Raw genomic sequence first — 144179 nt, forward strand, 5'->3', positions numbered from 1 at the left:
ATACACGAGGAGAAAAAGTATTAGTTGACACTACTGGAACAAACTCTGTCAATACTTGGAGAGGTGTACGAAAATCCACAAGCCGGGGTGGCATACGGTTAATCACATACACGGCATAGGTGACAGCTTCAGGCTAGAACTGTTTAGGTACAGATGCACCAATGAGCAAGGCACGGGCAGTTTCCAGGATATGAAGGTTATTTCTTTCAGCAACCCCATTTTGTTGTGGGGTATGAGGACAAGTAGTCTCATGTAGAATTCCTTGATCCCGAAGAAAGTCGGACAACTTGGAACCACTATACTCACCTCCATTATCAGAGCAGAGAACCTTAATAACAGAGGAATATTGTGTTGCAACCATTTGAGAGAATGATCGAAACACCATACCCACAACACTTTTATTCTTCATCACATAAATCCAAGTCATACGAGTGCAGTCATCAACGAAGGTAACAAACCATTTAATTCCAGACAAAGTACTAACAGGAGAGGTACCCCAAACATCAGAGTGCACAAGTTCAAAAGGAAACAATCTTTTATTCATACTAGGAGGAAACGAAACGTGATGACTCTTTGCGAGAATACATACCTCACAATGTAAGTCTGATTCTTTTATTTCATGAAATAAACTAGGCAACATACATCTCAAATAACCAAACGAAGCATGTCCTAACCGACGATACAATAACCAAACTTCATGTAAATTAGTGGTACGGGATGCTCGAACTGCATTAGCTCTTCCCGGAACGACGTCATCCACATAATATAACCCATCTCTCTTAGTGCCACGCCCAATTATCTCCTTGGTCTGAATAACCTGAAGCAAACAAAACATTGGATACATAAGTACAACACAATCTAATTGCTCAGTAACTTGAGGAATAGATAACAAATTATGAGACAATGAGGGAACAAGTAGGCAGTGATGAAGGGGAAGGGCTGGCGTGAGGTTCACAGTGCCGGCCCCCAAAACTGGTGTTGTTGTTCCATTAGCAGTTGAAATACACTTCTGTGAACTAGTTGTCATACTATTAAATAAATTCTTATCAAAAGTCATATGATCGATTGCACCGAAATCCAAAATCCAACCTGTATTCGCCATTGTACTAACATACACGTCTACACAAGAAGAACAACATACGAGGCCTACTTTCAGGCAAATATTCTTACACAGCACTGCAATTGCTTAAGCATAAAAATTGCACTCGGTAACAAAAAAAACTTATTGTTTGACACAATAGCACGGCACGGCTCACAGCAAGGCAGAAGACAGCAGCAGTTGGCATGGCAGTCAGATTTTTCCATGAATAAAAGGACTTTAAAAAAAATTTTGTTTCTTGTTTTGACCAACAATAGCAGCCAAGACCATGAAGACCACAGCCCCTTGTTGCAGACCAAGACAAAAAAAAAAACCTTACAATGAAAGGACAATGTCATATAAACCAATATGCTGGAACTTGCAGCAATTACACACGTCACTTGTTTCACACAATAACTTAGCAGCAACACTAATTACACCGCTGGGCTTATTACAGCAGCAGCGACACACGATTCTGAAATAGCAGTCCACAGAACAGCAAGATCACACACGGTGCAGCCGGACTTATTGCTGCAAGAAGACGAAGAAATATGTTGAGGCCACGCACAGCAGTATCACACACACACGCAGCCTTACGTTCTGCAAGGGAAATTGCAGAAAAAACAGTCAGCCATGCACAGCAACGGAAGAAAATTATTCTAGGGTTACGACGACCTAAGCTCTGATACCAAATAGAATTTTACGGCCACACATTCGTTGTATTGCAAAATAAACAATATATACAAGATACAATCCTTGTTCTATAAGGAAGCAATAAAGAACACACAACTATCCTTCCTAATAAAGGATTTTAATATTTACAATATATTTACATATGTTGTAGTCTATTTTTATCTGACAGGGAGACTAGGGCCGGCGGCAGAGAGAGAGAGGAGAGGGATATGTGTTTGTAGAATTGTAGGGGAATGTATGTGTTGTTATCCCTCCTACATTGTGCCTTTATTTATAGTAGTAAAGGGATAGAAGATATTCCTTCTCCTCCAAGTAATACAAGTTGTAATAGGAAAGGATAACTAGAATCAAATATAATCTAGGATTTACACAATCACACTTATTCTAGGAATGTTTACAACACTCCCCCTTGAGTGTGCAAATACTTAAGGTAGATTCAGCATCATGCAGAAGTTGAGGAAGTCGACTCGTCGGCATTGATTCCAAGGAACAACGCTTATTTTCAATAAGGTAGGAACTTGCATAAGTAGTAAGTCTCACTAAAAAACCCTAAGGCTATGGCAAAAACCCGAGTAGGGACAAAATCCATAGTCTAAGGAAAAATGCGTGAGAAATGCAAACTCAAAAGAAACGTCTACAGGACGTCATCAGGGATATGACCAGCCTAAGGTGGGTGCCTCGTTAAAACCTAGTTAGGTAGCAAAAACCCAGTGGGAAAAATGCTCCTAATTGTAGGGAAAAAGAGTACATTAAGATCAAGCAAGTATCCAGAAGATTCTCCCCCTGAGTTTGACATAATTCCAAAGAGAAATAGCAAAGTTACAACTCAGAAAGTTTACGCATACCAATTCCATGAACAAGCTTCTGAAACTTCGCCTTTGGTAGTGATTTGGTGTAGATGTCGGCCAGATTGTCTTGTGATCGGATTTGCGTGACTTCAATCTTCTGATGCTCTTGTTGTTAATGTGTAAAGAGAACTTCGGCGCAATATGCTTGGTGTTGTCTCCTTTGATGTAACCCTTCTTGAGCTGTTCAATGCAAGCTGCGTTGTCTTCAAAAATCGTCGTTGGGGCATTAACGGCGGGATGAAGATCACAAGAGCTTCGAATATGGCCCATTACTGCTCTCAACCAAAAGCATTCTCTAGTTGCTTCATGTAAGGCGAGAATTTCAGCATGGTTAGACGAAGTGGCAACTAAGGTCTGTTTAGTTGACCTCCAAGATATTGCGGTGCCTCCAACGGTAAAGACATAACCCGTTTGAGAACGCGCCTTGTGCGGATCAGATAAGTATCCAGCATTGGCATAACCAACAAGGCGAGAATCAACCCAATGAGCATAGGGTGCGGCATCACTCAAGGATCCGTAGGGATAGAATAAGCCCAAATCCGTAGTACCTTTAAGGTAACGAAAGATGTCTTTCACGCCAGTCCAATGTCTGCGTGTTGGTGTATTGCTGTATCTTGCCAAAAGATTAACAGCGAAGGAGATGTCGGGTCTAGTGCATTGAGCTAAGTACAATAAAGCGCCTATCGCACTTAGATAAGGAACTTCAGGTTCCAGAATCTCTTCATCATCCTCCTTCGGACGGAAGGGATCTCGCTTTGCATCTAGCGTACGAACGACCATAGGAGTACTCGAAGACTTTGCTTTATCCTCATTAAAACGGTGCAGCACCTTCTGGGTGTAGTTCGATTGATGTACTAAGATTTCATCCGAACAATGCTCTATCTCGAGACCGAGACAGTATGAAGTCTTACCTAGATCTTTCATCTCAAATTCCGACTTCAGGTGCGAAGCAGTTCTCGCGAGCTCTTCAGGAGTTCCGATGAGATTCATGTCATCGACAAATACTGCAACAATCACAAATCCGGAATGTGACTTCTTAATGAACACACAAGGGTATATTTCGTTGTTCACATATCCCTGACTAGTCAAATACTCACTCAGACGGTTATACCACATTCTTTCGGATTGTTTCAAACCGTATAGTGAATGCCTCGCCGAATTGAGAGCGTGTTCCGGGGTTCGGAAATATTTGAACCAGTCAATGTAAGTCCTTCGAGAACTTTCATATAAATTTTCGTATTAAGATCCCCATAGAGATACGCGGTTACTACATCCATCAGCTGCATATCCAGTGTTTCAGAAACTACCAAACTGATAAGGTATCGAAAAGTAATCACATCCATAACGGGTGAGTAAGTTTCGTCATAGTCAATCCCGAGGCGTTGTGAGAAACCTTGTGCTACAAGACGAGCTTTGTAACGCACAATTTCGTTCTTCTCACGCTTCCGAATGAAAACCCACTTGTAGCCAACAGGCTTCACATGTAGAGGATTAGGAACTACAGGTCCAAACACCTTACGTTTCGCAAGTGAATCAAGTTCGACTTGGATTGCTTGTTTCCAGTTTGACCAATCAGCTCTACGTCGACATTCATCAACGGATCGCGGTTCAATGTCATCGCTCAACATGATCTCAGTAGCTACTGCCAATGCTAATGCATCGTCGACAATCATCTCATTTCTACGCCACACATCATCTAAGCTAGCATAATAGACCGAAATCTCACGATTCTCGGGAGGAGGATTCGTTTCTTCAAGGACACTTCCATAATCTAGAATTTCCTCATGAGTTGGGTACAATGAGTAAGCGATAGTCGGATTCACGGTACGCTCTTCGGGACCTTGTGCCGTGGTTTTCCTCTTTCGGGGGTGTGAATCCTTTGAACCAAGGGGTCTGCCACGCTTTTGTGTAGGGGCAGAAGATTGGCTAGCCGCTAATGTACGTGGATCACCAGAATTGGCATCCCGGGCTTCTAGGAGGGTAGTCCGTCGTACATTTGGTACATCTATCTTTGCAGGCGTATTCACAGCTGGAATATGTGATCTTGTCACGCGTGCTAGATCGGTGAAAGCATCTGGCATGCTCTGAGCTATGCTCTGGAGATCTAATATGCGCTGCACTTCAGCTTCAGACTGAGCGGTGCGGGGATCTAAATAAGACAAAGTGGGAGTCGTCCACGATAATTCGTGTTGTTCATTAGGAACGTTGACGTTCTTATCTCCTCCTAACGACGGGAAGACTGTCTCATAGAAGTGACAATCAGCGAAACGAGCGGTAAACAGATCGTCTGTCAAAGGTTCTAAGTAACGAATAATCGAAGGAGAATCATATCGGACATAGATATCCTTCGCTGAGGCCCTATTTTTGTACGTAAGGGCGGCGAGATCGGCACATAGACCGCACAACCAAAAACGCGCAGATGCGATATGTCGGGTTCGCATCCAGTGACCAACTGAAGGGCACTAAATGGTTGTGTCGCAACAGGCCTCAGGTGGACCAACTTTGTTGCGTGCAATATTGCATGGCCCCAAGCAGCGATCGGGAGCTTGGTACGTATGACCAACGATCGAGAAATCATTTGTAAACGCTTAATGAAAGCCTCTGCCAGGCCGTTCTGGGTGTGAACATGGGGTACAGGATGTTCAACTTCAACCCCAACCGACATGCAATAGTCATCAAAAGTTTTAGATGTGAATTCTCCAGCATTATCCAATCGAATAGATTTGATCGGATAATCAGGGTGGTGAGCCCTGAGCTTGATAACCTGAGCCAACTGTTTGGAGAATGCAGCGTTCCTTGTGGACAACAAGCACACGTGTGACCAACGTGTAGAAGCGTCAACCAAAACCATAAAATATCTAAATGGTCCGCAGAGAGGTTGAATCGGTCCACAAATGTCCCCCTGAATCCGTTGTAGAAAAATGGGAGGATTCGAACGAATCTTGTCATAAGAAGGCTTAGTAAGAAGCTTTCCCATAGAACATGTTTGACATGCAATTTCATGGATCGAACCTAAGCTTCGGGTTAGTGGATGCCCGTGTGAAGTTTTGAGGATACGGCGCATCGCTATTCGTCCAGGATGTCCCAAACGATCATGCCAAAGTGTAATTTTGTGCGCGGTCCCTGTGGTAGGGCCGGCCACTTAGTGGCATTCTATAGGGCGTATGGTCGTAGTATACAAACCAATCGGGTTACGCTCCATCTTCTCTAGAATACGCTTCTGGCCATATTCGTAGGAAGTTACGCACAGAAATTCAACTCTGTTTTCTATGTGGGTTTCAGAGTGGTAATGGTTTTCTCTAATGTCCTTGAAACTTAGTAACGTTCTTCCGGAACGTGGAGAATAGAGTGCCTCAGCAATGGTCAAGATTGTACCATTGGACAACATTATACGTGCCTTACCGTATCCTTCGATCAGGTTGGATGGGCCTGAGAGGGTTGTCAGAGGTGCATTCTTAGGTACGAAGTTAGTGAAATAGATGCGTTCACGCAAAACAGTATGCGTGGTTGCACTATCTGCCAGACAACTAACTTTCCCACTAGTCATACCTAGAATGAAAAATTAATTTGAATCGGTCACATGCATAAAAGTTTATAAAAACAAGTATCAATTCAAAATAATTTCATTTATTCAAAAAAACTTAATATCCAAAATAAATCGCCAACTAATAATCCAAAACATAAAGGAAAATTGTTCAAAATCAACCAAAAAACAAGGTGGGGTTCGGTCACTAGGTGGAATTCGGCCCCAATTGTCTTATTTTAACTGAAAAATAAGTCTATGTCTAAGATTCTATCTCCCATAGGAGTGGTATCCTCCTGAAAGTCAGAAACCTCCATCTTTGTAGTCTCCGGTTCGTCCACTTGCATGAAGTTTGATTCAAACTTCGTACGACGAGAATGATATTCATCTACAACCTTCTTGGGAGCACGGCAAATACGGGACCAATGGTCCTTGGAACCACAACGATAACACATATCGTCATTCATTGTGGCAGGTGCTTTGCCCTTATTCTTGAAGTTCGGAGCCTTGGGAGCGAGGTTTGGGCGCTTCGAGGCTTTGTTTCCTCCCTTGGATGGGCCTTGGCTCTGTTGACCTTGGTGGGATGGCTTCTGGCCGCCCTTACCACGCCTCTTTTGGCGTTTTGGGTGCTGATGAGTGCTATAATGTGCTTCAGGCACAGCAGTAGTCCCAGTAGGTCGAGCTTGATGATTCTTCATCAACAGCTGGTTCTGCTTTTCAGCAAGAAGTAAAACAGAGATCAAATCCGAGAACTTAGTGAACTTCTGAGCTCTATATTGTTGCTGCAGGACAATATTAGAAGCAGAGAAGGTCGAGTAGGTCTTCTCCAGGAGATCATTTTCAGTCAAAGTTTCATTGTAAAACTTGAGAAGTGATCGGATTCGACAAACTTCAGAATTATATTCATTCACAAACTTAAAGTCTTGGAAGCGCAAGTGCTGCCAGTCGTGTCTTGCTTCAGGCAAGAATATGTCCTTTTGGTGATCGAAACGATCAGCCAAAGCGACCCATAATGCACGTGGATCCTCCTTAGCAAGGTACTTAGTTTGCAGAGCGTCATGAATATGTCTTCGGATGAAGATCATAGCAGTGGCTTTTTCAGCTTCGCCAACAGGTTTATATGTTGCTTCTTCAATAGCAGGACGCAAGTTCTTTGCAGTGAGGTGGAGCTTCACATCTTGAACCCACTTGAGGTAGTTCCTCCCAAAGACCTCCAAAGCGGTGAAGTCGAGTTTGTTCAAATTCGACATGTTCCTATCACAAAATAGATGGACAAGATGTGGTTAGTGTAATGGAGAAAAATCAATCCATTCACATAGGAGTAGAACATACAGGTTCTAATAGACATGTATTGGTTTAATTTCGCATGAAAAACTTCGGGTTTCATGGGTGATATGTTTAAGTGAAAACTTCAGGTTTTCAAACAAGGCATGTTTATAAGAAACTTCGGGTTTCAAAGTAATTATGAACTTCAGGTTCATATATTCCTGCAGGCAAACACAAATATATATGCAAACAAATATGCAACAAATATTGTATGCAAAAATATTGTATAATGATAATTGAATTAATTTATGTAGTCTTCGGGGCCTAAAAACATAGGCCAAGAATAAATTTTCGGTCCAAAAGAAAATATGAAGCCACTGGTGGCTTGAAAAATTTGGTATGTGAGACCTAGGCCCAAAAATTGGACTAGGGAGGGTCTCGGGTGTAGGCTGCAGGCCTACGGGGTGGACTGGGCTACGTTAAGCAGCCAAAATTTTTTTTTTTTTTCGCGGGCCGCTGCAGGCTAGCCCAAAAAACAAAAAGATTTTTTCTTTTTCTTTCGGTCTAGGCCGTTGCAGGCGAGCCCAGAGGACAAAAAAAATTGTTTTTTTTTTCTTTGTGCACGGGCTGGGCCGTGACATCTCAAAGCATCAGCAAGCCCAAAGGCGCTGGTGCTGGCCGAGGGACAGGAGCCCATTAGGGCTCGGGTTACAGGACAAAACAAACCCAGCGGCGCTGGGTGTGCGTGGCCGAGGAAGAAGGCCGGAGTCAGTCGACGACGTCGCTGCAGGCGACGTTTCCAAGGTCGGGACAAGGTGCTTCAAACGCACCTTGGTGTCCAATGCTTGCGGGTGTGAAAAACCATAGTGGATTTCGAATCGAAATCACGGAAAACCTAATGAAATTTAAACTGAAATTTCATACAAATTAGATGAAATTCTTCAGGAATTTCAGTGAGATTGGATTGAATATCACAACACCATGTCGGATTTTCTGGGTTTAGGACGCCATAGGCGTCAGGTTTCCAATGGGGGTCACGGGTTTGGACGAGGAGCAAAAACTCCAGCCGTGGTTTTGGGTTGGGCTATCGCAGGCTGCGGGCCTGGTGGCTTGCGGCTTGCAGGGTGCAAGTGCACGGGTTCAACTTAGAACCCTAATTCCCAAATCGCAAAAAAAATATTTTTTTTTTCAATTCAAATATAATTATATGCATGTAAAATTCAATTAATCAAATATTTACGTTGATGCATATGCAAATAATAGTTTCAATGCATGTACATATGTAAGATTCAGTTCATGACAAATATCAAATTCACATCATTGTAGCAATTTTGGTTATGAAGCATACACAATTTATGTAGAATCTAAACTACGTTAAACGTAAAGTTGGGTCATGCATCATGGTGAATGTTCATGCTATCAGGGCTTGCAAAATATCGAGTTAAAAACCGTTGTTTGGAAAGAATTTGATTGCGTGATGATATGGATGAACTGGTTTGATGCAGAAAAAATCTCCAACGTCAGATTCCTAAGCGCAGCGGTAGGAGCGTGCTGATAACGTGTTGTAGTCTATTTTTATCTGACAGAGAGACTAGGGCCGGCGGCAGAGAGGAGAGGGATGTGTGTTTGTAGAATTGTAGGGGAATGTATGTGTTGTTATCCCTCCTACATTGTGCCTTTATTTATAGTAGTAAAGGGAGAGAAGATATTCCTTCTCCTCCAAGTAATACAAGTTGTAATAGGAAATGATAACTAGAATCAAATCTAATTTAGGATTTACACAATCACACTTATTCTAGGAATGTTTACAACAACATACCCTTTTTAATACCACACTCACGTTAACAGTCTTCAGATGTACCTTAATGCCTGATTTGAATGTATAGTACATTTTTTTTTTCTTTTTGATACCGGTGTCGTTAGTCAAATAGTTCGTTGGGATTATGTCTGCAGAATATAATCTAGATTTTGTTTAGAGGGAACTATATGATATTACTGTAATTTGTCACCAGAGCTTTTGCTGCGACATGCTGGGGGGCTATAGGAGGGGCCAATTATACAAGTCAAGTTGTTTCTGTTTTAGTTTGTACTAGGGCGTTGTATTAATTTTCGATAAACCCTCTCAGGATCTCTTGTTTTTTCTTCTTTAATTTGTTAATTTATTATTTATTTATTTCAAGCATGCTACTGCTTTTGTTCCTCATTCTCTTTTACAGCTAAAAATATGATAATTTTGACTTTTAAATTTCACTTATATATCATGATACAATTTATATGTAAACAAAGTAGTTTTGTCTTTATTTAAGTAATAACTTGAACCGGTGGTTTCTTTAATTTAGCGGAGATTTTTCGTAGAACTAAAATGATTGACGGTAGGCAAGCATGTCCTCAGCCTAAAGCAGGTATGTCCTATGCCCCATGACTACAACCTATACCACCCGTTACCATGCACATGACATGAGGAGAAGAATAGAAAATGTTCAAATAAGGCCGGAGAGAAGGTTGATAGCACTCTCCTTTGTCATCAAATAACAAAATTGCCCATGTGCTATTGAAATGATACCACAAGGGACCAAGGGTTACCTTCATGTTTGGTCTAGGCTGAGACTGGTGTTAAATAGCCCAACCAATTCTAGTCCGATCAATCAAACGGCTCCTTATCATACTATATGTTAATTATATAGATTGAAACACAATAATTTAAAATACACATTAGAGAAGAGCAACTTACATGTAATGAGTATATTGCCACAGTCAGTGATATGTTACCCGGAGAGAAACTTAAACATAATTATTATTGACACAGGACATAATTGCGTGCCGATGATCACAGGAATGAGCCTATGTTGGACGCTCAATCCTAGTCCAAGTTGCAGCGAGCTCACGCCAGCTACGAGACCAAAATCAAATTGGAAAATTGCTAGATAACTTCCAACTCAGTATACCAAGCATGAGCCACCCACCCACATCAACTCTGTGTGTCTTGGTGACCAAAAGACAAATGCATGGGAAAGAGAATTTGACTGGATTAAGTTGACAAGGTTCTTCTTCCAGAGGAAGAGGGCAGCACGTGACTCATCCGCATTGCGCGTGACTTCTCTGTATGTATTGATCATCAACCATATTACTTCTGCCCACAGAAACCCATCAGTGGCCTTTATTGCATTTAAAATTTAAATGTGTATTTATTTATTTTCGCAGAAATGGGCAGTGCACAAGCCCAAATGATTCAAAAGTACTTTTCACATGGAATTGTAAGCGAAAAATCTCTTTCACATTGTATATTCAACCTAGTCGACTTTTACAGAGGAAAAAGTATTTTCTAATGGCATTTTGGTGGTTTTGAGGAGGGTGAAAGCTTAAATTGCGATGTAAATTCTTATCATCTGTCAGTAATCACATTAACAATTGTGAGCAAAAAGAATTATTTAGAAGAAAAGGCTTAATTGGGATTGAATTTAATTCTATATAAAGCAACATAAAGGAAGAAGAAAATGACATTCAACCCACAACACAAAAAGACTTTAAAGCTCAGCAACCTACCTTATATCAAATTCCCCTTGTAATCCAGCTTTTTTGTACTTGTATTTATGTTTAAAGCTCTGCTACACTGCATGTAGTTTCGATTTCCTTAAAGAAAAGTTCATTTCAAAGCATTTTGGTAGCCTACAAGAACTTGCTAGACTTGCTAGACTTACAAGAAAGTTTGCCCAATTAGGTCAAAACTTGCCCGATCACTTGTATTTTGTATTTCTTTGAAGTTATTACTTTGTATTTGGGATTTGCTAAGTATTTAAAATCATTTCCATTCTTTCATACATTTCAATAATCACATCTATGTGAAAATTGCGAACCAAGTTACCGACTGTTTTGGAGTTGCTACAGCTAGATTAATTGTTTCTTAGTGTTTTCTTTTTCTTCTTCCATGTTACCGGAAAAAAAAATTGCAAACCAAGTTGAACTAGAGTTAATCAGTTTGTAGTTATATAGAGAAAATATTTGAAGTCCTTTCATAAACAAGGTATAGAAAGGAACCTAACATGGATCTTAACCCCATTTATGGTACAATCATTTGATTAGAAGTTCATTTTACTTGTAGTGTAAGTTTACATTCAAATAATATTACGACTCAACATTTCTGTTGGTATTTTTCAACAGTGACACACCTAATATAACAAATTACTCGTTTAAAAGAGTCTTATGCCTACTTTAGATGTTACAAGGCATTTTAAACTGATACGAGTTACAAACACTCGTAGGGGAAATTGTGAAACAAACAACCCCCACGGTCACAGAGGCCGCCACCACCCCCACCATCTAAAGTTCAAGACATTGATATCTGGCCCAAAAGAAAAGGACCGATCTCATTCCCAAAAAGACGTTCAACCCTATAGAAATTATAGCTTTACTTTGTGATATATATTTCATGAATGCAATGTACAATGGTTCGGGTATATATGAGGAAGAAGACTAAGAAAAGCAAAAAAAACATTCCCCTTAAAACAAGGAATAAAACAAGAAATAAAACATGGAATAAAACAAGGAATAAAACATTCCTTAAATCAAGGAACTCATTACTTTCAACACTCCCCCTCAAGCTGGATCGAGGAGGTTCACTGAGCCAAGCTTGCCCAATAACCGATGAAACTGAGATGATGCTAGTGCCTTTGTAAAAATATCTGCTAGTTGATCGTGGCTTCGTGTGAACATGGTCCGGATGATTTGCGTTTGAACTTGAGCTCTGATGAAATGACAATCCACTTCAATATGTTTGGTTCTTTCATGGAACACAGGATTGGCAGCAATGTGCATGGCTGCCTGATTATCACACATAAGCGTCATAGGAGTAGAACTAGGAAACCCTAAGTCTGAAAGAAGCCCTTTAAGCCAAATGAGTTCACAAGCAGTGGCTGCCATGGCTTGATACTCAGCCTTTGCGCTGGAACGAGCAATTACCTGTTGCTTCTTACTCTTCCATGTGACAAGGTTTCCACCAACAAATGTACAATAGCCTGTGATTGATTTCCTATCAATTGCATTACCTGCCCAGTCTGCATCTGTGTAGCCACTAATGACAGTGGACTGATTGTTATGCATTGTAATTCCTTGCCCAATTGAACCCTTAAGATAACGAAGGATTCTCTTAACAAGGTTAAGGTGATCAACAGTGGGAGAGTGCATGAACTGACTAGCCAAGCTCACTGCATATGTGATATCTGGACGAGTGATAGTGAGGTATATGAGCTTGCCTACTAATCGTTGATAGTAGCTTACATCATGCATGGCTTCTCCATCTATGCTGAGCTTCAGTTTACAATCAACGGGAGTGATAGCAGGCTTGCAGTCAAGCATTTTTGCTTCTTGAAGGAGGTCCAATACATATTTCCGTTGATGTAGAAACAGTCCTTTTGAAGATGTTGCCATTTTGATCCCCAAAAAATACTTTAACCTCCCCAAATCTTTGATAGCGAAAACTTGATGTAGTGAGAGTTTTAGTGCCTCAATCTCCACGGTATTATCTCCAGTGATGATAAGATCATCAACATAGATGAGGACCACCAACTTCCCCCTGGTGCCAGTTCTTACAAATAACGAAGAATCAGCATTACTTCGCATGAATCCAGCCTTTTCCAGAACAGAACTGAGCTTGGCATACCAAGCTCTTGGTGATTGTTTCAATCCGTATATTGCCTTGTGCAATTTACAAACCATGTTGCCTTTAATACCGTCATAGCCTGGAGGAGGTTGCATATACACTTCTTCCTGCAGCTCGCCGTGAAGGAAAGCATTCTTCACGTCCATTTGGTAGAGTGACCACCCACAATTGATTGCAACTAACAGTAAAACCCTGACTGAGTTCATCTTGGCCACCGGTGCAAATGTTTCCTTATAATCTACACCAAAGGTTTGGGTGACACCTCGAGCAACAAGTCTAGCCTTGTGTCTCTCGATAGATCCATCAGCTTTGAATTTAGTCTTGTAAATCCAACGACTTCCAACAGCCTTTTTTCCTGGTGGTAGTTGAACTAGGCTCCAGGTGCAATTCTCTTCCAGTGCACGAATCTCTTCTTTCATGGCTTGGTTCCATTGTGGGAGAAGAGAAGCTTCTTGAAAGCTTCTTGGTTCATAGTGCTTATCAATTTCACTGAGAAATGTAGCATGAGATGTTGAGAACTTACTAAAGCTGATACATTCATTGATTGGATGTCGTGAGGCATATGTAACATAGTCCTGCAACCTAGCTGGAGGTTTTCTGATTCGAGGAGGATTTCTTTTAATCACCTGAGACTCTGTAGAGGGCGGAGAATGATCAGAGTAGGGCTCGTCTTCACTCTCACTGGCAGTAATTTGGTCAGTTTGAACTTCTTCACAATCTGGACTTACAATGACTGATCTCTTTTCCAACATCGGATAATTAAAGTTTTGAGGGAGTGGGAACATGTCAACTAAATCCTCCCCCTGACTTGTAAAATAGGGATAGTCTTCTTCGAACTTCACATCTCTTGAAACTGTGCACTTCTTAGTGACTGGATTGAAGCACTTGTATCCCTTTTGAGTGGTCGAGTATCCCATAAACACACACTTGGTTGCCCTGGCATCTAGTTTGTCACGGTTCAAGGTTTGGATGTGAACAAAACACACACAACCAAACACCTTGAGATGTGTCAAATCTATTTTCCTCCCCTTGAGAACTTCATAGGGAGATTTAAACCCTAGCACACGACTTGGAAGTCGATTGATGAGATAAGTGGCAGTAAGGATGGAAAACGACCAAAATTTCTTTGGAACGTGCATGTGAATCATGAGAGCACGAGTTTTTTCCAAGAGATCTCTATTTTTCCTCTCGGCTACTCCATTTTGTTGGGGAGTCCCCACACAGCTGGTTTGATGTATGATACCCTGAGAACTTATGTATTGAAGCATGTTGTTGGATAGAAATTCAGTGCCATTATCTGACCTTAAAACCTTAATGTTTGATTGAAATTGCGTTTTAACATGCATGTGAAAGTCTTTGAAAATGGTAAGGACTTCACTTTTTGATTTCATAAGATATAGAAAACTTGTTCGAGAGAAATCATCAACAAATAGAACAAAATATTTAAAACCTTCCATTGATTCAGTTGCAGGTCCCCATACATCGGTGTGTACCATGTCAAAAGGTTTACTTGTCCTAGACATTGAATTACCAAAAGGTAGTCTAGTAAACTTAGAAAATTGACAAGTATCACAAGTAGGATAGGGGTTACAAAAATTTGGAAACAGTTTCGACAAGACAAGTTCAGAGGGGTGAGCTAATCTCCTATGCCAAAGTTGGTTTTCATCTATGGACTTCGATTGAGCTTGAAGAGCCTGAGTGAAACATGCATTCTTGCACAGGTAGTAAAGTCCATTTATGAAGACCCCTTCACCAATCATCTTCATGGTGAGAACATCCTGAAACATCACTTTATTTGGTGAGAAAATAGCACGGTAGTTTAGGGTGTTGGTGATCTTTCCAATTGACAAAAGTTGGAAGGGAAAGGTTGGTACATAGAGCGCAGTGGAAGGTGTTTTTTGAGAGAGTAAGTTTATTTCTCCTTTTCCCAAAACTAAGACATTTTTTCCATTTGCAATAGACACATGTGAGGGGCTTGAAATTTTTTTAAAATGATGTAAATTTGTAACTTTGTTTGTCATATGATCTGTGGCGCCTGAATCAATTATCCAACAATCAGTTTCAGTACTAGTTAATAGGGCAGTAGTAAAGGCTTTGAGTATACCTGATGCTTCTCCCTTTGGAACTTTCTCATTTCCAGCAAGAAATCCGGCAAATTGTCCCAACATAGCTGTGTGACTACCCTCTTCATTGCCTTGACCATGTGAGCCTCCTCCGTGCCCCTTACTTTATAGGTAAGCTGCAAATTCATTGATCAATGACAATGGATTGGCAGTGAACTCCATGGATCCTTGTGAGATAGTAGGAGCGTGAGCATTAGCAAGTTGTGCCTTGAAATGAGGTTGAAATTGTTGTGAGGACCTTGGTATCATCCTTCCATCTTTGCTGAACTTAGGCTTGAGTTCAGGATGAAGTTCCCAACACTTGTCTTCCTCATGACCAACACCATTGCAATATTTGCATTTTAGATGTGTGTTTCTTCCCTTGTATACCTTGGCTTCTGAGTTCTTGTAATTTGATGCATATGCCCGAGTCTTCGTTAATCTAGGATTGTGATCAACATTCATAACCTTCTTCCTTGCTTCTTCTCGTTGGATAGTTGCACAAACATTGTTGAAGGTAGGCAGGTCTTGACTCATCAAGATGTGACTCCTTAGGTCCTCGTACTCAGAGCTCAAACTCCCTAACAGCTGATAAATTTTGTCTTCCTCAGCTCGTTTTAGGAGAATGGTAGGATCTGTGGTATGAGGGAGATATACATCCAACTCATTCCACATGGCTTTGAGGCTCCCAAGGTGTTGAACAAATGCTTTCCCTTCTTGTTGAGCACTGGCAATGTCCTTCTTTAATTGGAAGACCCGTGCATAGTTGTTTTGATTTCCATACATATCCTGCAAAGCTTTCCAAAGATCATGTGCGGAATTGGAGTAGCTAAAAATTTCAGCAACATGTTTCTCCATGGTGTTGCGCAGCAAGGACATGACAAGTTGATCTTTGCAGAGCCATGCATTGTATGTAGAGGAAGAACGGTCTGGAGCTTCCACGCTTCCATTTACAAACCCTAACTTCCCTTTGCCTCCGAGAGCTAGTGAAACAGCTCGGGACCAAGGAAGATAATTGAACTCGTTCAAGAGAACTGAACATAAACGTTGATTGGTGTTAACCTCAACGTCTGAGAAGTTTGGAGAGAGATTGTGCCGGGTTTCCTCATCATGGTTCACAAAACTTTCTTCAGTCATGACTTAGACTTTGAAAGAAAGAAAAAATCGCAGCAGCAAGAATGGCAGAGACAGGTTACAAATGAACCTGCTCTGATACCATATAGAAATTATAGCTTTAATTTGTGATATATATTTCATGAATGCAATGTACAATGGTTCGGGTATATATGAGGAAGAAGACTAAGAAAAGCAAAAAAAACATTCCCCTTAAAACAAGGAATAAAACAAGGAATAAAACATGGAATAAAACAAGGAATAAAACAAGCTCTGATACCATATAGAAATTATAGCTTTAATTTGTGATATATATTTCATGAATGCAATGTACAATGGTTCGGGTATATATGAGGAAGAAGACTAAGAAAAGCAAAAAAAACATTCCCCTTAAAACAAGGAATAAAACAAGGAATAAAACATGGAATAAAACAAGGAATAAAACAAGGAAAAAAACATTCCTTAAATCAAGAACTCATTACTTTCAACAAACCCTCAGCCTCAACACCCATCGTTGCCCCCATCTCCCTTCGCGGACCACAGTCTCATATCCATCTCTTCAGTTCCAGACTTCCCGTGTATCTCGCCATCATCAGACTTGATATTCTGCAGATTTTCCTCGAAAGGGACAAAACAAGCACAGAGATGAAACACGAGCTGAGAGAGCGAGAGCTGAGAATGGTAGAACGCACAAAGCCATAAGGGCGCAGAAGAGAGTAAAGGGTAAATGTTGCAATTTTGTAAAATATGCGAAGGTATGCATGGGCATTAAAAAATTTCGTTAAACGGCACTGTTCACCTGCATAAAAAAGATACAGTTAATTACGTAACGCTACCCTCTTGGCACGAGTGGGAATTAATTATTATCTACCATTTTATTAAACATTAAATAAATAAACTATAAATGAATGAGAATAGAGTCCAAATAATTAGGAAAGAGCGTTTTCAATGGAAGGGACCGTGGTCTGAGCTGTTTCTGCTTTCTTTTGCCAATGACCCACGATTTTGAGAAGAAAAAAAAAAATTTCTTTTCCAAACCTAATTTTAGCCCAACTTTCTTTATAACAAGCTTTGAAAAAAGCCACCTCGATTGGACTTGCAATAAAGGAAGGGTTAATCTTAATTCACTACTCTAAAATTTCTTGGTTTTCAACATTTGATATATGAAGTTTTTTTTCATCCCAGTTTGGTATCTAAAGTCATAATTATGGGATATTTTCACACATCTGTTAAGTTTTTTGTTAGAATCTCCGTTAATTGATGATGTGGCACCCATGTAGATAGTGTTTGGACGTCACGTGTCATTATAAGCCCACGTAAATATTAAAAAATTCAAAATTCAAAATTTAAAAAAAATTAAATTTTTCATCCTCTCTTCTAACCCTAGCTATCAGTCCCCAAAACAATTTTTTTTTTCTGGGCTGCTCCTCACCCCCACAACCCCCTCCCTCCCTTCTCTCCTATCTCTCCCCTGGACGCACCATCCCCGCACACCCACCTCTCCTACCTCACCTCACCCCCCCCTCGGTGTTAATCTTTCACTCGCTTTTTTGTCTCACTTCTCTTCCCTCTCGAGTTAGTCAAAAACAGTGCAAACAGAAGGGTCTCGAAGCTGCGGCAGGCCTCGCCACCGCACAGATGGGTTGGCGTTATCGAAGGTCGGCCGCGGGTGGTGGTCGATCAACGGAGCCAGTAACGGATCGGCGTTTCAGAGATAGCGAATCGCGGTCTTGATCACTGAACGGTTTTAATCTTGGAGGCCATGGTGACGGCGACAAGTTTGGGGGTTTCGAATACGGCGACGATCTGATGGGAGGAATTGGGTGCAGAGGGTGGAGGAGAGAGAAAGGAGGGGAAGTGAAAAGGGTGGGGGTCGGTACCATATAGAGGTTGGGTGGGTGCAGAGAAGAGAAGGGAGGGAGCGGGGTGTTAAATCTGAGTTTTGTCAACAAAGATCTTTTGCAAGCTATGAGAAATCACGTTAATATTAAACGAAGAACAAACAGGCTTTATATAAGCCTTACATAGTAACTGAATGAAAATATGCAGCCCACGTTGAACTTAAACCTAAACGTGGTAGAAGACTAAGTCTGAAAGAGAAACTGATCCCTAGATTCTAGGGTTTATTTCACCATGCAGTTGAAACTGCTTACATAATTAACCCTAAACTTACGTAGTGGATAAAACCACTACTTTTAACATCCTCCCTTAAACTGACCGGTAAACAATCAATTTACATCTGATTCCAAACACACTCCCATAGACTCCCGCAACTTCAGGAAGGCATCAGTCTTCAATGGCTTGGTTAGTATGTCTGCTATTTGCTCCTGAGTATTGCAATAAACCAGTTGCACAATTTCATCCTTAGTCAGCTCACGAAGGAAGTGGAACCGTACATCTATGTGCTTGCTTCGACCATGCAGCACAGAATTCTTAGAGAGCTTTATTGCTGAACTATTATCACAGAAAATCGTTGTAGAGTCTTGCTGAACCTGACCTAAGTCCTTCATTATCCTTCTTAACCAAGTTGCCTGACAAGCAGATGAAGCTGCTACAATGAATTCAGCTTCAGTTGTTGATAGTGTAACCACCGGTTGCTTCTTGGAAGACCAACACACAGCTCCTGACCCTAACATGAACAAATATCCTGATGTGTTCTTTCTATCGTCCAAGTCACCTGCATAATCACTGTCTGTATAGCCTCTGAGCTCAGCATGTTCTGCCTTTCTGTAAAGAACTCCAAGGCCGATCGTGCCTTTTACATATCTCAAAACCCTTTTTGTTGCTGCCAAGTGCATTTCTGTTGGACCTTCCATAAACCTGCTAATTAAACTTACCACAAACATATTGTCAGGCCGAGTGGCTGTGAGATACATGAGACTCCCCACAATTTGTTTGTAGTAAGTGTTGTCGACCCTCTCACCAGTCAGGTCCTTTGTTAGCTTGGTACCTGGAACAATAGGATTATGCACTGGATTGCAATTCTCCATATTAAACCTCTCCAACACTTCCTGAGCATATTTCTTTTGACAAATGAATATTCCATTTGGTTTCTGCAATACTTCAATTCCAAGGAAATATCTCATCTTACCAAGATCAGTCATTTCAAACTCATTCATCATCGACTGCTTAAACTCACTGAACATGCTTTCATCATTGCCAGTATAAATGAGATCATCAACATAAAGACAAACAACGAGAATATTACCTCCATCTCCTACTTTGATGAACAAAGTGTGTTCATGAGGACACTTCACAAACCCTTCCTTCAAGAAATAAGCTTCTATACGACTATACCAAGCACGAGGGGCTTGTTTAAGTCCATATAAAGCTTTCCTTAATTTGTAAACTTTATGCTCCTTACCTCTCTGCACATATCCAGGTGGTTGTTCCACGAATACTTCTTCGTTGATTTCCCCATGTAAGAAAGCACTTTTCACGTCCATTTGATGAATTGTCCATTCCCTTTGAGCAGCAAGTGCAATCACAATTCGAATAGTATCTAACCTAGCCACAGGAGCAAAAACTTCAGCATAATCAACCCCATATTCTTAAGCATACCCCTTTGCCACCAACCGTGCTTTGTACTTGTCCACCTCTCCATTCTCATTCAGTTTAGTCTTGTAAACCATTTAACTCCAATTATCTTCCCTCCTTGAGGTAGATCTATCAATTCCCAAGTGTTGTTCTTCTCAATAGCTGCTACCTCAACATCCATAGCTTTCCTCCATTTGGCATTTTTCACAGCTTCATTGTAATGAACTGGATCACTACTCGCAAGAAAAGCCAAATGCACCGTGGCTTCCTCTTCTTCAGATAAACCTTCTCCTGTCACATAATCTCGCATCCATTTGGGCGGATTTCTAGGTCTTCTTTCTTCTGAACTGGATGAATTTGCTTCTGAGACTTTATCTGATCCACTATTGTTGCTTGTATCATTGTCATTTCCATCGAATCCATCTTCATCTCCTCCCTCACTGTCAACCTCATTAGCTTCATTTGTTGTGTCTTCATCATCATCCCATTCCAAATCTGCTATGACAGCTTCATGATGATGCTCATCCCAATCCCAGCTACTATTTTCATCAAACCTAACATCACGACTAATTATGATCTTCTGTGAGACTGGTTCAAATCGCCGATAGGCTTTGGACCCTTCGCTTACCCCAAGTAGCACACACTTCATACTCTTATCATCCAGCTTGGTTCTCTTGTTGTCTGGGATGTGCACATATGAAATGCAACCCAAAAACCCTGAAATAACTTACTGACGGTATCGTACCACTCCATGCCTCCTCTGGTGTTTTGTTTTTTACTGCAAGTGTGGGACTTCTGTTGAGCACATGAACTGTCTAGTTTGCTGCTTCAGGCCAAAATGTCTTTGGCATCTTCTTCTCGGTTAGTAAGCTTCGAACCATGTTCATGATGGTTCGATTCTTACGCTCAGCTACTCCATTTTGCTGCGGGGTGTAGGCTGCAGTTAACTGTCGTTGAATCCCATTCTCAACACAAAACTCAACAAACTCATGAGATGTAAACTCCCCTCCCCGATCTGTGCGCAGACTTTTAATGCTTGCATCAGTCTCATTCTCAACAAGACTTTTGAAGACTTTAAAAAATCGAAAAGCTTCTGACTTTTCTACCAAGAAATAGACCCAAGTCTTGCGAGTAAAATCATCAATAAAGGTCAGTAGATACCTCTTCTTACTATTGGATGAAGGCTTTATTGGTCCACATATGTCTGCATGAATGAGTTGTAGATTTTGAGAAGCCATCCAGGTACTCCTTTTTGGAAAGGGGTCTCTCGGCTGCTTGCCTACCATGCAATTCTCACACACTCTTGAGGAGTCCTTTATCTGAGGCAGTCCACTCACCATCTGCTTTTGTTGGAGCATCTTTAAGCCACCAAGACTCAAGTGCCCATAACGACAGTGCCATAGCTGAACTGGATCATCTGTGAGAGCATTGAAACATGCCTGGACACTGAGTTGATGCTGAGCAACAATAATAAACATGCGGTTTGCAGCCATAATGGTCTCCATGATCAGTCCTCTCTCAGGGTGATAGATCTTGCACCTTCCATGTTTAATGAGAATAGCAAGACCTTTCTCCTGAAGCTGACCAATGCTTAAAAGGTTATTCTTCAAAGCGGGCACATAGAAAACCCCCGTGATCACCTGAGTCATCCCACTCACTTGTAGTCTAATGGTTCATTTCCCCAAAACCGTCATACTAGTATTGTTCCCTAGTTTCACACTTTCTCTAAAACTTTCATCAAAGTCAAAAAATAGCTCCCTCTTACCACACATATGATTGCTGCACCCCGAGTCGAGGAACCAAATATCTTCTTTGACCTCTGGAGCATCTACATACGCCATTAGCAACATCTCTTCACTAGCCTCAGTATAATTGACCTTTGCTTCCTTGTCTTTCTTGGGACACTCATACTGAAAGTGCCATAATTCATGACAATTATAGCACTCAATTGTTGACTTGTTAAAGGTTTGTCGACCTCTCCCTCTGCCTCTTCCACGAAAGGTTCCTCGACCACGTCCTCTTCCTCCAGAGTTCTCTTCATAGACCACCTTTAGTGCTTGCTCCTCCATAACATGTCCGATCCTCCGTTGCTCATGTACCAACAAACTGCTTTGCAGTTCATCAATTGAGAGAAGATCTAAATCTATGGATTCCTCAATTGAACAAACCACATAGTCATACTTAGGAGTCATCGATCTCAGAATCTTCTCAATAACTTCTACATCTGTCAATTTGTCACCGTTGATTTTTCTCTTGTTGGCTATGGTCAGAGTTAGACAAAAAAACTCATTCACAGTCTCTCCTGTCTTCATGTGAAGCATCTCAAACTCCTTTCGAAGTGCCTGCAACTGTGCTCGCTTGACACGAGCAGTCCCTTGATACTTTTGCTTCAATGAATCCCAGATCTCCTTAGCCGTATCCTTGTTCAAGATTGTTTCCAAAACAGCTCGATCAATTGCTTGAAACAAATAATTCTTAGCTTTTAGATCTTTCAGCTTTTGATCCTCAAGCACCTTCCTTTGCCCCTCCGCGAGTAAGGCTCCTTCTGCTGTTGCAGTGATTCCATGCTCTACAATACTCCAATACTCCTTTGAACGTAGAAAATTTTCCATAAGCATCGCCCAATGGTCATAATGCCCATCCAGTTTCGGAATGGATGCTTGCACAAAACCACTTCCTTCTCCTGCCATTTTCTCGTGCTTTTTCACTCAAAAGATTGCTATCTCTCAAGCTTCAACCAAGAGCCCCAGGTGGGGGCTCTGATACCAAATGTTAAATCTGAGTTTTGTCAACAAAGATCTTTTGCAAGCTATGAGAAATCACGTTAATATTAAACGAAGAACAAACAGGCTTTATATAAGCCTTACACAGTAACTGAATGAAAATATGCAGCCCACGTTGAACATAAACCTAAACGTGGTAGAAGACTAAGTCTGAAAGAGAAACTGATCCCTAGATTCTAGGGTTTATTTCACCATGCAGTTGAAGCTGCTTACATAATTAACCCTAAACTTACGTAGTGGATAAAACCACTACTTTTAACACGGGGTAGATGGGTGGGTGTGCGGGGAGCGTTGCAGGGAAGAGAATGGAGGGAGAATGAGGGAGAAGGTTGGGGAGGGTGGAAGTAGAGTGAAATCGAGAAATGCAGAGAGCACGACGGCTATGAGCTTGCAGTGGAGCACAACCGTGAGGCGGACGGCGCGGGATATTTTATAGACCTCTTTAGTGGAGGAAGCAGCCTCAATAAACGACGCCGCCTCCTACAAATCTAGGGTGTTAGGAAAAGCCCCAAATTTCAGAATTAGATATGTAACTGATGAGGAAACGAAAACCCTAGAAGTTAGAAGAAATATATGAGACAGAGATTTTACAGAATACGCTGCAGAGTAGAAGCTGAATAGGAATGGAAATAGAGTTTGGATTGGGATTAGGATTCCTCGTCTTTCATTTTCACGTCTTCCCTCGCACCCTTCAACCACTCGTCTCCTCTCCTCTCCTTCCTCTCACTGTAGTATCAGACTATTCAAAACAAGTACACTTCTTCTCTCAGCTCTCTCCCTAGGGTTTCCCTCTCTCCAATAGCGTCCGTGAAAAGCCAGCTCTCTGCCGTTTCTTCGATTGCCTCGTGTTGTTCGTCTTCATCTTCCCCACCGTTATCGTCCTTCTCTTCGACCACTGCCACTTCATTGGCCCTCGTTGGCAGGTCGCTGCAGCGTAGCCAGAAATGCCCAGAAAAGTTAAATTTTTTTTTTGGGTAAATTACATAGTAGCCCCTCAGGTTTGAGGTCTATTACAATCTCATACAACATCTTTAAAACATTTCACTTTCATACCTCACGTACCATTTTATTTCAAAATAATACATCCGTTAGTTTTTTCATCCATTAATCCGTTAAGTGCTGACGTGGTTGCCACGTGGCTGCCATGTGGCAATTTTTTTTTTTAATTTAAAAAAAAAACCTAAATCTTAAAAATAAAAAAAAATAAAAAAAACTGAAATCATATCCCCACCCCCGTACCCCCACCCCCACCCCGCCCCACTCCAAAACCAGAAACCCAGAACACCCCCCAACCCGCAACCCTCCCTCCCCAGATCCCCATTCCTGCAACCAGTTCGTCCGCTCCCCGCACCCGCACTCACCCTTCATCCCCCTTCTCCTTCCTCCATGTTCATCTTCTTCCCCTGAAACCCCTTCCTGCAACCAGAAAAAAAAATAAAAATAAAAAAAACCCAGTTCGTCTTCCTCCGCACCCACGACCCTCCCTCCCCAGATCCCCATTCCTGCAACCAATTCGTCTTCTCCCCGCACCCGCACTCACCCTCCCTCCCCCTTCTCCTTCCCTTTCTCCTTCCTCCATGTTCATCTTCTTCCCCCGAAACCCCTTCCTGCAACCCCAAAAAAATAAAATAAAAACAACCCTATTCGTCTTCCTCCACACCCGCACCTATCCTCGCACCCGATTCCACCTCACGAACCCGGCGATGGCGGTGTAGACGCGATCTGGGTTTTTTTTTTTCTTCCCTTTCTTTTCTGGGTTGCAGGGGGAAGAAGATGAAGATGGGGGAGACGAGAGGAGCAGGGGGATATGGGTTTGGGGGTTGTGGGGAGAAGAGAAGAGGATGAGGGAAGGTTTCAGTTTTTTTTTTCTTTTTTTTTTCTTTCTGGGTTGCAGGGAAGAAGATGAAGATAGGGATATGGGTTTGGGGGTTGCGGGGAGAAGAGAGGAGAATTGAAGGTTTCAGTTTTTTCTTTTCTCTCTCCCTCTCATCCCCTTTCGAACTCTAACTTCAGCTCTAGAAGCTTCGCGAACTCACGGGCTAGATTTCCAATGGCAAATAGCAAGGCTGCCAGAGAATCTCCAATAGAAGGAGCGCGTATGCCGTAGATCCGAATACTGACGAGTTTTCAAGTGGAGCGGGTCGCCATGGACTACGGCAACGTCGCCCATTGGACCCCTATACGATTCCGATGTCGAAGATGTGGATCTTGGTGGCTATCTTCGTCGCTTGGTTAGCAGTAAAATGGGCAAACTTGAAATACGACATGCGTCGTTGCAGCGTGAAGTCCTCGAAGGAGTGTCATATGTCGTCGTAATGCAGTGTTTATAGGTGGGTTTGTGGATTTGGGAGAAGGGATGGGAAGATGGGGTGGGGGTTGTAATGGGAGCCGGAGATTTACGAAGAGGTATGATTGAACTCATTGAAAGGGGTTGGGCACACTAGACATAATTATTTATTATTTTTTTTAAATTCAGGTTTTTTTTTTAAAAAAAAAAAAAAAAAAAAAATTGCCACGTGGCACACATTTGGCAGCCACGTGGCACAAATGTGGCAGCCATGTCAGCGCTTAATGGATCAATGGATGGAAAATGTAACGGTTGTATTATTTTGAAATAAAATAATACTTGAGGTATGAAAGTGAAATGTTTTAAAGATGTTGTATGAGATTGTAAAAGACCTCAAACCTGAGGGGCTACTATGTAATTTACCCTTTTGTTTTTTTACTTTCTCTATTTTTTATTTTAAGTTATTTATTTATTTTTTATTTTTTTTAATATCTACGTGGGCTTATATTAACACGTGGCGCCCAATCATTCTCCACATACACACCACATCATCAATTAATGGCTGACTTAACAGTCAACTTAACGGATGTACGAAACTATCCTAAAATTAAGACTTGAGGTATGACTCTGGGATGAAAAAAAAATTCATGTACCAAATGTTGAAAACCACGTAATTTCAGGGTAGTAAACTAAGATTAACCCAAAATAAGTTTACAACTTTTGTTTTTGGTAGAACAATACGTAAGGATAATGAAATGAAAATGACCCTTTTTATAAGATTCCTTCAAAAACCACCTCAAGTAGACTTGCTTTTTTTTTTTTTTTTTTTTGTAAAAGATGGATATATTAACCAGGAAAACAGAAAGTAAAAAGAAAACAACAACCATACCGCAAAAAATAAGGACGAGGGCATACAAAGACGCCACCAAACAAGGTACCAGCGTTAACCATCCCCCAAGAGCCAAAGGCAAAATACGGAGGACATGGTAGCCCATCTTGATTTAAAATTCTTAAAAACGAAGATGGGGTTCTTTCGACCTAAACAGAGTCGCTCATCTCCATAGACTGGAATGACGCAACAAAGTCCGCCGCTTCATTCCCCAATCTTGGGACCCAAGACCAGGTGCAAATGGGTAATGAATTACTGATATCCATTATCCAAGACAAGATGGGGTATGTCTCCTAGTGAGCATTGTCCATACTATCCGACAAGCAAGTGATTATATGTTTGCAATCAGATTCCACAACTACCTGGGATAGATTATTCTGTTGGGCAAGCAAACATCCTTCCAGAATCGCCATTGCCTTAGCTGCATACACACTTGGCGTAGCAATCTCCTTCCTTCTTACCGCTAGACACCTACCCGAGTGATCATTCATTACCACCCAAACAGCTCTACACCCACAACATGCCTTCCAACTAGCATCGACATTTATTTTTAACATGTGTGAGGGAAGAGAGGTCCAAGATCGACGATGATCCAAGGTCCGAGAACCAGGTGCCGAAGGGATATGGACCAGGGCTTTGGCATTCAGGAACAGCTCCATTTGACCAACAATGGCATGAATAGTCTAAAAAGGGGGTGAAGGCTTTGGATCAAAACTTGTCTTACCGCGATCTTTCCATATATGCCAGCAAGTAAAAGCCACAACTGTAAGGAGAAACTACTTGTCCACCGAGTTCCTCGAACACTCCCTAGAAACCATGAGTATCCAGGCATCAAGAGATGTTACAGCCATCGGATCCACCCTATAGTTTAACGGACCTCCAAACCAAACCCAATGCGTCCATGGACAAAGCAGGAGACATGCTCCACTGATTCCTCATGTTCGTTGCATAATAGAAAAATTGGGGAGGGGGAACATCTTATCTTGAAAAGACTTAGTTGTGTTGCCAATGCACCCTGAAGCCTTCTCCATAAAAAATTCCTAAGTTTTTTAGGAGCATTGATGCCCCATATGCATTTCCACACCAAGGAATCAATAAGTCTTGATGGAGAGGGCCGTCGAGATCTTTGGTGTTGAGCTCTCTCATGAAGCCACCTATACTTGGACCTGACAGAATACAACCCCCTCATATCTACCAACCAAATCAACCTATCAAGTCTTTGGGCGATTGTCTTAGGCCTAATTCATTAGTTAATCAATATAATGCAACTCATTCATATTGTTGGGAAAATTGCTACCAGCTCCTTACAACATCTTCAAATGAGATGTTAAATTTAAACAAAAAATTTATATTTGAAAGCTTATGAGGCACTTTGATTTTTTTTTAGAATTTTCTTCTCCACTCGATATGTTAAATTAAACTATTATTTATCACGATAGATTTTGTTAGATTAGATGTTAGATTAGTCACTGATGGGGTTTGAACCCACGTCGTCATGCAAAGGCTCAACACCTTTCCACCACTATGGTAAAGGGCCATTTGCTATTGTTTATTACGTTTTTTTTTTTATATATAATTGTAATAAATACATTTAGAATTGGTATTGACAGCAACCACCTTTGTTGCCAATCCATGTCATGCCACATAAGAATTGGTATTTCGGTTGAAAAACACTAGTTGTGTTTTTTACTGTTATTGATGATGTGAACTTTTTGACATCACTTTTAGAGATGCTCTTTATTCCCTATATAAGAGCACATCCCGTTTGTAAGGTTTCCCTGGGCAATGTAGCAATAGGCAACTCAATCCCCTTAAATGAATAGTAACTATCTGCCGTGAACAGTAACTGCACAAGTGCATCTCCACCCATAAACTGAATAGACAATTCGTATTAAAATATTAAAAAGAAATCACCTCAAATGGACTTGTTTTTTTTTTTTACATGAAGCGATAACGCTAACTTTACTTTTGTTTGTGCGGTTGTTTTATACCTAACTCATTATTTAATCAATATATTGCATCTCATTCACATTACTAGGAAAATTGTTAGCAATCCATAGAACATCTCCGAAGAAAATGTTAAATTTAAATATCAAATTTAAATTTGAAAGCCTATGAGGCACTTTGATTTTTTTTAGAATTTTTCCACCAGATATGTCAAATTGAACTATTATTTATTATATCATTTTTTTATAATTGTAATAAATATATTTAGAACAAAAATAATAATAAAAATGATAAAAATATATTTATTAACCAATTGAAAATGAACTTGAAGTTGCTGTCAAATTTGATAGCAACCACCTTTGATGCCAATCCACGTCATGCTACATAAGAATTGACATTTCGGTTGAAAAACACTAATTGTCTTTTTTTACTGTTATCGTTGATGTAAACTTTTTTATATCTCTTTTGATATCTCTTTTACAAATGTTTTTAGTTTCCTATATCTCTTTTAGAAACGGGCATTCAAAGTAAGACATTTTAGGTTCGAATCTCGTGGATGGCGAACTCGATACCAAATTAGGTTGCCCACTGTATAGCTTATAGCCAAACTCTTCCTCCTCTTAGTGTAAAATAATCGTTGTACTAAAAAAAATCATTAAAGTGCACTTTTCACCTTCAAGTTGTGAAAATGAGTAAGCACTTTCAATAGAAGGGACCACGGTCAGAGCTGCTTCTGCTTTCTTATACCAATGACCCACGATCTTGACAGGGCCGACCCAGGCCCAGTGCAGGCATGGGGACCATCTAGGGCCCAAAAAAATTGGGGGCACTAAAATTGTTAAGGTGATATATTTATATATGTTTTCATAAGAGTATAAATTTATAAAATTTGATTCAATGACTCAGAAATTTAACTAGAAGTGGTGGTTTTGTCATTTGAAAATAATGAGGAAATCTTGGGTTCAAAACACCACATGTGCTTATTTACTTTCCAATTTTTATAAATTTCTTTTAACAACACCCAAAGATGCCCTACATTTATGATAGTCTGTCAGAACCTCCAATTAATTCTCGTGAGCCACCAATGAACAAGCTTATCTAAAACCTAGAGGGGCGCAAAACAGAAAGTGTTAGTGGGCAAAAACAAAGCTTTTCAAAACCATTTCATTTATCAAATGCTCTAACCCCTCGCCGTAAAACATGTATAATTTTCCCAGAAATGGAATATAAATATATATATATATATATATATATATATATATATATTTCAAATCATGCTTCACATATCCATATTCATAAGTATGCCATGCAAAAAAATATAAAATAGAATAAGTAACTCATGTGAAAATAAATTCATGGAAATTAACATATTAGCTGGAACCCCTGCAGAGGTATGTATGACTGAATTCATAGCTAATTAGTCAATCTAGCCAGAGTCACCACAAGTGACCTATACGGTACTACACTGCATACGAGTCGAAACCACTGTAAGGATCTGTACGACAAGACTGGGTGTAATATAGTTATGCTCAATGCTACGCTCTCATGATAGCTGTGCGATAAATCGCTAGTCACATACGAGTTGGAACCACCTATAATGGTCTGTACGACAAGACTGTGCACCTAAATTGGATCCAATGTGAGCATATGGTGCGGGAGGTGACATCATAAGCAGGCATGTACTATATTTCTGGCTAAATCATAATCATAAGGGGTGCAGGTTTATGAGCTCTAAATCACGTCTCCCATTATCAATATCTCATATAACAAAGCATAACTCACCTGGTACTTACCTGAGCGTCCACAGCACCAATTCATATTATGCATCATATACTAATTCATATGCTAAATATAAATTTATATGCATGTCATTTCAAAGCATACTTTCATTTAAACACATTTTCTGGGAAAATGTCAAGTATATAAAATATATACTGAAAACCAAAAGCCCACTCACTAGTATGTCGAAGGGTCGTAGCCCACGAGTCGCCTTTGACTACGCTCGTCCTCGGGATAGGCCTCACCTATATACGAAATAATTGAATAAACGTTATTTAAAGCACATAGACAAAACTAATTAATAACTTCTCATACATTGCTCAAATGGGATGTTTGAATATACCAACATGATCTACACAACCTCACGAACATCCTTATATTTTTAGAAAAAAAATTCAACGTCCCACGCGCCGGCAAGTGCATAGCAACACCCGCTGCCACGCGCAGGGAATCGTAACGGAATTTAGAACCGCCGTTAGGAATATTTCGATAAAAAGCAACAGAAATCGTTAAATCTACCTGACAGCGTCAGAATAATCCGTCAACTTTGACGGAATATTCTATCTTTTTCTCCGATTAGCTTTGTCGGTCGCCGTTGCTGTCATTGTCCGTCGGAAACTAGAAAAATATGTAAAACCTCATATCTCTCTCATTTTTGCACCAAATTCCATGAAATTTTCACCAAAATGAAGCTTACAACATAAGGAACAAAACCTTACCAATTTTGGGACCTGAAATCCTCGAGAATTTGCCGGAGATCCTTCGATAATTCGGCCAAACTTTGAACTCGTCGATCTCGACTTCCCGACGTCCAATTCACCTCGTTTTTCTTCTCCGAGCTTCGTGGAGAAGTCCTAAAGTTTCCTTGAAGCTCCAAAACCACTGAAACCTTACCATTTACGTGTGCATGAACAGTGCACCAAAACTGGGTATCTCGGGTTCTCAGGTTTCAAAGGTTTCATGACCAAAATAGGGTATGGTTAAGCTTGTGACGATGAGATGAAGATGATGATTGTAACTATGAGCTCGATTCGTCACAGGAAGTAAAGCTTCAAGGTTGTGTGTACAACTTGTATGGAAGATAGAAGAAATCCAAGAGGGAAGAGAGAGAGTCAACGGGAGAGAGAGTGTGTGTGTGTGTGTGTGGTCCACGTGGGTCGCTAACCAAAACCAAAGAAAATACCATCTAAGTCCTAATTGGTTCCAAAATAATAGGACTTAGAACTAATTGGTCAAAAATCTAACCTACCACACCACCACACAAAACGTCCAAGGGTATATAAGTAATTTCATGCTGTCGAAAATAAATATTTCTAGACGGGGTGTCACAATCTACCCCCTTAAGAAAATTTCGACCTCGAAATTTATACACAACGATACATAGACTAATAACCATAAAACAATCGTGGATACATCTCTCTCATCCGATCTTCTGTCTCCTAGGTAGCCTTTTCCACTGAATGATTTCTCCATAGAACTTTCACCATGTGCATGGTTTTATTTCTTAGAATTTTATCTTTCCAATCCAAAATAGTCAATGGCTCCTCGTCGTAAGGCAAATCCGAATTAATTTCCAATGGTTGATGAGGTATCACATGTGATTGATCCGAGACATAATGTCGAAGCATATAAACATGAAACGCATCGTGCACTTTAGGCAACTCTGGAGGCAACTCAAGCTTGTAAGCAACTTCGTCGACTCGCTCGGTGATCCGATAAGGTCCGATGTATCTAGGGCTTAGCTTACCATTTTTCCCAAACCATACCACACCTCTCCACAATGACAATTTCAAAAATACCCAATCGTCAACTTTATACACTCTATTAGTAGCATGCTTATCTGCTAGACTCTTTTGATAATCCTGGGCAACTTTCAGGTTAGATTTAATTACCTGAATATTCTTAGTAGTTTCATCCACAATTTTCGGGCCTACCAAAACTCTTTCACCAACTTTTTACCAGTATAATGGCGTTCAACAAGACTTGCCATAGACTGCCTCAAAAGATGCCATACCAATACTCGAATGGTAACTGTTGTTGTAGGCGAATTCCATCAAATCCAAACAATCATGCCAACCATCGCCAAACTGCAGCACTGAATATCTCAGCATATCCTCTAATGTCTGAGTAGTCCTCTCAGATTGCCCATCTGTCTGAGGATGATATGTCGTACTATAAAGTAATCTCGTACCAAGAGCTTCCTAGAACGCTACCGAGAACTTATAAGTGAATCTAGGATCCCGATCTGAGATAATATCAACTGGAACACCAAGGTACTTCACAATCTTCGATATGAATAACTTAGCTAATCGGCTTAATGAGTATTTTTCCCTCACTGGAATAAAGTGTGCTAACTTAGTGAGCCAATTAACTATCACCCAAATTCCATCATAACCATTATGCGTATGAGGAAGCTTATACATAAAATCCATGGTAATATTTTCCCATTTCCACTATGGAACGGGAAGTGGTTGTATCAACCCAAACGGCTTATTCATTTTAGCTTTAACCTGCTGACAAATGGCACACCTACTCACATACTTAGCAATTTCTCTTTTCATACTCGGCCAATAATAATATGATCGAATGGTATGATACATCTTGGTACCTCTTGGATGCATTGCATATGCCGAAATATGCGCTTCATCAAGGATTTCTTTCTTTAACTCTGCATTATTCGGCACATACATTATGTTCTCTTGCATAAGCATGTCATCAGTTTCTCTAATTCTGAAATCTTTCTTCCTACCTCAACTTCTTGCTTGAATTATTTCCTAAGCCTCTTCATCATCCGTCTGAGCCTCGAGTATTCGATCAATTAATATGGGCCTGACCTGGAAATTAGCTAACAAAGCTTCCTCTTTATCTTCCAATCCTAACCCCACTCTTTTGGCTTTCAAGGTAGAAATAACACCATGCCTCACCCTGCTAGGCTCTCCTACAAATGTAACTTCGGGTAATCTAGGACGATGGAAAGTAAATGTCTTTCCATAGCAATCTATCTTGGCACGATTGTAGTGTAACCAATCAGTACCCAAAATCACATCAAAATCAACAATGTCTAACGTTATAAGGTTAGCTGGAATAACAACATCCTCCACCATCATTGGACATCTTGGATATACCCAATCAACATAACATCTCTCCCCTCTAGCCATAGAAAACTCTAAATCATATCCTAGAGGTGTAAGATGAGGTTGCGTCACTTGAGCAAATGTATGAGAAACAACAGAATGCGTAGCACCACAATCCATTAATACTCTAGCAAAATGACCAAGAATGTTCAACGTACCCATAATTAAATCAGGACTGTTCTGAGCATCCTGCAGTGTCATATTGTGCATACGTCCTTGAGCCTGCTGTCGTCCACCACAACCTCTATTAGCATGAATACCTCGTCCTTGTCTTGGCTAACCAGATTGCCTCGAAGATCTCGCACTGCTAGCAGAAATCTCTACCTGCTGGGGCTGTCCCCCCTAGTACCACTGGGATTCACCTGCTGAATATGGCTGATATGGCATAGAACCTTCCAGATACTGTGGATAACCATCCTGATAATGAGGGTCCTACGAATACTGATACTGCCCTGTAGGATAAGGAGCGATGTCGCCCTGATAATGATAAGCACCACCGCGACCAGTCTGGGCATATCCACGAGGTCTTGAAGCTTGCTGGATCGGTGCAGGTGGTGGTAAGGAAGGTTGTTGGGGCCTTTGCTGATTCTAAGGGCAATGTGCAGCCCTATGCCCTATCTATCCACAAGTATAGAATCCATTGTGGCCTCTCCTACACTCCCCAAAATGCCTATTATTACACCTGCGGTATGAAGGAGCACCTGAACCACCAAAATCCCTCTGCCTCTGAAATCTAGGGCCTCTAGAAAATCTACCACCTCTCCTCTATACATTAGAGCTCAAACCTCCACTAGAAGAGCTGGAACTAACACCACTTCTCTTAAAACTCTGAGTCTTACGAGGCCCCTAAGAAGATTGACCTTTACCTTTATCATCATTTCTTTGATTTCCATCTTTTTCTTCTTCATCCTCACTCTCACTGTGCATATTTTCTAAGTCCTCAATTTGCAGTAAAACCGCATAAAACTCCTGGTAAGTGGCATAGGGAGTTGATGTCGCTATAGAACACCATTTCTTTTTAGTGCCCAACCTGAAACAACGAAGCATCTCAACCGGATTCGCAGCAACCTCCGAATCATAACGAGACAAATTAGTAAATCTCTTGTAATATTCATTCGCCGTCATCTTTCCTTGTTTCATATGCGTAAATTCTTGTTTCTTAAGATCTATATACTCTGGAGAAACGAATCTTTTCTGAAACAACTGCTTAAACACTTCCCAATCAGCTGCTACCTATAGTGGCATCTGATAAGACTCCTGTTTCCACCAGGTTGCAGGCTACTCTCCTAAGAACTAGGTAGTCGTCTCAACCCATCTATCAGGAGGGAGGCTCCCCTGACTCTGCATCATAAGGAAAGTCTTCTCGACATGATTAAGCCACTTCTCCGCTCTCACATGTCCTTCATTACCCATGAAATGATTCAGCTTCAGATTATACACAGTCTCAAGAGGTGTCTTTTGAGGAGGATGGAGCGAAGACTGAATGGCATTGGCTATAACTTCCCTAACTGAGCAATATCATGGAAACTAGGCTCAGCTGAGTGACGTGGCTCTCTACGAGGCGGCATAGTTCTGACAGAAGACATCACAATGATTAGAAATTCACGAGCTATACAGGACTGCTAAACCTAGGCTCTGATACCAAACTGACAAACCCCGACCGAGATCGAGGCATGTTGGCCATCACGTGAGGGTGACGTAACCATGTACACAGTGCAGAAGTAATAATGATACTAGAGAATACAAATAAATGAAAACCAACTCATAAGAGTACTAGTTCACACAAGTGCTAGAATATGTGTGAATACACAATCAGAGCGTGAGTAGCCTAGTTCAATCCAGAAAACAAGTACTAATTAAACGACACCCAAAGATGCCCTACATTTGTGATAGTCTATCAGAACCTTCAATCAATCCTCGTGAGCCACCAACGAACTTATCTAAAACCTGGAGAGGCGCAAAACAGAAAGTGTGAGTGGGCAAAAACAAAGCTTTTCAAAACCATTTCATTTATCAAATGCTCTAACCCCTCGCCGTAAAATATGTATAATTTTCCTAGAAATGGAATATAAATATATATATATATATATATTACAAATCATGCTTCACATATCCATATTCATAAGTATGCCATGAAAAAAAATATCAAACAGAATAAGTAACTCATGTGAAAATAAATTCATGGAAATTAACATATTAGCTGGAACCCCTGCAGAGGTATGTACGACTAAATTCATAGCTCATTAGTCAATCTAGGCGGAGTCACCGCAAGTGACCTATACGGCACTACACTGCACATAAGTCGGAACCACTGTAAGGGTCTGTACGACAAGACTGGGTGTAATATAGTTATGCTTAATGCTACACTCTCATGATAGCTATGCGATAAATCGCTAGTCACATACGATTTGGAACCACCTATAATGGTCTGTACGACAAGACTGTGCACCTAAATTGGATCCAATGTGAGCATATGGTGCGGGAGGTGACATCATAAACGGGCATGTACCATATTTCTAGCTAAATCACAATCACCTGGGGTGCAGGTTTATGATCTCTTAATCACTTCTCCCATTATGAATATCTCATAAAACAAAATATAACTCACCTGGTACTTACCTGAGCGTCCACAACACCAATTCATATTATGCATCATATACTAATTCATATGGTGAATGTAAATTTATATGCATGTCATTTCAAAGCATACTTTCGTTTAAACACATTTTCTGGGAAAATATCAAGTATATAAATATATACTGAAAACCAAAAGCCCACTCACTAGTATGTCGGGATAGGTCTCACCTATATCCGAAATAACTGAATAAACGTTATTTAAAGCACATAGATAAAAAACTTCTCATACATTGCTCAAATGGGATGTTTGAATATACCAACATGATCTACACAACCTCACGAACATCCTCATAGTTTTAGAAAAAAATTTCGACGTCCCACGCGCCGACAAGTGCATGGCAACACCTGCGGCTACGCACAGGGAATCTTAACGGAATCCCTAACCGCCGTTAGGAATATTCCTTTTAAAAGGAAAAAAACAGTTAAATCTACCTGACGGCGTCAGAATATTCCGTCAACTTTGACGGAATGTTCTATCTTCTTCTTCGATTAGCTTAGCCGGTCGCCATTGACGTCACCATCCGCTGAAAACTAGAAAAATATGTAAAACCTTATATCTCTCTCATTTTTGCACCAAATTCCACGAATGTTTCACCAAAATGAAGCTTACAACATAAGGAACAAAAACCTTACCAATTTTGGGACTTGAAATCCTCAAGAATTTGCTGGAGATCCTTTGATAATCTGGCCAAACTTTGAACTCGTCCATCTCGACTTCCCGACATCCAATTCACCTCGTTTTTCTTCTCCGAGGTTTGTGGAGAAGTCTTAAAGTTTTCTAGAAGCTCAAAAACCACTGAAACCTTACCATTTACGTATGCATGAACAGTGCACCAAAACTGGGTATCTCGGATTCTTAGGTTTCGAACATTTCACGACCAGAAAAGGGTATGGTTAAGCTTGTGACGATGAGATGAAGATGATGATGGTAACTACGAGCTCGATCCGTCACAGGAAGTAAAGCTTCAAAGTTGTCCTTACGACTTGTACGGAAGATAGAAGAAATCTGAAAGGGAAGGGAGAGTCAACGGGAGAAAGAGTGTGTGTGTATGTGTGGTCCACATGGATCGCCAACCAAATCCAAAAAAAATACCATCTAAGTCCTAATTGGTTCCAAAATAATAGGACTTAGCACTAATTGGTCCAAAATCTAACCTACTACACCACCACACAAAACGTCCAAGGGTATATAAGTAATTTCACGCTGTCGAAAATAAATATTTCGAAACGGGCTATCACAGTGCCTATTGATTACTAATATATATCAATTAAAGACTTGAAAACATCATAATTTTTTTGGTCCCATATTGACAAGGTTAGTAAATAATAAAAAAAAACACCTCACGATTTATACACAATCACTTTCAAAGTTCAAATGGAAAACAAAACTCATCATCTATCTACTTGTAAGCCTGGAGTTTTTTGGTTTCCTTCTCTCGATACAAAATAAATTAGTCTTTCTGTGTTTCTAAATTATTGAGTTTGAAGTGCTTTTCTTAGTATAATTTTATTGATGTCTTACGTGTGAAAATAAATAATTTTTTTATATGAAGTTAGGACACTATTTTTGGAGTTGCCTCGAGCCTAAAAAATCTCTGGACCGACCTTGGATCTGAAGAAATAAACATATTCTTTTTTCTCTTTTACAAACCCAATTTTAGCCTCAGCTGTTTTTCTAAGATGATATTTAAAAATTAAAAAAAAAGAGGAAAACTAATGAAAATGGCTTGAAAACTTTGAGTTTTAACGATAAGGACAAAATAAAGGATAAAATTAATAGTACCAAGATTGACTTTTTAGTGTAAAAATGTGATTTTTCCGTTAAAGTGAACACTACCAGGAGCTTTTCGTTCAAGTTCCCTTAAAAAAAATACCTCAAGTGAACTAATTGCTAATTTTTTTACAAGAAACGATGGAGTAAGTGGACTTGCTTTGGCAATAAAGGACATAGCTTCCCTTTTGTTTGGACGATGGCTTTATGTCAAACTGGTTATTCAATAAACATATTGCAACTCATTCACATTGCAAGTGGAAAATTGCTAGCAGTTCCTTAGTTCCCTGTACAAGAGAAGCAGAGGCAACCACTCAGAACACAAGTTCAAAGAAAACAAAGCATTCTCACTTTTAATTCATCAAACCTCTTCTCTGTCCAAGAATTTTTCAAGCCTTAGACTAGAACCTTTTGATCCGACATCAATCTCAATCTCATCTAATAAGAACAATCCGATCATCACAAAAGTTTCAGTAGGCAATAACTAAGGGAAACTAGAAAACATGTATGATAAGTAATTAAGCATAAATTAAGTAAAGATTAGAAGTTGATGATGTAAGTACTTTAGCTGAACTAATAATTGAATGTGCTGGATAACATTGAATTATAATTAAGCATGAAACTCATACAATTGAGTTCGAACCTTCTGTATTTATTTTGTATGTGGCTTTTCCGTGACTTTTATCATTGATTGATACGTGTTACATTTATGACAACATAATTAAAGAGGATTATGTTTATGGACACATATCAATCAATGATAATAGAAGTAGAAGCAACCACTATCAGAACACTACGTTCAAAGAAAAGAAAGCCGTCTCACTTTTAATTCATCAAACCTCTTCTCTGTGACTCTGTCCAAGAATTTTCCAAGCCTTAGATTAGAAATTTATTGATCCACATTAATCTCAATCTCAACCAAGAATATTCCGATCATCACAAACGTGTCGGTAGGCAATAACTGAGACAAACTAGAAAACATGTATGATAAGTACGTACGCATAAATTAAACTAAAGATTATAAGTAGATGATGTAAGTACTTTACCTAAACTAACAATTGTATGTGCTGGATAATATTGAATTATCATTAAGCATGAGTTTATACAATCGAGTTCAAAGCTTTTGCATTCATTTTGTTTGTGGTATTTCTGTGATCTCTGTCATTAATTGACACGTGAGGAAAATTATGTTTATAAACATGTGTCAATTAATGATAGAAACTATAAAGAGACCACATACAAAATAAGTGCAAAAGATTTGAAATCCATACAACCACACCAACCACAGAACAGTGATACTGCCTAATTATGTAACAGTGTCAGTACCCTCTTGGCACGAGTGAGAATTAATTATTCTCTACCACTTTATTAAACATTAATAAATAAACTATAAATGTATATTTTAGGTTGTATGATTAATGCAAAAGACGAGCGTGGACTGTGAGAGGCTAGGCCGATTATTTATTGTTTGGAGTTGAACGATAATGTTAATGACTTAAATAATTAGTTGTAAAAAGAGAAAAATTGGTAGAGATCAAATACACATTAAAATGTATAAATATGATTGTTTTTTACTATTGTGATAAAATGTCATCTACAGATATGAATGAGATTTTTGCAAAGATATCAGTGCCGTTATTGGTACTCCCTAAAAAAATAGGGGTGTGATATCCACACATCCATTTTTACTTTTCACACACCCTTCTAATTTTTGGCTGTCGGATTGGATGAATTGAAGAAGATCAAAGGATATAAATTAACAAAGGATGTGTGAGAAGTAAAAAGGGATGTGTGGATAGCACACCCCAAAAAATATCTTGCACTCCAAATGTATATATATATATATATATATATATATAGAAGGATACTTGATAGATGTGCAAAGCCAACAACAACTCCCAAAATATACAACCACAACAAAACTTTTTTTCATTAAGTGAAGTCGGCTGTACAGCTCCTAAAATATAATGTTATAAAATATGTAAATTGTTATTGGTACTTCAAAAATTTATTTTGCACTCTAGACTTTCTATAATTAGAAAAAATATATATATATTTATGAGAACTGTAAAATAAAATTAGTGAAGTGCTAATACCAGTTATCCAAATTATATGTTGAAGCAAATACTATAAATGGATGCGAATAGAGTCCAAATATATTTGAAAGAGCTCTTTCAATTGAAGTGACCGTGGTCTGCTTTTGCTTTCTGTTGCCAATGACCCACAATCTTAAGAAAAAAAACAGCAGATTCTTTTCTCTTTTCCAAACCTATTTTTAGACCCAGTTTTCTTTATAACATGCTTTGAAAAATCACCTTGACTGGACTAGCAATAAGGGAAATAGCTTTACTTTTTCTCTTTTTTTTTCCCCTTTCTTTTTGGGTGGAACAATACTTAAGATAGGAAGTGAAAATGACCATTTTTATAAGATTCCTTCAAAAAAAGAGTAATGTTAGGGATACTAGATTTATAAATAAAATTTGTAAATTAAATAATACGTCATCAATAAGAATAAGCACGTTATCAATAATAATTTAATATTCAATTTTCATGCCATTTAATTTACAAAATTTTATCCATAAATTTACTTCCTAGCATTATCCTAAAAAGAAATCACCCCAAGTGACCTTTTTTTTTTTTTTTACATGAATGGATAGAGTTAGCTTTACTTTTGTTTGTGCGGTTGTTTTATGCCTAACTCATTATTTAATTAATATATTGCAACTCATTCACATTGCTAGGAAAATTGCTAGCAGCTCCTTGGATGTTAAATTTAAACATAAAATTTAAAATTGAAAGCCTAAGGCACTTTGATCTTTTTTTAACTTTGTTCTCCATCAGATACGTCAAATTGAACTATTATTTATTATATTTTTATAATTGTAATAAATATATTTAGAACAAAAACAATAATAAAAATGATAAAAATATATTTATTAATTAATTGAAAATGAATTTGAAGTTGATGTCGAATTTGACAGCAACCACCTTTGGTGCCAATCCACGTCATGCCACATAAGAATTGACATCTCGGTTGATAAACACTAATTATCTTTTTTTATTGTTATTGTTGATGTAAACTTTTTGATATCTTTTATAGAAATGTTCTTAGTTTGCTATATAAGAGAAGCAGGGGCAAGTTCAACGAAAAGAAGGCCTTCTTATTTTTAATTCATCAAACCTCTTCTCTGTGACTCTGTCCAAGAATTTTCCAAGCCTTAGACTAGAAACGTTTTCATCCCATATCATTCTGAATCTCAACTAAGAACAATCCGATCATCACAAACGTTTTGGTAGGCAATAACTAAGAGAGACAAGAAAACATGTATGATAAGTAATGACGCATAAATTAAGTAAAGATTATACGTAGATGATGTAAGTACTTTAGCTGAACTAATAATTGCGTATGCTGGATAATATTGAATTATCATTAAGCATGAGACTAATACAATCGAGTTCAAAGCTTCTGTACTCATTTTTTGTGTGACATTTTTGTTACCTCTGTCAATGATTGACAAGTGTTAAGTTTATGATAACAGAGTTGAAGAGAGTTATATTTATGAACATGTATCAATTAATGATAGAATCCACACACAAAATAGTTAAGATTGAAATCCATACCTAATTATGTAACACTACCCTCTTGGCACTAGTGGGAATTAATTATTGTCTACCATTTTATTCAACCTGAAATAAAGTAATTATAGATGTATATATTTTAGGTTGTATGACTAATTAAAAGCAAGTGTGGATTGTGAGAAGCAAGCCCGTGTATCAAGGACGAAGCCAAAAATCTATATGAATAGGGTCATCTTCAAATAACAAAGTCACGAATTGAAATTCTCAAAAAATTACTAAACAAAACACATACACACACACGTGTGTGTGTGTGTGTATCCATAAGGTTTTTTATACAATATCACTTGACACATTTTCTTAATTACCAATACCATCAAATATCTCTCTATAAAAATAATCATGTTATTATTCATCTATTGATCTTTCATCTAATTTCTCAATTGATTCTTCAAACATTTCATAGCCAAAAATACTCTATCACATGGGATTACTATATGCATTATGTGCATTTTTTTCCCTAAAAAAAAAAAAAAAAAAAAAAAAAAAAAAAAACACTGAGTGGGTCATCCACCCTAGGGGTGGGTTCAAAAAACCGAAAACCGAAAAAAACCGAGAACCAAACCGAACCGAGACCGAAAAAAACCGAACCGAAAAAAAACCGAACCGAAAACTGTCAAACCGAACCGAACCGAATATGGCTGGTTCGGTTTCGGTTTTTGAGATTCGAAAACCGAACCGAACCGAACCGAACCGAATATATATTTAATTATTTTTTTTATAATATTTTAATTATAAAAAATAAAAAAATCTCTAAAGTTCTGGAGGCATGTGGGTTTGAACCCGTGCACTCCTGTTGAGAGGTTTCAACGAAACCAACATGGCAATTGGTATTGTTTAGTTATAGTTGTATAACTAAACTATTTATAAAGATATAAATCTATAGCCTTTTGTGCAATTAGAAATCAACAAAACCCTAGCCACTAGTAGTAGCAGCCAACCTTTTCTTTTTTCATTCCCCTCTTCTCTCTCTCTGCCCTGCGCCTCCAGACTCCCTTCTTGTCCAAATTTCTCCATTCTTCTCCATTCTTCTCTCTCCGTTTCTCGATCTTCTCACTCCAGGGTAAGATCTCCAATCTCTCTTATTTATTTTGTCGATTTATGGGTTTTTTTAGAGTAAATTCCATGGAGGGAATCTGAAATTTTGGTGTAAATTTATGGGTTGTTGTTTTGTTTTGTATTGTAGATTTGTTTGATTTTTGTGTTGTGAGAGTCTCACCCATTTCTTTCCCTTTCTTTTTTTCTACCTTGATATCTATATTTGCTTATCCCCTTTTTTCGCAATTCTTTTCTTCATTTTTGCATACTCCTTTCTCAATTGACCTTTTTTGTTTGTTTTTGATAATTTTTTTTATGTCAATGTTGATTTTTAAATTCCGTTTGAAGTTCAATTTTTTTTCTGGGTAATGTTTCCAATTATTTTTGTAATCTTTATATTTTTCGGTGGATTTTTTGTGACTAAAGTTTTAATCTTTTCGTTTTGCAGTGGGCACTGAAGTTGGGTGGATGAAATCCTTTTCCTCCTCAGATCACAGGAACAAGAAACAATTGTTGCATGCCTCAAATCGTTACTGTTTCTACGAGGGTTAATGGAGAGAAAGGGTAAATTTGCAGCCGAATGCTGAAAAAAAATGTGCTTCAAGCTCCAGATATTAAAAAAAAAAATCATGAAAAAACCGAAAAAAACCGAAACCGAACCGAAAAAAATCAAAACCGAAAAAAACCGAACCGAAAAAAAATCGGACCGAACCGAACCGAACCGAAATTTCGGTTTGGTTTCGGTTTTAGCAAAAAACCGAACCGTTTCAAACCGAACCCAGCCCTAATCCACCCCCTCTAGGGCGAAGGTGGCTCCGTCCATGCGGCATAATGTTTGAGTTGAACAATATTGTTAATGAATTAAATAATTAGTTATTAGAGAGAGGAATCGGTGGGAATCGAACCTATACCATAATGCATAAACATGATTGTTGTCCCACACTACAGTAAAAAGGCATTTGCGGATATGAGTTAGGTTTTCGTAAAAACTATTGGTGGCGTTATTGGCACCCTCTAAAAAGTATCATGCACTCCAAATATATACATAAAAAAAGGTAAATATCAATTTACTACCCTCAAGTTTCGTGGTTTTCAACATTTGGTATATGAAGTTTTTTTCGTTCCAGAGTCATACTAAAGTGTTAATTTTAGGATAATCTCATATATTCATTAGTTAAAATGTTAACTCTGCTGTTAACTGATTATGTGGCACCTATGTAGACAATGACTGGACGCTATGTGTCATTAAGAGGTCCATGTGAAAATTAAAAATTAAAAAAAAAAACTAAATATTAAAAAAAAAAAACTAAAAAACCAAAAAAACCTACCCACACCCAGATCTTTCTCTCTTCTCTCCTCTCCACTGCGCCCACCCCAAACTCAGCCATGGCTTCTCCCTCCTCTCACAACTCCAAGATCTGCAACTCCCACCCCTGTGCCCACCCTCCCATAGTCTTCCCGTCGATCTGTGTCCCTAATCAAAAATTCAGATCGTTTTCCCCAAATCTACCCATGCCCGCTCTCTCACCCACACCCAGATCTTCCCGTCGACCCGTGTCCCTAAGCAAAAATTCATGCCCAGCAAAAGCCCAACTCAAACCCATCATCTAATGGCTCTCAGTCTCTTTGGCAGATGACGAAGCAACATCTTCGACCCCTTCTCTCTAGACATTTGGGACCCATTTGAGGGGTTGGGCACTCTGGCCAACATCCCCTCCTCCGCCCGTGAAACCACCGCCATCGCCAACACTTGCATCAACTAGAAGGAGACCCCGAAGGCCCACATCTTCAAGGCGGACCTCCCGGGGATAAAAAAGGAGGAGGTGAAAGTGGAGGTGGAGGATGGGAGTGTGCTGCATATCAGCATTGAGAGGAGTCGGGAGCAGGAGGAGAAGAATGACAAGTGGCACAGGGGTGGGAGTTGCATATCTTGGAGTTGTGAGGGGAGGGAGAAGCCATGACTGAGTTTGGGGTGGGTTCAGTGGAAAGGAGAGATGAGAGAATGATCTGGGTGTGGGTGGGTTTTTTTGGTTTTTTAGTTTAGTTTAGTTTTTTTTTTAATTTTTTAAATATTTAGTTAATTATTTTTTGAAATTTTAATTTCCACATGAACCCCTTAATGACGCGTAACGTCTAGTCATTGTCCACATAGGCGCCACATCATCAGTTAACGGCAGAGTTAACTGTTTGACTAACGGATATATGAGACTCTCCTAAAATTAACACTTTACGTATAACTCTGAGACAAAAAAAAATTTATATATCAAATATTCAAAACCACAAAACTTAAGAGTAATAATCTGATATTTACCCTAAAAAAAAAAAACTTGATATAAGTGCAAAAGCTTATAGCAGCTCCCAAAATATAATGTTATACATTATTTTTTGAAGCGAATACTATAAATGAATGCGAATAAAGAGACAAAGTATATTAGAAAGAGCGCTTTTAGTCCATGCTTCTTTTATAGCGTGATTCTCACTTTACTACTTTTAAAGGTTGGTTGTAAAATTCCAATTTTCATGCATAAAATTTTTCTGTCCCACTTTCATGCTTAAGGTACCGTTTAGTATGTGGGATGGGACAGAACGCATCCGTCTCACGTTTGGTGTGCCATTTTTTCCTGGAATGTGCTGTCCCACGGAACAAAATTTGGTTGAATTTTCGTTCTACCTCTCTCTTGGAACAACTCGTTCCATCCCGTAGAACACAAAATCATAAATTTTTAAGACAAAAATGCCCCTTATCTTTTTCAATATTTACACCAAAAAATCTGAAACCCTAATAAAGCTTCTTCTTCCTGCCGCTGTAATTTCGAAAGCTTCCTCCTCATCCTCTCCCGTACCGTCTCTTCTCTTCCCCACAGAGTGGAATCTGCATCTCCAAGTTCCAGGTTCGATCTTGTTCTCTGTTTGATTAATTGAAGAACCTATTAACTTTTATCTGACAAACCAGTTCGGCAGCCTCTTGAAAGCTGTAGTGACTTGGTTGTCTTTCATCCGTGATCTGATGTCATATGAAATATGATGGTTTTCCGTGACCTAAACCAGCTTTTCTCTTACAGTCTTACTATGTGCTTTATGAAGGAGAGTTATATTGTGTTCTTTGTTTCTGGGCATTTTTCGAAAGTGAATAATAGTCTGATATCATGTATTGCTCTTGTCATGAGCCAAACTTAGTGAGATCTACGTCCTCTGATGCGCAATTTTGGTTTGCTACACAAATCATCAAATTGCGAAGGATGGAAAACTTCGTTAATTGACATCTAACTGAAATTGGGTTTTCATCGAAAGATTTCCGGTGTACAGCTTATATATTTTTTGTGTGGACATTATATGACTCACAACGAAATTAGGTTGTGTCGCGTGTATGAAGCCGCTACCTGAAGGAAACTTGTTTTTCATTTTGAAGCTGACATACATTTTGTTTCTGGTTATATTTTCAGATGTTAACAATGAGAAATGGATTAAGTTTGTCTTTGAATTTATGAACGACAAATGTTTCGATCTTATTTAGTAATTGAGGTTGAATTTATGAACGACAATGTTTCGGTCAGCATCGATATTTCGTGGTTTTGGGCAATGTTTCGGGTCCCTATTTTTTCTTTTGTGAGTCTGCCCTTAGTGATGATTCATCAGCACAAAGTAGGGGGAGATGATGTATAAATTTGCTCGAGTTATATAATTGGGAGACTTTGGATGCGGTCCCTAGTTATGAACAATCTTTGACTGAAACTTTGTTGGTTTTTAATTTTTGATCCAAGTCCCTAAAATTAATTGATAATTTATTTCTATGTACGTTACTATATTTTTTAAATTAAAAATTAAAAATTATAGTTGTTTATATTAATGAGATTTTAAATAAAAAACATAATTTGTGGGATTAAAAATATTAAAGGAAAAATTAGTATCCGGTCCCTAGTTTTTATTGTTCATTGACTAACACCTTATTAGTTTTCAAATTTTGATTCAAGTCCTTAGCATTAATGTGATAATGAATTTACATGTTTATTATATAATTTTTTTAATATAAAAATTAGTAATTAATTTAGGGTTTAATACTCACACCTCTATTAAACTTCTAATTAATTTTCAATTCAAACATTTCCAAAATAATAAAAAATTAAATTAAATTAAGTTTGTACCTATTAGTTTTTTTTTATATATAAAAAGATTCTCAATTTTTTAATCTTAAATGTACCCATTCATATAATTTTTCAATTTTTTTAATCTTAAATGTACCCATTCTCAAATATATCAATTTGTTATATGTAAAATGTACCCTTTTTTAATATAAAATCCATTCAAATTTTTTAATCCATGTTTAAACTTATATGGGTACATTCTTTTTCGTTGATTTGAGAATGTATCCATGTTTTGGTACAATAACTTTTTTTTGTTAATTTTGGTTAATGTACCCATACATATATGTTTACACACACACAATATAATAGAGAGAATAATTTAAATTTTATTATTTTTAATCCCATAAATTATGGGTTTTATTTAAAATCTCATTAATATAAACAATTAAAATTTTCAATTTTTAATTTTTAATTAAAAAAATATAGTAACTTACATTATTACATTAATATCAGGGACCTCAATCAAAAACTAAAAACTAACAAGGTTTCAATCAAAGAATATTGATAGATAGGGACCGCATCCAAAGTGTCCCAATATTAAAATATAAATATACTATTGTGTGTGTGTGTGTAAACATGGGTACATTCATAAAAAATAACCAAAAAATTATTGTATCAAAACATGGGTACATTCTTCAAAATGGGTACATTTAGCAAAAATAAAAATGGGTACAAATAAATTAAAAAATATGGGTACAATACAAATAAAACTTTAAAAAATATGGGCACAAAAAGAAATTAATATATGGGTACAAATTAAAATTGAAAGGAAAATTGGTACAAATTAAAAAAGGGTTGCAAATTAAAAATGGGTACAAACTAAAAATAAAAATATATGATAAAAAATTTAGCCATAAATATAAATATACTAATTGTAACATTTTTAATATTAAATGAATATATTTATAAATAAAAAATATTTTATTATTGAAATAATTAATGATATTATTAATACAAAGGACCTTGATTACTCCTATATAATTACTAGTGCTTGATTTCTATAAATGATTTTCCTTTTGTGTTGGTCAATCGGATCATTTAGTTTAGTTTGAATAATTAGCAACGCATTTACTCCCACACTCTTGCCTTTGTTGTGTGCTCGATAGTGGGTTGAGATAATGAGTCGTAGTAGATTGTTGTGTTGAAGACTAATGTGTTGGAACAACAAATATAGAGTGTTTCTTCTGCAAGTCAGCTGTAGGACACCTTCTTTTGTACAAGTATTTATATATTCATTTTTTGGCCAAATCGGATAAATGATCATTGTGATCATAAAATATTCGAAAGATAGCTCGTATGCTAAAAAAACACGGAAGATAGCTCATGTGTTAAAAAAACTCAGATTTAAACCCTTGTAGTGTACTCCGTTGCAAATATAATCCAAAAGTGATTTTTCTGTTAACTATCTGTTAATACACTGATCTGCATCGTCCCAACCCTCCACCCTTTGATCACGTACCCAATCCTTATCTTTCCCTCCACCGCCACCTTTATCTCCTTACTCTTCAGCTGCGCCGCCAGCCGCCAGCCCCCGCCCCACCTTCTGATCCACCACTTTGTTCCTCACCCTCATATCCATCTTGAAATTCGTTGTGTTCCGGCGCCTATGCGTGAACCCTTTGAGCAGCTTTGAACCCAGCCCCAACCCTACGTCGTTCTCGTTCCCGAGGATCGCGTACATCTTGATCCCCTCGCGGTAGAAGATGTCGAGTTTCGGGTTGGGGTTCCTTACCTCTACACTGGTGACAACCTGGACGTCGAGGTGGGTCCCGTCGGGTTTGGAGACGGTTCGAATTTGAGGATCTGGAAGGAGAGGAGGTAGAAGGCCGGGAGGCGGGGGTTGAATAGGAGGTAGAAGATGCCGCCGGTGAGGGCGGCGAGGATGACGACGATGAGGAGGAAGGCGCAGAAGACGCAGTAGCAGCTGCTCCCCCGGCTGGGCTTTGGGCGGAAGGGGGGATGTTGGGCTTTCGGCCTGGTGGACTGGGTAGGGGCCGGCCCGGTTGGTGCGGGTATCCGTATCCTGGAGGTTTCTGGAGAATCGGTTTAATGGGTGGTTGTTGCGCCATTTTGTTGGATTACTCTGTTTCTGTTCTGGGTAGTTTTGCAGAAAAAAAAATAGAGACCCAAATGGGATTAGATTAAAATTTGTTTGAATAATAAAGAAATTAGTAATTAATATAAAAAATGTTATTAAGTTCAAGAAATTGGATTGATTTGGGTAGTTAAATTAATCGTGCAGAGCAGGAAGAATGGGTTAGAACATTTTTGAAAAAAAAAAAGATGGAAATTTGCAATTTCTGGAATTTGAATTCTGATAAATTTGAAACGTGGATTTGAATTTCTGGGAAAAGAAGAAATGGGTAGTGAAATTTGGAGGAAAAAGATGAAGAATGGAGGAAGAAAGGAAGGGAAAGGATTGAATCACTGGAAATCGGATCACCAAGACAGAGTCATTCAATTTTTGAGAAGTAGGGGGGAGGGAGAGAGAGAGTTAACGGAAAAATCACTTTTGGACTAAATTTGTTAACGGAGTAAATTACAGGGGTTTAAATTCAAGTTTTTTTTAGCACAGGGGCCATCTTCCGAATATCTTATGACCACAGGGGTCATTTATCCGATTGGGCCTTATTTTTTTTCAGCTGTTAAGAGTAAATTACAGGGGTTTAAATTCAAGTTTTTTTTAGCACAGGGGCCATCTTCCGAATATCTTATGACCACAGGGGTCATTTATCCGATTTGGCCTTATTTTTTTTCAGCTAATGGCTAAGGAAATGTGTTAATTAATTTTGAAGTAAATTTGAAGTTGCATTATTATTCTTTTCTGATTTGCCTGTTTCGGTGTTATTAACACCCAGTTCCTAATTTTGCTGAATTTCTTTGTATTTTGTAGTGCTTTGATTTCTTTGTATTCTTTTCTGATTTGCTTGTTTCGATTTCTTTGTATTTTGTATTGTTTCGATCTGCCCAATACTGCATCTGCAACCAAAGATCTGCCTCTGTTTATTTGCTTCCACTTCCCCTATTGGGCAGTACTGCATTCAAAGGTATCTCTCTATCTGGATTCATTATTTCAGTGTTTAAGTTTCGATTTTTATGTGCTAAAATCTATAAATTTGACGTCTTTGGGTTTTAATGGATTGGATTGGATTACATGTTTTGGATTTTCCTCTGTTGGATTGGGTTATGTGTTATTTTTTTAAATGAACTGGAGGAATATCCTTAGGGTTTATTTGTTTGGTAATTTGCTTTATATTGAGTTGTGTTACTCTTGCGTTTCAAATGAACTGGAGATCTCAAGTTCCTGCCGGGAAATGGGGAACGGGGAACCTCACCCTCCATGTATTTCTTGGAAATTTCTTATAAGTCGCAACGTATAGTTTTGAACTTCATTGCCGCTCAAAATATATTCATTTTATATCTAATTTCATTTGAAAATATTATCTTTAGCCAGTCTGCATTACCCTCAGTTTTTGCAGAAGAAAGATTAATATTTTAAAATAGAAGTCAAATTGATTTGTGCACAAATTATTTTGATAACAACTTAACAAGACATCATCGCAAATTTGGACGTAGCCAAGTTAGTCAAAGCAGTGTACTATTGATGTTTTTAAGTTTGAATCCCTTCTCTCTAATTTATATCAGATCTCAAAACAAGAAGATTTTCTAATATGCACTAGAATATATTATAATCCGAGATCTTTAACCATTGCATCTCTATTCATTAGTTCTTTAACCACTCTTTTGTTATTTCGGTGTATGCTATACACCAGAATATAGAATTTAACCATACATCAATGTTGTTTTTCCATTGAATGTATTTTAAGTATTAAAAAGTGAAGGAACTTTCTATATAGTTTTCTATACAATGACCCTCTAAACGTTAAACAAAAAACATAGTGACTATTTTAATTGAACACAGAATCCTAGTGCTCGACTTTGATTCCCCTTACCAATAAATATATATATGATTGTTGAGGATAATTGCTTGGCTTAGAAATTTTTGATTTCTAGGAAGGGGGAAAAAGCTATGGGGCCGTTTGGCGTTGCAGTTTTTTGAAACATTTGGTTTGTGTGTAGTATAAGAATTTTGAGGATTATGAGGGAGTGGGAGTAGATGAACCATAGGGTAGAGTTAGATACTGGGCATCAGTTTCGAATGAGTTCAGGGACTATTCTCTTTCTTGTCTTAGAAATTTCATAGTTACACTTTCATACTTATGTTAGCCTTTCTATTAGGAGCTTAGTTAGCCAAGGACATGGCTCATTGACTGGATGATGATTGTGAATCCATGTGGTACTGCGGCTCCACAAGGACAATTTGAAAATAATTTTTTTAGTAAAATTATAAAAAAAAAAGAGGATAAAAGATAAAAGAAAGTCGTCGTCTTCATCAGGTGGGTAAATCCAACAAACAACCCCAATAAAAAGTCCTAACCTAAACCCATCTTCCTTCACAATCAGCCTCAATCTAGTGCTAGCACCATCGTCGACTCATCTCAGTGTTGAAGACTTTGAGTCGATGCTGGTGTTAGCGCTTGCCGAACTGATATGTTGGGTGTAACAAAGAAGCAACCATAGGGATCCCAAGAAAAATACCGATTGCGAATGCAAATTCGAGAACAACACTGTTTGTCATGTCGTACTACAACTCAGGTGCACTTCCTCGACAGCCAGGAAGAAAACGAAAGGAAAATCGAAATACAACCCAGGTGGGAAAATGGGTTCAAAGGCGAAATCGACCAATGGGTTGGTTTCATCTCCTCCAAATTCCTCCAATTCTTCTCCGGAAAGCGCAATTTTCTCATCATCTAGCTATAATCCAGATGGGAAGCAGCGAACTAAGCCCAAATCGAAGTCTTGATCATTTCATTATCCGCTGGGTTCTTCTGATTCGTTGATGGACTCACCGTTGCCCCCAAGAAAATTGAGGACAAAGTTGAAGAAGGTAATGAAGGAGGAGGAGAAGATTTGCTGAAAGTCTGAGATAAACTTATTAATGATTTAGTGATAAAATTGGGGTTTTACCGTAAAACCAATTAGCAATATGGAGAGTAGCTCAAAATTATATAAGCCCTTAACTAGACTTGTCCTTCTCCGATGTGAAACAAAAACTCTCCACACACCATTAACTTTCAACGTACATTCGCACGTATGATCGATTTTCAAGCCTACACGTAGACAATAAATGGGTGATGCTTGATCAACTTGTGGTCCTTTTGAGCTTTCACACAAGAAACAACATGCTCTAATACAATGATGAAATTGAAATTTTACCATATAATCAATAAACAATATGAGAAATAACTCAAGATCATATAAGCCTTTACCTAGACTTGTCCTTCACCAACGTGGGACAAACTCTCCACACACCATCAACTCTCAACATTCAGAGTGAACTTTTATCCGGGGAGAAAGTTTGTAGAGAGGCTGAGAAAATTGTTTGGGAATTGAAACCTTTGCAGGAATTGGGGAGTTGAAGAGCTGAAGCATTGTTGTACTTGGCATCAATGGCGATGGTGCTGTGTAGAAGAGCAGTGGTTTCTTTTCTCTTTATTTTTTTATTTTTTAAATAAAATATTAAATGAATTGAAAAATAATTTATCCTTTATTTTTATTTGTTAATTCTTATTTAGTCAAAAAAAAGTTTTAATGTTTTTATTCTTCAAATTTTCACGTGGGGCTTACCGTGCCATGTCATTTGCACAATTATTCTCTATATGAGCGCCACATCACGCTTTATCGACGGTGTTAACGGAAAAACTAACGGAAGTTTAAGAGAGTCACAAAATTAAACTTTAGGTGTGAAAGTGGATTAAAAAAAACACATTAGATATGAAAATTGAAATTTCATGATACTTAAAGATAGGTAATTGAAAATTATCCTTTTTTTTTATTTTGTCAAAAAATAGACTTTATTTATAATCTAATTGAAATGTTTACATCCATAGCAAAAATATTAAATAAAAATTCAGGGCCTATTTTGTCCGAAACAAATGGACCACCATGTTTGGCAGTAAACGAGGTAACCGTGTGAGCAGCCACAAACCCGATTTTGACATCTCCAATATGCTTCACCAAAGAATCAATATCAAACAAAAGACATTCCAAATCAGCATCTACTTCAATCTTCTTGTTAATAATTCGCAATATCACCTGGGGATCCGATTCAATCTCCACCTTTGTAAATCCATTTTCATAATATTCTTTAAAAAAAATCACCTTGAGTGGACTTGCTTTTTTTCTTTCTTTTTTTTCACAAGAAACGATAGAATAAGCAGACTTGCTTAGGCAATAAAGAAAAGGGGAAATAGCTTTCCTTTTGTTTGGAAGTGGCTTTATGCCAAAGTCGTTAGTTAATCAATACCGCTACTCATTAACATTGCAAGTGGAAAATTGCTAGCAGCTCCTTAGTTCCCTATATAAAGAGAAGCAGAGGCAGCCACTCAAAACACAAGTTCAAAGAAAACAAAGCCATCCCTATTTTTTAATTCATCAATCTCAACTAAGAACAATCCGATCATCACAAAGGTTAGAAGTTAAATAGCTCAAGTATTTATCACACACACTGTTTATTAGCCGGAAATAATAGTGGTACGCTTGCAATCTCCAAGTTCATGTTCATGTAAATGCCCGGCCACCTACACGCAGGGCCATGGCAAATTTATGTTGTCGAACAAATTCACTTATCTTCTTTCCTTTGTGATTAATCTGTGTACCTTTCTCTCTAACTTTTTCTTTTAGTTTCTTGTTATCTTTGCACCATTTTGAGTTGTTCACGGGTGTTCATTTTTCCGTTGTGTTTTGCTAAAGATGTGTATGTAGTATTTTTGTTTTTCGAACTGTTAGGATATCAAATAACAAAATCTATAACAAAGAGTATTTCAAAGTGCCTCCAGAAATTAAATAGGTCTTACATATTGTACATGCTCTCAGGTTGCAAAATGGAATGGAGACAAAGTTCGGAGAGCACAAAGCCGGGAAATGAGAACAATTCTTCGTACAGCTTAGGTACAATTGTTGTTGGTGTTGCTGCAGGAATTAGTCTAATGGCTTGGGGTTTATCTGCACTTGTTTCATCAGCTGGTGAGAAAAAGAAGAAAACGATGAAAGCTCCTGGAAAAGATAAAATCATAAACAGGGAAGAGTTTGCGCGTGATCCTAAAGGCTATTTCAGAGGCTTGCGCAAAAAGTAGGAACTTCTCTTGAACCGTTAAACATATGAGATTATGCCTATACTTTTGTTATTAAACTATCCTAATGGGAACTTGCAGCTTGTTGTCTTGTAGATGGGGATTACTGTAGTTTCTTATGGTGATTAGGGTTTTTGCTTTCTATTTTAATTTTTGATGTTTATCATCGGTTTAATGGTAGTAGAGTTCAAAACTTGATGAACTTTGGATGTGACAAAAGCCAACAAGATAACAAGATGCTAAATAAGTATCCTATCATTCGATGCAACCAAAAAGAAGATTTATTTTCTTAGTCTCTAGTACAAGTGAATTGGATGAATGAAATAGGTTAGAATGCTAAGCTATTTAGACCATCTCTATTCCTTGGGTTTAAACTTAAATTTTTTAATTCAGAAAATTTAGGTTTTAATCCAAAAACAACTTTTTTGCTCCAACCCTTGGCTTAAAATTTTCACTCCAGATTGTTGAAGAATGAATTTAGGCTTCTTTTTTTTTTTAATTAAGACTAACCTAAATTAATTTTATGAACATTTTAATCTAAAAATATTATAAATTCCGATGAATATTGAAAAATTATTAAACTGACACATGAAACTCATGAAACACCATGGAAGAATATGAAACACATGATAGAGATGTATAAACACAAAACACATGAAACCATGATTAATAGAAACAATAATTAATAAGTCATAAACTTAATACAAACGATAATTAATAAACTACATAAAATTAATACAAACGATAATTAATAAATTGCATAAACTTAATACAAATGATAATTAATAAACTACAAAAACTTAATACAAATGATAATTAACGATAATATTCACCACCTTGACTTGGTGTTGGATTTTCTGGTGGACTTGGTGGTGGATGTGGGATATAGCCTTGAGGTGAATCATCATCTTGAAATATACTCCTTATGGCATTCATTCACAAAATTTCCTTTTGCTTATCACGTAAGAACTTCCTATCATAAATGTATTTGTTGAGGTCCTCCCTTATCAAATCACATTTGAACATTCCATGCTCCCTTTCCCCAACCTTCATAAAGGACAAGCGCATTAGGGCTGCTTCTTCCTCCCAAGAGCTATGACTTTCGGCCAATTTTACAAATCCGGTAGAAATGGTTGTGCTAACCGGATCTTGCATCTTCCATTTTCTCTTTGCTTCCTTTTGCTTATCTCTTCTCGGGGGCCTTGTAAAAGAAGAAGTTGGGGTCACCGAATCGACATACTCATTAACATCATTTGTGCTTGCGGCTTCACTACCATATAATTTTCCCCATTGTTGGTCTGCATCGGTTCCCCACCTCAGACAATCCTTGAAGACGTCCCAAGCATGATGCAACTTAAAAGCTTGATTTGCTTTCTATTTTAATTTTTGATGTTTATCATCGGTTTAATGGTAGTAGAGTTCAAAACTTGATGAACTTTGGATGTGACAAAAGCCAACAAGATAACAAGATGCTAAATAAGTATCCTATCATTCGATGCAACCAAAAAGAAGATTTATTTTCTTAGTCTCTAGTACAAGTGAATTGGATGAATGAAATAGGTTAGAATGCTAAGCTATTTAGACCATCTCTATTCCTTGGGTTTAAACTTAAATTTTTTAATTCAGAAAATTTAGGTTTTAATCCAAAAACAACTTTTTTGCTCCAACCCTTGGCTTAAAATTTTCACTCCAGATTGTTGAAGAATGAATTTAGGCTTCTTTTTTTTTTTAATTAAGACTAACCTAAATTAATTTTATGAACATTTTAATCTAAAAATATTATAAATTCCGATGAATATTGAAAAATTATTAAACTGACACATGAAACTCATGAAACACCATGGAAGAATATGAAACACATGATAGAGATGTATAAACACAAAACACATGAAACCATGATTAATAGAAACAATAATTAATAAGTCATAAACTTAATACAAACGATAATTAATAAACTACATAAAATTAATACAAACGATAATTAATAAATTGCATAAACTTAATACAAATGATAATTAATAAACTACAAAAACTTAATACAAATGATAATTAACGATAATATTCACCACCTTGACTTGGTGTTGGATTTTCTGGTTGACTTGGTGGTGGATGTGGGATATAGCCTTGAGGTGAATCATCATCTTGAAATATACTCCTTATGGCATTCATTCACAAAATTTCCTTTTGCTTATCACGTAAGAACTTCCTATCATAAATGTATTTGTTGAGGTCCTCCCTTATCAAATCACATTTGAACATTCCATGCTCCCTTTCCCCAACCTTCATAAAGGACAAGCGCATTAGGGCTGCTTCTTCCTCCCAAGAGCTATGACTTTCGGCCAATTTTACAAATCCGGTAGAAATGGTTGTGCTAACCGGATCTTGCATCTTCCATTTTCTCTTTGCTTCCTTTTGCTTATCTCTTCTCGGGGGCCTTGTAAAAGAAGAAGTTGGGGTCACCGAATCGACATACTCATTAACATCATTTGTGCTTGCGGCTTCACTACCATATAATTTTCCCCATTGTTGGTCTGCATCGGTTCCCCACCTCAGACAATCCTTGAAGACGTCCCAAGCATGATGCAACTTAAAAGCTTGATTTGCTTTCTATTTTAATTTTTGATGTTTATCATCGGTTTAATGGTAGTAGAGTTCAAAACTTGATGAACTTTGGATGTGACAAAAGCCAACAAGATAACAAGATGCTAAATAAGTATCCTATCATTCGATGCAACCAAAAAGAAGATTTATTTTCTTAGTCTCTAGTACAAGTGAATTGGATGAATGAAATAGGTTAGAATGCTAAGCTATTTAGACCATCTCTATTCCTTGGGTTTAAACTTAAATTTTTTAATTCAGAAAATTTAGGTTTTAATCCAAAAACAACTTTTTTGCTCCAACCCTTGGCTTAAAATTTTCACTCCAGATTGTTGAAGAATGAATTTAGGCTTCTTTTTTTTTTTAATTAAGACTAACCTAAATTAATTTTATGAACATTTTAATCTAAAAATATTATAAATTCCGATGAATATTGAAAAATTATTAAACTGACACATGAAACTCATGAAACACCATGGAAGAATATGAAACACATGATAGAGATGTATAAACACAAAACACATGAAACCATGATTAATAGAAACAATAATTAATAAGTCATAAACTTAATACAAACGATAATTAATAAACTACATAAAATTAATACAAACGATAATTAATAAATTGCATAAACTTAATACAAATGATAATTAATAAACTACAAAAACTTAATACAAATGATAATTAACGATAATATTCACCACCTTGACTTGGTGTTGGATTTTCTGGTTGACTTGGTGGTGGATGTGGGATATAGCCTTGAGGTGAATCATCATCTTGAAATATACTCCTTATGGCATTCATTCACAAAATTTCCTTTTGCTTATCACGTAAGAACTTCCTATCATAAATGTATTTGTTGAGGTCCTCCCTTATCAAATCACATTTGAACATTCCATGCTCCCTTTCCCCAACCTTCATAAAGGACAAGCGCATTAGGGCTGCTTCTTCCTCCCAAGAGCTATGACTTTCGGCCAATTTTACAAATCCGGTAGAAATGGTTGTGCTAACCGGATCTTGCATCTTCCATTTTCTCTTTGCTTCCTTTTGCTTATCTCTTCTCGGGGGCCTTGTAAAAGAAGAAGTTGGGGTCACCGAATCGACATACTCATTAACATCATTTGTGCTTGCGGCTTCACTACCATATAATTTTCCCCATTGTTGGTCTGCATCGGTTCCCCACCTCAGACAATCCTTGAAGACGTCCCAAGCATGATGCAACTTAAAAGCTTGATTTTTTGGCGTAGTTCTTGTCTTATAAATTGCCATTACTTTGTCACTTTATGCAAGGAATGCATAAATACAATTAGTTGCAAAATAAGATTATGTACATGACAAATAAAATATCAGCAAAGAAACTCACCACTTCTATGGCGCTCCTTCCACTAGTCATGTCAACCACGGCTCTTTCCAAGCTTCATTTTCATAAAGTGCACGATTTGTTGATAACCTTCCACCGATCGTAAACACGACCAACTTCCATTTGGCTGGCGTTGGAGATTTCATTGAACTTATCAACAATTTTAGCCCACAAAACCTTTTTATTTTAATTCGTGCCAACCACACCATCTTCGTTAATAGAAACCCATGCCAAGCACAAAGCAACATCTTCCTCAAATGACCAATTACAACCTCTAAAATGATCTTTTGCCATCTTGAAAATTTTGGAAATGGGAAGAAATGGTTTTGGAAGATGGTAGGAAAAAAAAATGGAAGAATTGTAGAAGAAAAGTGAGTATTGTGTGGATGTTTCAACAAATACATAGGTACGTATAGAGTTTTTGTATGAATTTTGAGTTAAATAATCTTTTTAATTACTTTAGCCACTGAATTTAAATTTGGGCCTTTAGATTTTTTTAACCATTAGATTTGATTATATTCGATTTCAGTCGTCAGATTCAAATAAATTTATAATATATTAAAAAAAAAGTTTGAACGTGGACTGTTGGATCAACCAACAACCATTTAAATTGTGGCTGTAGGATCAGAAAAAAACAGTCGTTAGGCTCATTATTACTTCCGACATGCGGGGGACAAGCCCACGTGGGTGGGGTCCGACTGGTGTTGCGGCTATCGCGTATTGCTGCATGCGCGTGTTGGGCCTGAGCAACAGGGTTTTGTAAGAGTATGAGTATGAGACAAACATTTATAGCCTGATTGTATAAATCTTTGTATGGAAAAATCATGTTGATAAGCTTTTGGAAATCCTATTTGTTGTAGAATTATGTGAAATTAAGGTATACCAATTCTTGGTTTTTGATAATTCAATTGGTTAACTTGTGACTAGTGGTACTAAGACACACATGTGTTTATATATGTTTTATAGGTTTCACATCCAGTTTTCCACCCTCATATGTGGGGCACACCACTAACCCAGCCCACTTTTCTGGTTGGTATTTGGCCCAATTTTAGCTTCTAACCAATAACCCTAAATTGGCCCAAGGGTTGGAAGGAACGGGGGGAATAGATGGTAAATTTTAGGATTTACTCTGAGGGTTGGAGTTGGTCTTATAGACAACTAAAGGGTACCATTTTTCCCGATTACATTCATCTTGTAGCCGCTGACCCTAGCTATGGCTAGGATCGGTGACAGTCTTTTTCTTCTCATTTCTCTTTCTTCCTTTCCTTTCATTCTCCTTCATCTTCTGGCTTTACCTATCATGTTCACCACTTTCTTCCAACCCCCTGTACCCCTCTGACTTCTCTATTTGTAGCCCCTTCTTCCCTTTTTCCCGTTTCCCCTTCATTTCACCTTCCTTCAACTTTTTCGCCCTATTTCCTTCTTTCAACTTTTTGATACTTGTTTCCTTCATTCCGTCCAATTTCCTCCCACCCTTTTCCTCTTTTTCTCCTATTCCTTTTTTTTCTTCCCTTTTTTACCCTTTCATTCCACCTTCTATCAACCACATTTTCCCCCTATTTTCTTCTGTTTCTCTTTCCTTTCACTCTCCATCCCAATCGGCCTCATCCTTCATCATCGATTCTACAATTTAGTTCAGCTTCTACTTCTTTTTACTGCGGTTTTTTGCATTTAACCCAGAAGGTGTGTAGAGTTTTAGCTCGGGTGTTCATACCACCTCCTTCGTTGGGTTTGCCTTTGTTGGCACTGTTGCTTGTGGGCTGCTTCTTCCCGCTGACTTCCTTCGATTTGTGGTAGCTATTATCATGGTGCTCGGTGGCGGTGTTTGGGGATCTGTTTGCGGTTCTTTGTTCACTTAGGTTTCACCTAGTTTGTGTCTTTTTTAGCTTGATTTCAGGTTTGTGTTGGGGAGGTTTGTTTCGGTTGGTTATCAAGCAAATATCCATCGGTGAAGTTGGGAGGAAGCTGCTAGGGTTTGCTTTGTTGTTTTTTATGTATTGGGCTCAAAATTTTATTTTGGGCTTTTGGGTTACTATAGAGGTCCATATTTTTGTTTGTGTGTTTGTTGTATTTGGGCTTTTTCTTATGTAATTATGTTGTTGGTAATAAAGTAGCCTTTTACTCAAAAAAGAAAAAAAAAAAAAAGAGAAAAGAGAAAAGAACCCCTTGTTGAATGGTTGTTGTAAGCCTTGTAAAAGGTATAACAATTTTATTCAAAGGTTGCACCTTATTATACATTCATTTTAGGCTTTTTATCCAAAATGGTCTATATGATTGGCATAACTCTTCACTTTGGTCCCTGAGATTTAAAATTGATAGAAGTGGTCCTTGAGATTGTTCACCATCAATCATTTTGGTCCATTTTGTGAGCAATCTCTATTAAATTGAGGGTATTTTTGTCAAATCAACCATTCCCCTTGAATTGGTGGTTTCTTCAATTTAACGGAGATTCACAGAATGACCAAAATAATTGAAGGTGAACAATATTAGGAACCACAGTGAGGAGTTATGACAATCTCATGAACTATTCTACCCAAAAAGCTTTCATTGTATGTGGTTTATATAGTGAAACAACATATGTTTCATTGCGAACCAATGCCACTTTTACTAGCAGGGATGGAGGCAAAATTTGAGTTCAAGGGGTGCCAATATTAAGAACGAAAGAAATTCACATGCATCTACTTGAATTGGGAGGAGGGCCGCATCTATTGTTTTTTTTTTATAATTAAAATCTCCTACAATGTCATGAAATTAACCTTGCATTTAGAGAGAGGGGGAGGTGTGACTGTCGCTCTCAAACTACATATTATTAGAACTTACTTGGTCAACCAAAACCAATGAAATTACAATTATAACCCTTAATACATAAAAAAAATGTAAGAAATGAAAGAAAATGGGGGCATAAAAACAACTCCACCCCTCATTTGGAGGCTAGCCCAAAGCCTAAAAAAATAGGCTAGCACCCAAAAAACCAACTCCACTCCACAATATAGGTCGGCCCAAAGTCCACCCCAGTTTGTAGGCCGGCCCGAAATGGACTAAGTGAGGAATCAACCTATCTAACGTCATGATGATGATAGCATGGCGTTAACGAAGGCTTGATATTTTTTTTTTGCTTCAAGCACATGGGAAACACGCATGAGTGGGTGCACGTTTCCAACAGTTGACATACGGCGGGCCCCGCATTGCAGGCGCTCTAAAGGGGCACGGGACATGGGCCATGTGGCGCGTCTTTTGTTGTTGGATTTCCAACGGCTAGTTTTTTGAACCATTGGATTTCCAATGGTAAAAAAAAATTGAATTTCAAACCCAACGGCTAGTGACGTGGCAAAATTTAAGCCGTCCAATTCCTAGATCAATGATCCAAGATTTTCGGCAAAAATACATTTAAAAAAAAGAAGAAAATGTCAGAATTCTTACCATTGGCCACGTGTCCAATTTTGGGTTGTTGGATTTCAATCTTTTTCAAATCCAACGGTCTATATTAATTAACTTAATAAAAATTGTTTAAAAATACATAAAAAATAAAACAAAAATTTATTATTTTTTTCTATAAATACCTAACCATCATCTTCCACCTTACACCACATTTCAATATTTTCAACACTTTGTATCAAAGCTTTCATATACTTTTGTGTGAAAAAAAATATGGCTTCTTGGAAGTTCATCGAAGATGTTACGTTGTGTGAATACGGTGTTCAAATTACTCATGACCCGATTACGGGTAATGAGATGCAGTTGCGAGAACTTTGGAGTAGAAATACTATAAGGTTTTGCAAGAGGCTTGGAAAAGACGCAAGAAGTAATCAAGGTCTTCAAGGTCGTTGGAAAAAAAACTCAACAAATTGCTTACTTGTTGGAAAAAACGCCCTTTCTCATGCTGCCACTAATATGAGTAGTGGCAGAAGTTTAGTGGGTCAGGTGACAATATTTTTATTTATTTATTTGTATTACACCCCGCATTTTATAATATTGTCTAATCCCACTTTTTATAGACACTTCAAGCACAAGCTTGGTAAAATGCGAACGAAAAAAAAAAAATAAATCATTCAACATATGGGAATGTTGGAATGTTGTCAAAGATTGTTCCATATACAAACTTGTGCAAATCGGTCTAGAAGTTGTCATGCACGACATCCCTCTATAGAGTTCGCCAGAAGTAGACCCATACCAACAGGAATGCGACACATTTGAAGAGCGGGAATGGACGCCTGAAGCAGTGTCGGAGCCGAGATGGACCCCTAAGGCCTCAAGGTAAAAAGATGGCAAAGAGAAAAATGAGTTCTTCCAAGATGGTCCCTGACCATAGGCTGCTTAGTATGGGATCTAATACTAATTAGACTATGTAAATTGTTGATCCGGAACATTATTTAACAGTTTTAACCATAAACTTCTCTTCCGTTTATCTCATAAGTTTTTCTTCGGATACGTGGCATTTCTATGTTTTCATTGTGTAATGTGATTTCTTCAGATTGAGTCACTGATCAATGCAATAAGTTGCAATGAAGTTTGTTGATTTTGGTAACGGGAAACCTTACTTCTTGCGTGCTATGTTTTCATAGGATCCTGCTTATTATTTGCTTAAAGAAGGTGAATCCCCTAGCATTTTTGGATCTATTGAGAAGCAGAGATGGTCCTATGCATGTGCAAAGCAATTGATTGAAAGGCGGATCTATGGTTAGTCATCTCTTTGTTCTACGTTTACGTAGTGATTCATAAATTGGCATTTGTAATATAGGTTTCTAATTCTGACCCAGTTTCTTCTCATTTATAGCTGAGGGTGCGGAAAATGGTCTTGAATTTACCATTGTGAAACCCTTTAACTGGATTGGACCTAGGATGGATTTCATTCCTGGCATCGACGACCCAAGTGAGGGTGTTCCAAGAGTTCTTGCATGCTTTAGTAATGTATGTCAAATAATGGTTGTAGCATTCCATATTTATTTGGTATTTCAATATTTGTGTTGTGATCGTGCTCTGCTTTCTTCTATTACAGAATCTCCTTCGCCGTGAGCCTCTCAAGCTTGTAGATGGCGGCCAATCTCAGAGAACTTTTGTCTACATAAAGGATGTTATTAAAGCTGTTATGTTGATGATCGTAAGTGAAATTACAAATCTCTTTTGATCAAATTAATATTTAGCATGCAAAAGTTGTTGCTCAGTGACCTGTTTGTAAGATGTGAGTGTCAAGGAGAATGAGTTCTTGTTCTCGACAAACTGATAACTCAGTGTATGAGTTATTATGTTGAGGAAATTTCGATTCTACTTGGCTAAGATTAAGAGTCCTAATAACATGCAATTATATTCAGTAACCTTATCAAGACTTGACAAGAGTTCAATACCTACAAGGACTACACCAAAACCCTAATAAAAGGGAATCTTCTACTCACCTGCTTGTCGACTAAGCCGTCTAAGTCCACTAGCTGTCCTTCCATGATTGCTTCCATTAGCTATGAATGATTAATTGTTGTTTGGCTCCTATAAAGAGCACTTGTAAATCATTTGTAAGTTAACTGAATATACATTCATACTCACCTTAATTTGGTATCAAGAGCAACAAAGCTCCATCGAGCATTTTTTTTTTCCGATCCTCATGGCTGAATCCACCAACTCACTCCCCTTGCCCACCCCTGTCACCATTAACGCTGCTGCTCAGTTACCTCTAAAACTCACACCCACCAACTTTCCTTCCTGGCAAGCTCAATTCAATGCCCTGCTTCTTGGATATGACCTGATAGGTTACATTGATGGATCAAAACCATGTCCTGCTGCCTCCTTTGCCGTGTCCTACACTTTCTGGATTCGTCAAGATCAGCTCCTACTACATGCTATCTTAGCTTCTGTCTTTGAACAGATTATATCTCTCATTTCCTCCTCTAAAACCTCCAAGAAGGCTTGGGACAAGCTCACCAAGCTCTACGCCAACAAAACACGCGGGGTTCTCAACCTCAAAGAGCGTCTTACGCTCATGCGTCGTGATACACAACCTGTGTCAGTTTTTCTACAAGCTATCAAAGTTATCATCGATGAGCTTGCCATCATTGATTCTCCACTATCCGACGATGATGTTGTTCTACATGTCCTCAATGGTGTTGGACCTGCCTTCAAAGAAATAGATGCCATTGTTCGGGCTAGCGATACCTCCATCTCCTTTGAGAATCTGTATGACAAACTCATTGAACATGAAACTTTCCTCCAACAGGATGCACCACCAGCTGCTGTTACTCCTATGACTTCCCTTGTTGCTCAAGCTCCCAGCATGACTTCAGGTCCTCCCAACAACGTCCAACGAATACCACCTACAACTCTCACCGTGCTAACAACCACAACTCCAATAATCGTCGTTCCGGTATGGGGTATCGTGGTTTTTGTCAATGGTGTGGTACTCAAGGGCATAGTGCAAAACGTTGCCCTCAACTTTCTTCCGCTCCACCTATGGTCAACCACACCACTATCTGCTTCTCAACATCATCTCTTTGGCTGCTCGACTCGGGTGCCTCTCACCATGTCACCTCTGACTCCAGGAACATCCCGGACTCCACTACCTATGATGGTCCTGATCAGATTATTATTGGTAATGGAACAGGTTTGAGTATTACACATGTTGGTTCCACATCACTCTCTTCTTCCTCTACCACCCCATTTCACTTAAATGATGTCTTGTGTGTTCTTTCCATTTCTCGTAATATTATTTCCATTGCCAAATTTAATAGACAAAATGCAACCTTTATTGAATTTTTTCCTGATTTCTTTCTTGTCAAGGATCTCAACACGGGAGCGGCACTTCTTCGAGGCCCGAATAAGGACGATACATATGGGTGGCCGTGCTTGATGCCTAAAAAACAAGTTATGAGTAGTGTGATGGACTCCTCCAATGTGTGGCACCGTTGGCTCGGTCACCCCAACCATCGAACCTTTCTTTAAATCCAGCGTACCTCCTCCATTCCTATGTCTTCAACTCTTTTTGTTTGCATTTCTTGTCATTGCAATAAGAGCCACAAGCTCCCGTTTGGTCATTCTACGCTTGTTAGTAAGCGTCCCCTTGAACTAATTTATAGTGATGTATGGGGTCCTGCTCCCTGTTTATCTACTAATGGTTTTTCATACTATGTTATCTTTGTAGATCATTTCACAAAATACATTTGGTTTTATCCCATGAAACACAAATCTGATGTTTTCTCAATCTTCACAACCTTTAAAACTCTTGTAAAAAACTACTTCCACACCAAAATAATGACCTTTTACTCTGACAGAAGGGGATAGTATGTTAAACTCAAGCATTTTCTTTCCACAAATGGCATCACTCACCTCACCACTCCTCCACACACTCCCGAAAACAATGGTGTTACTGAACGCCGCCATTGCCATGTTGTCGAAACAGGGTTAACACTTCTCCACCAAGCATCCTTACCCTTAACTTATTTGTCATATGCTTTCAAAATTGTTGTGTATCTTATTAATAGGATGCCCACTCATGTTCTCAATAATATCTCTCTATACAAAGCTCTCTTTGGTGATCTTCCTAACTATATTAAGCTTCGTGTGTTTGGTTGCTTATGTTTTCCTTGGTTAAGACCCTACAATTCTAACAAGCTTCTTCCTCGATCTCGTCTATGTCTCTTTCTTGGTTACTCCTCTAGTCAAAGTGCTTATCTATGTCTTGATCTCCTTTCCCGTCGTATGTTTGTTTCTCATCACGTTCAATTTGATGAAAACACTTTTCCTTTTTCTTTTCGTGACTCCGTCGTCCCTCCAGTTCCTTCCCCCGACTTCACTACATGGTCTGCTATCAGTTCAGCAGCTATCTCCATTCTTGCTCACATTGCCGAGGTACCACCGGTTCCATCACACACTTCATCTTCTCAGCATGCTGCCACTCATACGTCTTCGGAGGTCTCGGAGTTGTGTCTCTCCCTTACACCATCACCATCTGCGACTGCTCACCTCCCATCACCACATCATCTCATTGTTGGAAATGTGCCCTAAAACCAATCATATGATGATACTTTACGGACATTTCACATGTTAAACTAATCTAGTTTAATATCAAGGGCAAAGATTATTGTTTGAGCTGTCTCATATAAATGTTATATGCTTAAACGATAAGTCCAAGGAATATGTGATTGGGAGAATGCGATCTAAAGAAGTTAGATTCATGAGACCATTCTTTCGTAGACACATCCTAAACGTTCCTGATCATAGGATTGCCGATTAGGTATTGACAGTCCGTTAAGATCAGTACGTGCTGTGTATTCTCTCAGGGAGAGTGACTAGTCTCGAGTCATTGGTGTGTGTGACATCAAGACAAGTACGTAGGTGCTCAATAGAGAATGAGTTCACTGAACACGATCAACGAAGAGTTCTCATATTCATGTCACATGAGAACTCATGGTTGGGATAATGCAAAGTAGTCCTTTGACCTGAGGCATCACGTTTGTCTTGTGGTTAAGTCCTTGATCTTTGATTATGTCAAAGTCACCCCATCCGCCGGTGTCCACGGCATCGTTGGGGTTAAGCCACTTAGCTATGGAGGCAAGTGAATGCGCAACAAGGGATCTCTAACCTTCAAACCGTTTGGGGGAGAATACTCTATGATATGATTTAGAATCTCTGGCCAGAGTATGAATAAGATTTAGAAAAGTCGTTCCAAATCACATTCAAGGTAATCATATAAGCACACGAATCACATTGGATAGTAGACATGAATAAACTATCAAACCAAACAATGTGGTCAAGAGTATTGTATTAGAGAAAGACCGTATTGCATTTGTAATCCTAAACTGAATAGGTTCTCTACCTCTTCTGATTAGCTTGGGTAACCATGATATGCTGCTAGGTGTCACTCTTGGTTTGTGGAAGCCCTAAACGTGTATAAACACTAAAGGGAGAATTGAAAGTAAGTTTCAATTCACAATCGATTTGAAAGAGTTCTAATCGCCCACTGCCTCGCTAAAAGGAACCTAATGGATCGTACACCGTGTAAGGTGGAGATTGAAGAAACAATGGAGATGAGTAAGAATAATTAAATGGTTTAATTGTTTATGGCAAAGATTAATTAATATGTTAATTAATTAAACGAATAAGTTCGTTAAAGACCTTGGGATAGTTTTGGACCTTAAGGCCCAATGGGCTTCGAACGTCAAGCCCATTGACTTAAGTTGTATGACAATTTAATGAATAAAGATTCACAGAGGCCCAAAAGCCCAAATCCCTTATGTGGCCGGCCATGTGTGTTGAATTAAGGTTTTTTGGTTTTTCTTTAGGTCTGTTGATGCACAAAATCAGCGAGGACTTTGGTATAACAGAAAGTGTCAGGTTTGTGACCTTCGCTTGGTTGCTTCGATCACTAGTGAAGATAAGTATGTAAATGAATAGGGACAGGGAAGCAAACATAAGATGTACGTGGTTCACCCAGATTGGCTACGTCCACGGAGTAGAGGAGTTCTCATTAATTGTGAAGGGTTTTCACAAATACATAGGTTCAAGCTCTCATTTTGTGAGTTCTAGTGAATAGTTTATTACAAAATGACATTAGAGATTATTGTGGGAGAATGATCCCTATTTATATAAGAGAGTTTCTAGTTTTGTTCTAACATTGACACGTGTCGTGTTGTGATTGGCTTCTGATGTTGACATGTGTCGCGCTGTGATTGGCTTCTGATGTCGACACGTGTTGCATTGTGATTGGCCTTCTGGTTGAAGGGAAGCTCTTCTGGGTCCTTGACGGTATAACGTTGACTGGTGCTCAGTAGTTTCGAGATTGGTCAAGTATAGTACAAACAGTGCTCCCCTAAGTTCCCGAGTGAGGGAAGCTTATCGGTTGGGGATTTGCAAGATCCAAGCCATTGAGTAATCACGAAACTTTTAAGTACCGAAGTGTGGTATCATTTTCACGTGCCTTATCTGTCTCATATGTAGATGTGGCATCTTCTCTGGAAGTACTTTTCCTCCATCCATGGGTGGTATCTTTAACCGATGAAGATGCACAAGGTAATGTATCAATTTCACTTAAAGCTTACTTGTAGTTTCGAGCTTGGTCAAGTGCAATACAAACCTTATAGTAGGAGTCCCCCAAGTCGCCGAGCAAGGAGATCTGCCGAAAGAGGTGACAGACAAGGTAAACAGTCAAACTTCCAAGCAAGCAACCCAGGATCAGAGGTTCGACTTCGGCTTCCGGTTGATTGTTCTCCTTCTCCTTGTCTCTCATTCAGCTGCCAGGATAAGGAGAAGCAAATGGAGAAGAGATGATATGAGATACTTTTGCTTTTGAAGAAGTAACTTTCCACAGGCTTATTCTTGAACTATGCTGGAGGGTTTTCTGGTTCCCTTCAGAGTATAAGGCCGACTTAAGAATTTGAGGGTCAAAACAAGTCCATCAAATCTAGAGTACGTTCGACCTTGATGATATGGGATACTTTTGCTGTTGACGGAATAGTGAATGTGGTATGGAAAGGTGTCGTGCTGTAGTGATCTGTTTCAGCTCACCGTTGAACCTTCTGCTTCAATATTTTGCATGGCAGAAGTGGTGTGCAACCTTTGCATTTAAATGGTCATTCAGAACATTCCTTCATAGTGACTCATCCACGCTTGGCAGCTTCAGTGTAAAGAGCCAATATCTGATCAATTGTCATGAGGTATTTGCCGGTGGAATTCATGACCTTGACAGCAGTTGAGGATGAGTTCTCGAGAGCAATGCTAAGTAAGCAACCAGGCAAAGGTCTCAGGCAGTCAGTTCCAGATTGGAGGTTTGATTTCAGGTTCCGACTGACTGCTCTCTTTCTCTTTGTCCTACAGGTGTGGACAAGGACGAAGACAAGGACAGGGAGAAAGCATGATATGGGATACTCTTGCTTTCGACCCTGATGATATGAGATACTCTTGTTCTTGGTGTAGCTTATTTGCTGAGGTATTATCGAGGGAAAATAAAGCTGAGTATTTCGAGAGGTTATGTTGAGGGTGCATTCTCGAATGCGAGAAAGGGTTGAGCATTTTTACAGGTTTGCCTGTCCGTTGAGGAGGGAGGTCGATGTATATAGGGATTTCCCAATAACAAGTAATAATGCTATTCATTTACCCTTCTTGGTCACAGCAATGTAGTGGGAGCTGCCAGCTTCACGTGTTTTAACTTTGTCAGAGCACTTTGAAAAAATGGTATGTGGTATCTGGAAAGCTGATGTTGCATGTGAAGATTACAGACAAGCTTTATCTAGGGAAATCTGGCTCTCGAAGTTCTGAGAGCTGTGCCTCTTCGGTTTTTGAACAAGCAATCTCGTCGGGGATCTGGCTCTCGAGATTTAGAAAGCGGTGCCACTTCGATTTTTGAGAAAGTAATTATGTTGGGAGTCTTTTCTCGAATGTGAGTAAAGGTTGGACGTTCTTGCCAGCCTGTCTTGCCACAGAACACGGAGGTCGACACACATAGGGACTTTCCAGTTGTCAAGCAGTGGTGATGTTCCTTTACCCTTGTGGGTAATAGTAGGGTAGTTGGAACTTCGAAATTCTCGCGCCTAAACTTTGTCAGAGATCTTTGGCAAAGTTATATGTGGTACCCGGGGAGTTGATGGTGTGTGTGGAGAATGGTGATTGAACAGCAAGATTCGCGTGCTTTCTACTTCACCAGAAATCTTCGACAGATTTCCCGTAATTTCCGCAAAGCTGAGTGTGCATGTGACAGGTGCTGACGAGGCTGAAAAAGCAGGTGCTTCTTCGATTTCTGAGATCGACCCTCGTGGTCTCTGAGTAGCCCAGCTTTTGAGAAAGGAAGCGCCTCTTCGATTTTTGAGACCGGCCCTCGTGGTCTCTGAGCAGCCCAGCTTTTGAGAAAGCAAACGCCTCTTCGATTTTTGAAGCTCCGTCGAGTGCAGATTTTTATAGAGGCTGGCATTAAGTTCCACAGCACACTTGAATCTCCACCAGTAGAAGCTCCCTTCTTGCACTTCTAAGATATTGATTTGTCTGACCTCTTCTCTCTTCAACACCTTTGAAAATGTCTGGCCCCTCTGACCGTCGTTTTGACATGAACCTTGGAGAAGAGGCAGCCACGCCTTCTCCAGACAACATATGGCGCCCATCCTTCATATCCTTTACTGGTCCTCTTACCGTTGGGGATTCTGTGATGAAGAATGATATGACCGATGCGGTGGTGGCCAGTAACCTTCTCACTCCCAGAGATAACAGACTATTTTCCAAACGGTCTGATGAGTTGGCTGTTAAGGATTCTCTGGCTCTTAGTGTTCAGTGTGCAGGTTCTGTGTCTAATATGGCCCAACGCCTATTTGTTAGAACCCGCCAAGTTGAATCATTGGCTGCTGAAGTGATAAGTCTCAAACCGGAGATTAGAGGGCTCAAGCATGAGAATAAACAATTGCACAGGCTCGCGCATGACTATGCTACAAACATGAAGATGAAACTTGACCAGATGCAGGAATCTGATGGTCAGGCTTTACTTGATCATAAAAGGTTTGTGGGTTTGTTCCAAAGGCATTTATTGCCTTCGTCTTCTGGGACTGTATCGCATAATGAAGTTCCAAATGATCAACCTCCAATGCCTCCTCCTTCTGGGGTTCTGTCTAGTACTGAGGCTCCGGATAACCACCCTCCGGTGCTTTCTCTTTCTGGGGCTCTACCGACTGCTGAGACTTCCCCTAAGCAACCTTTGTGAAGGCTCCCTTTTGTTTGTTTATTTTGACTCATGTATATGTACATATTTGTGGCTTATCGGAAATATTAATAAATAAGCTTTGCTTCATTTCAACATATTGTGTTAAATACACCAAAGCCTTCTTCAGAAAGTTCTTTGAATTTTTTTTCTTTTATTGAAACTTGTATTGTTGAAGCTTTGTGAGTGAAGCATGTAGTTTGAGGTAGTGTTCCCTTAATTTCCCGAGTGAGGAAAACTTCTCAGTTGGAGACTTAAAAAATCAAATTTACTGAGTGGTTGTGAGACTTCCGAGTATCAAGGTGCAGTAGCATATGGTGGGAGTCCCCCAAGTCTCTGGTCGAGGGAGTTGACGAATGAGGCATTTCCTTTCTAAGTGGTAGCCCAAAACTCCTTCTTCATATATATTTGTTATGAAAGTTGTTAGGCCCAAAGAAGAGGAGGCCTAGGCAATTTTTTTTTTTTTTTTTTGAATTTTCAAATTTCTGGATTTTTGAATTTTCGAATTTCCCAAAAAATAAAAATTAAAAATAATATATTTTAAAGCTTTGTAGGTGAAGCTTTGGTGTTGAAGCTTTGTAGGTGAAGCTTTGAGGTTGAAGCTTTGTTGGGCACCATAAATTGATTTTGCTTAACACTATCTTGATGAAGAGTGTGTGAAGCTTTTATATGTTTTGGTGTTGAAATTTTGTATTGTAGGTGAAGCTTTGGGGTTGAAGCTTGATAGGTGAAGCTTTGGTGTTAAAGCTTTATAGGTGAAGCTTTGGTGTTGAAGCTTTATAGGTGAAGCTTTGGGGTTGAAGCTTTATAGGTGAAGCTTTTGTTGGCACCATAAATTGATCTTGCTTCACACTATCTTGATGAAGATAGTGCGAAGCTTTTGAGATTGATATTTGTCCTCCATTGATGAAGCTTTTGTTGGCACCATAAATTGATTTTGCTTCACACTATCTTGATGAAGATAGTGCGAAGCTTTTGAGATTGATATTTGTCCTCCATTGATGAAGCTTTGTTGCATGTCCCAATTTCCAATTTCCCTTTTTTTTTTTTTTTTTTTTTTTTTTTTTTTTTTTTTTTGGGAAAACTAGAAATTTGAAAATGTGGGAGAGACAACGTATACAAATTTTGCTTCCACACTGTTGAGCGAGAGATTGTGATGCAAGCCACATCTTGTAGTAGTCGAAGGTTTGGATGAACCATATAAATTGAATTTGCTTCGAACAGTCTTGATCAAGAGCGTGTGAAGCTTTCTATGAGTTGTAGTGTTTGCATTGTTACAGATGAGAAATGTCTGAAGCAGATGCAAGAGGGCTGAAGAGCTTGATCTTCATATACCATGCACTGAAGCCATTATTGGCTTGCAATAAGACTTTGTTGGTGACTATAGCTCTTGTTAGGCATAAGTGCTCCCCTAGTTAAGTTGTAAAGCTTGAGGGTTTTTGATTATTTGTGAATGCTAGGAGTTCACATGTACAAGTTGTACCACTCGTCTTCTGGTTAGTGGAATGAATGGTGGGTTGCTTTCATCACTTGGTTGGTGGTACGAATGTGAATTCCTTAATCACCTTTCATCACATTTCATCATCTGGTTGGTGACATGAAGGAGAGTACGCGTTGTACATGTCATCACCTGGTTGGTGGCATGAAGGAGAGTATGCGTTGTACATTTCATCACCTGGTTGGTGGCATGAAGATGAGTTCATTCTTCACCTGATTGGTGATAAGGGTGGCAAGTTTCCAAATAATATTAGAGTACGGGTTGTACATTTCATCACCTAGTTGGTGGCACGAAGGTGAGTTCCTTCATCACCTAGTTGGTGAGAATAAGGGCAAGGTGTCGAGGCACATTGTGGCAAATGTCGAATGACACAAAGTGTGTTGAACCCTTTCGAAGCACAGTTGGCTTATGTATGGATGTGTTGGAATGTATGATGTTTATGTATGAATGTGTTGGAATGTATGATGTTTATGTATGAATGTATTGGAATGTATGATGTTTATGTATGAATGTGTTGGAATGTATGATGTAGATCCTTTGTATAGTCTTGTTGACACATACTTAGATTTTGTTTTGTATTGGAAACATTTTCGTTGAAGCTTCAACACTTGAGTGTTTCATTGCTCAGAATGTAAAAGAGTTTAGGGCCGAGTTGGCTAAATCACCTCTTTATTGAATTCATACCAAATGATCTTTGTTACAGAGGATGCCGAACGGCTGTAGCTTAACACTTGTACAATGTGAGTCTATTTGTAATAGTACTTCAAGTGGTCAGCATTCCATGGATAGCCAAGGGTCTTGCCGTCAGAGTTTCTGAGCTTGTAGGAGCCAGGGCGGCTGATGCCGACGACCTCGAACGGTCCTTCCCAGTTAGGACTGAGTGTTCCTTCACTCAGGACCCTATCACAGAGTAATCTTTTCTTCAGTACCCAGTCTCCCACTTTGATAGAGCGAGGTTTGACCCTTGAGTCGTAGTAGTTGGAAATGCGCTGCTTGTAGGTGACATTCCTCAGGTGAGCCTGATTTCTGTGTTCCTCGACTAAATCCAGGTTGAGGGTGAGTTGTTTGTCATTCTCACTCTGCATGTAATTCTGGATTCGGTATGTTGCTTGCTCAAGCTCAACCGGGACAACTGCTTCTGTACCAAAAGCAAGTGAGAATGGAGTTTCTCCTGTGGAAGTCCGATATGAAGTGCGGTATGACCAAAGAACTTGGGGTACGAATTCTGGCCAACAACCTTTAGCTTTGTCCAAGCTAGTTTTCAGAGTGCGCTTGATTATTTTGTTAACGGCCTCGACTTGTCCATTAGACTGGGGATGGGCTGGAGAGGCAAAACATAAGTTGATGTTAAACTTAGAGCAGAACATCTTGAACTTCTTGTTGTCGAACTGCCACCCATTGTCCGTGACTATCGCATTGGGAATGCCGAATCTACAGAGGATGTTCTTCCATACGAAGTCTTCTATTTTTCCCTCAGTAATGGTTGCCAAGGGTTATACTTCAGCCCACTTTGTGAAGTAGTCAACTGCAACGATTGCATAGCGGACCTTGCCCTTCCCTGCAGGCATTGGGCCGATCAAATCAAGTCCCCATTGGGCGAAGGGCCAAGGGCTGATTATAGGAGTGAGCGGCTCGGGAGGGGAGTGAGGGATAGTTGCGTAGCGTTGACACTTATCACATGAGCGAGATATTCTGATGGCATCTTGGTGGAGTGTTGGCCAATAGTATCCTTGGTGAAAAGTCTTGTGTGCTAAGGATCGAGACCCAGCATGATCTCCGCAGACTCCTTCATGTATTTCCCGAAGGACAATTTCCGCCTCCGCAGGTGTAAGGCATCTTAGGTATGGTAGGGTAAAACCGCGCTTGTAGAGTTGGTCGTTAATGATCAGGTAGCGGGCAGACTTGTATCGAATCTGCTTAGCTTGGACTTTGTCAATTGGGAGGGTGCCATGAGCAAGGAATTTATAAATTGGGGTGATCCAACTATCTCCTTGTTGTAAATTGCACACTTCTGTGACCATGGTGCTTGGTACTGCCAACAATTCGACATGAATTTTTCTCCCAATCTTGTCTTCCACTGCCGAGGCGAGGCGAGCCAAAGCGTCTGCATGACTGTTTGCCGCTCGAGGAACTTGGGTGATCTGGTAGTGGAAGTGCTTGAGCAAAAGTCCCGTTTGCGCAAGATATGCTGCCATGGAGCTATCCTTAGCATCAAAGTTGTTTGTGACTTGGTTGACCACTAATTGGGAGTCACTGAAGATATCAATTCGTTTAACCCCAAGATGCTTGGCCAAACATAAGCCTGCTAGAAGGGTTTCGTATTCGGCCTCGTTGTTTGATGCCTTGAATTTGAAACGAATAGCGTATTCTATCGCCACTTTATCGGGGGTAGTGAGGACTAATCCTACTCCGCAGCCCTGTTGGTTGGATGAGCCATCAACATACAGACTCCATGCTGGGGTTGTTGGTTCTATGTTCTGAGCTTCCGATGGTAATGAAGCTACTGCTTCAGGTGTAGAAGCAATATCAACAGGATATGTGAAGTCGGCGATGAAATCTGCTACTGCTTGACCTTTTTCGGCTGGTTTTGGTTGGTAGGAGATGTCAAACTCACCCAATGCTATCACCCATTTGATCATTCACCCAGACGTGTCAAGGCTCTGGAGTATCTGTCGAAGAGGGTGATTAGTAAGCACAATGATGGCATGTGCTTGGAAATAAGGGCGAAGTTTTCGAGCAGACATGACCAATGCTAGAGCTAATTTCTCAATGTTGGAGTATCGTGTCTCCGCATCTTGTAGGGCCTTGCTAGCAAGTAGACGAGCCGTTCGACACCACTGTCATTTCGAATAAGAACAGAACTGACTGCTGAAGCCAAAACCAATAGATAGATAATGAGAGTGTCACCAACTTCTGGTTTGGAGAGCAGAGGGGCTTTACTCATGTACTCTTTGAGGTTCCTGAATGCCTTGGCACATTCCTCCGTCCATGTAATGTACTTCTTATTTCCCTTGAGTGCTTTGAATAAATGAGCACATCTGTCTATGGCCTTAGAGATGAATCTGGTTAAGGCTGCCACCTTGCCAGTAAGGCTTTGGATGTCTTTTGAAGTTACTGGCTCTTTCATGTCGAGGATTGCTTTGATCTTTTCGAGGTTAGCTTCAATGCCTCGTTGGCTAATCATGAAGCCTAAAAATTTGCCAGAGCCCACGCCGAAGGCACATTTGTTGGGGTTCAACCTCATTCGATACCTCTTTAGAATGGTGAAAGTTTCAGATAGGTTGGTGATGTGTTGGTCAGCATGTTTGCTCTTGACTAACATATCATCAACGTAAACTTCCATGCTCTTCCCAATCTGTTTGGCGAACATTGAATTGACCAGTCTCTGATAAGTTGCTCCTGCATTCTTTAGACCGAAGGGCATAACTTTGTAGCAATATAGTCCCCTGTCAGTAGTGAAGGCTGTGTGTTCTTGGTCTGAGGCGTTCATGAGGATTTGGTTGTATCCTGAATAAGCGTCCATGAAGCTCAAGAGCTCACACCCTGCCGTAGAGTCTATAAGTCTATCAATGAGAGGAAAGGGGAAACTATCCTTTGGGCATCCTTTGTTTAGGTCGGTGTAGTCAACACACATTCTCCACAAGACCTTTTGAAGCAGGAGACTATCCTTGGTCGGATTTTTCTTAACAAGGACAACATTTGCTACCCATGTTGGGTAATTGACTTCACGGACGAAGCCTATGTCCTTGAGTTTTTCAACTTCTGCTTTCATCGCCTCGTATCGTTCAACATCATAAGATCTTCGCTTCTGTTTTACTGGTTTGGTCTTGGGATCAATACTCAAGTGGTGACAGATGATATTGGGAGAGATGCCCGGCATATCTTTATATAACCAAGCGAAGACCTCGGCGTTCTCTTGCAAAAATGAGATCAGCGACAACTGAAGGGGTGGTGACAAAGTGGTGCCAATCTTCACCATGCGATCTGGATGGTCTTTGGAGATAGAGACATTCTCTAACTCTTCAGCGGGTTGTGCTTGCTGGGTGAAGGAGTCATCTCGAGGGTCATCGGGTTGACTGTTGCCATTATGAAGATCCGAGTTGGCTTCATTTGGACTGGTCTTTACTACTTGGTTATGTATAGAGAGGGTCTCCTTGGGGACAGGCAGGTGTTGTTGCTTAACTGAAGTGTTCTAACATGATCGAGCACTAAGTTGATCTCCCCTGATGTATCCATTGCCGAAAGGGGTTGGAAACTTCATCAACAACATATGTGTGGATACCATGGCCTTGAAATCATTGATGCATGTGCACCCAAAGATGACATTGTATGCCGTCGGGCAATTGACCACTAGGAAGTTAGTGGTAATAGTAGCTGTGTAGGGGCCTGTACCAATGGTGAGGGGTAAGTGTATACTCCCTAAAGGTTGCACGATATCGCCAGAGAAGCTTATCAGAGGAGAAATCGAGCGATCGAGCAAGTGTTCAACTACATTAAGTGCCTTGAAAGCTTCAGCAAACATGATATTGACTGAAGCACCTGTGTCTATCAGGATTCGTTTCACATCAAAATTTTCTATGTGAGCCTCCACGATCAGCGGGTCGTTGTGAGGGTAGATGATACCTCTTTCTTCCTCAGGGTAGAAACATATTGGATCCCAGTTAGGCTTTTGATACTTGCCTCCCCTGATGTCTTCCACGTGAAACACTTGATGGCCAGGTCTCAAAGATCGTTCATTGTTTTTCATGGCCCTATTGGAAGATTCAGACATAGGTGTGCCGCCGCTTATAGAATATATCACATTCACCTGGCGTTGGTTACGGTTATCCCTTAGAGGGTGAAGGAGGAACTGATCAATTTTTCCTTCACGTGCCAAAGCTTCAATATGATCACGGAGGATGACGCACTTCTCGCCATCATGGCCATTATACTCGTGGTAGCAGCAAAACATGCCCATGTTTTTCGTGGACTTGTAATCTGGCTGTCTTGGCTTTGGCTTTGGTATCAGATGAGCTATACTGGGGTAGATGGCCGCGCATGTAGCGTTCAAAGGTGTATATGTCTCATACCTCAGGGTAGGGCCTGTCTTAACATGTGATTGGCCCACTGCATTGACTGCCTGAGGACGGGCGTTATTGTGATGATATCCTGAGTTATCGAGATAGTACCCCTTATTCTTTTTATTAAAATGAGATTGGTGAGGATGGAAATCTTTCCTTTTGCCCTAGGATTGATATGTCTGCTGACTTGGCGAAGCATTAAATGAGGCAGGGGGGTGTGCTGCTACCGTTTGGAAGGTTGAGGTCTTCTCATTCGGTTAGATCTGGCCTCCACTCCCTACTTGCTGATAAGGGTTGACTGTAGGGGGTTTCCCTTGATATGTCATTGCCTCGGCGGAGGCATGGTTGTAAGCTTGTGCCATCACCTCAGAGTAAGTCTTCCAAGTGTTGGCGTTGATCATGTACTTAAAGAAACAGTCACGTAAGCCTGCCGTGAAGGCCTTGAAGGCGGTCTTGTCATCTGCCTCAGCGCAACGAGAATACTCATGGCTGAAGCGGCCAGCATACTTTCGTAATGACTCGTCCGGCTTCTGGCGAATAGTGTACAAGTTATCTGCGGAATGCAAGCGATCGGTCTGAAAGATGTGTTGAGAGACAAACAGCTTCCTCAACTCTTCAAACGAGTCTACTGTCTCAGGTGGAAGACGGCAATACCAGTTTAAAGCTCTGCCAGAGAGGGTAGAGGGGAAGAGAAGGCACCGTTCTTCGTCGGTGTGTCTCCGGTATACTATGGTGGACTCAAAGAGGTTAAGGTGTTCAATCAGGTCTTCCTTTCCAGTATAGAGTTGTAAGCCAAGCTTCTGCTTTGTCTTTGCTTGGAGGGGGGTGTTGAGGATCCTTCTTGTGAGGGGGCCAGGCCTGGGTTGGTTCCAGTCAGGTATCTCGGCTTGACGTTCAGCCTTCAACTTGTTTACTTCCTCTAGGAGCTGTAGGACAAGGGGGTCCTGAGTGGAGTTGTGCACCACTGAAGTTTTCTTCCGTAAGTCCCCATCGCCTCTTGTAAGTAGGAAAGTTTGATCAAGATAGCGTGATTTTTCCTTGGACTCGCCACATTGACTCCTAGAGTGAGTATGTCGGAATATTTCCGAGTCCCCTGTACCTTCATGTTCTTCTGGGACTTGTTGCCCATTCCCTAGATTGGCCGCTGGCCTGGGTCGTGGAAGAGGACCGAGTCTTTCAGAAACTCTTGGGTCATTGATCTTCGAGTTTATGTGGATGAGATTCTCTCGACGTTGCTTTAAGAAGTCTCGACAATCGCGATAGACGGCTTTTGATCCTTCCACTCCCTCTGTGAAGAGGTGCTTTCCTCTACTTCTTCTGCTTCGGGTTGAAGCAGCTGGGTTGAGAGAAGTCTCATGTTGATTATCACATTGATGTGTAGCTCGATCTCTATCAGGGATGTCCGTGTTGGATATCGGTGACCCTCCTTGTTGGGGGGCATTCAGATGATTGTTGACCTCAACAGGGGCGACGAGCTTGTGTGTTTGAGCATGCCTAGCCTCGTGAAGAATCTCGAAAAGTTTTTCATATTATTCCTGGAGGACCTCATTCTTCATCGCTATCTTGTTATTCTGAACCTCTAGCTCATCGACTTTAGCTTGAAGAGTAACTCTATTTCCCTCATGCTTTCGTTGCTTCATACTAGGTCCAAGGGGGGTGTCATTCTGTGTGCTATGGCTTCTTTCGCTCCCCATGTCGGAGAGAGATGCTTGGCCAAAAGAGAGTGTACGAGCGGTGGAAACCAGTTTGACAAAGCTGAAGAGAGTGGGAGTAAGTGTGTTTCCCACAGACGGCGCCAAATGTTGATGCACAAAATCAGCGAGGACTTTGGTACAACAGAAAGTGTCAGGTTTGTGACCTTCGCTTGGTTGCTTCGATCACTAGTGAAGATAAGTACATAAATGAATAGGGACAGGGAAGCAAACACAAGATGTACATGGTTCACCCAGATTGGCTACGTCCACGGAGTAGAGGAGTTCTCATTAATTGTGAAGGGTTTACACAAATACATAGGTTCAAGCTCTCCTTTTGTGAGTTCTAGTGAATAGTTTAGTACAAAATGACATTAGAGATTATTGTGGGAGAATGATCCCTATTTATATAAGAGAGTTTCTAGTTTTGTTCTAACATTGACACGTGTCGTGTTGTGATTGGCTTCTGATGTTGACATGTGTCGCGCTGTGATTGGCTTCTGATGTCGACACGTGTCGCATTGTGATTGGCCTCCTGGTTGAAGGGAAGCTCTTCTGGGTCCTTGACGGTATAACGTTGACTGGTGCTTAGTAGTTTCGGGATTGGTCAAATATGGTACAAACAAGGTCATTTAAAGAAGTGACTATATAAAGAACTTTATAGCCTAAAATTCATTAAGGGTTCTTTTGGAGAAAATTGGAGATAACATGTCTCTCCTTTTCTCTCTAGGAGGCCGACCCTCTTGGAGGGTGTATCTAGCAATCCCACTCCTCCAAGGTCACTTATTTCTACTTAAATCTAACCTTGGTGTGGAGACTTAGAGGTTCTCAATTTTGGGAACTTGGAGAACCATATTCTTCCATCCAAATCCATAGATTTTAGATGCAAGGAATGAAGGCCCTCTCTTTGGGTGATTAGCCTTTGCTTATGCAAAGAGGAATCTACAAAGGTATATATTTCTCAACTCACTTTGATTTGAGTTGAGTCTTGGTTCACCAATCTACTAGGCTTTGAATTTCATGGGTAATGTATTGTTTTTGAATGCATGCAAGCATGATTCCGCCTTTTAATTGTTAAATGCATGCTATAGATGTTATTCAAATGAACATGTTTTCACAAAATAATCCTTCACTCATACCCAGATCTATCACTCCCTTACCCCCACCACCACCACCAAATAATTTCAACCATCACCCCATGACCATTCGAGCCAAAAACAATATCTTTAAACCTAAACAACTTTGCACTGCCACTAAACACCCACTTCCTTCTCCTATTGAACCAACATGTGTTTCTCAGGCTATCAAAGATCCTTTTTGGCGTGCAGCCATGTCCGACGAGTTCAATGCGTTAATCCGCAATGGCACTTGGGAGCTTGTTCCTTCTCAACCTTCACAGAATCTTATCGGGTGCAAATGGGTCTTCCGCATCAAAAGACACTCTAATGGCAGCATTGATAGGTACAAAGCACGCCTATTGCTAAAGGCTTTCACCAACATCCTGGCATGGATTTCTTAGACACCTTCAGTCCAGTTGTCAAACCCACCACCATCCGTATTGTTCTTCATTTGGCTCTCACTCATGGTTGGCCTCTTTGTCAATTAGACGTGAACAATGCTTTTTTGCATGGATCACTCTTTGAGGATGTTTACAGGGTGCAACCCCCCAGGTTCGGTGAATCTACTGTTCCAACACATGTCTGCAAACTCCGCAAAGCTTTATATGGCCTCAAGAAGGAACCCCGATCATGGTACAAGGAGTTGAGCACCTTTTTTGCTCAATCAAGGATTTGTCAATGCCATCTTAGATACCTTTCTCTTTATTTTTTGTCAGGATAATGATGTGATCTTCCTTCTAGTTTATGTTAATGATCTTGTTCTTACAGGAAATAATACCAGGCTTATCTCTACGTTCATTCAAGCCTTGGCAAATCGTTTTTCTGTCAAAGATTTGAGGAACCTTCTTTATTTCCTTAGGGTTGAAGTGATACCCACCACCACGGGTTTGTTTATTTCTCAACATAAATACATCCATGATCTTCTAGCTAAAGCTAAAATGGATGTGCTAAGGATGTGACAACACCAATGGCTACCTCTACTAATTTGATTCTCTCTGATGGCTCTCCTCTCACTGATGCTACTACATTTCAACAACTTGTTGGAGGTCTCCAATACCTCAGTCTCACTCGCCCTGACATCTCATTTACCATCAACAAACTCTCACAGTATATGCATCGACCAACTGAGTCTCATTGGCAGGCCTTGAAACGTCTCCTCCGCTATCTGAAAGGCACTATTTTTAATGGCATTCTCTTCCGTCGCAGTGCCTCATCTCTTCTATATGCCTTCTCAGACGCTGACTGGGCTAGTGATTGTGATGACCGTAAGTCTACCACGAGTTATGTCATTTATTTGGGTGGCAACTTAATCTCTTGGAGCTCTTGCAAACAACGTTCTATCGCTCGATCATCCACAGAAGCAGAATACCGTGCCATAGCCTCTACTACTGCTGAACTAGCTTGGCTTCAATCCCTTCTCCATGAGCTTGGTGTCTTCTCAATGGATAAGCCAACCATTTCCTGCAACAATATTGGGGCAACTTTTTATAGTGTCAATCCTGTTCTTCACTCTCGCATGAAGCACATTGAACTTGATTTTCAGTTTGTTCGGAATCGAGTCAATCGTGGGCTTCTTCAAGTGTCACATGTTTCTACTCAGGATCAGCTTGCAGACGTCTTCACAAAAGCCCTTCCTCGTCCACGCTTCCAATTTTTACGATCCAAGATCGGTGTCTTTGACGGGACCACCGTCTTGCGGGGGTGTAAAAGGGAATCTTCTACTCACCTACTTGTCCACTAAGCCGTCTAAGTCCACTAGCTATCCTTTCATGATTGCTTCCATTAGCTATTCATGATTGTGTCTAATCTTCTACTCACATGCTTGTCCACTAAGCCGTCTAAGTCCACTAGCTGTCCTTTCATGATTGCTTCCATTAGCTATGAATGATTGATTGTTGTCTGGCTCCTATAAAGAGCACTTGTAAATCATTTGTAAGTTAACTGAATATACATTCATACTCACCTTAATTCCTAATCTGTTTGGAATATCCAAGGTATCAGTTAATAGGCCTGATATTAAGGGAGTAGGGATATATATAGTGAGGTCCCTACACTCACAGCGTTGTCCCTTTTGAGTGAAACCTATTCTAGCTGGATTATTGGCTGTTGAGTGTAGAAGATCTTCTGTCGTTCAAGTGCAGCAATGTCAAGCTCTTCTTCAGGTAAGCCTATCAACTTTACGTACACTTGTCATTGTATATATGTGATTCTATGCTATGCATGCATTACTTTAACTTCTAACACTGTTTTCCTCAGGAAAATCCTGCTACAGCCAATGGTCATATCTTCAATGTAGGCAACCCTAACAATGAAGTAACCGTTAGGCAGCTTGGTGAAATGATGATTGAGGTGAAGAATTCTCTTTGATACCATCTTCTTTTTACTAATTAAGTTGTAGTAACGCTATTTCATTAAATTGATATGGATACAAGCATTGATGGTTCTTTATACATTACAGGTTCATGCGAATGTAAGTGGCAAACCAAAACTGGAGACACCCACGATTGATGTTAGTTCTCAAGAATTCTATGGAGTGGGATATGATGATAGTGATAAGGGAATTCCTAACATGACTATTATCAACAAGCAGCTTGGTACGTATCTTTCATTTACCTTGTCTTTAATCTACTTGACCAATGTGACTTAACGGCATCCTGACAACGTAATAGGGCAATCTATGATAGGTTAGAATCCAAAGACCTCTATCTGGGACTCGCTTGAATCAACCCTCACCTATCACCATAGGACGTATGACGAGGCTATCAAGAAAGCCATTTCCCAATCCTCTGCAAACTAAATAAAAGTGCCGTTTGGTGTGACGAATCAAGGATCCTTGCTGAGGTATGCTGTTGTTTGGGCAGGTGTTGAAATTCTTTTGAAAGAAGTCTTCAGATGTACCTTAATGTGTGATTTAAATATGTTTGTACCATACTTGACCAATCCCGAAACTACTGAGCACTGGTCAACGTTATACCGTTAAGGACCCAGAAGAGTTTCCCTCCAACCAGGAGGCCAATCATAGCGCGACACGTGTCGACATCAGAAGCCAATCATAGCATGACATGTGTCAACATTAGAAGCCAATCACAACACAACACGTGTCAATGTCAGAATGAAACTAGAAACTCTCTTCTATAAATAGAGATCATTCTCTCACAATATTTCCTAATGTCATTTGTACTAAATCATTCACTTGTACTCACTAAAGGAGAGCTTGAACCTATGTACTTGTGTAAACCCTTCATAATAATGAGAACTCCTCTACTCCGTGGATGTAGCCAATCTGGGTGAACCACATACATCTTATGTTAGCTTCCCTATCTCTATCAATTTACATACTTATCCATACTAGTGACTGGAGCAATCTAGCGAAGGTTACAAACTTAACACTTTCTGTTGTACCAAAGTCCTCACTGATTTTGTGCATCAACATTTGGTGCCGTCTATGGGAAACGATAGGAAAATTTGTGTCGGTTCTCTTTCATTTTTTCACCTCTGCCGTGAATCTGCAAAATCACAAAATCTGCAAAAACCCAACACGGGTTGTACTCTCTCAGCTTTTTTGCAGCTTCACATCCCCCAAAGTCCCAACCTCCCTATCTCTCTCTTTAAACTCAACTCCAAATGCACCATCTCTCTCTAAATACCTAGAAAAGCCAATCTCTCTCACACCCAATTTCAGTCACAAAGACCATTGTTCTTCCCGAGACCTTAATCAAATTACTGGGTTGTTGCTTAATTGATACCTACACTTTGTCCGAGTAGAAAACTTCTGCCGACCCAAGCCATGGAGCTCATCCACCTCTTGCCGGACATTAGCCCCATGCCACCGCACTCCAGAGTTGAATTGGAGAAGGAGAAGGCCGAGCCGACCGAGACCGATTCGAACCCTAACTCAACGCAGCTGACGCTCGACAAAACCAAGACCAACCAGAGGAACTCGGCGAAGAGAAAGGGAAGCAAGCGAGGAAGATTCGGTCGGGTTTGAACCCGCTTGACCCGCCTCCTACAGGTCTGGATCTTCTCTATCAGGGTGAACCAGTAAAAACATATGTAAGGGTGAACCACTCTTCCCAGGAGGCAGTGGAATGCGTTCTATGACTGCGGGAAGGACGTGCTCAAGACCATGGCTTTTTTTGGTTGATGTTAAAAGAGCATCATTAGCGTCAAGATAAAAAACATTGATTTTAGTTGAGCTTTAAGATGATCAGGATCAGCAGTTGGCTGGTCAATCTTGTGTTTAACGTGTATTATTGTCAGGTTGGATTCAAAGGCAAGATAGAAGTTTGCAACGGTTTGTGCTTGAACACCCTATGCAGCATCAACAACCAAACGGGCATCTTGGCAAGCAGCTAGAGATCTTGATTCATCAAACGATAAAGAGTACACGAGTCTACAGGGATTTAATTTAGTGGAAAGGGAAATGGAGTTGCTCCGGGCAAAGGGGATTTGAAATGGGTTCTCGAGTTCCTCGAGATTAGGAAATGGAGCAGGTGTGAGAAGCAAGTCAAGTTCTTGGATTCGGAAATTGGGTTCGAGAATTTGAGCCAAGAGAAAAGAGAGGTGGGATTTTTTAGCAGCCTAAAGAGTTTGCTTTGCTACTGTTGATATGTGTTTTGATATTGTGGATGGTGAACCGGGTCGAAGATCTGAGACCAAATGCAGTGGCGTCGGCGTGGCGGAGGATTGCCTCAATTCGGAAGATTTCCGTTGCCCGATATCACTGGAAATCATGGCTGATCTAGTCACGATAGCAACAGGGCATAGCTACTTTTGGTTAGGTCTTGTTGCTAACGTGCACCTGGGAAGCTCCTCCTGCTAAGATATCCACCAACTTTCATCATGCATGTTCCCTACAAACTGTACCCGACTTGATGCATCAGCATGATCATCAGCTTTTTTTTCAGCTCAATGAGGAAAAGAGAGAAAGCAAAAGCAAGTGGGATAAGCTGTCTTACAACAATTCCATTATTATTCTGCTTTGGCATTGTCTGCCATCTGCCAAAAGAGAAAAGAGAAAGAAAAGACAAAAGAGAAAGCAAAAGCATAAAGCAAAAGCATAAAGCAAAAGAGAAAGCAAAAAAGAAAGCAAAAACAAGGAATAAACATCCACCATAATGATGTGATTTACTTTTTTGACAGATGTATGATGTAATTTATTTTTCTTATCTCTCGAAGACATCTGTATAAATCCCATCAGAGGGTAATAGTCCCTAAAAAAAAACGGCAAAGCCCAAAATAAATGGGCTGGAATGTTGTGTAGAGGGCGAAGGCCCATAAGCCCAAAATAGCTCCAACCAGGTGGTCAAAAGTACGCCTAGTACTCCAAAATTATTTGGCAACCCGTTGCTATTACCACCAACCAGGTGATGAAATGTACAACCCGTACTCTAATATCATTTGGCAACTAGCCATTCATGCCACCAACCAAGTGATGAAATGTACAACCCGTACTCTAATTTGGCAACCAGCCATTCATGCCACCAACCAGGTGATGAAATGTACAACCCGTACTCTAATATCATTTGGCAACTAGCCATTCAAGCCACCAACCAGGTGATAAAATGTACAACCCGTACTCTAATTTGGCAACTAGCCATTTATGCCACAAACCAGGTGATGAAATGTACAACCCGTACTCTCCTTCATGCCACCAACCAGGTGATCAAAAGTAGGCCCAGTACTCCAAATTATACATGAGCATTACTCATGTCATTTATACATAAACATTCATAAGCATCACTCATGACAATCATATATAAACATTCATGTCAACATTCATGAGCATCACTCATGTTAACATTCATAAGCATCACTCATGACAACATCCATGAGCATCACTCATGTCAATCAACTTAAACATTCATGAGCATCACTCATGTCAATCAGCTTTAAAAGCTTCATTTCCAGAGCTCTAGCTTTAAAGTTTCACTTGCAAAGCTTCACCTACAAAGCTTCAGTGCAGGGTATACAAATACCACCTCCGAACAACCGCCACTTTGGCCCATACATGGATTCAATTTGAAGTCTCCAGCCAATAGACTATATTGACCGAAGATTTGGGAGACTACATTATGTACCATATATTGGGCTTCAATTGGGCCTTATGAAAAATAATTGGGGGACTTAGCCTATTATTTATGTATTAAGGAGCAAACCCTTATTCTATAAAAGGGACTCCCTCACTTTCATTAGAGAACACCCATTACTCATGTATTGAGGAACGAGCCCTTATTTTATAAAAGGGACTCCCTCACTTTCATTAGAGAGCATCACCGCCAGCTGAGTAACCACCTCGCCGCGAGCTTCACTCATAACCCATCACTTATGTATTGAGAAACGAGCCCTTATTCTATAAAAGGGACTCTCTCACCACCATTAGAGAGCATTGCCGCCTACTGAGCATCCGCCTCGCCGCGAGCATCAACTCTAGCCCATCATTCATGCATTGAGGAGCGAACCCTTATTCTATAAAAGGGACTCCCTCACCTTCAATGCCACAGGCCGAGCCAACCAAGGCAACATAAGCCGCGAGCCGAGCAGCCTCACAGCATGTGCTACTTATAGTTAAGCATCATTTCAGATTGGGCACCACCTCATATCGAACATCAGTTCAAGACAACATCTAGTTACTTCGGCCCACACATGGATTGAATTTTAAGTCTCCAGCCAAAAGACTCTCTTAACTGAAGACTTGGGGGACTACTATTTATACCATATTTAGGGCCTCCGTATTTAGACCTCATACAAATACTCGAGGGACTTAAATGTAATTATGTGATAAAGGAAGGGGCAAATATGTAATAAGTGAGGAATCCTTATTCTATAAAATGACCCCTCACCTTCACAATTGGGGAGAGCCTCATTCTCACCCTCAGAGGCCAATTCGTAGGTCCTCTCACCCCCTCTCAAAGCTCTCTTTCCTTTAGATAAATACATAATTAGTGTGGACGTAGCCCAAACCTTGGGGTGAACCACGATACATCTTGTGTTATTTACATTTTATGCAGATTCACGGTCGGATTTACGTTGTTCCAAGACCTCTGGTTTTGTGCATCAACATTTGGCGAATAGTGTACAAGTCATCTGCAGGGTATACAAATACCGCCTCCAAACAACCACCACTTCGGCCCATACATAGATTCAATTTGAAGTTTCCAGCCAACAAACTCTATTGACCGAAGACTTGGGGGACTACATTATCTGTAACAATGCAAACACTACATATCGTAGAAAGCTTCACACACTCTTGATCAAGACAGTGTGAAGCAAAACCAATTTATGGTGCCAACAAGAGCTTCATCAATGGAGGGCAATCATAATTCTCAAAAGCTTCACACACTCTTGATCAAGACAGTGTGAAACAAAACCAATTTATGGTTCCAACAAGAGCTTCATCAAAGAAGTTCAACCACAATTCTCAAAAGCTTCACACACCCTTGCTCAAACTTTCCTACTTCGAAGAGGTGATGGAAACTTACAAAAGAAAATTCCAGTGGTACATGACTCAACTCAGGACCCCCTTGTCCTACAGCTATTTGAGGAAGTAAACAAGTTGAAGGTCAAACGTCAAGCCAAGATACGTGACTGGAACCAACCCAGGCCTGACCCTCTCACAAGGAGGATCCTCGACACCCCGCTTCAAGTGAAGACAAAACAAAAGCTTGGTTTACAACTCTATACTGGAAGAGAGGACCCAATTGAATACCTTAACCTCTTTGAGTCCACTATGGTATATCGGATGCACACCGACGAAAATCGATGTCTTCTCTTCCCCTCCACCCTCTCTGGCGGAGCTCTAAACTGGTATTGCCGTCTTCCACCTGAGACAGTAGACTCATTTGAGGAACTGAGGAAACTGTTTGTCTCTCAACACATCTTCTAGACCGATCGTTTGCATTCTGCAGATAACTTGTACACTATTCGCCAGAAGCCAGATGAGTCATTACGTATGTATGCTGGTCACTTCAGCCATGAGTATTCTCGTTGTGCCAAGGCAGATGACAAGACTGCCCTCAAAGCCTTCACGGCAGGCCTACGTGACTGTTTCTTCAAGTACATGATCAATGCCAACACTTGGAAGACTTACTCTAAGGTGATGGCACAGGCTTACAACCATGCCTCCGCCGAGGCAAGGACATATCAAGGGAAACCCCCCACAACCACCCCTTATCAGCAAGTAGGGAGTGGAAGCCAGATCTAACCAAATGAGAAGACCTCGACCTTCCAAACGGCAACGGTGCATCCCCTTGCCTTACTTAATACTTTGCCAAGTCAATAGACATATCAATCTTAGGGCAAAAGGAAAGATTTCCATCTTCACCAGTCTCATTTTAGTAAAAGGAGTAAGGGACACTACCGCGATAACCAAAGGTATCATCATGATAATCCCCGACCCCAAGCAGTCAACACAGTAGGTCAAACACGTGTCAGGACATCCCCTACCCCGAGGTATGAGGCATACATACCCTTGAACGCCACATGCGTGGCCATTTACCCCAGCATAGCACACTTGACACCGAAGCTAAAGCCGAGGCAATCGGATTACAAGCCCACGAAGAACACGGGAACGTTGTGCTGCTACCACAAGCATAACGGCCATGACGACGAGAAGTGTATCATTCTTCATGATCATGTTGAAGCTTTGGCACGTGAAGGAAAAATTGATCAATTCCTCTTTCACCCTCTAAGGGGTAACCGTAACCAACGCCAGGTGAATGTGATATATTCCATAAGTGGTGGCACACCCATATCTAAATCTTCCAACGAGGCCATGAAAAATAGTGAATGAGCTTTAAGGTCTGGCCACCAAGTGTTTTACGTGGAAGACATCAGGGGAGGTAAGTATCAAAAGCCTAACTGGGATCCAATATGTTTTTACCCTGAGGAAGAAAAAGGTATCATCTACCCTCACAACGACCCACTGATTGTGGAAGCTCACATAGCCAACTTTAAAGTACAACGAATCCTGGTAGACACGGGGGCTTCGGTCAATATCATGTTTGCTGAAACTTTCAAGGCACTTAATATAGCTGAACACTTGCTCGATGGCTCGATTTCCCCTCTGATAAGTTTCTCCGGTGATATTGTGCAACCTTTGGGGAGCATACACTTACCTTTCACCATTGGTACAGGCCTTTACACAGCTACCATTACCATTAACTTCCTGGTGGTTTATTGCCCAACGGCATACAATGTTACTTCGGACGCACATGCATCAATGATCTCAAGGCCATGGTATCCACACATATGTTGTTGATGAAATTTCCAACCCCCTATGGCAATGGTTACATCAGAGGAGATCAACTTAGTGCTCGATCATGTTACAACACTTCGGTTAAGCAACAGCACATGCCTGTGCCCAAGGAAACCCTTTCTATACATGACCAAGTCATAAAGACCAGCCCAGACGAAGCCAACTTGGATCTTCAAGGTGGTAGCAGTCAACCCAACGATCATCGAGATGACTCTTTCATCCAGCAAGCACAACCCGCTGAAGAGTTGGATAAGGTCTCTATCTCAAAAGATAATCTGGATCGCATGGTGAAGATTGGCACCACCTTGTCACCACCCATTTAGTTGGCATTGATCTCTTTTTTGCAAGAGAACACCGAGGTCTTCACCTGGTCATACGAGGACATGCCAGGCATCTCTCCCAATATCATCTGTCATCGCTTAAGTATTGACCCCAAGACCAAGCCAATGAGACAGAAGCGAAGATCTTATGACGCTGAACGGTACGAGGCAATAAAGGCAGAAGTTGAAAAACTCAAAGGCATAGGTTTCATCCGCGAAGTCAATTATCTAACGTGGATAGCAAATGTTGTCTTTGTTAAGAAGAATCCGACCAAGGAAAGTCTCCTGTTTCAAAAGGTCTTGTGGAGAATGTGTGTCGATTACACCGACCTAAACAAAAGATGCCCAAAGGATAGCTTTCCTCTTCCTCTCATAGACAGACTTATAGACTCTACGGTAGGGTGTGAACTTCTAAGCTTCATGGATGCTTACTCAGGATACAACCAAATCCTCATGAACCCTCCGGACCAAGAACACACAACCTTCACTACTGACAGGGGACTATATTGTTATAAAGTCATGCTCTTCGGCCTAAAGAATACAGGAGCAACTTATCAGAGACTGGTCAATTCAATGTTCGCCGAACAGATTGGGAAGAGCATGAAAGTTTACGTTGATGATATGCTAGTCAAGAGCAAACATGCTGACCAACACATCACCAACCTATTTGAAACTTTCACCATTTTGAAGAGGTATTGCATGAGGTTGAACCCCAACAAATGTGCCTTCGGTGTAAGCTCTGGCAAATTCTTAGGCTTCATGATAAGCCAACGAGGCATTGAGGCTAATCCCGAGAAGATCAAAGCAATCCTCGACATGAAGGAACCGGTAACTTCAAAAGACATCCAGAGCCTTACTGGCAAGGTGGCAGCCTTAACTAGGTTCATCTCTAAGGCCACAGACAGATGTGCTCCTTTCTTTAAAGCACCTAAGGGAAGTAAGAAGTACATTACATGGACTGATGAATGTGCTGAGGCATTCAAGAACCTCAAAGACTACATGAGTAAAGCCTCTTTGCTTTCCAAACCTGAGGTTGGTGACACTCTCATTATCTATTTGTGGGTATCGACTTCAGCAGCACGTTCGGTTCTCATTCGAAATGATGGTAATGTCGAACGGCTTATCTACTATGCTAGTAAGGCCTTACAAGATGCAGAGACACGATACTCCAACATTGAGAAATTGGCTCTAACATTGGTCATGTCTGCTCGAAAACTTCTTCTTTACTTCCAAGCACACTCCATCATCATGCTTAATTGGCTCTAGCATTGGTCATGTCTGCTCGAAAACTTCTTCCTTACTTCCAAGCATACTCCATCATCATGCTTACCAATCATCCTCTTCGACAGATACTCCAAAGTCCTGACACTTCTGGGCGAATGATCAAATGGGCGATAGCATTGGGTGAATTTGACATCTTCTACCAACCAAAACCAGCTGAGAAGGGCCAAGCAGTGGCAGACTTCATTGCTGACTTCACATATCCTGTTAACATTGTTTCTACACCTAAAGAAGTGGTTTCATTACCCTCGGAAGCTCAGAAAATAGAACCAACAGCCCCAGCATGGAGTCTATATGTTGATGGCTTGTCCAACCAACAGGGTTATGGAGCAAGACTAGTTCTTACGACCCCTGACAAAGTGGGCCGAAGTAGAACCATTGGCAACCATTATTGAGGCAAAAATAGAAGACTTCATATGGAAGAACATCATTTGCAGATTCAGCATTCCCAATGCGATAGTCACTGACAACGGGCAACAGTTCCACAAAAATAAGTTCATGATGTTTTGCTCTAAGTTCAACATCAACTTATGTTTTGCCTCCCCAGCTCATCCCCAATCTAATGGACAAGTTGAAGCCATCAACAAAATAATCAAGTGAACTTTGAAAACCAGCTTGGACAAGGCTAAACGTTGTTGGCCAGAATTTGTACCCCAAGTTCTTTGGTCATACCACATTTCGTATCGGACATCAACAGGAGAAAACCCCATTCTCACTTGCCTCTGGTACAGAGGCAGTTGTCCCAGTTGAGCTTGAGCAAGCAACGTTTTGAGTCTAGAATTATGTGCAAAGCGAAAATGACAAACAACTTACCCTCAACTTAGATCTAGTCAAGGAACACAGAAACCAGGCTCACTTGAGGAATGTCGCCTACAAGCAGCGTATCTCCAACTACTATGACTCTAGGGTCAAACATCGTTCTTTCAAAGTGGGGGACTGGGTATTGAAGAAAAGATTACTCTACGACAGAATCCCGAGTGAAGGAACACTTAGTCCAAACTGGGATGGACTGTTTGAAGTTGTTGGCATCAGTCACCCTGGCTTCTATAAGCTTAGAAGTTCCGATGGCAAGACCTTTGGCCATCCATGGAACGCTGATCACTTGAAGTACTATTACAAGTAAACTCACATTGTACAAGTGTTAAGCTTCAACCATCCGACATCCTATGTAACGAAGACTATTTGGCATGAATTCAATAAAAATGTGATTTAGACAACTCGGTCCTAATCCTCTTACATTCCTAGCAATGAAACACTTGGGTTTAAAGCTTCAACATGAATGCTTCCAACATGAAACAAATTCTAAGTATATGTCAACAAGACTATACAAATAAACGAACAGTTTCACAGTATATTTGTTCAATCATACATTCCAACACATTTGTACATAAGCCAACTGTGCTTTGAAAGGGTTCAACGTACTTTGTGTCATTCGACACTTGCTACAATGTGCTTAGACACCTTGCCCTTATTCTCACCAACCAAGTGATGAAATGTGAAGAAAGAACTCATCTTCATGCCACCAACCAGGTGATGAAATGTACAACCCGTACTTTCCTTCATGCCATCAACTAGGTGAAGAAGGAACTTATCTTCATGCCACCAACCAGGTGATGAAATGTACAGCCCATACTCTAATATCATTTGGCAACTTGCCATTCATGCCACCAACCAGGTGATGAAATGTACAACCCGTACTCTCTTTCATGCCACTAACTAGGTGATGAAATGTACAACCCGTACTCTAATATCATTTGGCAACTTACCACTCATGCCACCAACAAGGTGAAGAAAGAACTCATCTTCATGCCACCAACCAGGTGATGAAATGTACAACCCGTACTCTAATATCATTTGGCAACTTGCCACTTATGCCACCAACCAGGTGAAGAAGGAACTCATCTTCATGCCACCAACCAGGTGATGAAATGTACAACCCGTACTCTCCCTCATGCCACCAACTAGGTGATGAAATGTACAACCCATACTCTAATATCATTTGGCAACTTGCCATTCATGCCACCAACCAGGGGAAGAAGGAACTCATCCTCGTGCCACCAACCAGGTGATGAAATGTGATGAAGGAACTCACCTTCGTACCACCAACCAAGTGATGAAAGCAACTCACCATTCATTCCACCTACCAGAAGACGAGTGGTACAACTTGTAAATGTGAACTCCTAGCATTCACAAATAATAAAAAACCCTCAAGCTTGACAACTCAACTAGGGGAGCACTTATGCCCAACAAGAGTTATAGTCACTAACAAAGCCTTATTGGAAGCCAACAACAACTTCAGTGCATGGCATACGAAGATCAAGCTATTCAGCCCTCTTGCATCTGCTTCAAACATTTCACCACTGTAACAATGCAAACACTACAACTCGTAGAAAGCTTCACACACTCTTGATCAAGACAGTGTGAAGCAAAATCAATTTATGGTGCCAACAAGAACTTCATCAATGGAGGGCAACCACAATTCTCAAAAGCTTCACACACTCTTGATTAAGATAATGTGAAGCAAAAACCAATTTATGGTGCCAACAAGAGCTTCATTAAAGGAAGGCAACCACAATTCTCAAAAACTTCACACACTCTTGATCAAGATAGTGTGAAGCAAAATCAATTTATGGTGCCAATAAGAGTTTCATCAATGGAGGGCAACCACAATTCTCAAAAGCTTCACACACTCTTGATCAAGACAGTGTGAAGAAAAATCAATTTATGGTGCCAACAAGAGCTTCATCAATGGAGGGCAACCACAATTCTCAAAAGCTTCACACACTTTTGATCAAGATAGTGTGAAGCAAAATCAATTTATGGTGCCAACAAGAGCTTCATCAGTGGAGGGCAACCACAATTCTCAAAAGCTTTACACACTCTTAATCAAGACAGTGTGAAACAAAACCAATTTATGGTGCCAACAAGAGCTTCATCAATGGAGGGCAACCACAATTCTCAAAAGCTTCACTCTTGATCAAGACAGTGTGAAGCAAAAACCAATTTATGGTGCCAACAAGAGCTTCATTAATGAAGGGTAACCACAATTCTCAAAAGCTTCACACACTCTTGATCAAGACAGTGTGAAGCAAACCCAATTTATGGTGCCAACAAAAGCTTCATCAAAGGAGTTCAACCACAATTCTCAAAAGCTTCACACACCCTTGATCAAGACAGTGTGAAGCAAAACCAATTTATGGTGCCAACAAGAGCTTCATCAATGGAGGGCAACCATAATTCTCAAAAGCTTCACACACTCTTGATCAAGACAGTGTGAAGCAAAACCAATTTATGGTGCCAACAAAAGCTTCATCAATGGAGGGCAACTACAATTCTTAAACCTTCGAAGCAAATTCAAGACTGTTCGAAGCAAATTCAATTTATATGGTTCATCCAAACCTTCAACTACTAAAAGGTGTGGCTTGCATCACAATCTCTTGCTCAACAGTGTGGAAGCAAAATTTGTATATGTTGTCTCTCCCACATTCAACAAAAACTTCAACTCCAAAGCTTCACCAAAAAAATCTTTATTAATAGAGGACAACTACAAATTCTCAAAAGCTTCACACTATCTTGATCAAGATAGTGTGAAGCAAAATCAATTCATGGTACCTAACAAAAGCTTCAACTCCAAAGCTTCACCAACAAAAGCTTCATCAATGGAAGACAACTACAAATTCTCAAAAGCTTCACAAAATCTTGATCAAGATAGTGTGAAGCAAAATCAATTTATGGTGCCCAATAAAGCTTCAATTTCAAAGCTTCACCTACAAAGCTTCAACACCAAAGCTTCACCTACAAAGCTTTAATATATATATATATATATATATATATTTCGGAAATTCGAAAATTCAAAAATTCAAAAATTCGAAAATTCAAAGATTCAAAAAAAAAAAAAAAAAAAAAAAAAAAGAAATCGAAAGAAAAATTAAAAAAAAAAAAAAATTGTCTAAGCCTCCTCTTCTTTGGGCCTAACAACTTTCATAACAAATATATATGAAGAAGGAGTTTTGGGCTACCACTTAAAAAGGAAATGCCTCATTCACCAACTTCCTCGACCGGAAACTTGGGGGACTCCTACCATATGCTACTCCACCTTAATACTCGGAAGTCTCACGACCACTCAGTGACTTGCATTTTTCAAGTCTCCAAACGAGAAATTTTCCTCACTCGGGAAATTAAGGTAGCACTACCTCAACCTACATGTTTCACTCACAAAGCTTCAACATACAAACTTCAACAAAAGGAAAAATTTAAAGAATTTAGTGAAGAAGGCCTTGGTGTATTTAACACAATACATTGAAATGAAGCAAAGCTTGTTTATTGATATCTCCGATAAGTTACAAATATGTACATATACATGAATCAAAATAAACAAACAAGAGAGAGCCTTCACAAAGGTTGCTCAGAAGAAGTCTCAACAGTTGGCAGAGCCCCAGAAAGAGGAGGCACCAGAGGGTGATTATTCGGAGCCTCAGTACTAGGTAGAACCCCAGAAGGAGGAGGCACCGAAGGTTGATCATTTGGAGCTTCATTACACGGTACAACCCTAGAAGAGGAAGGAAATAAATGCCTTTGGAACAAACCCACAAACCTCTGATGATCAAGTAAAATCTGACCATCAAATTCCTGCAGCTGGTCGAGCTTCCTCTTCATGTTTGTAGCATAGTCATGTGCGAGCCTGTGCAACTGTTTATTCTCATGCTTGAGCCATCTGATCTCCTGTTTGAGACTTATCATTTCAGCCGCCAATGATTTAACTTGGCGGGTTCGAGCAAATAGGCGTTAGGCCATATTAGATACAGAAGCTGCACACTGAACACTGAGAGCCAAAGAATCCTTAACAGCCAACTTATCAAACCGTTTGGAAAGTAGTCTGTTATCTTTGGAAGTGAGAAAGTTCCTGGCCACCACCGCAGCGGTCATATCATTCTTCATCACAGAGTCCCCAACGGTAAGAGGACCAGTAGGGGATAAGAATGATGGGTGCCATATGTTGTCTTGAGAAGGCATGGCTACCTCTTCACCAAAGTTCAAGTCAAAACGAAGGTCGGATGTGCAAGACATTCTCATAAATGATGAAGGATAAATAAGGTGCAATAAATCTATGAAGTAAGGGGAAAATTCCTACAAGCAATAACTCTCTGAATGTACTTCTTCCACACAATTGGTGCCCTTATAAAAGAAAGGGCAACAGGGCCGTTGGTTCAAAAATCGAAGCGGCACCACTTTCCGGATTTCGAAGAGGCACCACTTTCCACATGCAACATCAGCTCCTCGGGTACCACAGATAACTTTGCCAAAGATCTCTGACAAAGTTTAGACACATAAATTTTGAAGGTCCAGCTACCCTACTATTACCCACAAGGGTAAAGGAACAACACCACTGCTTGATAACTAGAAAGTCCTAATGTGTGTCAACCTCCGTGCTCTGTGGCAAGGCGGACTGGCAAAAATGCTCGACCTTTACTCACATTCGAGAAAACACTCCCAACAGGATTACTTTCTAAAAAATCAAAAAGACACTGCTCTCCGAATCTCAAGAGTCAGACTCCTAACAGTATTGCTTTCTCAAAAATTGAAGAGGCACCGTTCTCCGAATCTCGAGAGCCAGATTCTCGACAGGATTGCTTGTTCGAAAACCGAAAAGGCATCACTCTCCGAACTTCGAGAGCTAGATTTCCTTGGATAAAGCTTGTCTGCAATGTTCACACGCAACATCAGCTTTCCAGATACCACATACCATTTTTTCAAAGTGCTCTGACAAAGTTAAAACACGTGAAGCTTATTTTTATCTTTTGGAGACATCTGTATAAACCCCATCAGAGGGTAATATGTATAAACTCTATCAAAGGGTAATATGTATAAACCCCATCAGAGGGAAATTTAAAAAAAAAAAAAAAGTCAAAGCCCAAAATAAATGGGTTGTATGTTGTGTGGAGGGCGAAGACCTATAAGCCTAAAATAGCACCAACCAGGTAATCAAAAGTACGCCCAGTACTCCAAAATTATTCAGCAACCTATCGCAATTACCACTAACCAGGTGATCAAAAGTACGCCCAGTGTTGATGCGCAAAATCAGTGAGGACTTTGGTACAACAGAAAGTGTCAGGTTTTGTGACCTTAGCTTGGTTGCTTCGGTCACTAGTGAGGATAAGTATGTAAATGAATAGAGACAGAGGAGCAAACACAAGATATATGTGGTTCACCCAGATTGGCTACGTCCACGGAGTAGGGGAGTTCTCACTAATTGTGAAGGGTTTACACAAATACATAGGTTCAAGCTCTCATTTTGTGAGTTCTAGTGAATAGTTTAGTATAAAATGACATTAGAGATTATTGTGGGAGAATGATCCCTATTTATAGAAGAGAGTTTCTAGTTTTGTTCTGACATTGACACATGTCGTGTTGTGATTGGCTTCTGATGTTGACACGTGTCGCGCTGTGATTGGCTTCTGATGTCGACATGTGTCGCATTGTGATTGGCCTCATGGTTGAAGGGAAGCTCTTCTGGGTCCTTGACGGTATAACGTTGACTGGTGCTCAGTAGTTTCGGGATTGGTCAAGTATGGTACAAACAGTGCTCCCCTAAGTTCCCGAGTAAGGAAAGCTCCTCGGTTGGGGACTTGCAAGATCCAAGCCGTTGAGTAATCACGAAACTTCTAAGTACGGAGGTGTGGTATCGTCTTCACTTGCCTTATCTTTCTCATAGGTAGATGTGGCATCTTCTCTGGAAGTACGCTTCCTCCATTCAGGGGTGGTGTCTTTAACCGGTGGAGATGCACAAGGTAATGTATCATTTTCTCTTGAAGCTTACTTGTAGTTTTAGGCTTGGTCAAACGCGATACAAACCATGTAGTAGGAGTCCCTCAAGTCGCCGAGCTAGGAGATCTGCCGAAAGAGGTGACAGACAAGGTAAGCAATCAGAGCTCCAAGCAATCAGTCCCATATCAAATATGTGATTTCGAGTTCCGGTTGATTGTTCTCATTCTCCCTATCTTGCAGGCAGCATGAAGGATAAAGGGAAGAAAAATGAGAAGAGATGATATGAGATACTTTTGCTTTTGAAGGAGTAACTTTCCATAGGTTTATTCTTGAACTGGATTTGATTCAGGGTGGTGGACACTTGATCTTGAATTGGGCTTGTGATATCTTCAAGGACCGTTGGTGGCTTGATCTTTAAGGATTTGATTCAAGAGTGGTGAATCGGCACGTGCAGTTCACGACGCCTTAGTGAGTCGACTCAAGAATTTGAGGGTCAAAATAAGTCCATCAAATCTAGAGTATGATCAACCCTGATGATATGGGATACTCTTGCTGTTGACAGAATAGTGAGTGTGGTATGGAAAGGTGTCGTGATGTAGTGATCTGTTTCAGCTTATCGTTGAACCTTCTGCTTCAATTTTTTGCATGGCAGAAGTGGTGTGCAACCTTTGCATTTAAATGGTCCTTCAGAACATTCCTTCATAGTGACTCATCCATGCTTGGCAGCTTCAGTGTAAAGAGCCAATATCTGATCAACTGTCATGAGGTATTTGCCGGAAGAATTCATGACCGTGACAACAGTGGAGGATGAGTACTCGAGAGCAATGCTAAGTAAGCAACCAGGAAAAGGTCCCAAGCAGTCAGTTCCAGATTGGAGGTTTGATTTCAGGTTTTAACTGACTGCTCTCTTTCTCCTTGTCCTGCAGGTATGGACAAAGACAAAGACAAGGACATGGAGAAAGCATGATATGGGATACTCTTGCTTTCAACCCTGATGATATGAGATACTCTTGTTCTTGGTGTGGCTTATTTGCTGAGGTATTATCGGGGGGAAATGAAGCTGAGTATTTCGAGAGGTTATGTTGATGGTGCCTTCTCGAATTCGAGAAAGGGTTGAGCATTTTTGCAGGTTTGCCTGTCCGTGGAGGAGGGAGGTCGACATATATAGGGATTTCCCAATAGCAAGTAGTAATGCTATTCCTTTACCCTTCTTGGTCACAGCAATGTAGTGGGAGCTACCAGCTTCACGTGTTTTAACTTTGTCAGAGCACTTTGAAAAAATGGTATGTGGTATCTGGAAAGCTGATGTTGTGTGTGAAGATTACAGACAAGCTTTATCTAAGGAAATCTTGCTCTCAAAGTTCTGAGAGCTGTGCCTTTTCAGTTTTCGAACAAGCAATCCCATCGGGGATCTAGCTCTCGAGATTCGGAAAGCGATGCCGTTTCGATTTTTAAGAAAGTAATCTTGTTGGGAGTCTGGCTCTCAAGATTCGGAGAGCGGTGCCGCTTCGGTTTTTAATAAAGTAATTATGTTGGGAGTCTTTTCTCGAATGTGAGTAAAGCTTGGACGTTCTTACCAGTCTGTCTTGCCACAAAACACGGAGGTCGACACACATAGGGACTTTCCAGTTGTCAAGCAGTGGTGCTGTTCCTTTACCCTTGTGGGTAATAGTAGGGTAGCTGGAACTTCGAAATTCTCGTGCCTAAACTTTGTCAGAGATCTTTGGCAAAGTTATATGTGGTACCCGAGGAGTTGATGTTGTGTGTAGAGAGTGGTGCCTCTTCGGAATCCGGAGAGTAGTGCTTCTTCGATTTTTGAACCAACGACCCTGTTGCCCTTCGTTTTATAAGGGCACCAATTGTGTGTAAGAAGTACATTCAGAGAGTTATTGCTTATAGGAATTTTCCCCTTACTTCAGAGATTTATTGCACCTCATTCTCCTTCATCATTTCTGAGAATGTCTGGCCCATCCGACCGTCGTTTTGACTTGAACTTTGGTGAGGAGGCACAAATGCCTTCTCAAGACAACATATGGCGCCCCTCTTTCTTATCCCCTACTGGTCCTCTTACCATTAGGGACTCCGTGATGAAGAATGATATGATCGCTGCGGTGGTGGCCAGGAACCTTCTCACTCCCAAAGATAACAGACTACTTTCCAAACGTTTTGATGAGTTGGCTATTAAGGATTCTCTGGCTCTTAGTGTTCAGTGTGCAGGTTCTGTGTCTAATATGGCCCAATGCCTATTTGCTATAACCCGCCAAGTTGAATCATTGGCGGCTGAAGTGATAAGTCTCAAACAGGAGATTAGAGGGCTCAAGCATGAGAATAAACTGTTGGAAATGTGCCCTAAAACCAATCATATGATGATACTTTACGGACATTTCACATGTTAAACTAATCTAGTTTAATATCAAGGGCATAGATTATTGTTTTAAGCCGTCTCATATAAATGTTATATGCTTAAACGATAAGTCCAAGGAATATGTGATTGGGAGAATACGATCTAAAGAAGTTAGATTCATGAGACCATTCTTTCGTAGACACATCCTAAACGTTCCTGATCATAGGGTTGCCAATTGGGCATTGACAGTCCGTTAAGATCAGTACGTGCTGTGTCTTCTCTCAGGGAGAGTGACTAGTCTCGAGTCATTGGTGTGTGTGACATTAAGACAAGTACGTAGGTGCTCAATAGAGAATGAGTTCACTGAACACGATCAACGAAGAGTTCTCATATTCATGTCACATGAGAACTCATGGTTGGGATAATGCAAAGTAGTCCTTTGACCTGAGGCATCACAGCTGTCTTGTGGTTAAGTTCTTGATCTTTGATTATGTCAAAGTCACCCCATCGCGGGTGTCCACGGCATCGTTGTGGTTAAGCTACTTAGCCATGGAGGAAAGTGAATGCGCAACAAGGGATCTCTAACCTTCAAACCATTTAAGGGAGAATACTCTATGATATGATTAAGAATCTTTGGCCAAAGTATGAATGAGATTTAGGAAGGCGTTCCAAATCACGTTCAAGGTAATCATATAAGCACACGAATCACATTGGATAGTAAACATGAATAAACTATCAAACCAAACAATGTGGTCAAGAGTATTGTATTAGAGAAAGACCATATTGCATTTGTAATCCTAAACTGAATAGGTTCTCCACCTCTGCTGATTAGCTTGGGTAACCATGATATGCTGCTAGGTGTCACTCATGGTTTGTGGAAGCCCTAAACGTGTATAATCACTAAAGGGAGAATTGAAAGTAAGTTTCAATTCACAATCGATTTGAAAGAGTTTTAATCGCCCACTGCCTCGCTAAAAGGAACCTAATGGATCGTACACCGTGTAAGGTGGAGATTGAAGAAACAATGGAGATGAGTAAGAATAATTAAAAGGTTTAATTATTTATGGCAAGGATTAATTAATATGTTAATTAATCAAATGAATAAGTTCGTTAAAGACCTCGGGATAGTTTTGGACCTTAAGGCCCAATGGGCTTCGAACGTCAAGCCCATTGACTTAAGTTGTATGACAATTTAATGAATAAAGATTCACAAAGGCCCAAAAGCTCAAATCCCTAATGTGGCCGGCCATATGTGTTGAATTAGGGTTTTTTGGTTCTTTAGGTCATTTATAGAAGTGACTATATAAAGAACTTTATAGCCTAAAATTCATTAAGGGTTCTTTTGGAGAAAATTGGTGAGAACATGTCTCTCTTTCTTTCTCTCTAGGAGGCCGGCCCCCTTGGAGGGTGGATCTAGCAATCCCACTACTCCAAGGTCACTTATTCCTTCTCCAATCTCTCCTTGGTGTGGAGACTTAGAGGTTCTCAATTTTGGGAACTTGGAGAAACCTTTTCATCCATCCAAATCCATAGATTTTAGATGCAAGGAATGAAGGCCCTCTCTTTGGGTGATTAGCCTTTGCTTATGCAAAGAGGAATCTACAAAGGTATAAATTTCAACTCACTTTGTTTTGAGTTGATTCATGGTTCACCAATCTACTAGGCTTTGAATTTCATGGGTAATGTTTTGTTTTTAAATGCATGCAAGCATGATTCCGCCTTTTAATTGTTAAATGCATGCTATAGATGTTATTCAAATGAACATGTTTTCACAAAATAATCCTTCATAAACAGTTGCACAGGCTCGCGCATGACAATGCTACAAACATGAAGAGGAAGCTTGACCAGATGCAGGAATCTGATGGTCAGGCTTTACTTGATTATCAAAGGTTTGTGGGTTTGTTCCAAAGGCATTTATTGCCTTCGTCTTCTAGGGCTGTACCGCATAATGAAGCTCCAAATGATCAACCTCCAATGCCTCCTTCTTCTGGGGTTCTGTCCAGTACTGAGGCTCCGGATAACCACCCTCCGGTGCTTTCTCCTTCTGGGGCTTTACCGACTGCTGAGACTTCCCCTAAGCAACTTTTATGAAGATTCCTTCTTGTTTGTTTATTTTAACTCATGTATATGTACATATTTGTAGCTTATCGAAAATATTAATAAATAAGCTTTGCTTCATTTCAACATATTGCATTAAATACACCATAGCCTTCTTCAAAAAGTTCTCTGAATTTTTTCTTTTGTTGAAACTTGTATTGTTGAAGCTTTGTGAGTGAAGCATGTAGTTTGAGGTAGTGTTCCCTTAATTTTCCGAGTGAGGAAAACTTCTTGGTTGGAGACTTGAAAAATCCAAGTCACTGAGTGGTTGTGAGACTTCTGAGTATTAAGGTGCAGTAGCATATGGTGGGAGTCCCCCAAGTCTTCAGGCGAGGAGAGTTGCCGAATGAAGTGTCTTGCTTTCTACTAATTTGTCAAAGTAATGAAGCCTTGTTTTGACGTCACACCTTCATATATGCCTTATGCAAAAATATTTCAAGCTGGTTTTAGCTTTGTAAGGGCCCAAAATTTTTGTGTAGCCCAAAACTGCTCATTTATTCCTTTTGTCTGTCACTTTTTGTATCCTTTAACTTTTCTTTTGCTTTGCCTTTTCCTTTCTTAGCTGGAAAGGTTTTCATTTCCACTAAAAATCTGAATTATTCCAAAGCCATGTTGAAGGAAATGTGGGTGTTGGAGCCAAGGAAGTGAAGGAGGGAGTTAACGTAGAGGGAGCGGTAGCTCTTCAATATAACACCATTCTCTGTAGCTCAAATCGCAAGGTTGTCTTCATGAAAACTGTTCCTTAGCTTGTGAACTACAAATATCCAAATTTGAGATCCATCGGAGTAGTACAACTCCAGATATTCAGGTATGATGAGTGACTGTTCATCATTTTTCTGTTAACCCGTCAGACTTATTGTGAGCTTCAAAACTTCATGTTCTCTTGTTCAGATCAACATACTTTCTTCATCGAAGTTGTTCCTCACCATGTGAACTACAACATATCCACATTTGAGATCCGTCGAAGTAGTACAAATTCAGAAAGTCAGGTATGATGAGTAGTTGTTCATCATTTTTCTGTTAACCCGTCAGACTTATTGTGAGCTTCGAAACTTCATTGTCTCTTGTTCAGATCAACATACTTTCTTCATCGAAGTTGTTCCTCATCATCTCTTCCATAACATATAAAAAATTCAGAACAAACTAACGGTTGAATATTTCCAGATCTTCGAAACACCGCAGCAGCTTTGAAGCTTGCAGAAATCTGACTGTCATGTTTGGAGCTTCAACACTCTAACTTCCGTCGCTCAAATAGAAACATTTCCTTCGTGAAAGTTGTTCATTTGCTCAAGAACTATAAGATGTCCAAAATTCAGCTCCATTGAGGAAGAGCAGGAGTTGCAGAAATTTGATAGATGGAAAGAGGCAGAAGAGGGAGAGGGAGAAAAAGGCTGCTTGGGTTGGATTTTATATAATTGTATGTCTGTTTATGATAGGGATATTGCGGATGTAAAACAAAAAATGTTTGTGTTTACTCATGTGTTGTTGTACAAGTTCAAGAGAATCTTGGTTTTGTGAACAAAATTTGTTTATTTGCCACAAGGTTTTCTGTTTGGAAAATAGTTTAATAGGTAAGGTTTATTGACTATAGATTTTTGCTTGGGTATATAGCGTGACTAGTTGAAGCTATTTTTAGGACACAAAACTTGAATTAGCTTCGCACTATCTTGATGAAGAGTGTGTGAAGCTTTTATATGTTTTGGTGTTGAAATTTTGTATTGTAGGTGAAGCTTTGGGGTTAAAGCTTGATAGGTGAAGCTTTGGTGTTAAAGCTTTATAGGTGAAGCTTTGGTGTTGACGCTTTATAGGTGAAGCTTTGGTGTTGAAGGGTTGAAGCTTTTGGTGTTAAAGCTTTATAGGTGAAGCTTTTGTTGGCACCATAAATTGATTTTGCTTCACACTATCTTGATGAAGATAGTGCGAAGCTTTTGAGATTGATATTTGTCCTCCATTGATGAAGCTTTTGTTGACACCATAAATTGATTGTGCTTCGCACTATCTTGATGAAGATAGTGCGAAGTTTTTGAGATTGGTAGTTGAATTCCATTGATGAAGCTGCTGTGTTCCCCCTTCCTTTTTTTTTTTTTTTTTTTTTGAATGAGGGAACTGAAACATTTGAAATTTGAAACTCCCTAGTGTTAGAAGTTTGAAGATTTTCCATGTGGGGTTTTCTCATGGTTTGAATTTGAATTTTGAATGTCAATAGCTATGTTGAACTATATATAAGAAGGATAAGTTTCCATTCTTTACCTTACCTTCATTTGCTCATCTTGTAGTGATTTTTGAAGACAGAGTGCTCTTTACTTGAGAGGGATTCTGGCATTGCTTTGCTGCACCATCTTCAAGTTGGTATTCTTCTCCACTAGATCAGATGTTTTCATTCTTGTTGAATTGTTTGAGTGTTCATGTATTTTGTTAAGAACATAATGAACTGGTTGAGCTTTTCTTCATGCCCTATGAGCTTCCTTATGTTTTGATCTTTCATGTAGTGATAGAGTTTGTTTCTGTTTGTTGTAAATGTCGGAGTCTGGAAGTCTTAGTGATGAGGGCTCCCCTAGCTCTAGCTCTAGGTTTGAGCCTGCAATGTTAGGGTCTTCATGGCCTTTGTTAGAGTCTTGTACGAAAGAAACGTTGGATGATCCTCACAATTGTCAAACCTTAGCCAATATTGGTTCTTACTCCATGCTAGTGGGTGAGGGGGTTATTTGTGACGCCATACCCATATTTCGCTCTGAGTTCACAGTGGACCATTTAGAAAATAACTTGTTAGATAAGGAAAAGCAGCTTGAGGCCCTAAGGCGATCATGTAGTATCCCCTATAATGTAGGAATACGTTTGGTGCGTTGTGAAGAATTGCCCTCTGAGCCGCCCAAGGGTCATGTTATGTTCTATACCCAGACATTAGTGACCTTGGGGGTAAATTTACCTTTGCATCCGTGGTTGCAACGGATGCTGTCTTTTATTGGTTATGCACCTGGGTAACTCAACCCTGGTTTTTGGGATACCTTGATTAGGTTTTATATTATTTGGATGGAGTGTGGATTAGGTGAGCCTTCCTTCCATTAGTGGCGCTACTGTTATAAGATGCGCTCGGTGAAAGCATGTACTGGTTATGCCGAATGTGCATGTCGGAGCGAGAGAGAGCGTGTTGTCTTTGATAAGAGAAAGGCGTACTGCACATGGAAGAAACGTTGGTGCTTTCTTTATAATGATTTGGAGCATGCTAAGGGTGTCATGCCTGAGCGACGTGTTCCTACTCACTTCCAGACTGTAGGTTGTAATGTATCCATTTTCACATTATTTGCTATTGTTGTGATTTTCTCTTACTTCTAAGATTTTTCTTCATGCAGTGACACAAGGCACCATCAAACTCTCCGGACAGGAGCTAGCTGATGTAGAGAAAGTGCTGAGGGTGCCCAAAGAAGATAGACACTTGGGTAAGCTACGACCCTTGTTTTGAAAGTACGGTTTCCAGCCCTTAGTTTCCGAGTGCCAGAGACGAGCGAGTAAGTTGTATCCTTCACTTGATCCTTGTTCTTCCCTCCCTTTTTTTTATATAGATATATAATGTGGTATTCCTTACTTTGATTTTCCTTGTTCAGTGGAGAATGTGGGCAAGAAAGTGGAGACTAGCACCAAGAAAAGGAGAGTGCCCATGTTAGTTCCTTCAGAAGACATCATGTTTCACAAGGAAGCTCGCAAGCACCGAGTGAGACCAATCATTAAAACTAAGTCTCGAGAAGAAGTCCTCAAGGTTGCTGCAAGAAGTCCTCAAGGTTGCTGCCTCGAAGAAAGCTGAAGCTGAGGCAATTGGATGTGCTGCTACCATAGTTGCCGGAGAAGATAGGCGATTGCTGCCTCATCTTCCTACTATCAATCCTATCTTTCCTCCAGTTAGGGAGCACATTGGGCAGAAAGGTGATCCTAGTTCTAGCAGCGAGGGTAAAGATAAAGAAAAGGTTGGCAGTGTCCCTTAGAAGGATTTGAAGGTTGCCATGTAGCCAAAGGACTTTGGGTATATCAACAATTGCCTGGCAGGGCGTCGATTCACTTTCGATGAGCTCGGAGAGCCCTTAGCTAAAGATGAATCGGATTGCGATCAGATGTTGAAGCTGTCTTCATATGTGAGTGTTACTTTGTCATTTCCTTGTTTTCTCCTCTTTATTAGCATTATTTTGGTAACGATGATCGTCTTGTCATGCAGGTCATGGCTGAGTATCACGACAGACTGCGAGAGGCTGAGCGGTGCAAGGTGAAATTGAAAGAGAATAAGCAGCTTGTGAATGATGCCAGGAAGATGAGCAAAGCTTTGGCTGAGGCCATCCAAGTCAAGGATCAACATTTTGAGAGTTTGAAGAGGCGGAATTGTGAGAACTTGAGACTCAAGGTAGAATTTGAGGCGACCAAGAAACAGTTGGAGACAACTATGCTCGAGGTTTCCAAGGTTAAAGAGGAGTTGGATAGTGCCTTGGTTGAGGTTTCTGAGCTGAAGAGTAGTATCACGACTGAGAAGGAAGCTGCTATGAAGGAGTTCTTGGGTTCCCATGCCTTTCTCCATGTCCTTAGACCTCGCTGTACCTGGGAAGTTCACTTTGAAAAAAGGAAATGGATGGCTGTCCTTGATCGTTATGATAATGGAAGCGTTGTTCGAAAATACCGTGAAGAAATAGATGAGCATCATCGAAAAGGTGAAACCTTCAACCTTGCAGTTTATTCTAGCAATGTTGATGAGTCTGGCGACGAGGCTAGTGCTGATGAGCAGAGTTATTAGGGTGATGATGAGTTTGGAGATGCAGAAAATGGCGGTAGGACTCAGAGTGATATGATTAGGGGTTCAACCTCAGATGAGGATGACTAGAAGTGCTTTCACTTTTTGCATGTACTCTACCTGCACAAGTTTGTTGTTTGTATGACATGTGCCATGTTATAAGCCTGAGAGTTTTTTTTTGTTTTGCATGTTTATGAGAACTCCGCCTGTGTAAGTTTATCTTACATTGACGGTCCCAAGCCTAGATAAAGGAGGAAGGGGAGGGCGTCAGGTAGTCGACAGCCGGCACTCCTCGGTTACGTCAAATCCTTATGAAAATGAATCCAGAACGAAATCACGCTAAAGCTAAGACGTCACCCGTAAGTGGCGCGCTGTGTGGCCCGAGCACAGTGATAAGTGAACAAGGGTCACTGTATCTCCATCGGCATCCGGATGCAGTGTTAAATGAGCAAGGGGGCCATAGAAACTTCTTTTCGAACGACTCCACTCAAAGTTGTTTGGGAGCATATGCTCCTATCAACTTTACATAGGACACACAAAAGAAGTACTTTGATCCTATTAGACGGGGGAGGGTGAAGAAGCTAGGACAGAAGGGTAGAGTTCAAGAGAGTAGAATGCGTTTAGGAACGTGGAATATAGGAACCTTAACGGGAAAATCTATGGAAGTAGTGGAAGTTATGGTGAGGAGAAGGATAAATATTATGTGCCTACAAGAAACTAAGTGGGTTGGTCTTAAGGCAAAGGATCTAGAAAACTCAGGGTTTAAGCTTTGGTATTCGGGTACAAATAGAACGAGAAACGGTGTTGGCATCATCGTGGACAAGACCTTAACACAAGATGTTGTCGATGTGAAGAGGGTAGGAGATAGAATCATGGCAATCAAGATTGTAATAGGACAAGAACTCATTAATGTGATTAGTGCGTACACACCTCAAGTAGGGTTAGATATGAGTTCGAAAGAGAAATTTTGGGAAGACCTTGGAGACTTGGTGCAAGGAATTGCTCAGACGGAGAAGTTATTTATAGGAGGAGATTTAAATGGACACGTGGGCAGGGAGACAGGCAACTATGGAGGTTTTCATGGTGGCCATGGTTTTGAGGAGAGAAACGAGGATGGGGAAGCTATTTTGGATTTTGCAATGGCATATGATCTCTTCTTAGCCAACACCTTCTTTAAGAAGAGAGAAGAACATGTGATCACCTACAGGAGTAGGTCGTCAAAAACACAAATAAATTTTCTTCTAATAAGGAAAGGGGATCGTATAACTTGTAAGGATTGCAAAGTTATACTGGGGGAGAGCTTGGCTAATCAACATTGCTTGTTGGTGATGGATGTACATATCAAAAGAGTGAGAAAAAAGAACAAGGCTTGGAAGTGCCCAAGGACTAGATGGTGGAATCTAAAAGGAGAAAAACAAGTCATTTTTAAAGAGAAAGTAATCACCCAGTGTGTGTGGGATAGAGAGGGGGAAACTAGCCAAAGGTGGGATTCCATGGCTAGCTGTATCCGAAAAGTAGCAAAAAAGGTATTAGGAGAGTCCAAGGGCTTTGCGTCACACCAAAAGGAATCTTGGTGGTGGAATGAGGAGGTACAAACAAAGGTGAAGGCTAAGAAGGAATGTTGTAAAGCCTTATACAAGGATAGGACCGATGAAAATGGTGAAAGGTATAGAAGAGCGAAGCAAAAGGCGAAGAAAGCTGTGAGAGAAGCTAAATTAGTGGCTTATGACGATATGTATAAGCGACTAGATACCAAAGAAGGAGAGTTGGATATTTATAAACTAGCTAGAGCAAGGGAAAAGAAGACAAGGGACCTAAACCAAGTGAGGTGCATCAAGGATGAGGATGGAAAGGTTCTTGCTACAGAGAACGCGGTCAAAGACAGATGGAGAGGTTATTTTCATAATCTTTTCAATGAAGGACATGAAATGAGTACTTCTTTAGAGGAGTTGAGTAACTCAGAAGAGTGTAGAAACTACTCATTTTATCGTCGAATCAGGAAGGAAGAAGTGGTTGTAGCTTTGAAGAAAATGAAGCATAGAAAAGCAGTGGGCCCAGACGATATACTGATTGAAGTGTGGAAAGCCTTGGGAGAGACGGGTATAGCATGGCTCACTGACCTTTTCAATAGGATTTTGAAAACGAAGAAGATGCCAAACGAGTGGCGAAAAAGCACTTTGGTGCCTATTTACAAGAATAAGGGCGACGTACAAAATTACATGAACTATAGGGGTATTAAGCTAATGAGTCATACAATGAAGCTTTGGGAGAGAGTCATTGAGCATAGATTGAGGCAAGAGACACAGGTTTCGAACAACCAATTCGGGTTCATGCCAGGGTGCTCAACCATGGAGGCAATCTATCTCTTACGAAGATTGATGGAAAGATATAGAGATGGGAAAAAGGATTTACGAAGATGATATCCCTTGGTGTATGCTTTTCGCAAACGATATAGTGTTGATAGATGAAACTCAGGAATGGGTAAATGCGAAGCTTAACCTTTGGAGAGAAGTGTTGGAATTTAAAAGTCTTCGCCTAAGCCGATCAAAGACAGAATATATGGAGTGCAAGTTCAGTGCAAACGGAGGCCAAAATGAGTTAGGGGTGAGGATCAGAGATCAGGAAATACCAAAGAGCGACCGTTTTCGCTACCTAGGATCTATCTTGCAAAAGAATGGAGAATTAGATGGAGATCTCAACCATAGAATACAAGCTGGATGGATGAAGTGGAAGAGTGCATCCGGCGTATTGTGTGATCGTCGTATGCCACTGAAGCTCAAGGGAAAATTTTATACGACGGCAATAAGGCCGGCGATGCTGTATGGCACAGAATGTTGGGTGGTGAAGCATCAACACGTACACAAAATCGGTGTAGCGGAGATGAGGATGCTTCGTTAGATGTGTGGGCACACGAGAAAGGATAAGATTAGGAATGAGGATATCCGAGGTAAAGTAGGAGTAGCCGAAATTGTAGGAAAGTAGAGAAAATCGGTTACGGTGGTTTGGACATGTGCAAAGAAGGCCTACTGATGCTCCAGTTAGAAGATGCGACTACGGGACAGAGGTTCAGGGCCGAAGGGGTAGAGGAAGGCCTATGAAAACTTTGGAAGAGACTCTAAGAAAAGACTTAGAGTACTTGGATCTAACGGAGGACATGACACAAGACCGAGCACAATGGCGTTCTAAGATTCATATAGCCGACCCCACTCAGTGACTTAGATTTTTCAAGTCTCCAACCGAGAAGTTTTCCTCACTCAGGAAATTAAGGGAACACTACCTCAACCTACATGCTCCACTCACAAAGCTTCAACATCAAGCTTCAACAAAAGAAAAATTCAAAGAAATTAGTGAAGAAGGCTTTGGTGTATTTAACATAATACGTTGAAATGAAACAAAGCTTATTTATTGATATCTCTGAGAAGTTGCAAATATGTACATATACATGAGTCAAAATAAACAAACAAGATGGAGCTTTCACAAAGGTTGCTTAGGAGAAGTCTCAGCAGTCGGTAAAGCCCCAGAAAGAGAAGGCATCGGAGGGGGATCATTCGGAGCCTCAGTACTGGACAGAACCCTAGAAGGAGGAGGCATCGGAGGTTGATCATTTGGAGCTTCATTATGCGGTACATCCCCAGAAGACGAAGGCAATAAATGCCTTTGGAACAAACCCACAAACCTCTGATGATCATGTAAAATCTAACCATCAGATTCCTTCATCTGGTCAAGCTTCCTCTTCATGTTTGTAGCATAGTCATGTGCGAGCTGGTGCAACTATTTATTCTCATGCTTGAGCCTTCTAACCTCCTGTTTGAGACTCATCACTTCAGCCGCCAATGATTCAATTTGGCAGGTTCGAGCAAATAGGCGTTGGGCCATATTAGACACAGAACCTGCACACTGAACACTGAGAGCCAGAGAATCCTTAACAGCCAACTCATCAAACCGTTTGGAAAGTAATCTGTTATCTTTGGGAGTGAGAAGGTTCCTGGCCACCACCGTAGCGGTTATATCATTCTTCATCACGGAATCCCCAACGGTAAGAGGACCAGTAGGGGATAAGAAGGATGGGCGCCATATGTTGTCTGGAAAAGGCGTGGCTGCCTCTTCAACAAGGTTCAAGTCAAAACGACGGTCGGAGGGGCCAAACATTTTCAAAGATGTTGAAGAGAGAAGAGGTCTGACAAATCAAGATCTTAGAAATGCAAGAAGGGAGCTTCTACTGGTGGAGATTCAAGTGTGCTTTGGAACTTAATGCCAGCCTCTATAAAAATTTGCACTCGACAGAGCTTAAAAAATCGAAGAGGCGCCTGCTCAGAAATCGAAAAGGCGTTTGCTTTCTCAAAAGTTGGGCTGCTCAGAGACCATGAGGGCTGATCTCAGAAATTGAAGAGGCATTTGCTATCTCAAAAGCTAGGCTGCTCAAAGACCACGAAGGCCGATTGCAGAAATTGAAGAGGCGCTTGCTTTCTCAAAAGCTGGGCTGCTCAGAGACCACGATGGCTGATCTCAGAAATCGAAGAGGCACCTGCTTTTTCAGCCTTGTCAGCACCTGTCACATGCACATTCAACTTTGCGGAAATTATAGGCATTCTGTCGAAGATTTCTGGTAAAGTAGAAAGCACGTGAATGTTACTGTTCAATCATCCACTTTCCACACGCAACATCAGCTCACGGGTACCATAGATAACTTTGCCAAAGATCTCCAACAAAGTTTAGAGACGTGAAGCTTGCAGCTCCAATTACATCGCTATGACCAAGAAGGGTAAAAGAATAACAAAGAAACAGCACTAACAAAGTTTAGACACATAAATTTTGAAGGTCTAGCTACCTTATTATTACCCACAAGGGTAAAGGAACAGGACCACTGCTGGATAATTGGAAAGTCCCTGTGTGTCAACCTCTGTGCTCCGTGGCAAGGTAGACTAGCAAACAGGCCCAACCTTTACTCACATTTGAGAAAACACTCCTAACAAGATTGCTTGCTTCAAGATCAAAGAGTCACCGCCCTCCGAATCTTGAGAGCCAGACTCTCAACATGATTACTTTCTCAAAAATCGAAGAGACACCGCTCTCCGAATCTCGAGAGACAGACTCCTAGCAGTATTGCTTTCTCAAAAATCGAAGAGGCACTGTTCTCCGAATCTCGAGAGACAGATCCCCGACAGGATTGCTTGTTCGAAAACCGAAGAGGCACCGCTTTCTCAACTTCGAGAGCTAGATCTCCTTGGATAAAGCTTGTCTGTAATCTTCACGCCGCTTTCTCAACTTCAAGAGCCAGATCTCCTTAGATAAAGCTTGTCTATAATATTCACACGCAACATCAGCTTTCCATATATCATAGACCACTTTTTCAAAGTGCTCTGACAAAGTTAAAACACATGAAGCTGGTAGCTCCCACTACCGTGCTATGACCAAGCAGGGTAAAGGAATAGTATTACTACTTGTTGTTAGGGAGACTCCTATATATGTCGACCTCCATCCTCAACGGATAGGCAGACCTGCAAAAATGCTCAACCCTTCCTCATATCTGAGAGGGCACTCCCAACGAAGCCTCTCGAAATACTCAGTTTTCTTTCCCCCCGAGAATACCTCTATAAACAAGCTACACCAGAGCAAGAATATCTCATATCATCAGGGTTAAAAGCAAGAGTATCCCATATCATGTTTTTTCCCTGTCTTTTCCTTTGGCCTTGTTCTTACCTGCAAGACAAGGAAAAAGAGAGCAATCAGTCAGCACTTGGAATCAAGCTTCCAGTCAGGAACTGACTGCCTGGAACCCCTTACCTGATTACTTACCTGGCATTGCTCTCGAGTACTCATCTTCAACATCTTATGCTTCCAGAGAAGATACCATATCTGCCTGAGGAACAGATAGGGCAAGTGAGAAGGATACAAGGAAGCATGTGGAGACAAGCGTAACAGAACACGTGCCGATACATCTACTACTTTGTCAACAGCAAAAGTATCCCATATCAGCAGGGTCGAACGTACTCTAGATTTGATGGCCTTGTTTTGACCCTTAAATTCTTCAGTCGGCCTTATACTCTGGAGGAAACCAGAAAACCTTCCAGCCTAGTTCAAGAATAAGCCTGTGGAAAGTTACTTCTTCAAAAACAAAAGTATCTCATATCACCTCTTCTCCTTTTCTTCTCTTTATCCTTCATGCTGCCTGCAAGATAGGGAGAATGAGAACAATCAGCCGGAACTCGAAATCAAACTTCTGATTTGGGACTGATTGCTTGGAGCTCTGATTGCTTACCTTGTCTGTCACCTTTTTCAGCATATCCCCTAGCTCGGCGACTTGGGGCACTCCTACTACATGGTTTGTATCGCGCTTGACCAAGCCTGAAACTACAAGTAAGCTTCAAGTGAAATTGATACATTACCTTGTGCATCTCCACCAGTTAAAGATACCACCCCTGGATGGAGGAAGAGTACTTCCAGAGAAGATGCCACATCTACTTATGAGACAAATAAGGCAAGTGAAGACGATACCACACTTTGGTACTTAGAAGTTTTGTGATTACGAGATCATTCTCCCACAATATTTCCTAATGTCATTTGTACTAAATCATTCACTCGTACTTACTAAAGGAGAGCTTGAACTTATGTACTGTGTAAACCCTTCACAATTAATGAGAACTCCTCTACTCTGTGGACGTAACCAATCTGGGTGAACCACGTACATCTTGTGTTTGCTTTCCTGTTTCTATCCATTTACATACTTATCCACACTAATGACCGGAGCAATCTAGCGAAGATCACAAACTTAATACTTTCTGTTGTACCAAAGTCCTCACTGCTTTTGTCTTACCTTTTTGCGTTGGTAATGGATGAGTTAACAAGACATATTTAAGATGATATTCCTTGGTGTATGCTTTTCGCAAACGATATAGTGTTGATAGATGAAACTCAGGAAGGGGTAAATACGAAGCTTAACCTTTAGAGAGAAGTGTTGGAATCTAAAAGTCTTCGCCTAAGCCGATCAAAGACAGAATATATGGAGTGCAAGTTCAGTGCAAACGGAGGCCAAAATGAGTTAGGGGTGAGGATCGGAGATCAGGAAATACCAAAGAGCGACCGTTTTCGCTACCTAGGATCTATCTTGCAAAAGAATTGAGAATTTGATGGAGATCTCAACCATAGAATACAAGCTGAATGGATGAAGTGGAAGAGTGCATCCGGCGTGTTGTGTGACCGTCGTAGGCCACTGAAGCTCAAGGGAAAATTTTATAGGACGGCAATAAGGCCGGCGATGCTATATGGCACATAATGTTGGGCGGTGAAGCATCAACACGTAGGTGTAGCGGAGATGAGGATGCTTCGTTGGACGTATGGGCACACGAGAAAGGATAAGATTAGGAATGAAGATATCCGAGGTAAAGTAAGAGTAGCTGAAATTGAAGGAAAGATGAGAGAAAATCGGTTACGGTGGTTTGGACATGTGCAAAGAAGGCCTACTGACGCTCCGGTTCGAAAATGTGACTATGGGACGGAGGTTAAGGGCCGAAAGGGTAGAGGAAGACTTAGGAAAACTTTGGAAGAAACCCTAAGAAAAGACTTAGAATACTTGGATCTAACGGAGGACATGACACAAAACCGAGCGCAATGGCGTTCTAGGATTCATATAGCCGACCCCACTTAGTTGGAAAAGGCTTTGTTGTTGTTGTTGTTTGCATGTTTATGAGTGTTTGCATTATCAAGCAAGTGTTTGTATTATCAAGCTTCAAGTGTTTGCATTATCAAGCTTCAAGTGTTTGCCCTATCATTGATGAATGTTTCGCTATGTTTGCATAGATCCTTTGTATAGTCTTGTTGAATCATACTTAGATTTTATTTTGTATTGGAAACATTTGCGTTGAAGCTTCAACACTTGAGTGTTTCATTGCTCAGAATGTAAAAGAATTTAGCGCCGAGTTGGCTAAATCACCTATTTATCCAAATGGTCTTTGTTACATAGGATGCCGAACGGCTGTAGCTTAACACTTGTACAATGTGAGTCTATTTGTAATAGTACTTCAAGTGGTCAGCATTCCATGGATGGCCAAAGGTCTTGCCGTCGGAGCTTCTGAGCTTGTACGAGACAGGGCGGCTGATGCCGACGACCTCGAACGGTACGTCCCAGTTAGGACTGAATGTTCCTTCACTCGGGACTCTATTACAGAGTAAACTTTTCTTCAGTACCCAGTCTCCCACTTTGAAAGAGCGAGGTTTGACCCTTGAGTCGTAGTAGTTGGAGATGCGCTGCTTGTAGGCGACATTCCTCAGGTGAGCCTGATTTCTGTGTTCCTCGACTAGATCCAGGTTAAGGGTGAGTTGTTTATCGTTCTCACTCTACATGTAGTTCTGGATTTAGTATGTTGCTTGCTCAAGCTCAACTGGGACAACTGCTTCTGTACCAAAAGCAAGTGAGAATGGAGTTTCTCCTGTGGAAGTCCGATATGAAGTACGGTATGACCAAAGAACTTGGGGTATGAATTCTGGCCAACAACCTTTAGCTTTGTCCAAGCTAGTTTTCAGAGTGCGCTTGATTATTTTATTAACGGCCTCGACTTATCCATTAGACTGGGGATGGGCTGGAGAGGTAAAACATAAGTTGATGTTGAACTTAGAGCAGAACATCCTGAACTTCTTGTTATCGAACTGCCGCCCATTGTCCGTGACTATCGCATTGGGAATGCCGAATCTGCAGAGGATGTTCTTCCATACGAAGTCTTCTATTTTTGCCTCAGTAATGGTTGCCAAGGGTTCTACTTCAGCCCACTTTGTGAAGTAGTCAACTGCAACGATTGCATAGTGGACCTTGCCCTTCCCTGCAGGTATTGGGCCGATCAAATCAAGTTCTTATTGGGCGAAGGGCCAAGGGCTGATCATAAGAATAAGCGGTTCGGAAGGGGAGTGAGGGATAGTTGCGTAGCGTTGACACTTATCTCATGAGCGAGATATTCTGATGGCATCTTGGTAGAATGTTGGCTAATAGTATCCTTGGCGAAAAGTCTTGTGTGCTAGGGATCGAGACCCAGCATGATCTCTACAAACTCCTTCATGTATTTCCCGAAGGACAATTTCCGCCTCCGCAGGTGTAAGGCATCTTAGGTATGGCAGGGTAAAACCGCACTTGTAGAGTTGGTCATTAATGATCAGGTAGCGGGCAGACTTGTATCGAATCTGCTTAGCTTGGACTTTGTCATTTAGGAGGGTACCATGAGCAAGGAATTTATAAATTGGGGTGATCCAACTATCTCCTTGTTGTAAATTGCACATTTCCGTGACCATGGTGCTTGGTGCTGCCAACAATTCGACATGAATTTTTCTCCCAATCTTGTCTTCCACTGCCGAGGCGAGGCGAGCCAAAGCGTCTGCATGACTGTTTACCGCTCGAGGAACTTGGGTGATCTGGTAGTGGAAGTGCTTGAGCAAAAGTCGTGTTTGCGCAAGATATGCTGCCATGGAGCTATCCTTAGCATCAAAGTTGTTCGTGACTTGGTTGACCACTAATTGGGAGTCACTAAAGATATCAATTTGTTTAACCCCAAGGTGCTTGGCCAAATGTAAGCCTGCTAGAAGGGCTTCGTATTCAGCCTCGTTGTTCGATGCCTTGAATTTGAAACGAATAGCGTATTCTATCGCCACTTTGTCGAGGGTAGTGAGGACTAATCCTGCTCCGCAGCCCTGTTGGTTGGATGAGCCATCAACATACAGACTCCATGCTGGGGTTATTGATTATATCTTCTGAGCTTCTGATGGTAATGAAGCTACTGCTTCAGGTGTAGAAGCAATATCAACAGGATATGTGAAGTCGGCGATGAAATCTGCTACTACTTGACCCTTTTCGGCTGGTTTTGGTTGGTAGGAGATGTCAAACTCACCCAATGCTATTGCCCATTTGATCATTCTCCCAGACGTGTCAGGACTCTGGAGTATCTGTCGAAAAGGGTGATTGGTAGGCACGATGATGGCGTGTGCTTGGAAATAAGGGCGAAGTTTTCGAGCAGACATGACCAATGCTAGAGCTAATTTCTCAATGTTGGAGTATCGTGTCTCCGCATCTTGTAGGGCCTTGCTAACGTAGTAGACGGGCCGTTCGACACCACTGTCCTTTCGAATAAGAACAGAACTGACTGCTGAAGCCGAAACCGATAGATAGATAATGAGAGTGTCACCAACTTCTGGTTTGGAGAGCAGAGGGGCTTTACTCATGTACTCTTTGAGGTTCCTGAATGCCTTGGCTCATTCCTCCGTCCATGTAATGTACTTCTCATTTCCCTTGAGTGTTTTGAAGAAAAGAGCACATCTGTCTGTGGCCTTAGAGATGAATCTGGTTAAGGCTGCCACCTTGCTAGTAAGGCTTTGGATGTCTTTTGAAGTTACTGGCTCTTTCATGTCGAAGATTGCTTTGATCTTTTCGAGGTTAGCTTCAATGCCTCGTTGGCTAATCATGAAGCCTAAGAATTTGCCAGAGCCCACGCCTAAGGCACATTTGTTGGGGTTCAACCTCATTCGATACCTCTTCAGAATGGTGAAGGTTTCATATAGGTTGGTGATATGCTGGTCAGCATGTTTGCTCTTGACTAACATATCATCAACATAAACTTCCATTCTCTTCCCGATTTATTCGGTAAACATTGAATTAACTAGCCTTTGATATGTTGCCCCTGCATTCTTTAGACCGAAGGGCATGACTTTGTAGCAATATAGTCCCCTGTCAGTAGTGAAGGCTGTGTGTTCTTGGTCTGAGGGGTTCATGAGGATTTGGTTGTATCCTGAATAAACGTCCATGAAGCTCAAGAGCTCACACCCTGCCATAGAGTCTATAAGTCTATCAATGAGAGGAAGGGGGAAACTATCATTCGGGCATCCTTTGTTTAGGTCGGTGTAGTCGACACACATTCTCCACAAGACCTTTTGAAGCAGGAGACTTTCCTTGGTCGGATTTTTCTTAACAAGGACAACATTTGCTACCCATGTTGGGTAATTGACTTCACGAACGAAGCCTATGTCCTTGAGTTTTTCAACTTCTGCTTTCATCGCCTCGTATCATTCAACATCATAAGATCTTCGCTTCTGTTTTACTGGTTTGGTCTTGGGATCAATACTCAAGTGGTGACAGATGATATTATGAGAGATGCCCGGCATATCTTTATATGACCAAGCGAAGACCTCGGCGTTCTCTTGCAAAAAGGATATCAGCGACAACCGAAGGGGTGGTGACAAAGTGGTGCCAATCTACACCATGCGATCTGGATGGTCTTTGGAGATAGAGACATTCTCTAACTCTTCAGCGGGTTGTGTTTGCTGGGTGAAGGAGTCATCTCGAGGGTCGTCGAGTTGACTGTTGCCATCATGAAGATCATAGTTGGCTTCATCTGGACTGGTCTTTACTACCTGGTTATGTATAAAGAGGGTCTCATTGGGGGCAAGCAGGTGTTATTGCTTGACTGAAGTGTTGTAACATGATCGAGCACTAAGTTGATCTCCCCTAATGTATCCATTACCGAAAGGGGTTGGAAACTTCATCAACAACATATGTGTGGATACCATGGCCTTGAGATCATTGATGCATGTGCGCCCAAAGATGACATTGTATGCCGTCGGGCAATTGACCACTAGGAAGTTAGTGGTAATAGTAGTTGTGTAGGGGCCTGTACCAATGGTGAGGGGTAAGTGTATACTCTCTAAAGGTTGTACGATATCACCAGAGAAACTTATCAGAGGAGAAATCAAGCGATCGAGCAAGTGTTCAGCTACATTAAGTGCCTTGAAAGCTTCAGCAAAAATGATATTGACTGAAGCACCTGTGTCTATCAGGATTCGTTTCACATCAAAATTTGCTATGTGAGCCTCAACGATCAGCGGGTCTTTGTGAGGGTAGATGATACCTCTTTCTTCTCAGGGTAGAAACATATTGGATCCCAGTTAGGCTTTTGATACTTGCCTCCCCTGATGTCTTCCATGTGAAACACTTGATGGCCAGGTCTCAAAGTTCGTTCACTGTTTTTCATGGCTTTATTGGAAGATTCAGACATGGGTGTGCCGCCGCTTATGGAATATATCACATTCACCTGGCGTTGGTTACGGTTATCCCTTGAAGGGTGAAGGAGGAACTGATCAATTTTTCCTTCACGTGCCAACAAAACATTTTTTCCTGCACTTCTCGCCATCATGGCCATTATACTCGTGGTAGCAACAAAACATGCCCGTGTTCTTCGTGGCCTTGTAATCTGGCTGTCTTGGCTTTAGCTTTGGTATCAGGTGAGCTATACTGGGGTAGATGGTCGCACATGTAGCGTTCAAAGGTGTGTATGTCTCATACCTCGGGGTAGGACCTGTCTTGACACGTGATTGGCCCACTGCGTTGATTGCCTGGGGACGGGCGTTATTGTGACGATATCCTGAGTTATCGCGATAGTGCCCCTTATTCTTTTTATTAAAATGAGATTGGTGAGGATGGAAATCTTTCCTTTTGCCCTGGGATTGATATGTCTACTGACTTGGCGAAGCATTAAATGAGGCAGGGGGGTGTGCTGCTACCGTTTGGAAGGTTGAGGTCTTCTCATTCGGTTGGATCTGGCCTCCACTCCCTACTTGCTGATAAGGGGTGACTGTAGGGGGTTTCCCTTGATATGTCTTTGCCTCGGCGGAGGCATGGTTGTAAGCTTGTGCCATCACCTCAGAGTAAGTCTTCCAAGTGTTGGCATTGATCATGTACTTGAAGAAACAGTCACGTAAGCCTGCTGTGAAGGCCTTGAGGGCGGTCTTGTCATCTGCCTCAGCGCAACGAGAATACTCATGGCTGAAGCAGCCAGTATACTTTAGTAATGACTCGTCCGGCTTCTGACAAATAGTGTATAAGTCATCTGCGGAATGCAAGCAATCGGTCTAGAAGATATGTTGAGAGACAAACAGCTTCCTCAACTCTTCAAATGAGTCTACTGTCTCAGGTGGAAGATGGCAATACCAGTTTACAGCTCCGCCAGAGAGGGTGGAGGGGAAGAGAAGGCACCGTTCTTCGTCGGTGTGTCTCCGGTATACCATGGTGGACTCAAAAAGGTTAAGGTGTTCAATCGAGTCTTCCCTTCCAGTATAGAGTTGTAAGTCAAGCTTTTACTTTGTCTTCACTTGGAGGGGGGTGTTGAGGATCCTTCTTGTGAGGGGGCCAGGCCTGGGTTGGTTCCAGTCAGGTATCTCGGCTTGACGTTCAGCCTTCAACTTGTTTACTTCCTCCAGGAGCTGTAGGACAAGGGGGTCCTGAGTGGAGTCGTGCACCACTGAAGTTTTCTTCCGTAAGTCCCCATCGCCTCTTGGAAGTAGGAAAGTTTGATCAAGATAGCGTGATTTTTCCTTGGACTCGCCACACTGACTCCTAGAGTGAGTATGTTGGAATATTTCTGAGTCCCATGTACCTTCATGTTCTTCTGGGACCTGTTGCCCATTCCCTAGATTGGCTGCTGGCCTGGGTCGTGGAAGAAGACCGAGTCTTTCAGAAACTCTTGGGCCATTGATCTTCGAGCTTATGTGGATGAGATTCTCTCGACGTTGCTTTAGGAAGTCTCGACAATCGCAATAGACGGCTTTTGATCCTTCCACTCCCTCTGTGAGGAGGTGCTTTCCTCTACTTCTTCTTCTTCGGGTTGAAGCAGCTGGGTTGAGAGAAGTCTCATGTTGATTATCACATTGATGTGTAGCTCGATCCCTATCAGGGATGTCCATGTTGGATATCGGTGACGCTCCGTGTTGGGGGGCATTCAGATGATTGTTGACCTCAACAGGGGCGACGAGCTTGTGTGTTTGAGCATGCCTAGCCTCGTGAAGCATCTCGAAAAGTTTTTCATATTGTTCCTGGAGGACCTCATTCTTCATCACTATCTTGTTGTTCTGAACCTCTAGCTCATCGACTTTAGCTTGAAGAGTAACTCTATTTCCTTCCTTCTTTCGTTGCTTCATACTAGGTCCAAGGGGGGTGTCATTCTGTGTGCTATGGCTTCTTTCGGTCCCCATGTCAGAGAGAGATGCTTGGCTAAAAGAGAGTGTACGAGCGGTGGAAACCAGCTTGACTAAGCTAAAGAGAGTGGGAATAAGTGTCGTTCCCACAGACGGCGCCAAATGTTGATGCACAAAATCAGTGAGGACTTTGGTACAACATAAAGTGTCAGGTTTTGTGACCTTCGCTTGGTTGCTTCGGTCACTAGTGAGGATAAGTATGTAAATGAATAGAGACAGAGGAGCAAACACAAGATATACGTGGTTCACCCAGATTGGCTACGTCCACGGAGTAGGGGAGTTCTCATTAATTGTGAAGGGTTTACACAAATACATAGGTTCAAGCTCTCCTTTTGTGAGTTCTAGTGATTAGTTTAGTACAAAATGACATTAGAGATTATTGTGGGAGAATGATCCCTATTTATAGAAGAGAGTTTCTAGTTTTGTTCTGACATTGACACGTGTCGTGTTGTGATTGACTTTTGATGTTGACACGTGTCGCGCTATGATTGGCTTCTGATGTCGACACGTGTCGCATTGTGATTGACCTCCTAGTTGAAGGGAAGCTCTTCTGGGTCCTTGACGGTATAACGTTGACCGGTGCTCAGTAGTTTCGGGATTGGTCAAGTATGGTACAAACACCCAGCAGTACAAAAAATTATTCGGCAACTTGCCGCTATTACGACCAACCAGGTGATGAAATGTACAACCCGTACTCTAATATCATTTGGCAACTAGCCATCCATTCCACCAACCAGGTGATGAATTGTACAACCTGTACTGTAATATCATTTGGCAACTAGCCATTCATCCTACCAACCAGGTGATGAAATGTACAACCCGTACTCTCCTTCATGCCACCAACCAAGTGATCACAAGTACACTCAGTACTTCATATTATACATGAGCATTACTCATGTCAATCATACATAAACATTCATGAGCATCACTCATATCAATCATACATAAACATTTATAAGCATCACTTATGTCAACATTCATGAGCATCACTCATGTTAACATTCATGAGCATCACTCATGTTAACATTCATGAGCATCACTCATGTCAATCAAACATTCATGAGCATCACTCATATCAATCAACTTCAAAAGTTTCATTTACAAAAGCTCTAACTTCGAAAGCTTCATTTACAGAGCTACAGCTTCAAAAGCTTCATTTACAAAAACTCTAGCTTCAAAAGCTTCATTTACAGAGCTCCAGCTTCAAAGCTTGTTGCGAAAATTAGATAACAAAAATTAAACTCATTAAGCCTCGAATTTTAGTGCTCGCAAGTATACGAATCGGATGATTGTATAGCATATAAGCACGGATATCGTCTCACAGAGAACGAATTAATTCTAAAAATCTTACTAACTAAATTGAAACAAATTGTAATTGAGAAGCTTTAATGGAGAAGAGAGAAAATTTGAAATTAAACTAAAAATGAAATATGACTTGAAAATAAAATGCATGAAATAATAAAATTAAAAATATAAGAAAATAAAACCTAGGGCATCCGAATTCACCGTAACCAATTCAACTTAATTCCCTTAATATGTTATGCTCAAGTAGTTCCCCAATATTGATGATCGATTTTCCCTAAATTATTCAACGGCCATGGCATCTGGTTGCATCAAAAGTATCCTTACTTGTTAATCCTCTATGGCATCTAGATGAATTTAAACAAGTAAGAACCCATTAAGCTCTATGGAAATCGTTGGAAAATCACACAAACCCTAATTGTATGGCATCTACAAATAGGTGGTTATGGTATCAATTGCAAGAAGCTAAACTCAAGTTAAGTATGGCATCTACTATAACTTGCATCGAATCAACCTAATTTAAACCTAGATGGTGATCAAGCATCTAAATAAAAATCAAGCGCATTACGAATAGCAAAAGATACTCAATAAAGATGAAAAACTTGATAATAACAATGCCACAAGGCAATTAAGTATTCATGATTAGGTTACATCGTAGCCCTAGAAACGAAAAACCCTAAAGCTCTTCTCCTTTTTCATTTCTTTGCTGCAGTCCCCCCTTGGAATATGAATTGTGTTTTGTGGATTCTCCCTTACAATGGAGAACCAATCTCCATATATAAAACCAACGGCAAAGGTTACTAAAGGCCAATTAAAATGACCATTAATCCTAGGTTAATGGACTTTCAAGTCCTTATTAAAGAAAAGAAAAATAAATGGAAATAATAAAAACTAAAAATTATGTCTCTTCTTAAATCTATTGAATAGCACTCCATGTCCATTTGATTCCCAAAACCATTGCAGTCTCATCTTCTTGTTGTAACGCATATGCCTTGGTGCATTTAACTAGCCTCTTGCTCCATTGGAATTACTCTAGACACCCAAAAAGCTCATTTTGCACTTCATTTTTGCATAACTCCCGTATTCAATGCCTATAAATTAAAACAAAATAAATTAGTGCATTTAACCCATTCATATATACAAAATCCAAAGGAAATATATGATAAAAATATATGAAAACATGCATCCATCAAATACCCCCAAACTTAGATTTTGCTTGTCCTCGAGCAAAACAAAAGAAAATACAAAGACTCAACAAAAACAAATTAATAGCTAACTTCCTAAATTTTAAACTTAGAGAAAATACCAACCATGAGATAACTTTCAAGAAATAAGAAACACTAGTTCAAGACATTATCCAAACATTAAACCAAATTTGAATGACCCAACTTGGAGTGTAGTGTGTGTATTAGCCATGTCAATGCAATTCCAAGCTTTTTTAAAAATCATCATATGCAAACTAGTGAACTTCTCACAAGGCATACACTCATTCACTCATATTTGTAGGTTAATGTGTTTCACTCAAATGATCTCATTATACATGACGCCATATGCTTGCTTGTCTACCTAACTCGGTATCAATATCAAGTAACTTCTTGGATCAAAAGGACTTTATTACGGTTGTAATGAGGTTGAAGGTTAATAGGCTAAACAATGAAGGGTATGGGGAAAAAAAAATCTAAGAAAATTGTACAACATTTCTTCACACCAGAGAGATTCAACAATACATTCACAACACTTGAAGCACTTTGAACATAAGTACATAATTTTACAACAAAATTTTTCAAACCCCTGCCGTTCTTTTTTTTCTTTTCTCCTTTTTTTTTTATTTTTTTTTTCTTCCACCTTGTAGCAACTTTTTTTTTTTCCGCAACTTTTGTTTTTGTTTTTTTTTTTTTCACTTCACTATTTTTGCTTCATTAACCAATAACCATGAACAATGTTGAACTCTCTTTCTTTATAAAATTGCTCTACAACTCCTTAGAAGGGTAGGATAAATTTTATAAGGCTAGGTAAGGGATATTTAGGTTTAAGAACAAAAAGGTTTATATAACGGCTCAAAATGGCTAACTAGGGAAAATAATCATAAGGGTTGGCTAGAAAGGCTCAAATGAAAGAAAAACAAATGCCTAAATCATTTCCAATATTTTACTTGAATTGATGAATGCAACAAGAGGTATAAAGCAAGTTCTAGAGATGCATGTAAAAAGGAGATCAAACGCACAAGAATAAATGAGATTGATGCATAGTGGTTCAATCTATAAAATAGGCTCAAAAGCTCACAAGGATTACATAAGCTCACTAGATTCACATATGAAACTTTAAATCATTCTCTAGTTTCACACCAACAAGGCTATGTGCATTTGTTTTTCCAAGTCATGATCATAAAAAAAAATATAGTTAAAACAAAGATAATGAAAAGAACTAATGTCAAACTTAAATTTCTTGAAAATTATGAGAAAATAAAGACCAAATCTATCAGTGAATTGGAAAGTAGCCAAAAAGAACAAGATTCAAAGAAAAAGAAAATGTTTTTCATTTTTTCAAAATTTTACATTTTTTTTTAAGTATTATATATTTTCAGTTCGGTATGGGATTCTCAAAATATCGAGAAGCCAATCCCGAATCCCGTACCGAAATTTCGGGATCGGTTCGGGATAACATCTAAAAAATTTTGGGAATTTCGGTTTGGGAAATTTTTGGTTTGGGATCGGAATTTTTTCGGTTCGGTTCGGGATTTTTGGGAATTTTTTCCACCCCTACCCTCACCAAATTAATCTATGTAACCAAACACTCCCTAAATCTCCATGCCAATTTCAGAAAACCCCAATTCCCCCAAACCCTAACCCTAAATTTCAAATCTTAGCTCTAATCATCCCCACAACAATGTCCTCACCACCACAGTCATCACCCATGGCCTCAGTCTCCGCCTCATCCAGAACCTCTGCTAAGAAGCCCCAGCCTCTACAGTGGACCCAAGAGGAGATGGTTCAGCTGATCTGGGCCTACGAGGAGAAGTGGCACGCGCTGAGGAGGGCCCAACTAAAATTGAGCCAGTGGGAAGAGATGGCGATGTCCATGGCGGCCAGGTGCGACTACGAGTACCGCGAGCCGTCGAAATTCACCACGCATTGAGGCCACAAGATGGAGAAACTCCAGTAGAGACATTGCACCATGAAGAAGCGCATGGGCCAAATAACCAAGTCTGGCTGTCTCTTCTTCAAGCTTATGGAGCAGATAAAGCAAACAGAGCAAGAGTTAAAGAGTTGGACAAAGGCAGCGGGGGACGACAATGATGAAGGAAACAAAGAGGTGTCGAGTGGAGATGGAGAAAAGGAGGATTGTGGGAGTGTTTGGTTACAAAGAGTAATTTGGTGAGGGTGATGAGTTTGTAGGGATAGTCCCACATTTTTTTTACAAAAAATTTATTATTTAATTTTTTTTAATATTTAATTAAAAGTTGGGCTAGGGAGTGGGGCCTCTATTAAGACACGTCGGCATTTAATAGAAAAATTGGTGAAAGTCTAATATTGCAACAAATTTGTAAGATGAGGTATGGCATTGTAATTTTTAAAACATGGAGTATGAAATTGTAGTTCGACCCATAGGTAAGGTAGCTTTGTGTAATTTACCTTTAAAAGTAATATGGGTGTAGAGAGTAAATTGGGTGTAAAAAGAGGTTGTATGTGTTCAAATAAAATTTCCCTTTATGTAATAGGTCTTTCACATGAGAAGATACACTTATAGATCAAGCAATGCAACTCTAATAAAAAGAGGTGGAGCGACATGTACACCTCTAGTGGCCAACCCCCACCCCCTCCCACTCCCTCTAAATGCAAGGTTAATTTCATGACATTGTAGGAGATTTTTAATTAAAACAAAAGTAGTTGCTGGCCTCCCCACAATTCAAGTAGATGCATATGAATTTCTTTCGTTCTTAGTATTGGCACCCACTTTGACCAAAAAAAAAAAAAAGTATTGGCACCCTTGAACTAAAATTTTGCCTCCGTCCCTGCTAGTAAAAGTGGCATTGGTTCACATTGAAAATATATGTGGCTTCACTATGTAAACCGCATACAATGAAGGCTTTTTAGTTAAAATAGTTTATGAGATTGTCATAACTCATCACTTTAGTTCCTGAGATATAAAATTAATAGAAGTGGTCCCTGAGATTGTCTACTGTCAATCATTTTGGTAATTCTGTGAATCTTCATTAAATTAAAGAAACCACCAGTTCAAGGGGAGGTGTTGATTTGTCAAAATACCCAATGTAACAAATATTTCTCACAGAATGACCAAAATGATTGATAGTGGACAATCTCAAGGATCACTTCTATCGGTTTTAAATCTCAGTGACTAAAGCAAAGAGTTATGCCAATCTTAGAGATCATTTTGGATAAAAGGCCTACATAATAAGGTGCAACCTTTGAATAAAAGTGTTATACCTTTTACAAGGCTTACAACAACATTCAACAAGGGGGTTCTTTTTTCTTTTTTTTTCTTTCGGTAAAAGGCTACTTTATTACCAACAATATAATTATATAAGAAAAAGGCCAAATACTACAAAAACGAACAAAATTATGTACGTTTATAGTGAGACAAGAGCCCAAACCAAAATTTTGAGCCCAATACATAAAAAACAACAAAGCAAGCCCTGGCAGCTTCTTCCAACTTCACCGCTGGAAATCTGCTAGCCAACCAACCTAAACGAACGTCCCCAACACACACCTGAAATCAAGCTAAAAAGAGCCCCAAAACTGGATGAAACTTGAGTGAACACAAATCCCCAAAACAGAGCCCCAAAGACCACCACCGAGGACCACAACAGTAGCCCCACAAATTGAAGGAAGCCAGCGGGAAGAATCAACCCACTAGCAACAGTGCCAGCAAAGGCAAACACAACGAAGGAGGTGGTGTGAACACCTAAGCCAGAACTCCACACACCTTCCGGGTGAAATGCGAAAAATCGAGGTAAAGAGAAGTAGAAGCCAAACTAAATTGCATAGTCGATGATGAAAGATGGAGCCGATTGGGATGGAGAGTGAAAGGAAGGGGAAACGAAAGAAAACAGGGGGAAAATGTGGTGGATAGGAGGTGGAAGGAAAGGGTAAAAAGGAGAAAAAAAGGGGAAAAGGAGAAAACGGGAAAAAGGGTGGAAGGAAATTGGACAGAAGGAAGGAAATAGGTACCAGGAAGTTGGAGGAAGGAAACGGGGAAAAAAAGTTGAAGGAAAATGGAAGGAATGGGGAAACAGGAAAAGGGGAAAAAGGGGCTACAAATAGAGAAGCCAGAGGGGGGTGGGGGGTGGGGGCACAGGGGGTTGGAAGAGAGTGGCGAACAGGACAGGGAAAGCTAGAAACTGAAAAAGAAGGAAAGGAAATGAAAGGAAAGGAGAAGAAAATGACTGCCACCGACCCTGGCCATAGCTAGGGTCGGCAGCTACAAGATGAACAGAATAGGAAAAAAAGGTACCCTTTAGTTGTCTATAAATAGCTTAGCATTCAAACCTATTTCATTCATCCAATTCACTTGTATGAGAGACTAAGAAAATAAACCTTCTTACGTGATCCCCAATTTGGCAACGGCCATCACTGAGATCCACTTACTTGTAATTAGGTCAAATTTTTTGTTGCATCAAATGATCGGTTACTTATTTAGCATCATGTTATGTTGTTGCTTTGTGTCACATCCAAAGTTCAGCAAGTTTTGAATTTGACTACCATACCATTAAACCGATGAAACATCAGAAATTAAAATAGAAATAAAAAACCCTAATCACGATATGAAACAACAATAATCCCCATCTACAAGACAACAACTGCAAGTTCCCATTAGGATAGTTTATAACATAAATAGGGAAAAATGCACATAATATAGATTCACAAAAGTAAAGCCATATATCGTACGTTCAACGGTTCAAGAGAAGTTCCTACTTATTGCGCAAGGCTCTGAAATAGCCTTGAGGATCACGTGATCACTCATATATTTCATGCATTTATACCATCCATTTCTAAAGTCTTTGTGATGTTTTTGTGTTAAAATTGTGGCATTTTACCTTACCTTGTGTTAATGTGCAGTTAATTTTGTTTTAGGATCAATTTCAAGCAAAATGGAGAAAAGGAAATAAAAAAAATAAAAAAAAATAAAAAAATAAAAAATGATAACTGAAAAGTGGAGTGGGAGACACGGCAAGGAGGGCAGTGCACTGAGACAGAAAGAAAAGAAAAACAGTAGACAAAGAAGAGTGGAAGGAATAAGAAAAGGAAAAGAAGAATAATAAGCAGGGAGTGGGGAAGACACTGAGCAGAAAGCAGAGAGAGGAGTGCAGCACTGCATAAATAAAGAAAGGAAGTGGAGTGCACTGACGCAGATGGGGGGACACGGACAGCAGGCGCAGAGAAAGAAAAACAGAAAATAAAGAAGTGGGAGGACACGGACTGAGTGGAAGAATAAAAGAAAGAGCAGTGGGAAGGCAGAAAAAAAGAAAGAGAGAACGGAAATAATAAAAGAGGAGAGTAGACAGAGACAAAAACGTATCACAGAAGCAGAGGACAGAGAAGCACAGACTGACGGCAGAGGAAGAATAGGCAGAGAGCAAGAGGCACGGCAGAGAGCAAGGAAGGAAAGAAGAAGAAGCTTCACTCTATTTTTCTTGGTTTTATCTTCTCAAACCCATGTTTTACTTTTGGTTTAATTTGTGAATTATGTGTAACTAAATTTTAAGTAGTTAGGGGCTGTTTTGAAGCCCCTAATATGATTGCAAGTTTGTTATGACATTTCATTGAATTGCTTTTATGAATGGATGAAAATTGGTACTTATGTCAGTGATGAATTCTTTATATGTTTTCTATGGATGCATACTTAGTAAGTATATTTAGGATTCAAATGCTATGAATATATGTATGCCTGCCCTTGTTGAATGAGGACCTACATATGTTCTAGAGTAGTACTTGTTAATTGCGATTAACATGTGAACCAATTTCTAGGATAAGTAAGACAATGCCAGTACTTACCATGCCTTGTGATGACTCAAACTCTTTTCGTTCTTAATGATTTCTACTTGTTAAATCTATGAACATGCCATTCTAGATTGCATGCTAGGGACTACGTTAAGTTGAAAACGCCATTCTCTTAACATACTACGTAAGAAAGAGTAATAGGTTGTGTTCTAACATTGAGCCAACTTGAGCATCTTCATCCGGAAATAAAAGGAATTTGAATGAAACATAACATGTTTGCATGATTATTTGGTGGTGGATAACAATTCCCCTAACTCGTTTTTCTTAAACTTGTGATCTACTCAAAATCTGTTTCTGTACTGTTTTTGTACGATTTAATTTAAATAGCAAATCAACTCCAAAAATCCCAAACATTTGTGAGACTGTCGTACTGTGTGTCTAGTATTTGCATATAAAATTTCATAGACTTTAGACCAGTGTAAGTCAGTCTAATAATTATTTTTTGGTGGCTGGTCAGTAGGGACATCAACCAGTTTTTGTGACATTTTAAGTAGTTAGATAAAACAATCTTCTGCGGGAAAGACCCTTATTTTCATATGCTACAATTGACAAATCCTAGTGTTAATAAGGAAAATTAATAGGATATTTGTGTGCTACTTTGTGGTGTGCTTTTAATACTATCATCACGCTCAAACTCTTCCCTCTCTATGATTTCATCTTTTCCAGGAGCTTTCATTGTTTTCTTCTTTTCCTCTGACTCTGAACCAGCTGATGAAGCAAGTGCAGATAAACCCCAAGCCAGCAGACCAATTCCTGTAGCAGCACCAGCAACAAATGCACCTAAGCGATACCAAGACTTGTCCTTCTTGTCCTTCATTTTGCAATCCTAAGAGCATGTACAATCGGTAAGACCTTTATAATTTCTGGAGGCACTTTGAAGCTTTGTTATACATTTTATCAAAACCCTATGAAAAAATGAACACCCATGAACAACTCGAAATGGTGCAAAGATTACAAGAAATTAAAAGAAAAAATTAGAGAGAAAAAACACAAATTGATCACAAAGGAAAGAAGATAAGTGAATTTGTTTGACACCATAAATTCTCCATGGCCCAAGTGTAGGTGACCGGGCATTTACATGAACATGAATTTGGAGATTGCGAGTATGCCACCATTATTTCCTGCTAATATACGGTGTGTGTGATAAATAATTGTGTTATTTAACTTCTAACCTTTGTGATGATCGGATTGTTCTTAGTTGAGATTGATGAATTAAAAGTGAGAGGCTTTCTTGTCCTTGAACTTGTGTTCTGAGTGGCTGCCCCTGCTTCTCTTATATAGGGAACTAAGTAGCTGCTGTCCAAACAAAAGGAAATCTAATTCCTTTATTGCCGAAGCAAGTCCACTACTCTATCGTTTCTTGTACAAGAAGAAAAACCAAATCCTTTCAAACCTAAAGTTTAGATTTTGTGACCCTCTTATACTTCTGTTAGCTTTTACGTCAAAACACGTTAAAGTGTAACATGACACTCTCATGGACAATAATTGTGCAATGAACATATGAAACAATTAAAACATTAAAAAAAATGACAAAATAAGAATTAACAATTAAAAATAAAGGATAAAATTATTTCAAAAAAATAAATAACAAAGAAAGAAAAGAAACCACCGCTCTTCTACACCGCACCATCGTCATTGATGCCAAGTCCAACAATGCTTCAGCTCATCAACAACCCCAATTCCTGCTCCAGGTTTCAATTCCCAAACAATTTTCTCAGCCTCTCTGCAAATTTTCTCCCCGGATTGTTGAGAGTTGATGGTGTGTGCAGAGTTTGTCCCACATCAATAAGGGACAAGTCTAGCTAAGGGCTTATACGATTTTGGATTATTCCCCACATTGTCAATTAGTTTTGTAGTAGAACTCCAATTTCATCATGGTATCGGAGCATGTTGTTCCTCGTGTGAAAGCTCAAAAGGGTCACACTTTGCTTATGTGTCACCCATTTATTGTCCATGTCTAGGGTTAAAAATCGACCACACGTGTGAGGTCGTGTTGAGAGTTGATGGTGTGTGGGGAGTTTATCCCACATAGGCGACGGACAAGTCTACCTAAGGGTTTATATGATCTTAAACTACTATTCATATTGCCAATTAAATTCCTTTTGTTTGGACGATGGCTTTATGCCAAACTCGTTATTTAATCGAATATACAACAACGCATTCACATTGCATGTGGAAAATTGGTAGCAGCTCCTTAGTTTCCTGTGTAAGAGAAGCAGAGGCAACCACTCAGAACACAAAGTTCAAAGAAAAGAAGGGCTTCCCACTTTTATTCATCAAACCTCTTCACCGTAACTCTCTCCAAGAGTTTTCCAACCCTTAGACTAGAAACCTTTTGATCCCACATCAATCTCAATCTCAACTAAGAACAATCCGATCATCTCAAACGTTTCGGTAGGCAATAACTAGGAGAAACTAGAAAACACATGATAAGGAATTACGCATAAATTAAGTAAATATTAGAAGTAGATGATATAAGTACTTTAGCTATACTAATAATTGCATATGCTGGATAATATTGAATTATCATTAAGCATGAGACTTATACAATCGAGTTCAAAGCTTCTGCACTCATTTTGTGTGTGGCATTTCCGTGACCTCATCATTTATCAACACATATTAAGTTTATGACAATAGAGATAAGGAGGGTTATATTTATGGACACGTATCAATCAATGATAGAAGCCACATAGAAACCGTACACAAAATAAGTGCAGAAGATTTGAAATCCACACAATCACAACAACCATAGAACAAAGATACTACTTAAGCACGAGTGGGAATTAATTATTCTCTACCATTTTATTAAACATTAAATAAATTAAGGGAATTGTTCTTGACACTCCAAAAATCTCATTTTGCACTTCAAACTTTTTATAATTAGAAAGAAAAATACACTTGTGAGGAGTGTAGAATGAGATTTTTGGAATGCTAATAATAATTCCCTAAATTAATTATAAATGTATATTATAAGTTGTATTATTAATGCAAAAACAAGTGTGGACTGTGACAGGCAGGGCCGATCATGTATTGTTTGAAGTTGAACGATTACGTTAGTGGGTTAAATAATTAGTTGTTAGAAAGAGATGAATCGGTGAGAATCGAACCCACATCAGAGTGCATAAACATGATTGTTTTTCACTATTGTGGTAAAACGCCATCTGCCAATATGAATGAGATTTTCGCAAAGATATCAGTGGCATTATTGGCACTCCAAATATATAAAAATATAAAAAGAAAAAGATACTTGATAGAAGTGCAAAGCCAACTACAACTCCCAAAATATAATGCTATAAATTATGGGAATTTTATTGACACTCCAAAAATCTCATTTTGCACACCAAATTTTCTATAATTAAAAAGAAAAATACACTTGTGAGGAGTGTAGAATGAGATTTGTAGAGTGACAATAACAATTATGTAAATTACTTGTTGAAGCAAATACTATAAATGGATGTGAATAGAGTCCAAATATTATCAGAAAGAGTGCTTTCAATGGAAGGACCATGGTCTAAGCTGCTTTTGCTTTATGTTGCCAATGACCCAAGATTTTGAGAAAAAAAGAAACAGATTCTTTTCTTTTTTTCAAACCTAATTTTAGCCTTAGCTTTATTTATAACATGCTTTGGGAAAAAAAAATCACCTTGACTGGACTTGCAATAAAGGAAATAGCTTTACTTTTGTTTTGGTTTTTTTTTGTTTTTTTTTTTTTTTTGGGTAGAACGATACTTAAGAATAGTGAAGTGAAAATGACCCTTTTATAAGATTCCTTAAAAAGAAGGGTAATGCTAAAGAGACAAAATTTGCAAACTAAATGATATGTCAGCAATAGGAATGAGCACATTTATCAACGCTTGAGTAATAACTCAATCATCAAACTTCATGTCATTTAATTTACAAAATTTTATTTATAAATTTAGTCTCTCTATCATTACCCTAAAAAGAAAGCACTTCAAGTGGACTTGCTTTTTTTTTTTACATAAAACGACAGAGCTAGCTTTACTTTTGTTTGTTCGGTTGTTTTATGCCTAACTCATTATTTAATCAATATATTGCAACTCGTTCACATTGCTTGGAAAATTCCTAGCACCTCCTTAGAGCATCTAATGAGATGTTAAATTTAAGCATAAAATTTAAATTTGAAAGCCTATGAGGCACTTTGATATTTTTTTTAGAATTTTGTTCTCCACCGGATATGTCAAATTGAATTATTATTTATTACTTTATTTTTTTTTATAATTGTAATAAATATATTTAGAACAAAAAACAATAAATAAATGAATGCAAATAGAGTCCAAATATATTAGAAAGAGCGCTTTCAATGGAAGGGACCGTGGTTTGAGTTGCTTTTGCTTTATGTTGCCAATGACCTATGATTTTGAGAAAAAAAAAAAAAAAAAACAGATTCTTTTCTCTTTTTCAACCTAATTTTAGCCCCAGCTTTCTTTATAACATGCTTTGGAAAAAAAATCACGTCAACTGGACTTGCAATAGAGGAAATAGCTTTACTTTCGTTTTTTTTTTTTTTTTGGTAGAACAATACTTAAGGATAGTGAAATGAAAATGACCCTTTTATAAGATTCCTTAAAAAGAAGGTTAATGCTAGGAAAATTAAATTTGTAGACAAAATTTGCAAACTAAATGATATGTCATCAATAAGAATGAGTACATTTATTAACACTTGAGTAATAATCCAATCATCAACTTTCATGTCATTTAATTTACAAAATTTTATGTATAAATTTAGTCTCCCTAGTATTACCCTAAAAAGAAATCACCTCAAGTGGATTTGGCTTTTTTTTTTTACATGAAACGATAGAGCTAGCTTTGCTTTTGCCTTTGCGGTTGTTTTATGTCTGACACATTATTTAATCAATGTATTGCAACTCATTCACATTGCTAGGAAAATTACTAGCAGCTTCTTAGATGTCACAGCTCGTCCCGAACTTCTATTGTCGATGATGTAAAATGACATAATTGTCCTCGGACGTTAATTGATGTTTGTGAATTATTATTGGGTTAAATTGTGTTAGATTGGTGATCCAATTAGAACTAAGACTTTTCTTAGTTTTGATTGGTGGCTTTTGGACCACACACACACCCACATTTTCTCTCTCTCTTTCCCGTGCTCTCTCTCTCTCTCAGACTCTCACTCTCTCTCTCTCTCTCCCTTTTTCGTACGGACCAACCCAGAAACCCTCTCAAACCTTGTAGATCGAAGGTTTTAAGATCACCATTGTGTTCGTGAGGACCATACGAGTTCAAAGGTGCAATTTTCAGGTAAGGAAACCTTCAATTTCACGTGGAAACCCTAGCTCCGATTTTGTCACTGTTCATGCATACGTGAAATCTTGTGTTTTAGGGAATTTGAAGCTTATAGGAAGCTTAAGGAGGTCCTCATGAGTCTCAGGGTACTTCGTTGGAAGGAATTGGACGTCAGAGGGCTAAGATCGACGTATATCTAGGTAAGCCGAACTATCGAGCTTTCTCAGGGAAAACCTAGTAGATTTTAAGCCTTGAAACTTATATAACATGATTCTACATGTTATTAGCTTCATTTTGGTACCAATTTTATGAAAAATGGTGAAGAAACGAAGGAGAATAAGCGTTTTAAAATTTTACCCAGTTTCCGGCGCCGGTGACGGTCGTTGGAGGTTCAAGGTTAGGGATGACAGAATATTCCACGGCGTCAGTTAAATTTAACAGATTCCGTTACTATTTGATGAAATATTCCTGAAGGCGTTGACTGATGCCGTCAGTATGCCTGTCACATGGCCACGCGTGGGGGCACGTATTACCATGCCTTGGCCTGCGCGTGGCGGCGCGTGGGTGGTCAGAAAATTATTCTAAAAATATGAGGATGTTCGTGGAGTTGTGTAGGTCACTGTGTATATTCAAATACCAAAATTGAGCATTGTATGAGAAGTTATTAGCTAATTTTGCCTATGTGCTTTATATAACGTTTTTATAGTTAATTTGCATATAGGTGAGACTTATCCTGAGGACAAGTGTGTTCAAGGGCGACTCGGGGGCTATGACCCTTCGACATATCAGTGAATGGGCTTTTGATTTTCAGTATATATTTATATACTTGATATTTTCCCAGAAAAATATGTTTAAATGAGATTATGCCTTGAATGCCTTGCATATGAATTTATATTTCGTATATGAATTGGTATATGATGCATTATATATAATTGTGGTGTTGTGGATGCTCAGGTAAGCCCAGGTGAGTTATGTTTGAATAACGTTGAGCTCATAAAACTGCACCTAGGGTGATTGTGATTTAGCCAGAGTTATGGCATAGGCCTGTTTATAATGTCACCTCTCGCACCATATGCTCATATTGAATCCAATTTAGGTGCACAATCTTGTCGTACAGACCTTTACTATGGTTCTGACTCGTAGGTGACTAGCGATTTATCGCCCAGCTATTATGTGAGAGTAGTATTTAGCATAATTATATTACACCTAGTATTGTCTTACAGACCTTTTCATTTGGTTCCAACTCTTGTGCAGTATAGTGTCGTATAGGTCATTGTAATGACTCCGGCTAGATTGACTTTTGAGCTATGAATTCAGCTGTACAAACTACCACAAGGGTTCCGGCTAATATGTCATATTTTTATGAAGTTATTCTCACCTGAATTACTTACACTGTTATATCTTGGCATGGCATACATATGAATATGATTATGTGAAGTATGATTTGAATTAATATAATTTCATATATATTTATGTATATGCATATATTTTGATTCTGGGAAAAATTATACATGTTTTATAGCGAGGGGTTAGATATGTTGATAAATGAAATGGTTTTGTAAAACATTTGGTTTGCCCACTCACGTTATCTATTTTACGCCCCTCCAAGTTTTAGGTAAGTTTGCAATTGCTGGTTGCGAGGACCTCGGCTGTTCTGACATATCTAAATAATTGTAGGACATCTTATGGTACTGTATAATTAGTACTTGTCCTGCTGGACTGCATCTAGACTCTATATGCTATGATTAGGAGTGTTTACTTTTGTATCTTACTCCTAACACTTCATGTTTAGTAGTGCACTCTAGTAGTTTCGGTTTTTAATTATTTATATAGTTTTTATCTTCATTGCTTCCGCACTGTGCACATCGCTACGTCACCCTCACGTGACGGCTAGCATGCCTTGATCTCGGTCGGGGTGTGTCATTAGAGCATCTCTAAATGAGATGTTAAATTTAAATTTGAAAACCTATGAGGCACTTTGATCTTTTTTAGAATTTTATTCTCCACCGGATATGTCATATTGAACTAATGACTAAGAGAAACAAGAAAACATGTATGATAAGTAATTACGCATAAATTAAGTAAAGATTATGAGTAGATGATGTAAGTACTTTAGCTGAACTAATAATTGCATGTGCTGGATAATATTGAATTATCATTAAGTATGAGATTCATACAATCGAGTTTAAGGCTTTTGCACTCTTTATTTGTGTGATATTTTCGTGACCTCTGTCATTGATTGACACGTATTAAGTTTAGGACAATATAGTTAAGAAGAGTTATATTTATAGACACTTGTCAATCAATAATAGAAGTCACAAAAAACACACAAAATAAGTAAGATTTGAAATCCATACACTCACGACAACCACAGAAAAAAGATATTACCTAATTATGTAACACTACCCTCTTGGCACGAGTGATTGTCTACCATTTTAATCGACCTGGAATAAAGTAATTATAAATTTATATTTCTAGGTTGTATGGCTAATGAAAAACAAGTGTGGACTGTGGGAAGCATGCCCGTGTACTGTTTGGAGTTGAACGATATTGTTAGTGAATTAAATAATTGATTAATACGAAGAGAGGAATTAGTGGAGCTCAAACCTGCACCATAATGTATAAGCATGATTGTTGTCTCACACTACAGTAAAACGTCATTTGCCTATATGAGTTAGGTTTTTGTAAAAAATATTTGTGGCATTATTGGCACCCTCTAAAAAGTATCATGGACTCCAAATATAAAAAGAAAAAGATACTTGATATAAATGCAAAAGCGAATAACAGCACCCAAAATATAATGTTATACATTATTATTTGGAGCGAATACTATAAATGAATGTGAATAAAGAGACAAAATATATTAGAATATAGAGCTTTGGTCTGAGTTGCTTCTGCTTTCTGCTACCAATGACCCACGATTTTTGACACACCCCGATCTAGAATCAAAGCGTGTTGGCCATCACATGAGAGTGACGTAGCCATGTGTGTAGTGCGGAAGTGATAATGATATAAAAAAATGCTAGTAAATAAAAACCAAGCTAACTAATTTACACTAGACAAGCATATAGGTGCAAGTGATGAGGTTTAATAGTGACTACACATAATCAGAGCATAGGTAACCTAAGTGCAGTCCAGCAGGACAAATACTATTATACAATACCAAAGATGGTCCTACATTAGAGATAGTCTGTCAGAACCGTCGTTAATTCCTCGTAAGCCACCAACAAGCACTCCTACCTAGAACCTGGAGGGGTGCAAAACAGAAAGTGTTAGTGGGCAAAAACAAAGCTTTTCAAAACCATTTCAATTATCAAAAGTAATAACCACTCGCTAGAAAACCTGTATAATTCCTAGAAAATAGAATACATATCTATATCAAAACCATGCTTGGGATAGCAAATCCACGCGTATACCATGCCAAATATCTCAGTATAATGAAATAAGTTCACCATATGAAGTATATTAATGAAAAGTAACATATCAGCCAAATCCACCTAGTGTGGCCTGTACGGCTAAACCATAGCTCCTCAAATATACCTGCACACGAGTCGAAACCACCTAAAGTGGTCTGTACAACAGGACTGGGTGTAAATAAATACGCTCTCAAGAGCTACGATCACGTGAAGACTGTGCGAATAATCGCCAGTCACCTACAAGTCAGAACCACCTATAGTAGTCTATACAACAGGACTGTGCACCTAACTTAGATCCAAGGTGAGCGTACGGTGCAGGAGGTAAACATCACGTGAAAGACTGTGCTCTAACCACGGACGGGAGCACTAACACCGTGGTGCAGGTTTATGAGCTCTAAATACATCAAATGTAACCATAACGAAGCAACTCACATCCACCATCTATAAACTTACCCGGAACTTACTTGAGTGTTTGCAACACCAATAATAATATATGCAACTACTAAATGCATATTCTAAATATAAAACATTTGGCATGGCATTCAAAACATAAACCATTTAAATAATTTTTCTGGGAAAAATACCAAGCATATATATATATATATATATATATATATATATATATATATATATATATATATATATATATATATATATATATATATATTTATTTATATAGTGAAAACCAAAAGCCCACTCATTGGTATGTTGCAGGGTCGTAACCCCCGAGTCTCGCTTGACAGCGCTCGTCCTCTGGAAACGTCTCACCTATATGTGAAACAACTATTATAACGTTATTTTAAGCACATAATCAAAACTAGGTAATAACTTTTCATACGTTGCTCAATTGGGGTATTTGGAATATACTATCGTGGTCTACTCAACACCACGAACATCCCCATATTTTTAGAAAAAAATTTTAAGTTCCCACGCACGCCTACGCGTAGGCACGTGCCTGGCACACTGATGGATTCCCTAACGGCATTAGGGAATATTCCGTTAAATAATGGAATATACCGTTAGATATACCTGACGCCATTAAGAATATTCTTTCAAAATTGACGGAATATGCTCATTCTCTTTCTTTGGTTCGCTGGAGTCTGGCACCGGCCACCGCTGCTATCGCCGGTTTCTGGAAAAAACTATACATAACCTCAAAGTCCCCTCTTTCTTTTGTACAAATAAAACTGTAGCTCCCCAGGGTGAAATACTAGGCTAAATAAAACCCTTATCAACTAATTTCTGTAACTGGATTTTCAATTCTCCTAATTATGTAGGAGCCATTTGATAATGAGTTAAAGATATAGGATGTGTACCTGGAAGTAAATCAATAGTGAACTCCACGTCTCGATATGGCAACAATCCAAGTAAATCATCAAGGAATACATCAAGGAAATGCCTAACCACTCGTACATTCTCCACACTACTAGGAGTATTGTCATTCAACACTACATGAGCCAAATATCCCTGACAACCTTTCTATAACAATCTTTTAGCCCTTACAGCAGAAATGAAGTCGTGCCTCAGTCCACTACACTCGCCCACAAATGTAACCATAGCCAATCCTGGACGATGAAAAGTTACTGTCTTTCCGTAGCAATCTATCTTAGCACGATATCTGTGCCCAAAATAACATCAAAATCAACAATATCTAACGAAATAAGGTTAGTTAGCATAACAACATCCTCCACCAATACGGGACATCCATGATACACCCAGCTAACATAACATGTCTCCCCTCTAGGCTTTGCAAATTCTAACTCATACCCAAGAGGTATGGGATGAGGTTGCGTTGTCTGAGCAAACGTATGAGAAATAACAGAATGCGTAGCACCACAATCAATCAATACTCTAGCAAAATGACCAAGAATATTCAACGTACCCATGATTAAATCAAGATTGTTCTAAGCATCTTGCAACGTAATATGATGAATACGCCAATGCGTTTGCTGTCATCCCCCACGGCCTCTGCTAGCCTGATTACCACGTCCATGCACACTACTTCCTTGACCAGGCTGATTGGGCTGCCTCAACGATCTTGCACTACTAGAAGCAACCTCCACGTGCTGGGACTGTCCTCAAGGATGCCATTGTGACCCACCTACTGAGTATGGCTGATATGACGTATAACTGCCGGAATACTGAGCATAACCACCCTACTAATATGGATTTTGTGGATACTGATACTGTCCTCTATAATATGGAGCTATATCACCTTGATAGTGATAAGCACCCCCGTGACTCGTCTAGGTATAACTACTAGGTTTTGGGACCTGCTAGATCGGTACAAGTGGTGGTAAAGAAGATAGATGGGGCATATGCTGGTTCTGCGGGCACTGAATAGCCTGATGCCCCATCTGGCCACAAGAATAGCATTCACTACTACCTCGCATACACTCCCCAAAATGTTGATTAATACACCTACGACATAAAGGAGCACTTGCGCTACTAGAATATCTCTGTCTCTAGAATCAATGACCTCCAGAAAATCGACCACCAATCATTTGTGCAGTAGAACTCAAACCCCTGCTAGAAGAACTGGAACTGGCACCACTTCTCTTAAAAATTTGAGTCTTGCGAGGTCCTTAAGATGACTAACCCTTATCTTTATATTATTAATTTTCTTTTGATTACCATCTTTTTCTTCCTCTTCTTCACTGTCACTAGGCATATTTTCAGAATCCTCAACCCACAGCTGAATCTCATAAAACTCCTGATAAGTAGCACAGGGAGTCGTGGTTACCATAAAATGCCACTTCTTTCGAGTACCCAACCTGAAACGACAGAGCATCTCTACCAGATTAGCAGCAATCTCCAGACAATAGCGAGACAAATCAATAAACCTCTTGTAGTACTCATTAGCTGACATCTTTCCCTGTTTTAGGTGCGTGAATTCTTGCTTCTTACGATCTATATACTCTAGAGGAATAAATCTCTTCTAAAATAATTGTTTAAAAGTTTCCCACTCATCAGCTTCCTCTGGTGATAACTGATAAGATTCCTGCCTCCACCAGGATGCAGGCTCCTCACCTAAAAACCAGGTGGTTGTCTCAACCCACCTATCTTCAAGATTTCCCTGTCTCTGCTTCAAACAAAAAGTTTTCTCAAGATGATTGAGTCACGCTCGACTCCCTCATGCCCTTCATTACCCATAAAATTATTTAACTTCAGATTATACACAGTCTCCAGAGGTGTCATCTGGGGCAAACGAAATGAAGACTGAATAGCATTGGCAATAGCTTCCCCCAACTGAGCAATATCGGGGAAACTAGACTCAGTTGAAAGACGTGGCTCTCTACGAGGCAGCATGGTTCTGACAGAAGACACCAAAATAATTAGAATATTCACAAGATATGCAGGACTGCCAAACCTAGGCTCTGATACCAAACTGACACACCCCAATCTAGAATCAAGATGTGATGGCCATCATGTGAGGGTGACGTAGTCATGTGCGCAGTGCAGAGGTGATAATGATATAAAAAAAATTGCTAGTAAATAAAAACCAAGCTAACTAATTTACACTAGACAAGCATATAGGTGCAAGTGACGAGGTTTAAGAGTGACTACACATAATCAGAGCATAGGTAACCTAAGTGTAGACAAGCATATTGGTCCGATTTTTCTTAACCCAATTATACATTCACAATCCCACCGCTCAAGGGGTAAAATTGATATTTCCACACTATCAGGGATAAAATAAAGGGACACTTTGGATGCGGTCCCTAGTTATTAATATTTTTTAACTGAGAGCTTGTCTGTTTTTAGTTTTTGATCGAAGTCCTTGAATTAATATAATAGTGTAAGTTACTATATTTTTTAATTAAAAATTGAAATTTGTATTTATTTATATTAATGACATTTTAAATATAACTCATAATTTGTGGGATTAAAAATAATAAAATATAAATTCATACTCTCTATTATATTGTTTGTGTGTGTGTGTGTGTGTGTGTGGGTACATTCATCAAAATTAACAAAAAAAAAAATTATTGTACCAAAACATGGATACATTCTCCAAAACACAGAAGAAGAAAAAAGAAGATATTAGGTTTAATAATGTTAGTAAATTTATTCGATTAAACTTCACATAGATACATTTTCAAATCAACGAAAAAAGAATGTGCCCATATAAGTTTAAAAATAAATTAAAAAATTTTAATGGATTTTATATTAAAAAATTGGGTACATTTTATATAAAAAAAAATTGTACATTTTATATTAAAAAAAGGGTACATTTTACATATAACAAATTGGTATATTTAAAAATGGGTACATTTAAGATTAAAAAAATTAAAAATTATATGAATGGGTACATTTAAGATTAAAAAATCAAGAATCTTTTTATAAAAAACTAATGGGTACAAACTTATTCTAATTTTTTTTTTATTTTAGAAATGTTTGAATTCAAAATCAATTAGGAGTTTAATAGAGGTGTGAGTATTAAAACCCTAAATCAATTACTAATTTTTATTATAAAATATGTACTAAACATGTAAATTCATTATCACATTAATGCTAAGGACTTCAATCAAAATTTGAAAAATAATAAGGTCTCAATCAATGAACATTAGTAACTAAGGACCGGATACTAATTTTTCCTAAAATAAATATAAATTCGGGACGGGTTGTCACAATTTTGAGAAAAAAAACAACTTTTTTCTTTTCCAAACCCAATTTTAGACCTAGTTTTTTTTTTATTATTATTATTTAATTTTTTATAAAGTGATTGTCATTTTACTACCCTAAAATATCGTAAATCTCCAATTTTCATACATAAATTTTTTTTTCGTCCCACTTTCTTACCTAAAGTGTGAATTTTGTGATGCATTCATACTATCGTTAACCTTTTCATCAAAAACTCAATTAACTGATGACGTGGCTCATTAAATGGATGATGAATGTGCATCCATGTGTTACCGCGGCTCCACGTGGACATTTGAAAATAATTTTTTCGATAAAAAATAAAAATAAAAATGTCGTCGTCTTCTTTTGATGGATCAAACAAACAGCCCCAATAAAAAAAACCCTAACCTAAACCCTTCTTCCATCACAATCCAAATATTCTCGTCCTAAAGTTGAAGCCTTTGAATGGACGCTTGTGCTGGCCTTGCCGAACTGATATGGTGGGTGTAACAAAGAAGCAACAATAGGGATCCCAGAAAAATACCGATAGAGAACAACATTGTTTGTCATGTCATAAATACAACCCAGGTGCACTCCTTCGACGGCTAGGAAGAAAACGAAAGGAAGGAGACGGAAGGAAGAAGACGAAAGGAAAATAGATATACAACCCCGTTGGTAAAATGGGTTCAAAGGCAAAATCGAAAAATGGGTAAGTTTCATCTCCTTCAAATTCCTTCAATTCCTCTCCGGAAAGCGCAATTTTCTCGTCTTCCAGATATAACCTATATGAGAAGCAATGTTCTAAGCCCAAATCGAAATATCGATCATTTCATTATCCGCTAGGTTCTTCTAATTCGTTGACGGACTCCCCGTCGCCACCAAGAAAATTAAGGAGGAAGCTGAAGAATGCGATGAAGGAGGAGGAGAAGATTTGCAGAACGACTGAGAAAATTGTCAAGTGGGCTAAGTAGGCATCGGCTAGGATGAGTGCGGCTGTCATTGAAGATGAACTTAGTAATCATTAGTGATTGAAATTGAGGTTTCTAATATAAAACTAATTGGTAATAGGAGGAGTAGTTTAATATCATATAAGCCCTTAGCTAGACTTGTCCTTCGCCGATGTGGGATAAACTCCCCACACACCATCAACTCTCAACATGACCTCACATATGTGGCCGATTTTTAACCCTAGACATGGACAGCAAACGGGTGACGCATGAGCAACATGTGACCCCTTTGAGCTTTCACATGAGGAATAACATGCTCTGATACAATGATGAAATAAGGATTCTACTATAAAAGTAATTGGCAATGTGAGAAATAATCCAAAATCATATAAGCCCTTAGCTAGACTTCAGGGCCGCCCAGAGAATTTGGGGGCCCTAGGCGAGCCTTCAAAGTGGGGCCCTAAAATTCTCTGATCTCCGGTTCTTTGTATATTGATTTATATAAAAAAGAATTCACTAAATACATAAAAAAAATTATTTTCAAATCAAATATCATTAAAAATTAATATCAAAAGAAGATAAATATACAAACATTATTTAAACATTACACGATTCATGTTTTTAGACACAAATGTACTAAATGTTTGCAGTCAAGAGTTTAAGATTGAGAGTGAAGAACAATAAAACTTGATGATCAAGAGAGTAAATAACAATAAAACTTGATTGACGAGTATAATTAATTCAACGTCAATTGTTTCTCTTGTGTTTTTGTTTTCTTCTAAAATCAACATCACACTAACGAATTGAATATTAAAATAATCCATTGAATAAAAAGTTATTGAAAAGAAAAATATATAATTCAAAGTTTTGATTACCTTAAAGCACAAGACGATGTGATAGTTGGTTTAAACATTCAATAGAAATTGAGAGAATTAGAAGTTGGTTAAAACACTCGATAGAAATGGAGAGAATGAGAAGTTGAAAGAAAAAAGATTGCAAAGAGACTTGAGTTTAAACATTATTTAAACATTACACGATTCACGTTTTTAAACACAAATGTACTAAATGTTTGCAGTCAAAAGTTTAAGATTAAGAGTGAAGAACAATAAAACTTGATGATCAAGAGAGTAAATAACAATAAAACTTGATTGACGAGTATAATTAATTCAACGCCAATTGTTTCTCTTGTGTTTTTTTTTCTTCTAAAATCAACATCATACTAACAAATTGAATATTAAAATAATCCATTGAATAAAAAGTTATTGAAAAGAAAAATATATAATTCAAAGTTTTGATTACCTTAAAGTACAATCTTTAAGACCATGTGATAGTTGGTTTAAACATTCAATAGAAATGGAGAGAATGAGAAGTTGGTTTAAACATTCGATAGAAATAGAGAGAATTAGAAGTTGACAGAAAAAAATGGCAAAGAGCCTTGAGTTTAAACATTATTTAAACATTACACGATTCACGTTTTTAGACACAAATGTACTAAATGTTTGCAGTCAAGAGTTTAAGATAGAGAGTGAAGAACAATAAAACTTGATGATCAAGAGAGTAAATAACAATAAAACTTGATTGACGAGTATAATTAATTCAATGCCAATTGTTTTTCTTGTGTTTTTTTTTTCTTCTAAAATCAACATCACACTAACGAATTGAATATTAAAATAATCCATTGAATAAAAAGTTATTGAAAAGAAAAATATAAAATTCAAAGTTTTGATTACCTTAAAGTAC

The 144179-nt window shown here is 39.6% G+C and overlaps 1 protein-coding gene, 5 long non-coding RNA genes and 2 pseudogenes across 6 annotated transcripts; 6 read left to right on the plus strand and 2 right to left on the minus strand.

The window, feature by feature from the left end:
• Positions 1 to 44436: 44436 nt before the first annotated feature.
• Positions 44437 to 53254, plus strand: LOC126614571 (uncharacterized). Its single transcript, XM_050282223.1, has 3 exons — positions 44437 to 44608; positions 48814 to 48906; positions 52796 to 53254. The coding sequence occupies exons 1-3, from the start codon at positions 44452 to 44454 to the stop codon at positions 53053 to 53055; spliced, it is 510 nt and encodes a 169-aa protein (XP_050138180.1). The 5' UTR covers positions 44437 to 44451; the 3' UTR covers positions 53056 to 53254.
• Positions 47160 to 47971, minus strand: LOC126614570 (NDR1/HIN1-like protein 6; annotated as a pseudogene).
• Positions 53255 to 61512: 8258 nt separating the features above from the next.
• Positions 61513 to 81402, plus strand: LOC126616993 (UDP-D-apiose/UDP-D-xylose synthase 1-like; annotated as a pseudogene).
• A 20267-nt stretch (positions 81403 to 101669) lies between these two features.
• LOC126614576 (uncharacterized) lies at positions 101670 to 102622 on the plus strand. Its single transcript, XR_007620438.1, has 2 exons — positions 101670 to 101906; positions 102088 to 102622. It is a non-coding gene; the product is annotated as an uncharacterized LOC126614576 (long non-coding RNA).
• A 1579-nt stretch (positions 102623 to 104201) lies between these two features.
• On the plus strand, positions 104202 to 104852 carry LOC126614575 (uncharacterized). The gene is made up of 3 exons (XR_007620437.1): positions 104202 to 104372; positions 104449 to 104604; positions 104701 to 104852. It is a non-coding gene; the product is annotated as an uncharacterized LOC126614575 (long non-coding RNA).
• Positions 104853 to 128585: 23733 nt separating this feature from the next.
• LOC126614574 (uncharacterized) lies at positions 128586 to 129484 on the minus strand. The gene is made up of 2 exons (XR_007620436.1): positions 129361 to 129484; positions 128586 to 129093 (listed from the first exon to the last, which is right to left on the minus strand). It is a non-coding gene; the product is annotated as an uncharacterized LOC126614574 (long non-coding RNA).
• On the plus strand, positions 129093 to 130357 carry LOC126614578 (uncharacterized). Its single transcript, XR_007620440.1, has 2 exons — positions 129093 to 129322; positions 129470 to 130357. It is a non-coding gene; the product is annotated as an uncharacterized LOC126614578 (long non-coding RNA).
• Positions 130358 to 133140: 2783 nt separating this feature from the next.
• On the plus strand, positions 133141 to 135298 carry LOC126614577 (uncharacterized). The gene is made up of 2 exons (XR_007620439.1): positions 133141 to 133653; positions 134175 to 135298. It is a non-coding gene; the product is annotated as an uncharacterized LOC126614577 (long non-coding RNA).
• Positions 135299 to 144179: the final 8881 nt, after the last annotated feature.

The sequence above is a fragment of the Malus sylvestris genome, chromosome 3 (genome assembly GCF_916048215.2).
Source record: "Malus sylvestris chromosome 3, drMalSylv7.2, whole genome shotgun sequence".
NCBI classification, from domain to species: Eukaryota; Viridiplantae; Streptophyta; class Magnoliopsida; order Rosales; family Rosaceae; genus Malus; species Malus sylvestris.

What these genes read in the sequence shown, in the direction of transcription:
- LOC126614571 (XM_050282223.1), top strand. Translation starts at nt 44,452, where the DNA reads ATGCCCCTTATCTTTTTCAATATTTACACCAAAAAATCTGAAACCCTA. An exon ending in TCTGCATCTCCAAGTTCCAG is followed by an intron (nt 44,609 to 48,813) that starts GTTCGATCTTGT and finishes TGTATTTTGTAT; the next exon opens with TGTTTCGATCTGCCCAATAC. An exon ending in GGGCAGTACTGCATTCAAAG is followed by an intron (nt 48,907 to 52,795) that starts GTATCTCTCTAT and finishes ACATGCTCTCAG; the next exon opens with GTTGCAAAATGGAATGGAGA.